At 34.4% G+C, this 144,179-nt stretch overlaps 2 long non-coding RNA genes across 2 annotated transcripts; one reads left to right on the top strand and one right to left on the bottom strand.

The window, feature by feature from the left end:
* Positions 1–16,790: 16,790 nt before the first annotated feature.
* LOC141449168 (uncharacterized) lies at positions 16,791–20,149 on the top strand. The gene is made up of 2 exons (XR_012455370.1): positions 16,791–16,907; positions 19,850–20,149. It is a non-coding gene; the product is annotated as an uncharacterized lncRNA (long non-coding RNA).
* Positions 20,150–24,245: 4,096 nt separating this feature from the next.
* On the bottom strand, positions 24,246–116,647 carry LOC141449173 (uncharacterized). Its single transcript, XR_012455377.1, has 3 exons — positions 115,946–116,647; positions 37,001–37,072; positions 24,246–34,834 (listed from the first exon to the last, which is right to left on the bottom strand). It is a non-coding gene; the product is annotated as an uncharacterized lncRNA (long non-coding RNA).
* Between the last annotated feature and the right edge of the window lie 27,532 nt (positions 116,648–144,179).

A 144,179-nucleotide genomic window follows, 5' to 3' on the forward strand; every position in this document is an offset into this window, starting at 1 on the left:
ACGAAGGAAAAACAACAATGACAGTTAAACAATTATTATCGAATGACATAAAAAGCCACAGATTAAAATTTATAACCAAATAATTAATTATTAGGGATTAGTACATATGATTGATATTAGGTTGAGTAAGAATTGTTGGAATGACACAGAATCTATCAAGAGAAAATTGACTAATAAAATGATGGTTGGCTAAGTCGATATTAGAACATTCTCTCTATTGAGTTTAAACTGTTCAGTATACATGAATAATCATGAGTCACAAGCTGCTGTTTAATAAAGTGGAACAATGAAGTGGTTTATAGAATATTTCAGATATGGCAATATTGATGGCCTAAAACAAGAAGAGCCTTATAGTAAGCCACTTTAAATAATATCAAATTTAAATCGAATACAAAATAATTTATTCGCAAAAAAGATGTTGAAAAGATTATTAGATTTCTTACTGTCATTGGTTAAGTGATTTAGGAAAACATTATTTCCCTATAAAACAAAATAGCAAATTTAAACCGAGATTATCAAAAAAATACAAAAGTTTTTTTTTTCCATTGTAATTTAAGGCGCGTCACATCTGAGGTCATTGGAGCTTGGAGTTTTTCTTTTTAAGTGCCCCGCCGAGACAGTGTTCTCTCGCTACAGACAGCAGCGACCGCAGCAGTCTATGCGCTCGAATAAAATAGTAGAAAAGGACATATCAATAAATGCAGAGATATACTTTTCTACCAATAAGAATACATTTTAAAATACTCAGTACGCACCTATATTTGCCCAATACACTCTGAACAAACTAAAAAAGTGACGCTACTTCATAGTTGAACACCAACTGTGAGTGCACCTTATCTTCATTCATACAAATCACCATCCGAATCTCTTTGATTTGATATTAAACCAGATTCATTCTGTTTGTAGCTAAGAAAATCATACATTTTTTTCTTTATCTAATCATAGTTGTGACCAGAAGCAGGACCTTTTAAGATTTGGTAGGGCCTGCCACTTTTCTCACGAGTAACAAAATAATTATTAAATGGATTTAAAACAAATAAAATAAGCTATAAATAATAATTGGTTGCATTCCAGTTTTACGTTTTGCCACCAAACGTTGACGTTCCGTTTTGCGTTTTTCCTAGCACCAAACGGTTATCGGCAGAACCAATATCTGTCTTCTGAAGTCAAGATTTAGTTCTCTTTAGAACGGCTTGTACACTCCGAGAAGAGGCCACTAATGTAATAAATTATTTATTAGTTTGTTCGTCATAATTTATGTATTTTCTTGTGATCATATGCATGTATCTGTAGCACACACCCTCACAAAAGCATGCTGCACGTAGGTGAATGCGAATATAAGAAGTTTTATGTATGTTATGGGTAAGTAGGTAGATTTATTGCGTTTTACCGGGACGTGTCTCAGAAATATGACTAAATACTCTATACAGATTTGTCTTTCGTTGGATCCAATTACAACTTTAATTTTGATTTCCATATCGTAGCTGCCGCAACTAAGTAAACAAACATCAAAATATTGAAGCTCACAAAACAGTTAATTGCTTCTGGTATTTGCTTTATGAGATGGTTTTTGGTAAACGCACAGATGGTAACTTTGTCAATTACATTACATTGCCTAGATCTATATAAATTCACTTCTAATAAAACTTTATTTAGTTAAGGTTACAATTCATTATAAATCTATTACCAGATAGTTTTTGGTTTAAAAAAAGAAATTAAGAAGTTGATGTTTATGAAGAATAAAATGAGATTACGGAGTAAATCTCATTAAGTGTACCAATGAAAATCACTCCTTCAAAATACCCCTGAAATGGTAGCAGAATCAGACGAAAGCCGAGAATTAAAAAAAGAAATTGAAAAAAAAAAAATTATAAAACAGAAATTAAACAGAGTTTGGTCCTTTTGGCAGTTGAGAGAGTTCAAGAGACCAATGGGATTTACCGCAATAACCTTACAGTTTTTTTCAGGGGTTGAAATTAGATAATGAATCGTTTACGAGTCAGTTTGTGAACACTTGGCCTTCAAAAAAGAGAGATTTAACTTACAACAGTTTTTCCTATAAGCTGTTCATGTGCTAATTTGTCTAAACGTTCTTTCTAGCTCTAGCTTTCAATTTATATAGTTATATTTTTTGAATTTTTGTGAAATGCTCGTAATTTAAATTCATTAAATTGTTGCCCTTAATTTAATTTTTCAATTCCATATCTTAAATAAAAGATTCGCTCGTTTCCATTACAAAATATAAATCAAGCAATCGCATATTTCGTTGAAGATTGATTTATTTTTCTTTCTCTTCCCTATAATTCCAGCGAGAGTGACAAAGTAAACTTTGTTGGAAGTCATATATCTCCACTAGAAACTACAACTTTGCCAACTCTTAAACATGTACACTACCAAGGGAATGATACCATCATTAAATACGCCTTAACCCGGCTGGTCGTCAACTAATAAAGCAAACATTGTAGTAACTACAGTGACTACACAAAACAACAAAATTCTACCTACAGGAGATTAACAATGCCTCGACGGCCTACAACAGACATGGGGGAAACAACTACAAAATTCGCAACTGCGGATAACTTCATTAAAACTATAGTACTAAAGTTTGACGTCGTACTGGTCGTGTAACAGGTGCTGTTCGCTAGAATATAAACAGCGGAGCTGACAGTGGAACTATCAAGGCAGCACTAGATTGTCACCTACTTACGGCCAAACTAAATCGACCAACTTACTAACTTTCAGACAAACATAAAAAAAAATTCATTTTTTCCTTTAAGTAAAAAGAAATAAAAATAGAAAACATTTAATTTGAAGAATGGTGTCGTTCATTTTCTTAAATTGGAGTTCTTGTTGACGAGAGAGGTTTCACAATAGCGTGAAATAATTTAGTCAGGAGTTAAATATTTCTGTGATCGTATTAAATTGCCTTTAAATTTGTGGTTTTAAAAAATGTTTGATAAATGAGAGTTCTTTTTTTTTCTTTTCTTTTTTTAACATTGGCTTTCGCCATACAGCCAGCATCGTCTAGGTGCTTATCACTAGAATATCACTCACTCTCCATTCTTACTTATAAATACATTCGCTTCACTCATTCATCCTTCTACTATATACAACTATTTACATAAACTACAACTAATGGATGGATCAGTACTCTATATTCCTGCCATCCTTATAGCTTAACCGAAATTAAAATCACGTAATCCTTCTCTAATCATTTTCTTGCATTCATTCTATTCGGCTATAACTTTTAAATACATTCATACTTATTTCATTGCTAGCTCTGCTATAGACTTAAGCACATATGTGTTGGTGGAGAATATTATGTCTTCGTAGCGAAATGGTGCATCTAAATACCTGTATATGTCGTCAAACATTCGTTTCATTTCTACCACATAACGTGGACATATCATTATTATATGTTTGAAATCCTCCTCCTCATTGCAATCTACGCAAAGAGGAGAGGACCTTTTGTTGATCCTGTGAAGATACGATCCGCACACCGCGCGGTTCGCTCTCAGCCTGCTTATTGTCGTAACAACCCATTTATTAGTGTCAATTCCCTTAAACCAAGTTTGTCTAGGTAACTGACCTGCCATAGTTTTATCGAATCTTCCTTTATTACCACTACTGTAATCTGTCTGCAATTTTTGTAGTGCTGCTTTTGCAATTATATACTTGATATCGGTGTGTGAAATGAGAGTTCTAAAAAGGGAGTTGTAACTACTTTTTTTTTTGTAACGAAATAATGAAAAACTGAGAAGGTCATTTTCAATTTCTTAATAATTTAGATTTGAAAATGGTTCTAGCCTTTTTTATCTTAACCTTGATATAACTGAAGAACTGTTAATGTAATGGTCGCGGACTAATAAGTTATTAAAGATAATCAGTCTGGTGATCCTTACATCCTTTGCCAGGATCCTAAAAGTTAGGAAGGAAATTGGAAATGATTAGGAGAGCGTGTATGGTATACGCTCCAACCGTTGTAGTAACTCAAGGTATTCTAGCTAATATAACCACACCCTGAAGACTACTAGGCTTTCTCAAACAAAAGGTACATCCTCCTCCATTTAGTGACTACGAGGCTTTCAGAGGGAAGTAAGATAACTTCTCAAGCATCCGTTAAACATGAAATACTGGAGGGGCGCCTGGAACCACGGAGGCTCCATTCCTAATACAGTTTCGCCTGAGACATCCGTCGGAACGCGTGAATCTTGTCATCCTACTTTCGGTTCAAAAAATGTTCTAGGAATAAAGGGAAGCGGCTGTCCATGGGCTCCCGTCCTCCAAACATCTTCTTTAGAACTTCTAAGTATGGTTTCCTTTAACAACTTCTCAACTACAAGGGGATTAGTTCCATATCATTTCTGATGGCTTGCTCAGAAGCAGGGGCCAGCACGAGGAGGAAGATATCGGCCTTTGATCTTCTCGAGACACCCTAAGCCACACCAGCGCTTAGTACCAACAAAAATACGTGCAGTGTTGTTTTCCTTTTCTTCTAGTTAAACCAATGCTCTGCCAAACACATGCGATACATGTGTTTCCATAATCTAGAGTGGCACGTGAAGAGATCTAGCCTCTCGGCCTTGTTAGAGTTATGTCGCTTAAGTTATGATGAGTAGCTTTAATAAACATGCTTGCCAGCGCCATGTGGTTCCTCTCCACCATTCCTGTGAGTTGTCATGGACTAATTATTTAAAGTCTCTACTGGCAAAAGAGTTCGATACCGTAAACTCCACAGGAAACCTTTTGAGCTAGGTGATCAGCCGCCTGATAATAGTTCCTCCTCACTAATGTCACCTTTACCTGGACGAAAAGATTCGTGCTACCAATTCTTAGTTACCAAACCATATGAATTCATCTATATCTGAGATCATCTTAACTTAATCGTGAAGAAATAAATTCTTTGTTTCTGTTAATAGAATGCAATAAGCAAACCAAACAAATAAATTTTTACACAAATATCAAACAGTGAGGATAAGTAAGTGTAAACAGCAGAGTCCTCTGTGGACAGTATAGATTTCAGACCATGTGATTTTTTTAAAGCAGAATATGTATTGTACAGGCGGACAATACATAACATCTGGCGAAGTTCTCTTGGTATATACAGGACACGCTATATTTAGGCGACCTTCTTGAACTGGAGCTCTGATAGAATAACAGTTCATTTACTATATTCAACCATTAACAGCTGTCTCAATAGAGTGACAGATGATATTCTTATTACAGTCTCCACCATCTCAGTCTGTTGGTTGTTACGTCCGTAACTGAAGATCTGAGTGAAAGTGTATTGAAGACAACAGATGTAGGTTCGTCCATCCTTTATACCATGCATTTACACCATTATCAAAATGTATACTACCTTTAATAAAGGGCGTATCTGGTATCAATTACTTGATATCCTAACAAGACAAGACTGGCTATCAATGTCACTTGAAAGGACGCTGTCCTTCAACGACCTTCCTTATTAGTTTGACTAATGATCTTACTCCTCCAAGTAAAGGAAATGGTTGTAGACAACGAGAATTATTCAATAAAGTAGGTAAGAAATTTTTTTTCATGTATTTCAAAACTGCTAATTGAAAAATGTTCTCCATAAAAACATCTAAGAGCTACTTATTTGTATTTAGAATAGAAATTCAATGAATTCAATCTACTCGCATATCTATCGAAAAATTAGAGGTTTATTCGAACTCGGAATTTCTCGACAAGTTTTCTTTCGTTAATTCTACAGATAAACTGTACAAAATACCAAAATAAGAAGACACAACTTCTTAAAATGGTTCTTCAAGACGAGACTCCCCATGTGGTCTTGAAAGCAATCCCAATAGAGATCAATATGCTTCGCACACTGCCGAAGTATGAATCTCCAACAGCAATCGTTTCGAGAAAAGAATTCTTCAAGTTATCCGGGTACCAGTATTGGCTACTGCTCTTGTCGTTGAATCATGAAGCATTATGCTCGCTTTGGAGCTAGTCACTAAAGAAGGAGGTTTGTGAGTTTTGTCAAAATATTATTAAAGTTATTGTCAAATAATGGTAGCCGCCAGTACTGAGCAGAGCTTTTTACTCTGTCTACAATCGCTATTTGGGGCGCTCACCATAACGAAATTAATCTAGTGATTTCAACACTCGTCGCAATTTCTAGCTACAAAACCAACCATATTGAATATTTAGTTAAGACCAAAAATGAAGTCGTCCAAAAATGAAAACATATTTGTGCGAATCTTCAACCATGAAATCAAAAATCAGATCTCAACTTGCTAATGCTCCCCTTGATGATCGTTTAAGATTAAGATTGTCATCTTACAGACCCAACCGTAAGAACTAGCAAATGAAATGCAATGTCAAAGGTCTTTTACAATTATACAATACTTTTTATAGCAAGAATATGATACAAAATGTATGTTTTCTAAAGGACAAGCTACATTTTTCATTCTCTTTTTGATTCTCTATCTTAAATACGCCCGTGATACAAAAAAGATTGAGAACCCCTGCTCAAGATCCTTCACTTCAGAGGTAGGAGTTTGTTTTTCCTGGAGTCAATAGAATTCTAATCTTAAGATCCAGTGTCTGCTTAGCTGCAAAAACAAGCATTTTGCTTAGTCAGCTCCGTTCGGCGGAACATCCGCGGTCTGCTAGCTATGGACTAGACTAGAGATCAACTGTCGTAGGACTTCCTTCCCTGGTGGCTGAATCTAAATGATTAGTTAGTTTATCTTGGTGGTCTTTATATTCTTCAAGCCCTCTTCAGCCGCGTCTGAGGCAGGATTCAACTTTCCCATCGCAAGTACTATTAACTTTGAGCCAGTTTACTCGTCAACAAGTCTTCGCCATTAAAACGTTAAGCATCATCAAGAAGATTCATAAACCTAAAAATATGAATTGTACCATATTACAATACAATAAGATTTACCAAAAATATTGAGCAAAAAAATATTATATATACATATATATTTAATAGGGAGGTAATATTAAATGAAAAGTGAAAAGAGTAAAGGAGAAACCGTGGAAATGTCAGCCAACTGGAAAACTCCAGACCGACACCACGGCCTCCACTGCCTCCATCTTCAAAGGGAACAAAAAAGTGGAATAAGCATTTTCTTCTTTCTAAATAAAGAATGTTTCTTCATCAATGTTTTCCTAATATAAAGGTAGCACACTAAAGAGAAAGGAAAAACCTTTATTTTACTTTTACCATTTTTTTATACTTTTGTTTCTTTCATTTACTGAATTTAGAGGAATTTTTTGTTATGTTTGTCAGTTTGTTTATCTGATATATAAACAAAATGCAGATATTTTAAAACTTTAAATAAAAAACGGAAATTAGAATTCATTCATCTTCGTTTCAGCGGGAATAACTTTAGTCTCTTTTCCTGATGCTTCTAGAATTCACAATTTCAAGGAATGAGTTCTGGGCTGGATCCTAACGTTTCCAACACTCGTTCAACTTGGACTCACCGTCATTATAGTGAGTATTAGATCTGATCGGGAATGGTAAATCATCAAGTGCCTATTATTTCGCACTACTTACACAGATGTCTACTGTGCAGGGGAAAGGGGGACACATTTGAACAGTTTTAATTTCTCGCCAAATATTTAAAACATTTATGATTGGTAATTTTCTCCATATTTTGTGGTAGACCTGTTGTATAATTGACAGAGTTTCCCTTCGTTTTCATTGTTTGTAGAAGTCAGAATTGAGCAATGTTATATTTTGTAAGGTGGAAGTAAAATATTTGTTGCAGCTTTGGAAGTGTATTGTGAAGATTGTAGTGTATAAGCTGTAAGTATTGTTAGTCCGTATTAACATTTGGAATTCGTATTTTTAAATCTAGTATTTACAAAAGCCTATTTGCTTGCAAAAAGTATTGGATATTATATTTTCCTTTATGGAGAAGGCACATTTCAACATCACAGTTAAAATGTGCCCTACCGACCTGCAAGTTTGTGACTTGTTTAATCGCAGAGAAGGGGAAAGTGGTCCGAACCTACTACATTAAGAAGCGCAACAAACCCGAATATTTTGTTCAAACTTCCTAAACCCATCACACTTCAACATCCAACAGGAGTACAACATCCTGAACTGAGTAATTCTTGATTTTTGAATTAGATTTCAGTAGTTTAAAAGAGAAAGTAATGTATTATAAGAGAAATAACTGATAGAAGGTAGATTCAGAGTAAAGTAATATCATTTCTTTCTATTTTATATTGTGTTCAAGGAAGAGAAAAAGTAAGTGTCAGTAACTGGATTTGAACCCAAGATATCCGCATGAAAACCCAATACGCTAACCTCATAGCTAATCCCTTCCCTAGAGATTTTATTATCATTATTTGTTCAGTTTCCCATTTATATTTGCAATTTTTTTTATGGATTTTAATAAAATTTGGTTTTTTTTAATATATATTTGACACATTAAAACCCACTGCATTAAGGTAAACCCAATTATTACATAAATATACGCTACAAAATAAACAAGTTGAACATTTTACCTAATAAATGTCTAATTTTTTTTATGAAATTCAATTAATTGCCTAAAATGAAAATTAAGCATCAAGAGTTTATTTTTTTTAGGCTTTATTTGTAATGGCCTACATTTCTAATAAAATACCAAGAAAAAAAATAGTATCCATTTATGAATATAAAAAAGAATCCACTTAGCATTTAGCATGCAGTGTTGGCACCCCTAAAAAAATTTACTTTAAATACGTAATTAATTATATTTTTTGTTGGTTTAATACGAGGTTTAATATAAAGGGACTATTTGCTTAAAACATTAAGCGCGGAATATATGTTTCAGTTATTTAACTTATTTCTAATCAGTATTATATTTAATTTTTATTTTTTATTTTTCTTTTATCATTTTTTGTCTTATTTTAATGAACATTCTATCTAATTTAGCATAAGGCATTCTATAGAAGAAATTAAGTATTTTTTGTGATAAGAAAATTGGATGAAAAAGCCAAAATAGGTAAGAAATTTTATAAAGTAACAAGGTTGTATTTAATATAAAAAGGTAGAATTCCATTCTCAGCCAGTAAAACAGCCTAATGAGATATCGATTCTTAAAGTTCAAATAATGAAAAGATTTTTGAAATAATAAAAACAAAATGATCAGCTGGCGAAAGAGTCATTTAAGTTGAAATTGAGAAATTTCACCAGTAGATACAACATTTCTTGCAAAGGCAAGTAAGCTCAAAACGGATATTTTGAGTAAGATCACATTTCTATATATTTTTTTTTTTTACCTAGAGAAATTGTGTTTATTGCTGTTTCCCGTATCGTTTAATGTGCCATTTTTCCAGTTCAAAAAAAAAAGGGTTGTCTGATACAAAATACCAAAAACTAATTAGAGTAGGTATTCGGAAAATTTATCTCTGGATTATTTTTGTACAATAAAGAGAAAAATTTGTGAACTTAACTAAATGCTGTGTGAAAGTAATAGTGCCTATGTGTACGATGTTGATTGCAGACAGTGAATGAAATAAATGTAATATTCGTAAAATGAATTTAAATGGAACTAATACAAAAATAAAAAATAAAATACAATTTAAGGAAAGCACCACCCCCCCAAAAAAAGAGTGAACAATATTGTTTAAAATTGTTTACCACATTCAATAACAATAACAATAATTCAGACTAGCAACAATATGCAAAACTTGAAGTGAGTGTTGCAACGCTGCATTGCGGTATAAGCTACACTAGAGGACGAACACTAACTACATCCCTTCCAACTAAGCCTTCTTTTTATTTTTCTGTTGAATATTTATATTTTTAAATTTGGAATAAAAATGGTAATACCATCCACCTGAAGCAAAAACAAAACGACAACAACTGAAACCTAAACTGCCACATTATGTGTACTACTAAACAATTGTGGTCATTATACGCAATCGTTAGACTTAATGATAGATTTAATATAATGGCGGACATCAACGCTGAGAGTTAAGCTTTAGATCTGAAAATGGATCGGTAGATATAACTAATTCTCCCAGTTCATAACTAAAGAGAGTATTAATGAAAAATACTCGTAGATTTGTGCAAACAGTTACAGTTGTAACAGTCCCAAAGCTGCTGTTTCAAGAAAATATTTTCGTACCGTGTATAGAAGTCTCCAAGCTTGCAACATAATTCTGACTACATTGTCACTCAATATGTAACAGGACACGATGCAATTGGGAAATATCTATTTAAGCTGAAAACTACTTCAGTCTCCAGCTTATTCTTGTGACAGTGTAACTGTTCAGTCTCCGAGGCCACACATTCTGTTATGGGAACACTGGTAAGAAAAATAATACAAGCAGGAGATAGATAGCCAACTGAGGTACACAAATTTAATAAACAGAGAATCAAATCATTTATTCACTGCATATTGCTGCAACAGTATTGACCATTCATTGGTAGTTAATTCTTAACGTGTGTAAGAAGATTAATTGGGCCGTTCACTGCACAACTCGATTAACTCTATAAAACAAAAAAGTGGAGAAATGATATGAAATAATGCACATCGTTTTTTATAATTCCGTTTACAATATAAATTCAAATAAAGTTACCGTTATAATTCAGCGCCTGCTACTGAAATTGAGTTGAATTATTGCAACGATTTACATTAAAGAACGGAGTTAATCAAAATGGCTTCTAAAACAAATTATTTATTATTCAATGGCCAAAAAGTTTTTGTCGTTTAATGGTGTTTATCATTATTATTCAGAAAATTTATTATAAATATAAAAAGTTATGACTGAACCAAATGCTTTGATATTTAAATTTAGAAATTTTGCGGCCTTACCCAGTCGCCAATTTGCGCTGGCTGTGGTGAGTCCAATGAGACTGTGCGGCACGTTGTAGAGGTGTGCCCCGTTTATTCTAAAACTAGATTACTCGTCTTCGGAAGGTCAATTGTTTCCCTACCGGAGATTGTGGCATCTGGTAATCTTAAAGAACATTCTAGGTTTATTCAGTGCACTGGGCGATTGAGTCGCCATGCTCCCTAGTGTCCTGTTACTACTTTATTAGTTTATTGTATTAGCATCTGGCATCCTTTAGCCAGATTTGTTGTTTTAAACCCCGGTATCTCTCATGAGATGAGGGGGGGACGGGGAACAATGGGCATTTTGGATTGCCTGCGTTCCTTCCCCTTACTGGTGGAACCGCCCTTCTAATACAATCTACAATCTAAATTTAGAAATTTCAAAAAACTGGAGTTTTGGAGTGAACGGCTCCAATAATACTGTCTAAGAAGCATTTACGTGTAGGTTACGTATTTGTGTACATAAGTATGAAAAATTAGTGACATAATTTTGATTAAATTGCCCTGTACTACATATTTTATTATAATTTAACGTATTTATAATCATTGACTTTCAACTACTTAAATAAGTTGTACTAATTGTCAATTTTATCTGTGAGTAATGAATGTTTTACGGTTTTTTATGTACATCAAGTGTATGGATACTTTTGTGGACTTCCAGAAAAATGCTTTATAAAAAGTTGTAATTACAAATGGACGCCTTGTACCATTATTTTGTTAGTTGAGATTGCTGGGTTGAAAATGCTAGGTAAAGATAAAAAATGTTTTACGTTTCTTTGTACATAAATATGCTTCATTATTGACAGTATTTCACTGATTTTATACTTTAAAAAAAAAAAAATAAGCTCATACGTTCAAAACTCGTTCAAAAGTACAAAATATCAACAGAGAACGATTAAAAACAACTTATTCAACTAAATAAAAGAAAAAATGCTAAATAAGACTTTTATCTGCGCCCTGACACAATTCAACAACTTTACTCCGCCTCATTTTCAGACTTTCTTCAATGTAATTGTTAGGAAACAATAAGTGAATATGGATCTTCCTTAATGCACTTCCTCGACAGTTTGGAACATTATATTCCTCTCATTTTAGACATTGATGCTCCTTTCTTTAAAGCAGGCATCAGATCATTCTCAGGGCAGCCCTATTCACAGGATCGTGGTATTTAGGCAACTTATACTTGTAAGGAACAACAGGGCAGCCAGCTGGATTCGTACAGGGCACTCTGCGAGGGAATTTAGGGCACTTTTACCTCCACTACAAAAAACCAGATGTAGAAGAATTCGGAACTATCAAAAGTGGTGATTTTCCGTTAGTAATGGACAGTAACTTTTGAACGAGCTACTAAAAATCTTCTACTGACTTTGTTAAAATTAAGATTATAACATTCTCTCAAATAATTAAAACTGTACGAAGTAGGATAGAAATACAGGACCATTTCGAGTAATTAAAAGTACATTATCCCTGCAGTTGTTTCTAGTTTAAAACTTAATTTGGAACCTCCAGCTTACTTTTATGTTCATACTGATTGCAATTAAATTTTGGCTCGGAAATATTGAAAGTAAAAAAATATATCATTTTATCTGACTTTAAATTCACTTGGTAATTTGTTCTAAACTAAATAGTGGCCAAAGATCCAGGAAAATCGTGATGTATTATTTTACAATCTTTGTTTTGACTCAAAACTTTTGAGTATGAACATAATCTTAAATCCAGCAAAAATAAAATTTACTTTCGAATTGTGTCTAATAACTAACTACCTAGAATTGATAATGAACAACTAAATAGAAGTGATATTCTATAAAAGAATTTAATTCATATTTAATACTGTGCATTTTAAAATAGCACATTATTGTTATTGTAATTTGTAATAATCTTACAAATATATCAGGTTCAATATATGACATGAAATTTAATGTATCATGGGATGGAATTCGAATAATTGCAATTAAAATAAGTTATTATTACTAACAAACTATTAATACTTAATGGAGCCATTTGGTTGCACTCATTAACTAGGAACAGATACAAAATCGGGAATACTTTTTTTTTAAATAATAATAATAATAATAATAATAATATAGGGAAGGGATTAGCTATTCGGTTAGCATACTGGACTTCCACGCGCAGGTCCCGGGTTCGAATCCAGCAGCTGACCCTTAGATTTTCTCTTCCTAGGAGCTTCTTACAGCTCACTGTTCGGTGATGGACAGTGTTGTCTGTAACGAGAGAACACTGTCCGGAGGCCGGCAGTGCACTGGAAAAAGCTCCGGGCGCTAATAACCTCAGCTGTTGACGCGCCTTAAATCATAAAAAAAAAAATAAAAAAAAATAAATAAAAAAAAAATAAATAAATAAAATAAAATAAAATGACACTTTATTAATAAAACTTGTTACCAAATTTTTATTTGCCTTCATCACTTTTAACGTATCATCTCCATATTTCTACAGATATAGCAGAAAGAAGAGTGAAATGAAAAAGTTCTCTTTCCTACAGGACTTTCCGCAAAAGTCTCGAACAGAGTTTCGAATAAAAATGATAGCCTTAAATAAGGAAAATAGTGGACAATATAAAAAGAAAATCCTTTCGTATTTTTATAGAGAAAATTACAGGAAACTGGAAAATGAAAAACGAAGACAGGTCCGTAAATTCCTTCACTTCATCAAACTTAATGTTCATCTCCCATAAAATTAGGAGTACGACAGGTTAGTGCAGTTAGAAATTAGTGGTGGTGGTGGACACAACTGGGATGAAGAGACTGTACTGTTCCTTCTGGACTTGGCGCCTTCTTGAGAATTCTCAATTGAATGCAATTCTCCTCCAACATTCACTTCTTTATGACCTGGAACATTGATTGCTTCTTTTAATGCGTTAATGAACAATGTGACAGCTATAGCGTCTGAACGAATCAACATCTGAGCATTTCAACTACTGCCTCTAGTTCATCCCAGTACCAAAGTGATTGGAAAGAGATGAGAACTCTCGAGACAGACCGAAAAGGACGGAAAGAAGTTTGACAATCTTTTCAGAGTTTGTTAACATAGCTGTAGCTTTGAATTAGGAGTAGATTCAGGAAATAGAAATATAAATTAAGAAGAATTTAGATCCAGTAGGAACAGTTGTGAGTTTCGTCGCAGTTTGGCAGGAATAAAAAGTGTTAAAGGGTTCTATGGACTACAGGGAAACTTAAAAGAAGTCTGAGTCACTAGAAGAGAGTGTACAACGTCTCTGGAAGCAAAGACTTGGAAAATTCAAGTAAATCTATATCTTCGGAACTAAGCCGCAGTCGTCGTAACTTTTTTTTTCTTAGCAGTTGATGCTACTGTAGAGATACGAAGATTGGTTTCGTCTTGTTTGAACGGATTAGAATTTATTGAACTTAATTATGTTTTACAGTATTTTGTGGGCAAAATAATTGAGCGAGAGAGGCTGCTTTTAAAAGCTAACAACAGCAGAGGTAGTCTCTAACTGGTCTTGCTAACCAGAGAACTGGTCTAATGATGTGGCGGACATTGGTCTAGACTAGCCTAATCAAGATCTCCTTTTTTTTTATTGATTTTCTCTTATATACTTTTAATTTTTTTAAAAGTAATTTCGGTTGATCTATATTTTTAATTTTTTCATTTTCTTTCATATTTATCTTTATTTAAATTTATTTGCTGCCTTCGCTTCCTCTTTTTCTTCCTAATTTCCCTCAATTTTGATTTTCAGAACCTTATTCTCGTTCCTGAGTTACCGAACGCACTCTTTGTGAGTTCATTTGTGCTCTCCATAAATTGAGAATCTGATGGAAGATTTCTTTCAAGAGGAATTCGAATTAATATTTTTCATCGAGTTTTAAGTGAAATTATATTGAATAGTGGAGTTGGTCGGCATAATGTATTTATAACTACACAAAGTAAATCCTAAACAAATTTCTCTCGGGTATCAGACAAAAAAAAAAAAAATCCAACTAAACTACTCAGTTGGTTAAAAACGTTTTAATCAATTATAACTTACTAATTCTGATTTGATTGGCCATACCGTGGAATGAAACCCTAATTCTACTTTACCATACAAGCTCACAAGCCCGTGGATTTCAACATCTTAGTAGATGACATCCCACTGCCCCTTAGAAGACAATGTTGCCTAAATATACGAATATATATATATTTCGTAATAATTATATTCTTCATAACAAGCCTGATAACAAGTTTCGAAACATCGGTAATGAAACATGTATACTATGAACAGAACCAAAATACTATTTACAACTTCTTTAAACATGTAAAAACATCAACATTTGGTTTTTTGTTTTAACCTAAATACAAATTTGATCACAAATTAATATTAATGTGGAATTTAAATGAAGATGTGTGGAATATAATTATTATTAATTTTACACAAACTCATTAATAATTTACATGCTCCCCAAGTTAGATTGTTTTCATTTGATAAACTTCCATTTCCCTAATATCATGCATATTGCCGCTGAAAATTTAGATTTCCCTTCTTGCATTATTTTCCAATTTTTCCTTAAACTAGATATTGTTTTAGTAAAAGTTTGTTAAATGATAAGCGGTACTTGGGTCTTTAACGCATTTACAAAGAGTATTAAGGATTCAAATAGCGAGGAATTGGTCGAGAACCAAAAAAACTACATCTCAGTTTTTTTTCTTTTTTGCCAACGTTTCGACCAATTTTATTGTCTTCTTCAGGGCATGGATATGCGGGTTGGTTGAGTTACAGAATAAAGCAATTTGAATTCTTAATATGAATATTTTACGGTCACTTAATTCTAAATACAATTTTCATATTTACAAAGAGTTTGCAAAAATTTGAATTTTGGATATAAATAATAAATTATTACCAAATATTTAGATGGTAAATATTAGGGAAGATAATAACTTTACGAGAAAGTTACAAGACCAATCCACTTCTTCGGTACTTCTTTGTGGGTTCCTCATTTAAACCATACGAATAGAAATTATTACACCAACATTCAGCACTCGAAGTCTGCATGAGTGGATTATTGCTGAATGTGGATAATTGGATTTAGCAAATCCACGCCAGGCATTCACTTACAGCCAACAAATAGCCGTTAATTTCACACTTGACAGAGAACCACATGTAACGGATTTGGAGGGCAAATATTTTCGCCACTAGCTGAAGAGATTTTTATAGAAAAAAAAATAAAACGGTATTTAGAGAACCTGCGTGAATCCGATTAGAAAATTAAATCTTAATCCTTCCCTTCATTTGCCAGCTCCTAATCCAGTTAAGCCGTCTTTCACAAAGTTAACTGAAAGTTACAGCTTATTATGCAAGTTTCTTAAACCATATTTACCATTAACCATATTGTCTGAGAAATATTAATGGTAAGACCGCAGTCAGTAATGTCAAGGTTATGAAAGACAAATACACAGTCTTCAGGAAGGAGAAGTAGTGGAAACACAAGTTGGCGCAATAATCAACCACAAAGCAATCGATTTGGAAGCAACTTGGGACACATCAGCTGCCATTACCAATCACGAATTCAACAGGACAGCAATTCTATCTTTCGAGTACCTTTAAAATCCAGTCAAACAATCATACAACACGACTTCCATGTGTATTACAATTAATAAAGTTAGAACCCATAACATGTCGGACATACCACCATTATCTCTCTATTGTTCCTGTTCGTTAAAATGGTTTCTTAGTCAAGGAAGAAGATCAAGAGACCCAGGATGTGATTTTAAAACGGCATCCATAGTCCCGACTATTTTTTATTAATTAGCAGATTAGCACATAAACAGTGCATTTCAACTATTATAATTTTAGCAAACAAAAACCCGTAGATTTCTAACAACTAAAGAATATTTGAATGGGCGAGTAAGTACATCTTATTATTAAGGAATACGATGCAAAACTTTAGAAAAATTCATTTTAAAAACTTCCAACTGTGATAAATATTTTTGACCTGAATTTCATCCGTTAACATTTATAGATCTGTTACTATAGCAATAAAAGCTCGAATTTGAAAGTGTTACATCAAATCTTCTGAAGAATAAAAAACTTTTTTTTTACAAACCCTCAAAATGAGCGCTTACCAGTTCATTGCTGAGCACGTACTTGTGAGTGATTTTTCAATATTAATTTAGGGTTCACCCAATAAAATGTCCCAGTATTAGGAATTGTAAACATTGCGTTTTTTAAAGTTTTTGCTTTAACTTCTGCAATAACTTTTGTGAAATAAAAATATTCAATATGTGCATGTAAGTTGCAGTTATAGTCCACCAGTTGTCTGAGGCAACGCCGTTATCATTGTAATCTCTATTAATATTAGTTAATACAAGTTTGCAAGTACAAACTATTATAAAACATTGTACACAGTGGATGTAAATTTTATTTTATAATACAATAATTTGGGCCTTATCTTTTAAATACCAACATTTATAGCACTAATTGAAGTACAACAAATTGTTGGGTCTGAGTACTCTATCCGTTCAATTTTTTTGTATTACCTTGTTTAACAATCAATCTTAAATAATTAAAATACAATTTTTAAATACAAAGTCTTTGAATCTTAAACAAGAATAGCAATATCTTTTTCTAAAACGTCTTTAAATCTAACTTTTAGATGCACCATTTCGCTAAGAAGACATAATATTCTCCACGAACATATGTTATATGTGCTTAAGTCTATAGCAGAGCTAGCAATGAAATATGAATGTATTTAAAAGTTATAGAATGAATGCAAGAAAATGATTACAGAAGGAGTACGTGATTTTAATTTCGGTTAAGCTATAAGGATGGCAGGAATATAGAGTACTGATCCATCCATTAGTTGTAGTTTATGTAAATAGTTGTATAGAGTAGAGGGATGAACGAGTGAAGCGAATGTATTTATAAGTAAGAATGGAGAGTGAGTGATATTCTAGTGATAAGCAACTAGACGATGCTGGATGTATGGCGAAAGTCAATGCCAAAAAAATAAAAAATCTAACTCCTCTTAATGAACTGGCAAGTGATAAACTTTGATAAACTATTTTATCTGTTACTTAAACATGAAATTCCTTCAAGAAAACTATGAGCTCCAAGGATTCCTCAAAGTGTAAAGTAGTAAAGTAAAGTAAAGTAATTGCCTATTTTTTCAGGCGGGCTTTACGTCCAACTACCTGGACGGAGGCGACTAGCAAACATACTTTACTGTACACTTCTTTTATTCATTAAATAAAATCCAAGGCCTAAGACCAGGAATCGAACCCAGTACCACAATGCATTTTAGCTTTACAGGTATCGCCTCTTAACCTCTCGGCTACCGTGGCGCCTACCGCTCGGCTACCCTGGCTACCGGGGAAGTCCGAAATGTCCAAACGTTTCACTCTATACGTATAATATAGGCGTCTCAAAGTGTATAAGGTTGAAGATATTTTATGGGAAGGTAACGCACTTTTTTGCAAATCACACATAAGTAACTGAATGAAATCGACGAAGCGATTAACGCACAGATGGGTAAACCGCAATGAAAATTACCAAAACTGAATCTCCTGTTACGCTTTCTATGTTCTAATTGTCTGTGATTGGCAACTATTGTCACAGTAAATTAACAATTATTGGCTACTCGGAGCCTGTCTCTTGGCAATTTAATTAAATTTTTTTAAACCCGCTTGAAAAAGAAACAAATTGTTCTCTTGGAACGCCACAAGTACCTTCAAAAATGTACAAAAAAGAATAACATATAAATACAGTCTTAATTTTTTATTAAATTATAAATTAATTCGTAACTTTCCAAAATTATAAGTGAATCTACATCCAATGCTTACCTTGTCAGTTACATCTTGATACCAAATAGGAATAGTTTGGCTATTTAGAGAAGAAAGTAATTTCTTGAATTATTTATTCAACGCATTTTCTGATAGCTATAATACCAAGTAAAATTTAAATTGTTTAAGGTTTCCATTTATACAGAATTTAATATATTATAAATAGAAATTTGCCAGCACAAATATAGAATGAGATTTGGTTGTCAATTGAACGGAATTTGTAAGTACTAGACACAAATCTGATAGACTTATGTATTCTAAAGTGAACATCATCTGCAACCATGCTTCCTCGTCCTCTGTCACCACCAGGTGCTGCGCTGCCCTCCACCAGACACAGAATGCCACCTAATGAGGCGTCCCTGAGTGTATATGTATATGTGTGTGTGAGTCTGTTGTAGCGAAGCTCATCTGTAAGCAAGTCATCACTTTGTGTGCCAGTGAAGCCGTACTCCTCCTTTTCATGCTGGTGCAAACCATCTCTAACTTCCACCCTTTGCCACAGTCGCAGTAGAGAGCAGTCTGCACTAGAATGTATGTTGTACCAGAGACAAGAGTGGTTATACTGAAGAGTGAAGGTGGTGACGCCATTAGTTTGCTACAAGGGCGAGCTACTCAGAGTGCTCATGTGAACAGGTAAAAGTACTAAGTATACCTCCTTACAACATAAAGAACCTTCGTCAACTTCTAACGCACCTTGTCTGTAATGAAATTTCCTTATATACTGCACACTGTATTAGACAACCATATTTATTTCATGAAAGCAAGATTCTCTTTACTGTGAACTGTTATTTTTTTTTTTATAATATTTAAGGAAAACATAAACTAAAAAGCCTAGCTCTGCAAACATGGTTCAGCCTCTATTAATATTATTATTAAATTGGTAGTTGGACGCAAAGCCCGCCTGAAAAAATAGGCAATTACTTTTATTATTATTCTATGTATTAAATGTTTAAGGCGCGTCAACATGTGAGGTTATTGGCGCCTAAAGCTATTTCAGTACACTGCCAGCCTCCGGACAGTGTTCTCTCTTTACAAACAACACTGTCCATCACCGGAAAGTGAACTGTAAGAAGCTCCTAGGTAGAGAAAATCTAAGGGCCAGCAGCTAGATTCGAACCCGGGACCTCCGCGTGGGAATCCAAATACGCTAACCGCATAGCTAATACTCTCCCTCAATTATTTTATTTTAATAATTTTTTTGTTTGAAAATTGGTTTACAAATAAAATAATGTATTTTCTGTACATTGTAGCCGTACGCCGGTTTCTGCGATATGCGTAACGAGAGGATCGTAAAACACCAGCTTAAGAAAAGATACTGACCTTATAATAATTCAGCTGCCTCCATTAGGCCACAAGTCTTAGGGACATAGCTCAACCCTACCATGGTGTGCACAGACAGATTGTGGAAAGGATAGCCAAGAAGAAAAAGCTGGAAACGGAACAATCTTTGAAAAAAACATTCCAGCAGATTTCTCGCTCGAAAGCACAGCTTAAACCCTAGTTTATATTATTGTTTAGCAAAAATATATCTCGGTAATGAATTGTAGAAATTTAATTTATATAACTTGATGTAGATTTAGTTCTTAACTTATATGACCTCAACATCTACTTCGCTATCATTTAAAATTTCTCTAACTATTCTCTACCTGATTTACGTTTTCAATTTCAAACAGTTACAACGTTCACAGTTGCCCACCTTGAAGAAACACTTGATGAAGGCACTTACTCTTGTAGAAAGCCTCTTATCAAGATTTATGTCCAGAAGATTGATTCATAAACCAAATTATTGCTATTATTATGTTTTAATAAGTACTTTTCCTACGACTGCTGGCCTACTAAAACGAATATTAGTTTTGGCCAATCTCTCTAAAAATTCTTGCTGGACGCAAAATCGTTGAGAACCAGTACCGTAAACTTGCCGCCAATAAACGAATCAACAAATTTTCCTTCAACAAAAAAAGACCCTCCAAGGATTATATCTGTTATCTTTCTCGTCCTCTTACCACCGAACGCATTATATTTTTTTAACCTGTTTTTTTGTGACTAACCAGGTCTTAAAAAACGTTCTTAAACCATCAGAATTTTGTTTTCCACCTATCCTTGGCCAAATGTTGCTCTTCAACCTCTATTATTGCCTTAACTTCTTTCTTCTCCCCCTAAATAGCACGCGCCGTGATTGGTACAATCTCGGTAGAAAGGTGTTGGCACACAGGTCTAGCAACTAACCAACTCACTCATACAATGTAGTATCTTCAATGATGCTACTGAGTAAGAGATCTTCTTCATTTTATTGACGATATTATCGCTCCAAGGCTAAGAATTCAGCATCTTATTTTTCGACTGGTAACAGCGTAACAGAAATATAGGTTATCTGCGATTGATGCACAAATTAATCAATTGATTGTGGGGGAAAAAAAATGATTTAAACAAAACATATGTAAAACGAGAAACTTTCCGATTATTTTATCGCGGCCCACACGTTGATATGAAAAACACAAAAACAAAAAATGGAGTTAGGGAATTGCAGAACGATGGGCAAACAGTGGCTCAGGTAGTTTGTACAAACGTGTTAGGTAATACAATTCCGCCAATGATTCTATACAAAGAGGAGAGAGACTGCAAGGGAAACAAGGCCTCACAGATGGGCTACCACAGGATCGATTGTTGCCATGGCTCCCAAAGGAAATATGTCAAATAAAATATGAAACAATTGTAATTTTATTATTTATTTTTTTTTTTTTTTGTCCAAGTGAGTTAATGAAAAGTTCTTTTCACTCGAAACTAATTCTGCAATTATTAAAAGTTTGGTAGTTTCAACAGTGATGTACCAATTACAACCAAAAGATTCTGTAAACGCACACTAATTTATTTGTTTACATATTGTGGTTCGATATCGATAATAAGCGGAGACTGTAACCAAAAAAAAGGAATCATTCGACCTCTGTGCTCACTTAACCCAACAACACTACTTTGACTTTAAGAACGTTTGCCAATTCCACCCACTGAAACAAAGTAGAAAACATACGCATTAAGAAAAACTTCCATTATTATTAGAATTTTGTTAACATTAATTTCCTCTCCACAATGTATTTTTTTTTTTTTTGCATTTATTGCGCTACAATCAGCGCGTTAACGCTATAAGTAACAAAAAGAGAACAGTGAACAGTAGAAGTAAATGAGTGGAGAAGTTACCCAGTGGGTAACACTTGGGTTAGTCACTCTCTTCACTTGAGAGGAGATCACGAGGCCACTGTCTCTTAAGACGTCTTGTCGAGTTGTCAGGAAGAGTTCTAGAAGATAGATTTTGAGCTAGAGGATTTATATGAAATTGCAGGCTGAAGTGGAGTTTTCTGTATCGTGTTTTAGCAACTTGGGTGACAAAAGGAATGTTAAGGTCATTGTGTATAGTCAGGTTGGAGACATAAAATGGAGCGTTTACGATAGTTTGAAGTATTTTATACGGTAGAGTCTGTATCCTTTGGAGATTGGAGCGTTTGGTTGAACCCCACAGCTCTATTCCATACGCCCAGATGGGTTTTAAAATAGAAGTATAAATTAGTTTTTTGTTGTCCAGAGAGAGTTTTGATCTGTCGTCTAAGAGTCTTTTAAGTAGCCGATATCGTCTGTTCAGTTCTGTTCTTTTAAGGCTAGTGTGGGGGTTCCAAGAAAGTCTTCGGTCTAAGTAAAGCCCAAGGTAGTGTTCACTACTGGTAGAGGTGTTAGGTTATAGATGATTGGAGGAAGAGTAATGCGACGAAGTCCACAATGTTAAAAAAAATATTTATTGAAATAATATGGTCGAAAACAAAACCATCACTTTACACTAATATCAATCAATATCTTCAAATGATTTTGGGAATATTGAGGTGACAGTCAATCAATAAATTCAAACACAAATTTTGTTTCAAATATCACCAACGTTTCGGTAAATCTATTACCATCTTCAGGGTACTGTAAAATTTGTGGAGTTTAACTTTGAGCTTGTGATGATGTAGCTTAATCAACAAAGGTCGAAAACCAAATCTATCATTGAATATTTTCAAATATTACTGTTTAAATTATATATAACAATTTAGGTAATATTTATTAAACATAATTCAAGTATAAATTTAGGCATTATCATTCTACATACATATTTATATAGGACTCAGGTTCCTCGCCCAGGTAAACCAAATGTAATAGTAATAACAAATTAAAAAAGCCAAATCTCTAACATACAAGTAGAGTAAAAAAAAAGAGGTCAAAATTCAAAGAGTATTAAAATAAAAAAAATATCGCAGTGAAGGAAGTTACTTTGTTGTAACTTAGAAAACTTTGGTACAGTTTAAAAATAATTATTTTACTCGGCACTTATTCTGTTTTTTATTTTTTAATACTTGTGGGACGACTTTTATTTTTAAAATTTTTTTCATTCTGACACGACTGGAAAAATCCATTTATCTGGGTACTGTCCCAAAGAGATTCATAAAGTAAAGTAATTATTTTATAATTAAGCTCCTATAAATTTGTTTTCATTCAGAGCTTAACGTAAAACTTCTAAATTAGGTGTCGTGCACGAGGGAAGAAGATTACAGCTTCGCTATAATTAATTTTAAAAAAATGGAAAAAAAAATAGAATCCTACAAACCTGAGTAAAGCGTAGACGCCACATTGTCGCAGCATATTACAGCACTCACGAAATTTCGACTTTGCAAAAACAATGGGATGAAAAAAAAAAAGCAGGAATCGACCGACAAGAAATACATATATGGAGCGAAAACCAATGATTAATATGCAGGATTGTTAATGAGAATGTACAAAACTTACTTAAAATTAAAGCTAAAAATTGGTAATATCTTAAGGAGTTAAGTATTTTGGTAAAATAGAAATATTTAAAGAACATTTGAAAAGAAGGTGTTTGTTTAGTATACACAGGTTGATAGACCGTTTATTATTTATTAATTTTACTTATGTAACAGTTTTTAATGTGGACCACAAGGTGTCAATAAATATAAAACATATTTATGAAAAAGAATAACATACAATTTGGATTATATTAGAGATAAAATTGGAGGGCTAACTCGATGAAGAATACAAAAATCTTTCCGGGTAGTCCTTCAGTGGACTATTCATGCGGAGGTTAGTATTTGACTAGAGCTAGTCATCTGAATGCTAAACTAGAGATGAATTACTGTGAAGCTACATTATAGCTGGAAATGTGGTGCTAAATTAGAGCTTGTCATGTGATCGCTAAACTGGTGCAAGTCATCTGGATTCTAAACAAGAGATGGATACTATGGAAGCTACATTATAGCTGGGAAAGTGGAGCTAAATTAGAGCTAGTCATGTGATCGCTAAACTAGAGCTAGTCATTTGGATTCTAAACAATAGATGGATACTGTGGAAGCTTCATTATAGCTGGAAATGTGGAGCTAAATTAGAGCTAGTCTTGTGATCGCTAACTATGACTAGTCATCTGGATTCTAAACAAGAGATAGATACGGTGGAAGCTACATTATAGCTGGAAATGTGGAGCAAAATTAGAGCTAGTCATGTGATCGCTAAACTAGAGCTAGTCATTTGGATTCTAAACAAGAGATGGATACTATGGAAGCTACATTATAGCTGGAAATGTGGAGCTAAATTAGAGTTCGACCATGTGGCACCTAGAAGAGAGGTAGAAAACTTGAAACACAAAGTGACGTAAAGTAATCGCCAATTTTTTTCTGGAGGGGCTTAACGTCCAACTACCATGTCATGGACGGGGGCGGAATCACTTTATTATTATTTTTATGAAATGAAAAGTAGCTACATACAGGATTCGAACTGGGAACCTCCAAACTATAAATTCACCCATCAAACAACTACTCCAACCCACGCTCCAAAATAAACGAAAAACTATTGTAATCAAATAGTTATTTATTTAACAAGTGTGGAAAGTAGTACTTTTCCTCACGCGAGGCAGGGTTTGCACGCACGAACGAGCGAAGCGAAGCGAGTGCAAGTGCAAATTGCCGAGTGTGAGGAAAATACTTTACACTAGAGTTAAATATTATATTTTTTCTGCAACCATTTATTAACTAAAAAAATTAAAAATTTCATTTTTACAGTCTACAAAAAGTAATTTATTTATTATAAACATTTATTGTTATATTACAATTATTTACATTACTTACGTATTTACATTACTTATTACATTTTCTGCTGTTTCTTTTATTGATGGAGGAGTGTTTTCTAAACAGGAATCACTAGAATCCATTTTAAATTTCTATAAGGTAACTCTATAACCTTTTTAACTGTTATAATTAAAAATATCTAATTATTTATTAAAGTATTATTTTTATTTCTATATTCCTTTCAATTTTTATTTTATTTTTTAATATTCGTTTTTTAATTATTTAGTTAAGTTAAATAAGCTTATTAAAGTTTTACAGAAAATATTTATGTTAATAACAAAACTTCTTATATCAAGGAAGCACAATAAAGTTTTTCCACACACTAGTGCGGAAAGTGACACTAATGGGAATTTCCCCCCACTAGTGTGGGAAGTTGGGCATTACACAGCTGATTTTAATTGAGTAATGAGAACTTCCCTACATGGTTGCAGAAAAAAGTATTTTTTCTGACTGGAATTTAGAATATTTTTATTCATTACGATAAAAAACACTCGTAAACTCCTCTAATTTCACCTTCTTCATAACTTGGAACCATAAAACCTGAATGTTATTAGTACTTGATTTAAGCTGAAACATTATAAAATTTAATAACTGAGATAATAAGTAAATAAAAATAAATTGAAGAATTTTCAACAAACACTGGGGCGGAAGAAAGCAAACGCTAAATAAGAGGAAATAAAGGAAAAGAACGGTGAATTGGTTGTAAGTGGCCTGCAATGCGGGGCTCTGTGGAAGGGGCCAATTTCTATCCGCTCACTAGGGGGTGCCAACCGATCAATCGCCAGGCTCTCTGAACTAGTCCCCCGGCGGACTGCCTCTCCACTTCCTTCCTGCTTCTTCTCTACTTATAGAGGAACTGGCACAGTGACGTGGTAAACTGCTGTCGAGCGAACAATGCAACACTGGCCTTTAATACAGTAATTATTGTCTAAACTCACAAAGGGTATCGGCGCCACCTACAAGAGTAAACCAGACGAGAAGAGTGGTCGACCTCGTCGACTTGACATCAACACGGTGTCGATGAAGAACACAGAAATCTCGCCAGTAGGTGGTGGCAGTGGTGCCATTAATGAGCTAGCCACTAGAGGAAGCTGTAAACTTCGCTGTATTTACTATATACGTATATAACGCTTTCAACCAAATCCTTCTTATAACTGCCGCCATATTATTATAGATATCCAGCGCTAATACACTATACCTCTGTGTGCGAGTCTATTTACACTGTTGGAGTATTCATGTGTCTGTTAATGATGAAAATTCACTTATTACAGCGTACGTAGGTGAGTAACTATCTTGAGTTGCGAGATCGATCTCAGCGTTAAGTTCGTTCGCAATATTAAAGCTGTTACCATTTGACAGGATGAAGATTTACTTAGGCCCCACATATTGGCACGGGATTTAGAATTAAAGCTCGTTATATCATTAACTTATAGAAAGTTTCAGTTCGGGAGATTACTTAAATTTTAAGTAAATTAATTTTGTAAATCAGGAAATCATACTTAAAACTCAGCGCAGTTAAATATTGAGTAAATAAATATATATTTTTATTATTTACTTATTTATAGGCAAAGCTCTTAATTAGAATTACCAAAAAAAACATGCAATTTTACAAAAACTATAATCAAAAATAAAAATAATAAAATTTATTGATAAAAACATTTTATTGCCTCATTAATAAATCGCTTGGGTTATCTATTTTTATGTTCGGCCATTTGCTGTTATGTTATTAATTATATGGCCTCTAGTATAAAATAAACTTAAAATATTGTCCATAATTCGCTAAAAAGTTGGAGATAACAAAAAAATCCAAAAACTCTTGTTTTTATTTTAAATATTCTTTGTGCAGTTATATTGCTTTGGACTAGTTTCTATTATGAACTTTGTTTTACTTTCAAGAGGAATAATGCATCTTGGAGATCTGTTTCGGGCGAGTTGAATCTCTCTTCCACTCTAAAAGAAGAGTATGAATGGGATTCACTTTTATCTAATCTCCTGCGGCTAAGATTCTCTACAATTCGGCCGCAACTGAGACTTCATAAGTTGCTGGCGCAGATCTCTGTTTTACATGGCGGGGCTTTTGGGTGTAAAATCCTTCATTAATACTTTGATAAGCAAACTTTGGAAAGGTGAAATGCCACGCACTCAACTTCGTCCAACTGTACGCAATTCAATAACATTACTGATCTGAGAATCGCAAGGCCTTGACTTATGATAAGAAGGTTTAATCGGCCAGCCGAGGAAAGTTCTTTTTTGGAGAGGATTTCTTTATTATTTTCCCACGTTTCGGGTACCATTGGTTAGTCGCTTTGTCAGGAGGAGTTTCTTTTAAGATGGGGAAGATGTGTCGATTGTATCTGTATGAATTACAGTACAGAAGGGTACCAATGGTATCTTGAGAAATAAACTAATAAACTGATTGGTTTATAATAATAGACTTTCCTTGCAAGCGATCGCCTATAAAACCTACTGGTCATACCATTCCGCACTAACAACATAGACGTCTTTTACTTCGCGTCGTACCATTTCTATGGATTAATTTAGATCAATAACAAAATTATAAATAATACACATTGGATGTCGATATGGTATTCAACTAATAACATTCAACCTAGTTAAGTTCTATTGTTATGGTAGAAGTTGCCAGGACCATTTTTATTCTGCATTATGTTCTTTTAAGATAGAGACCTTCTATTGTGGTACTGAATTCGATTCCCGGTCTTAGGCCTTGGAATTTATTTAATGGTTAATAAAAGAAATTTACAGTAAAGTATATTTGATAGTCGCCTCCGTCCACCTAATTGGTAGCTGGACGTAAAGCCCGCCTGAAAAAATAGGCGATTACTTTACTTTACTTTTAAGATAAATAAAGAATTCCCCATTTTTACCATCTTCCTATACTTTATAAATAATAATAATTAAGGTTTAAATCAATAAATTTATATTGTCAAAACGTTTTCAGAAGCTAACGAAGCTAAAGATGTAGCAAATATATAAATTCTTGCAAATAATTTCACACGTCAAGGCCAAAAAGCAGCCTTTTCCTCAAATATAAGGTCTAAAGTTTTAGAAGATAGGAAAAGCACATTTCTAAATTGTAAAAAAAAATCTATATGAATGAATTTTCGAAGCTATAGGGAACTGGTTTACAGGGAATCAGTTCATGAAACAGTTCTTTGTGGTATTGGGTGCTAAAATTGATGGATTCATGAATCGAATTGATTGTTTTTTAAAAATGTACAAAACGGAGCAGGCAGATATGAATGCACAGGATGCTGTGGCAGACAATTGGATTTACCATTAGTAATCAAAAATACTTCGTCACACGATACAGATGCTCCATTTTATGTCATTCCTACTCAACGATCTTAAAGTTTAATTTGTAACTGAGACATCAAAATCCAAATATAAGAAAATTTTTCGGTTCACTTCTTTTCTGCATAAAAACTCTGGATCCAAATCTTGCCTCCAGCTAGCTTCTAGATTGTGCAACACTTCGATTGAGACTCCGATGTCTTTGTGACCACCTAGATCTGGTAAAGTATCAAACTACAGCGAAAGTGTTGCCAGTTCGCAGCTTGTTTCCTCCAATTGATCCAAGCAAGAAAACTTAACCTAATATGCTGATTTTTAGATTATGAATGGCAAATATAAAATAAGAAAAAGATTTGTCTTTCTCATAAACAGTTAAGGATATAAATAATTGCGTTTAGGTGTTCAACAGAATCTGTTTAACATTTTAATATTGTGAACATAGAACATAATAATGTAAAAATGGTAATAATGTTTTTAAAAAAAATGTATATTTAAAAAATATTTAATAATGTGAATAATGTAGAAGTTGTTAGTATTATGGAAAAACAGTGAAGATATCAGATGGGATACTTGATCTGGAATGTTTGTTTGTAGAGTTGAAACAGTTACTACCGGCCCCTGAAGGCACAATACTTCCAACAGAGTGTTGCTCAGTTTAACTCTCCTCTCGCCAAACTACTTCACAATGCAAACCCTTTATTTACAACAATATAATCCTTAATAAAAAGCTGGCTTTTGAGCTGGCCGTTGATGCTTTGATTAATAAATAAACGGAAAATCAGATGATTTAATGCAATACGTGTGTATTATTTGTTAGCTCACTGTTTCCAGGGTTTTTTTTTATTTAATTTTAATCTTGTGTGCAACATGACAAAACAAATCTGGATCAATTATATTTTTTGTTTAATTTTATTCCTGTTATTCTGGCAATTATCTTCAACTTTTCTCTTTATGCGACTAATTGACCTTTATTAAATTCATTAACGGACCAAACTTTTTCAATTAGCACGAAATTTAGTAAAAGAAATTTCTGAGCCAACCAAAGTTATAATTGACACAATGTTTATCTCAACGCCATGGTTATTAATTACACTCAAATCATCAAACTAAATATCAAACCAGGAAGATTTGGTGTGGACACATTTACTCGACTTTCTCTAACAAAATTCTTCAATGCTCTAACTAATACAGTTTTTAAAACTCCTAACTGTAAAAAAATATTTAATAATAACTAATCTATGTTACAAAATGGCGACTTACATGGAAAAGTCACTGGAAGATCTACTTATCCAGTAGGTTTCTACAGGAATGTTAAAAGAGATCTGGGTATTTACAATTATCAACTTGACAAAGGCATTATTCATAATTAAATTAAAGAATTTTACATATGTGGGGGGTGATGACAGTTGCCCCCTCGTTGGTGCCCCCTGGATAACTGTCCCCGACGCCAAACAAATAACCCAGTACAACGATAATACGTGGGTATGATTGGGCCAACGCACTATGGGGCCCCTACAAACAGCCTTTCTCAAGGCTCTAACAAGTTCTTTATGAAGCCTTTCAAATATCAGCACCTGTGGGGAAAATATATACCAATTATGATCGCGAGCTTGCCGGAATAAAGTGAGCTCTTGATAAAGTGAAGCGGGGACCTTGTTGCCGTATTGTGGTCTTTGTAGATTCGCGCGCGGCGATTCTACCTATAGCTGGAGCGAGCTATGCAGAACAGCAACTGAGGCTGCCAATGAAAGTAATAAGATTATAAGCCCTCCAATGGATTCCAGGGCACTGTGGGCTGCTTGGAAACGAGAAGGCGGATGAATTGGCAAAAAGAGGTGCGCAAATGGATCAACCTGAGCAACCAATCTCTATGCACGCTTTTAAAAGGATAACTGCTGCCTGTCTTCGATCAGAAGTGAAGTGCAGACAAAAAGCAAAAGCGAATGGAAAACGGTGGCAAGTATTGGTCGAACCAGGTGGACGAATTCCAGCGAATGACAAGAAGGGACGGTGTGGCCTGCTTCTGACTGCTCACGGTTTATGATTATTTGCAGGCCCATCTACATCGCATTGGGTTGGCGGCGGACCCTACCTGCACTCTGTGTGGAAGAGAGGACACGTCCTCCGAACACCTTGACGAATGCCCTTCTATCGAAGACAAATAAAATCTTATTTTATCGGACGATGTCTACAGAAAAAAAGCATTTATGTACTGGGTTAAACATATAAGTAATGTTTAAACATGAGATTAGTAATAATGTACTGCTCATCAACTCTAAATAGGTCTTGACAAGAGAAGAAATGAGGTCTTTAGGGTGGGTAAACTTACGCCAATTAAAGAATTTCCGACTGATCTGCAAGAGGATCTAAAATTTTTTGGGAGCGTTGTTAGGGCCGTAGCTGTTATAGGAAATAAAAGCGATTGTGTAAAAATGAATTTAGGCCAAAATCAAAAATGGTTTGATTGAGAGTGTCGGAAAGAAAGACAGTAAAAACAGCTATGCAGAATCAAAATCTAAGATATTTTTTGAACTTGGCTAAGCAAATTAACCATATGAATAATAGTAAATATTTTTGGGACATTGCAAAATTTAAAAAAATAATAATAATAATAAAAGAAATTTCGTATCAAGCACGGCCAAACAGTGGATTGAACTATTTTCAAAAAGTAGCTGAATCCACAACTCCGTTCAGATCATGTTCAGTTTACTCTTTCTTGTAACAAAATATATATTGGGTGTACATATGCGAATTGATGCTGCAACGACAAAAAAGAAAGGGTTTTTTACATAGAATCATTACTGCCGATGGATTTACTATAAACCAGCAAACCAGCATGGGTTAAGCCCGGTGAACCAGGTCCATCAACGCCAAAGCGAGACATTCATGGCAGCAAGGTTATGCTGTGTATTATGAGCTATTGCAACCATCTGAAACTATCACTGGTGAACGGTACCGACTGCAGTTAATACTGCAATGAACCGAGCTCTAAAAGAAAAGCGATCGGAATGGGAAAATAGACATGACAAGATAATTTTACAGCATGACAACGCTAGACCACATGTTCATAGATCCGTCAAGAATTATCTAGAAGGAGTGAATTGGGAGATTCTACTTACCCGCCATATTCACCGGATATTGCTCCCTCAGATTACAATTTGTTCTGGTCAATGGCGTCGGTTCTTTCTGGAGAGCGGTTCAGTTCTTATGAAGAAATTAAAAATTTGCTTGATAACTGGATCGCTTTAAAACAACTAGATTTCTTTCAGCGTGGAATCAAATTATTGCCTGAAAGATGGACCAAGGTTCTAGCTTCCGATGGAGCATACTTTGAATAAAGTAACAATTATTTTTATGTTTCAAATCAACGCGTTTTTTAAATAAAATAATCCGTTAAGTCATACTTGTACATCATAGAATGTTTGGATAAATCTTCCGAGTTCAAAGATCTATCTAAAATTTAATGAATAAAGCGAAATTTTTTTTTTTTTTTTTTTTTTTTATTGTATATATTTATTTATTTACAACCTGTATACATATAACATACATCAAGTAAATGCGTTCATCAATTTGTTAGGCACAGGTTGTAGGCTGAACCCGAGGATCCAGCGCCACAATCGGGAAGGCATGGTGAGAGGGGCCAGCCAATGCTGGAACTCTCTAGGGGTTGGAAGGAAGTTTAGGAAATAGGTAAAAGGTCACGGGGCCAACGTCGTTTCAGGCGTCGTGGAGGACTGTCAGGATGGGTTGTTGTGGATAAGGCTTGTGCTGTGGGATTAGGATGTATGGTTAGGCTATTATGGAAATTAAGGAAGCGAGAATGGATTAGGTCATTGACAAAAGGGATATTGAGGTCTGTGTGGAGGGTTAAATTGGATACATAATAAGGAGCGTTGACGATATGCCGAAGGACTTTAGATTGAAAGGATTGGATTCTTTGAATGTTGGAAGGTTTCGCAGAGCCCCACAGTTCAGCTCCGTAGGTCCAGAGGGGTCTTAGTAGTGTCTTGTATAGAGTCAGTTTGTTATGTACGTTCATGGTTGATCTCCGCCCTAGCAGTCTTCGTAGTTGTCCGTATCGTCTATTGAGATCTTGTCTTTTCAGTCTAGTGTGCGGGTTCCATGTAAGTCGACTGTCTAAATACAGTCCTAGGTAGCGTACTTGTGTGGAGGTCGGTATTTCTCTGTTGTGTATGAGTAGTGGGGGGCAAGTTTGTCTACGTAAGGTGAATGTTATCTGTTGGCATTTGTCTTCGTTCAGTCTCATTTTCCATTTTTTGCACCAAGAGGAAATGAGATCAAGGTGTTCTTGGATATATGTGGAGGCTTCAGATGGATTGGGATTTGAGGATAATATTGCGGTATCGTCTGCGTAGGTTGTAATTAAGGTATGTGGGTGCGTGGGGATATCAGCAGTGTACACTAGATATAGGACTGGGCCAAGGATGCTTCCTTGCGGGACGCCGGCTTGGATGTGCTTAGCATCAGAGAATTCAATGCCACATCTAACCTTGCAGTAGCGACTTGTCAAATAGGATTGAAGGATTTGGTAATAAGGAGTGGGAAGGAACTGCTTCAGCTTGTACAACAGTCCTGGGTGCCACACCCTGTCAAAAGCCTGTGCTACGTCCAGGAAGGCACCTAGACAGAAATCTTTTTTTTCTAAAGCAGAGGATATTTTGTCCACTACTCGGAAACATTGTTGTATAGTGGAGTGTTGGGATCGGAAACCAAATTGGTGATTAGGGATAATTCTATGGGATTCTAAAATTGGAATTATGCGTTTAAGTAGGAGCTTTTCAAGGATTTTGGATAACACTGGGAGGAGACTAATGGGTCTATGAGAGGACATTTCGCTAGGATTTTTATGAGGTTTGGGAATGAGGGTTATAAGGGAATATTTCCACTGAATGGGGAAGTGAGTGGTCCGTAACACAGAATTATAGATGATGGTTAGGAGAACTATGGCCTTTCGGGGAAGGTGGCGAATTATTTCGGAGGTGATAAGATCATGTCCTGGGGATTTTTTTAAAGGAGTATGGTCAATGAGATATTTCACTTCAGAAGGATGGAAAGCTTTGGGGGGAAGTTCCAGAGGATGAGGTATGTCTAAGTTTTGGTGGACATGTTGAATATGAAGTGGATCAGGTTGTTCGGGATGAGGAGTGAAGGTTTTCTCTAGGTAAGTGGCGAATAAGTTAGATTTCTCTCTGTCGCATCTGACCCACGAACCATCTTCTGAGCGAATGGGAGCTGGAATGGTGTGGTATTTTAGGATTTTTCTGGTGGCAGACCAGAGGGAATTGTCGTCGGTGGAAAGGGATTCCAGGTATTTGCTGTATTGAGAGGATCGCCAGGATATTAATTGCTCACGTAGCTGGTTGGTCAACTGATTGAATATTCTTTTGTCGGACGGGTAACGAGTGCGCTGCCAGCGGCTCCTTGCCCGCCGTTTGGCTGAAATAAGGGAATGAATGTGAGTAGGAAGTTGTTGGCTGGGGAGTGGGGGACGTGCTTTTGGAGAAGAGGAGGCTTGCTGGATTGCATGTTGGATATTGTTTGTAAGGTACTGTACTGCATCTTCTACTTGCTCAGCGGATTTTAGGGGGATATTTAGGTTTAGGGATTGATCAAGGATGGTTTTGAAATGATACCAGTTGACGGGACCTTGTATCAGGGAGGGTCTTGAGGGCTTAGGAATAGGTGATATATTAAGGGTTAGGAGCACTGGGGAATGATCAGAAGATAGTTCGTTCAAGGACTGTGCTGTTGTGAAAACAGATCCTACACCAGAAGCGACAAAGAAATCAACTAAATCAGGAGCACGATTTGGATCTGAAGGCCAATAGGTGGGATGGTCGGGGGAGAAAAAGGAATATCCTTGGGCAAGGATTAAGTTGTTAAGGAGACGGCCTCGGGAATTGACAAGTCTACTACCCCAATGGGGATGTTTTGCATTGAAGTCTCCTCCTGCAATAAATCGGCGACCGAAAGATTGGAAGAGGGAACTCATTTGGGGATAATAGATTGGGACGGAAGGGGAACAATAAACTGCTGATATGGTGATAGGAAAAGGAAAAAATTGGAGCGATATTGAAATGGATTGATAGGAGTCGGTGAATTGTGATAGGTGCAAATGGTGCTGTAAGGAATTAGAGGCTAGGATAGCGGTACCACCTTGAGCTCTCAGTGCTGTACTGTCGGTTCTGTAAGTAGTGTAACCGTTTATGTGAAAACGATGTCTGTCGGTCAAGTGAGTTTCTGTAATAAGTGCTACGTCAACGTTTTTGTCATTCAATAATATTTCGAGTTCATGTTTATGTGTCAGTAGTCCGTTTGAGTTCCAGAGAAGAACTGTGAGAGGCTTTGAAGATAAGGGATTCATGGGTTAGGATTTGGGAGAAGTCGGGATACTAAAGTAGTAAGGAGTGAAATAAGGGGGGTAATAAGGGATTTAAAATCGTTTAAGAAGGACGCTAGTTGATGAGAAAGATCAATAGCAGGTGGAGGTAAGGTTGAGGGAGTAAATAGGGGTGTAGGATTTGTTGGGATTGGAGTGTTGGGAATGGGTTTGGGTCTGACTGTGGCACTGGCTACTTGGGCGTAGCTGGTAGTCGGCTTTACTAGTCCAAGAGTGTTCGAAGCTGGGAGTGCAGGGTTGAGACTCCCTCTAGTTGCTCTGATTTGAGGTAGATGTGAAGGTGTGTGAAGCGACTGCCTAGCATCAGTTGATGCTGTCCTCGTGATTACCCTATTTTCAGGAGTGAGCTGTTGAATAAAGCGAAAATAGTGCAGTAAAATACTGACTAAAACTCAAAATGTCACAAAAAAAATCTATATTCTGTAGACTTTCTTTGACCCCTTGAAGCTAACTATGGACCACATTTTGTTGTTATCACCATCTTTAGAGAAAAGAATGTTAAAAGTATGTTGTATGTCTCTCAAACCCACTGTCTTTTTTTTTTTTTGTCATTTAAGCAATGGTGACAAATATAACAGTTTTCGAGGCGCCACGGTAGTGTTATAGTTAGAGGCTAGACAGAACCCACACAGCTAACATGTAAAAGTGACAATGGATTTGATTATCAGATTAAGTTATTATCTAATAGTTAATAAACCAAATTTATGGTTAAATAAGTTAGCTATCCACCTGCGTTTTCACCTAGCTAGACGTAAAGCCCGTCTGAAAAAAAATAGGCAAAACTAAACTTTATAAAAGTTTTCACAACTAGACAGTTATAGAATTGAACAAGTGAAATCTTCGCCTATAACAAAAGAAATATCAACATTTATCAAACATTGTTAAACCGTATTCTACGTGCTAAAAGAAATAATAAATTGTTTAGATTTGTCTTGGCTGTAAAAGAAAGCGCTGAGTAAAGAGAGATTGAAAAGTAGATAGGTGAAGTGGAAGACGCTGTTGGAACAATACCTATGGCATTCCTAGCATAGTGCGAAAGGTGAACTAGGCGGAGTCTAATGTAAGGTGTGATTGATGGCATAGTGGTGTCACTTACTTCAGATAACACTCTACATTTCTAAGGGTTTGTTTTAGCACTCAACCATAATAAATTAATTTATTTAGTAATGTTTGAGATTAACTAAGGAGAAGCACGATACCTAAAAACCTATAAGATTGCACACCTATAAGATGCTCTAAATGTAATAATAATAATAATAATGTAATAATAAAACCTATAAGATGCTACTAAATGAGTATTCATTCGATATCCCTCCCTTGTTTAGACACCAGCCACAAGCTACTGCACCCTGGTTAACTCCGTCAATATTCGTTAACCAATCACTCTTGAGATATCCAAGAAGCACGACCTCCGAACTAGAATATAAGCAATACTTTCAAGAAATATTAAGTAGAGGGCAATTTGTCCAGGTTTTGTATACTGACGGATCTAAAAATGAAACAGGCTGTGGGGCTGCAGTCGTTGTTCAAAATAGAAGATATAAGTTTGGGTTACCGTCGACAAGCAGCATATATGTTGCAGAACTTTACGCTATCTACATGGCACTAAGTATTATAGGAGGAATCCGGGGTAAAGTTGCAGTTTGCTCCGATTCTATAAGCTCTTTACTATCGTTGCAACATATTTATTCCCAACACCCTATAATCCAAGATATACACACATTGATTTTTAACTTGAGAGTGGAAGAGATTAATGTGTGTTTCATATGGATTCCGGGCCATTCAGGGATACAAGGCAATATCCACGCGGATTTAGCTGCAAAAGAGGCCTTTAGCATGACAGCAAATATAGAAAGGAACATGCCAGTTGATATAAGTCGTGTGGCAAAAGAGCTTATAAAGCGTAGCTGGCAGCGCGAGTGGACGTCAGTAACCGACAACAAACTAAAAGCAATTAAGGAACCTGTGCACGCCTGGGACTCAGCAAACAGGTCAATTAGAAGAGAGGAGGTAGTAGTGGCTCGGCTGCGAATTGGTCATACCCGGTTAACGCATTCACATTACCTGATGTGTGGCGAGCCTACCCCGTTGTGCAACGCCTTTAACAGCTGTCTTTTTAAGCAGCATGTCATTGCTGAATGCCCGGCCTATGAACAGGCTCGACGGAGTAATAATATTCAAAACGACATTGCGGAGGCCCTTGGGAATGATCTAGCTCAGATAAACAGGGTGATCGGGTTTTTGAAGCAAGTCAGGCTGTTTGATGAGATATAGCTTGGAAGGTAGATCTACACCTTGAGTGGTCCGTGAAGGGATGAAGAGGGAAGTGGGATAGAGAGCATAAAAACCGAAAGGTTCATTGCTCAAAAACAAACAAAAAAAATATATATATATATAAGATTGCTAGCATTCTAATTTTCTTTGTAGACTATGAATTTCTTAAAAATATTCATTTATTAAAAATATTTGGTATCTTTAAAAGGAAAACTGGGCAAAAATATCACAGCACTTACCTTAAGCTCTGCAAAATGATCGGTGAATTCGGTAGATCTCTTTCAGTAGATCAATGTTTACTTTTACGGAACCTAAACGAAAATAATTTATCATTTTCAAAATTATTAAACAAAAAATGTGAAATAAATATTTATTAGAACAGAATAGGAAAATTCAGTATTTCGTGCAAATTTAGCACATTACAGTGGTTCTGTGCTAATAATATTTAAATAATTTTTGAAATTAATAATATACAGATTTATAATACAGCATAAGAATGTGAGGGACACGCCTGATCATGCGCACACTGGTAGGTTTATTGTCAGTCAAAATAATATTGCATAACCACCCTGAACTGAATAAAGTCGATTTTAGAAATTTAAGAAAAGTAATTTTAAGCAAGCTCTAAATTTCTTTTAGCAATGTAGTTTCAGAATATTTAGAAGATCCAAAAGAATGGTTAGATTTCTTTTCGTGTTGGATCATCAAGACCACTAGAAAATCACGATCTACTGCTATTCTACCGTTGAGCAGAACATATTTAACTTCTAACGTTTTATAGTTCGTAAATTAACCCTTAAATGAAGAAGGGAGTCTTGTGTATCAAACTGGTTGCAAAACAAAACAAAGAACGTGCGCCGTGCAGCGATAAGTTGTATCTTTATAGTGAGTCATTTTGTGATTACAGAAAGTGATCCCAAATAAGAACGTAATTCCAATTTGGGTATATTGGATATTTATCTTATTGGTATGATTTCTAATTTTCAGAATATTATTATTATTGTTATTATGTTTTATTTTACATTATATTTTAGTAAAATTTATATTGAAAAATGAGCGAATCAGAATCTGAATACGAATACGCTGTCGGAAAGCGGCTCACAAGGAAGAGATAAGTAGTAAGTGATAAGTAGAAAAAGGCTATATTTTATACTTGAATAAGTAGGTGTTATAGCTTACAATCCCATTTAAATGATAAATATTAATAAAACGATTGTTTTTTTTTGCTTTCACATTATTATTTTCAATTCTCGATTATATTCGAGTATGAAAAATTATAGCAGCATAAAGTACAACGTCGCTCGAATCATCTCGAGTGTGCACAGTTTGGCCAGTAAAACTGGAGCGTGCACGTTAAGGGGTTAAAGTCAAATGAAACTTTAGAAAAAGTTCTCCAAGAACTCTCCTAATAGAAATTGTAGTTATGAAAGTTATTATAACTAATATACACTGACTGGCAAAAAAAGTGGCCACCCTTAAAATAATGTATTTAACCATTCGTTATTGCAAAAATAAAATATTTTCAGCATGCATTGTTGATAAACGGATGGTAGCTTAAAGAAATGATACGGAAATTCAAAATAACGAAGTAAAGAAATATGGAAAAAACAAAAAAATAACACAAACAAATCCCTAGTACACCGTTTGGTTTTGTAAACTTTGATCTTTAATCCTTAAAATTCACTGTGATGTGGTTTGGGCCAGGATTAATTTGAGGCTCGGACTAATTTTTATAGAATGGTCTCTTTAATAACTGCTAGCTACATAGACGACACTCTTTCGTAGGCTGTGGTACCATTCGCACCATACGTTGGCGAGGAATTTTCGTTTATGCTCGATAATGCACGGCCTCATACAGCAAAGATTGTTTCCCACTGCCTAGAAAACGTTTCAATCCGATGTTTAGAGTGGCCAGCATGTAGTCCAGATCTAAATCCTATATATACATGGTGACCAGAGTTATATGCTCCATCCACTTTTTTTTTTTTAACGGCGGGAAATTTCGAAAAAATAAAAAACCCGTATTTAATCATTTTTAGTCTAGTTTATTTTCAGTGATTGACCCATTTTTTTAAACCCCTGTATCTCGAGATACAGCATCCAACTTTTGTTTTTCAAATAGAACGGTATATTTTTTGTGGCATATTTTCATAGTATTTGAGCTACTAAAAAAAAAAAATTTTTTGAGATCGGTTAGGTTTTTCAAAAGTTATGGTAAATTAAAATATGAAAAAAAAATCACTTTATTGTCAAAATTACGTTATTTTTTTTAAAGAATCTGTTCAAACTGGGCACAATCAACGGATAGGCAAGCCAAAACTCTGGACTCCCACGTTTTGCTTGTAGCAGCAGTTATGGTGGCGAAGTCAAGATCTAGGCAGGCTAGAGTTATTCGACGTTCAGGTTGTTTTTTCTACAAACGTTTGGTGTTAGGAAATCAACCAATCGGCCAATACTTCTACAGAGAGAACTTAACGGGTGCAAGGTATCCAACTTTTTTTTAAGAGACATTTTGCCAGTTCTGCTTGAAGATGTTCATCTACAACGTCGGCTAGATATGTATTTTCACCAAGATGGTTGCCCGGCACATAATGCGAGAGTGGTTCGAGGTTACCGGGACAGAAATTTCCATGAAAAGTGCTTAGGGACTCATTGTCCCATCCAATGGCCACCTCGATCTCCAGACTTAACCCAAATGGACTATTTTTTGTGGGGATACCTAAAAAATAAAGTGTAAAGTATCCTTAATCCCGAGACTTCAGTCGATTATCTGAAACGTCGAATTTCTCTAGCCTGCCTAGATTTTGACTTTACCACCATAAGTGCTGCTACAAGCAAAGCGTGGGAGTCCAGAGTCTTGGCTTGCCTATCCGTTGGTTGTGCCCAGTTTGAATAGATTCTTTAAAAAAAATAACGTAATTTTGACAGTTAACTGTTTGTTTTTCATATTTTAAATTACCATAACTTTTGAAAAACCTAACCGATTTCAAAAAAAATTTTTTTTTTGTTTTTTTTAGGAGCTCAAATACTATAAAAATATGCAGCAAAAAATATAACGTTCCATTTGAAAAACAAAATTTGGATGCTGTATCTCGAGATACAGAGGTTTAAAAAAATGGGTCAATCACTGAAAATAAACTAGACTAAAAATGATTAAATACGTGTTTTTTATTTTTTCGAAATTTCCCGCCGTTAAAAAAAAAAGTGGATGGAGCATATAACTTTGGTCACCCTGTATATGTTACAAGTGGGCCTGTTATTTATTCTAAAAGTATATGGAGACGTTAATAAGAAATTGATTGGAAATCATTACACATACTGAAAGGTGGCCATTTTTTTTGTCTCTCAGTGTATATAAAAGTTTAAAAAAAAACATCCCAGTAAAGTGATTTGAAAAGTTTATTCGAACTAGAAATATTAGCATTAGAATGTATTTGTAGGTAAGAATGGAGAGTGAGTGATATTCTAGTGATAAGCACCTAGACGATGCTGGCTGTATGGCGGAAGCCAATGCCAAAAAAAAGAAAACAAAAAAAAAATATTAGCATCACTTTTCACATTCTCTAATTGAATATACTTGAAATGGATAATTAGAGCAAAGTCTTCCCATCTGCCTTCATCAAATTCATTAAAAATTAAATAATTTTTTTTTTAATCTTTTATTGTAATTTACCACTGCAACAGTTGTTGCAACAAGCAAATATGGTAAAAAAAAAAGAAATAAAAGAAAATCATGAGTGCCTTGCTCTCACGATAAGAGAAGATCACGAGGTCATCTTCTCTTCAATCTCCTTAGAGATTTACCTGGTAATGTGAAGGAAGATAGGTGTTCTATGAGAGGGTTAGGATGAGCTGCTGTAGAGGAATGAAATTTGAGAAAACGAGTGTTAGCATGATCTGTAATGAAAGGGATTTTGAGGTCATTATGGATAGTGAGGTTAGATACATAGAACGTAGCGTAAAGAAATTTTCGAAGAATTTTTGACTGTAATGCCTGGAGGCGTAGTAAGTTGGAACGCTTAGTAAATAAATTTTAAAAAAATAATGAATAAAATGGTACTTGCTGTAAAGGATTTTTAATCAATAACTTTTCATTAGATCCGCCGGAAAAACCTAAACGAAAATTCCACACTTTTGGATTTTTCACACACACATCTAATTACACATCAAAAAACCGTGTAACATACCATTTTTCAAAAAGACCAAAATATTTATCTAGTTAGAAGTAGATGGTAATTTTATTGCTGAAAATGGCCTCTTCAGGTAAATTTTAATACAAAGAAATTGAGGAATAAGCCTCTCATATTATGTTTCTTAGAGGTAAATAATATCTCTAACAGTAGACTTTAGAATGCACTTGTCTAGATTCAACACAAATGTTTTTATGTTTTTTTTTAAGTAAAAACTACAAGCGAAAAAAGCAAGAAAACACAATAAGCACATACAGAAATGTCAATATTCATTAGAAATTTTACCTTTAATAAGAGTTTTCTTTAAAATGAATTTAGAGGTTAACAAAATATACAACTTAAATTGTGCTCCAGTGAACTTTCAACCCTTTCACTGGTAGCGACACGCCCCTTGCCCAACACTCAATTAACGACCACTCAACTTTGACCTGGCCTCATAATTTAAATTTATTCAATACATATTATATTATTCGCTTTAACGAATATGCTATATTATTTGAGATAATCTTGTCAGCCAATTATATATTCTGAAAAAAAAAAAAAAAGATCCTGGAAATGGAACAAAATGGCGGCTTCGTATTCAGCTGCCGCTTCCCTTCCTAGGAGATTCTTACTGCTCTACTATCCTGTGGGAGTGTCCTCCCTATCGAGAGAACACTGTCCACAGGGCCGCTCTACGTTGAAAAAAGTCTGTTGACGCCAGTGACCACAGATTTTAACATAAAAAAAATAATAACATGATGCTAATACTCAGAAGACTTAGTCCTCTATTTTTTATTTTATTTTTTCCGGTGTATCGACTGTGCTGACGTAATGATCACCTCTTACCCTAAACATTAAAAACCCAAATAGTCGGACACATTTCACACTATGTCATGCGTACGTCAAGTGGCTCGCCTAAAAAAGATTTATGCCTGGGGGATACCACCATTACGGATACATTATGTTTAATATTTTTATATTTGCTAAAATTACCTCAACTTCCTTGAATAGGTTTTACAAGATTTTGGTATTTTTTAAAATTCACATTCATTTATTTCTTTAATACGTTGGAGATGTAACAGAAGTTCAATATACAAATAATTCTAAATCACATTTATAGGTTTTTACGAAATAACTTTTTTTCTTTTTAATTCTTAAATAAACAATTTTTCTCTCCGACAACATTATTACTTGGATAATATTAAAGTAATAAAATTATATGAAGTAAAATATTTATCCAGTTAGAAGTATATATTTGAACAAATCGTGAGACGGAGAATGTTGAAATTGTTTTGTTTGTTAATAAAATGATGATAAAGAAGGCAGTAGAAAGTTGGTAAAACTGTATAGTGGGCGAGAGAGGTTAGGATGGGAAATGGGAGGAGAAAGAGAGTGTGGTGGCAGAAGAGAGGGCTGTTGAAGTGGGATGCTGGCCACAATTCTCAAGTACCACCGCTGGCTGGCACTCTACTTACAGACTTCTACTCGCCGCGGCTCCCAGTGGAGATGAGAGCCCATCGTGCGCTCTCTTTGTTAACAAATAGTAGCCAAACGGAATACCTCACCTCCGCTTCCTGCCCTTCACATCTTTAACTAATATTATAACAAATGCATACACGCTGCAGATAATTTATTTGTACAAGGTAAACCCCCACCCAAAAAAAAATAAATAAATACTTGATAGTATTTTTAGGAATCACACAAATAGTGGCCGTCAACACTTCAATGCACATTCAAATTCAAGATAAAATTCAGTTAAACGTATGAAACACGATACCACAGGAGATTTGGATAGATGTTTAATTTAACAGGGTTGTTATAGTGTTACCAGTTTACAAAATCCTTATATAGCAGATGATAACAATTTTATTTTAATGAAAAATGTTTTTAAGGTAAGAGGTCAGCTCTTAGGACTGAATTTTAGAATTGGTAGAAGTGAGCAAGAGCATTTATGCAGTTTGTGCAATCTGGGTCAAGTGGAGGATGTCTACCACTACATTGCCGTTTGTCCTGTTTTAGGGGAGTTCAGAATTAGATGTTTTGGGACAAAACAGTTAGGTGAACCCCAATTTCTTGAGTACTTGAATGGTAAGGACTGGGCGAAGCTTAAATATGTATTGTATATGCGCTGGTAAATATCGGAAGTTTATGATAGAACAGTTTAATTATTAGTTTCTTCTTTTAAATTTTATGTATTTTTGTATTGTATCCAGTTAAAATTTTAGTTACGTGTTTCTCTGCTGATGGACCAAGTCCATGCATTTGTGTTATATATTGTAGTTTTTCTTCATTACGTTCATTGTAAATTGAAAATATACACCTTATTATTATAGTGTTACCAAAATAACAAATATATTCATTTAAAAAGCGAAGCAGCATTGTGAAAATTGGTCAGTATGCTAAATTATAGTTTTATTTAGTATTCACTGTTTTTCATTCTTTTTGGTGACTGATTCATAGTTTCAATAGGATGAAATAATAATTGCCATTTCAGTCGTGATACAATCAATCCTGCCGAGCTTTCGACCTAGGGACTAGGTCATCTTCAGGGCTGTGGAACATATTTACAGTTTGTTAACAATGATTCTATTAAAATGAATATGTATAATATAACGAAATTTACAAAAATTATTTACCTAGTTTACAAAGTAATACTTTTACATTACAGGGTTGGTATGTCTTCTGTCTTGTCCGTTCATAGACTGAGTGTGATCATTCTGTGTGTGATATGTGTTAGGTTGTGTGGAAGTCAGTGTTGCCAAATTGTCAAGTATTTTGTAGCAAGTTTGCGTATATGTTGTTTAAATTGTTCGTGTCTGTTTTGAAATTTCGACGCCAGTGACCACAGATTTTAACATAAAAAAAATAATAACATGATGCTAATACTCAGAAGACTTAGTCCTCTATTTTTTATTTTATTTTTTTCCGGTGTATCGACTGTGCTGATATGTACGATATCATTTCTAGATGACCTAGTCCCTAGGTCTGTAAGCTCGGCAGAATAAATGTATCACGACTGAAATGGCAATTAGTATTCACGTTACTCAACTAATTTGGGGCCATAAAAATGAACAATTTTCCCTTAAAAATTAAGGTGCAAATATAAAAACAAAAATGCAATTTTAAAAGTTTTACAGTAGAAGATAAGACTGATTGAGATTAACAGAAATTTTCCAGAATCATTTCAAAATAAATAAAATATGTTTTGCAGTGCTCATAGAAAGTTCTAGCAATGAAATATGAATGTATTTAAAAGTTATAGAATGAATGCAAGAAAATGATTAGAGAAGGATTACGTGATTTTAATTTCGGTTAAGCTATAAGGATGGCAGGAATATAAAGTACTGATCCATCCATTAGTTGTAGTTTATGTAAATAGTTGAATATAGTAGAGAGATGAATGTGTGAAGCGAATGTATTTATAAGTAAGAATGGAGAGTGAGTGATATTCTAGTGATAAGCACCTAGACGATGCTGGCTGTATGGCGGAAGCCATGCCAAAAAAAAAAGGCAAAAATAATAATAATAATAGGAAGAATTTTCTTTCACAATCGTTAGTAAATTTAACGTAAATATGTAGGTCTGTGACTTTGATTAAAAAAAGTTTTCTAAAAAACGAAAATATCGTTTTTGGCTCAGTTCTGTTGCAGAATGGATGTTGACTTCTCTCCAACGTGTCATGTTGGCGCAATTTACAGCTTTACCAAGTAAATGATGTTTAATAAGAATTAAATATGTTTAAATACTCGGAGTAGAAGTAACTGCCAAAGTCAAAACCAAATCAATTTCACCAGACTTTTTTTTTTATAATCCTTTACTATAAATAACTATCTATACTAATTTCACCAAACAATATCTAGGTGCCAATGTACTAATTGTGGTACCCATAAGTAAACTGCAATGGTTTGGATGAAAACAGAGACTTAGTGACTTCGAACCTGTAGGCTGGGCATGCTGAAGAATTCCTACTTTACAATGAAGAAATGTTTAAATAAAAATAAATAAGGCCACCAAGCAATGCTTTAAAAGAAATAGAAATCTTTAAGAATGCAAGTTATAAAGATTTATTTAAAAATAAGGGATGCTGATTAAAAAAAAAAAAATGTGGTTAGTTGATGAATTTAACTATCTATAAGTAAATATTAATTAAATAAATAATTAAATCCATGTTTAGCTTCTGATTAAGGCCGAAGCATTAGTAAAAATAAATAGTAATACAATAAAAATGAAATGAAATGACCCCAGATTTATTAATTAAGTTGCGTCCACAACTTAGGTCTTGACACCTGGAGACTACAAAGGCACCTTAACAGAAAGTTAAAGCTATTTAATCCCTTTCTACAAAGCCAAACTATTGAAAATCGTTTGAGGAGATTGAAATTAGTAAAGCATATCGCGTAAAGGAATAGAAGCGAGGGACCAAACCCAGTGAATTAGCCTCTAGAGTAGAGAATGTTTTGGTCTTTATACGGTGAGCAGTAGAGACCGTTAGGGACAGAAATCTAAGAGCTGTTAGCTGAAGTCAACCCACCAGTAAGAGTGAAGTGCAATACCACCAGTTTCATGAAGAAATGAACTTTTCTTTAAATTAAATTTAAGATCAATTTTATGCAAATTCAAAATTTAACCCTAAGTAAAGACGGAGAAAGAGAAGTAGAAAAAAAGTTGATGAAAACATACTTTTCGCGTATTTTAAAAGTAAAGTTGGCAAACAGCCTGGGCAATGTTTGCTGTAAGTTTAATGAAAGTAAAAAAAAAGAAGGGATATTTAGGTTTCCCTGGGTTGGATTAAATTGAGATCTTTATTCGTATGAATTAAACTAGACAGGTAAACACGGGCTAAAAGCAGCTTTTCAGCATCTCTTTCTAGGTGAATGTTGTATTGTGCTGCTGCTGCATATTCTCCCTTCTACCCCTTTTTCCATCCGTAGGAAATTAATTTTAATTGGAGGTCAGAAAAGTGTGAAGAGACTGACTGCCAAGTCAGAGTAGTGGGGGGAATGGCTTTAGGCAAGGAAGGAAGAGTGGAGGGATCTTAACATCAACTCCATCAGGTCTTCTCTACCACCATCAGCCTTTTACAACTTATTCCCGAAGCAAGCAAGCAGACTGAGAGCAGGAGCGCTCTGTTAGTCGGAAGTGTTGGTTGAAGAAGTAAAGTACAAAAAGAAGATGGTAAGGGTATAGCTGGGAGGTGGATAGTGAGGAGGAAGCAGCGAAAGGGGCGGCAAGGAGGAGGAACAATAAAATTATAGCAGTAGAGTTCAGTTTGTTTGGGGGCAGTGGCTGGAGGAGAGAGGTCACGGGGAAGACAATTTCCACATGGAAGCGCCACCTCTCCAGAGTTCGCAACACAACCGCCTTCTGCCTTCCGCCACTACTTCGCCGTCTCTAGAATAAATCAACATTAACTTTATCCTGGGGGGCTCGTCAGAGCGGCACACAGTTTTATTCGAGTAACACTCACCAAGGCCCGCCAATAACACAACTGTTTGTGAACGTTGCTGTATGTTACTAAATGATATGTAAATTAGCGCGGTAGCCCAAATTGCTGCTACTATTAACTTGATTGAATTTATAAATATTGTTAGAATAACAAAAAGTAATCATTTATTTAAATTCAGTCACTTCAAGAAGAACTTTAAAGTCAACAAAATGTCTAATAGAATCTCTAGAATAATAATAATTATTGTTGTTAAATAACGAAAGAAGAAGCGCAAAGTTTGCTATTTTACCAAAAGAGAGAATGAACTAGCAAGGAAAGGTTATCGTCGGTTATTTTTCTGTTACTTTTATTTAGTGCTTAACGCTTCTTATTTTATTTGACATTATTTATTCCGACTTGGATGCAAATTAAGAACGTTTCATTTACACTCCCGATTATCTAAATAGAATAGAAAAGAAATTTATTATTCTGGGGCAATTGTCCCCTAAGAATAAATACAGGTACAAATAGAGGCCTTAATAGTTTGGCCTGTGATTAAAAGAAAATAAATAAATAAATAAGTATTTACAAAAAGTGAAAATAAAAATAACAGCAGAAATTAAAGAAATAAATTAAAACAATTAGAATTTCGCAGGAAGCTGAATAGAAAGGTGATAACTGAATAGAAGGGATTTAAAGATAGAAAGGGTAGGAGCATGGCGGACAGATGATGGCAAGGAATTCCAGAGAGAGGTAGCACGTATTAGGAAGGATTAGTCAAAGGATGAGGTACGGTGTGAGGGAAAATAGAGATCGGATGAGCGAGATCTGGTATTATGGGAATGTATCGAGGAATTGAAAAATATAGGAAGGCCTTTGAGACTGAATGAGTTGAAAAAGGAAAAAAGTCAAAAAATATTGGTGGCGATAGATAGGAAAAAGCCACTTCAACTTATCGTAGCGGTGCGAAATGCGAAAGTCTCTGGAAATGCTGAAAATAAATCTTATGAAGGAGTTCATGAGGCGCTTGAGCTTAGCTTCAGTATCACCAGAAAGACCGCCATACACTTAACAACCATAGTCGAAATGGGGGAATATAAGAGAGGAAACTAGGAGTTACCGGGTCTTAGTTGGAAAAAGGTGACGGGAACTATTAAACTCCTTAAGGATATGGATGGAACGTCGAGAGATATAATTATATAAGAGATATATTTCAATAATAATATTGAAACAAGAGTGGACGAACATCAACTTCATGCAAGAAAAATGCTATTTAAATAAAGAAATCCATTTCCATTTCCCAATGGTTAGGTAGTGGTCGCTCTAATTTCTCCAATATGGAATCTTCAGTCTTTCTGATCCGCGTTGAATAGAGAAAGAGAGGGCGTAAAAAATTCAATATTAAATTATCTCTGCTTGGGGAGAAAATCCAGTTATGAAACTTGATTTTTCTCTTTCGCTCCTTCTCAAGCTACTTGAGCACCCATCTTTCATTTCTCAATTCTTTCTAGCGGCAACCCTGGCCATTCGCTTACACGCATCTTGACCTTTACAATAAAAGTTGGCTAAGCGAGCTATTCTGGTATTGAGAACTGGTCAATGAATAACTTCAACCTAAAGTCAATTGCTATAACACCATCTTCTACCCTTCACTATTAAATAAAATAAGACTCCATTGTAAAATACTGTCAATACTGGATTAACCGAATTGTGTATGAAAGAATGCTACATTGATATTTCGAATTGGCCGCACAATTGAACCTCATTATAAGCTTTTCGGGACAAAGAAAACAAACCAATATGTCAATATACTGAATCGATTTTTCCAAAAAAAGAAAAAGTTCGACGTTTTTCTCTAAACTTGATACAATTATTAAGTTTAAGTAGTTTCTCGGGGAAATTTGATGAACACAACTTCTGAGCGAGGAGCTGGGCGTTTCTCGAACGTTCCACTTCAATTTATGGTCATCACCTATTACACTATTAAGTAATGATTAAATATGTAAATGTTAATAAAAATCTGAAATTGGCTTTTCGACGAGTAAATTTTTTGTAGCCATTTTTTTTGGATGATATTTTTAAAGTTAATACGTTTAATATTGAATTCAACTACTTTTTAGTACAAATTATAAGTTTCAAAAATACTTATTTTCGAAAAGTGAGGCAAGTTTAAACTTCACAATAGGCAAGAACTTAGTGGCTAAGTTCATAAGAATAAATATCAATAAAGAAAGAAAAACATTAGATAAAAATAATAAAAAGTTGAGCCCAATTGTTACTAGATAGAAGGGCATTTGTTCTATAGAAGGGCCGCCATTAACAGGAGAGTTGATCAAGAAGGGTCAGATGATCAAGCGCACAAATTATATTTTCAAAGTTGTTCTGGAGTTATCGGAAAAAATACCTCGCATTATACTTTCCTTTATTCATTGACTTTTTTAAGTGTTTTCTGTCTTCAATTTCTCTAACTATTCCCTTTACTATTCTATCTTTATCTCTCTTAGTCGATTGTCTCATCTACCTTATGGTGTAGAGGATTTCCAAAAGGTTCGTCAGAGGTTCTTTGGTCATTATAAATCTTTATATTTACGGAGTTGTGAGGGATTCGCCCACAGTCCCTTAGCGTAGTGGTGTGGCTGCCACATTGAGGCCTCTAAGTCTTTTAGAAGGTTCTCTTCCTAGGAAAGGTAGCCCTAGGTTGAGTACTATTTGTGCCCTTAGTATTGTGTTTTGTTCTAGTGAGGGTGCATGGTGTACTGAGGCTGTGATATCCCGCCGTGGGGTCACTACTTTCCAAGTACCTGCATGCAACCCTTGCGGATTTTACATTTCTTCATGTTCCATTAATATACATATATGATATTACGGAAGTTAAGAGCAACAAATATTTGCCGCAATAATGCATTATTATATTTAAATGAATCAACAGAATTCAAATCTTTTCCAAATCCATTTAATCGTATATAGAAGGGTTGATATAACTATGGGAGATATGGGCTGGAGGTGGCGAAGTGAACCGAATGGCAGCGCTAGTAGAGTTAACAGCCTGGCCAGCTCCAAACTAAGGTGAATTGAGTAAACTGAAGTCAGGTCACGTATTTAGCCAGCACCCTCTTCAGTAGTCACCCGTACGGGGTACACGTAATACGGTTAGCAGCAAGAGAACAGTACATTGAAAGGTCCCCGGGGGTGGTGGCGGAGGGACATACTCTCGCTTCTTCAAATACCCATGAACACACACACACACTCACAAAATACTGTGCATTGTTGGGGGTAATGCACAAACTGCAATGAAATGTTGGAACATCATTTGAAAATCTAATTTTTTATTTTTAAACATTTATTTTATGCACTTTATGTCCCGCTGAATGAAATCTATTATTAGATTTAAAAAAATTAACTTTATGAAATTGGTTTCGTATGCATTAGAAGGAAGTGTTTTTCATAAATTATGGAGTTCAACATTTTTGTCAACTTTTATGCATTTAAATGTGTTTTGTACAAGTTAAAAGAATTTAATATAATTTATACAGTGAGAAATTACGAGTTGTGAAGATGTAATTGGTGCATGAAGATCAGGAGGAGAGAAACTATCTAGCAGTAGCACTTTTTACAGGATGTTCCATGTTGATGTTCAGACATCAAGGAAGTCTCGGGGCTAGTTTCAATTCAGTCGGCGTAGTGACGATGATTTTCAAGAATGGAAGTAGAGACGAGCGACTGAACGAATGGATTGCAGCGAGAAGAGAGAGCATTGATATGGTAAGTTGAGACCGTTGTGAAGAGTGAGGTTATTCACGTAGAAAAGAGCATCAACTATCTGTCGGAGAAGTTTTGATTGAAATCTCACAGTACAGTCCGTATGTTAGTTGGATTTGATAAATAGTAAAATGTACTATGTCCACAATATTGTGATGAAGCTTCTTAAGTTTTTTATTGTTGTTTATGGAGAAGGGAATGTCTCCATGAAAAAAGTAAAACATGCGAATAAATGTCATCCGCAACTTGGGGTTCGTTCCCCTTCCTTTAGAGAGAGAAATTGTTTAAAAAAAGTCCTTATTGTAGGGACTAGACCGGACAATGATACTTTCTATTTCTCATGCAGTTAAAACTATCACCTACAGCTCGTAATGTTCCCCATTCGTAACAACAAAATTCAGCTAAATTAAAATGAAGAACCAATACCCTGTCTAGTCGGAACAACAGTTGACTGCATTGCGTTGAATTATTTTGTATTGGCTTCCATTTTTTTTGCTTGTCAGTGACCTCTACTTTTAATGATTGCAGCATAACCTGGCACTCTTTAACAGAGAAAATCCAGAGAATAATCTTGAATTTGAAAATCTGAACGTGACAAAAAGAGAACTACTCAACCTATGCAAATGAAAAAAAGAATCATGACATATCGTGGACAAGTCCCCCGATCAAAGCACTTATTTTAAAAAGATGGTATTCGGTAAAATATTTTCTGAAAGAAATTTAACTAAAAGAATAATGCTTCTAACAGAGACAGTGAGTGACAAGGTGGGAAATTTTGCCGAGAAAAGAGAACAATTACTAGAAGAGTATGTAGAGAGCACCAAAAAATGAAAAATTTCGAAGATACGCAAGAAAGAATTCAGCGGCATCTTAAGAACATCGTCAAGATACATTTTAAAAGCATATCCACTGGTTGTGGACACTTCCAGAAGACTTAGCGCAGAGACACCACGTAATAACAGCGCTCGAAACCTACAAGAAAGCAGGAGAAAAACAGAATCCTCTCCGAGCAAATCATTTACGCTAAGCAATCATGGATGACCAATTACTGTCTGATTTTTAAATTTTGGAATGAAGAGAAATTGGACATCTTCTCCAAACATTGGTTTGGATCTTATCAATAATTTTACTATAATTATTGTGATTTTGTCCTATTTGTCTAATTTTAAAAGTGGAATCTACCAAACAAGAAGCAAAAAGTGATTTAACCATAATCCCATTTTAAAGATCAAAAGAAAATTTATGAATCCGTTCTTGTCCAAAGATAAATTTGTGTTTCTTTTTAACGTGAGGTGGTAACAGTCCAGTTTTATTAAAATATGTATCAAACAGATATTGAAGTAAATTTTGTTTACTTAATTTTTTTTTTCTTTAATAAATAATGTCCTTCATGCTTCCGAATTATTTATGCATCCTTTTTTGAATGAAATTGAAAATAAGCAATTAATGCATAACGTAAGAAGACGAGAAAATTATTACATCTTAAAATTAAGAAACCACAAAAGAAACGATTGGAATATGAAGAATTGGACAAGTCAATAATTGCTACTTACTTTTATAGCTTATGAACATAATAATCCATCGGCGCTTCGTAACTATTTCATAGCAAGCAAGTTCTTTAATGAGAAAAATATGATCTTTTCGTTACTAAGTTTTGTATTACGGTTTACAAATTACTGAAAATGAAATTAACTTCAAGTTATTTATTTATATAATCATAAGTGACTTCTTAATTTGTAAATAATTAAAAAAAATTTTTGTGAAGAAAAAAGAAAAGGAAATAAAAATAAGTAAAGCTAACTGTAAGAGAAAGAGATAGCTGTGCAATAAAAGCGGTCGTAATTCCAGAGATGTCTGGAAGCAAAACCGAGAGTACTAGGGTCAGCAGTTGGTGCGCAGGGATGGATCAGGGGGTTGATGGCACTGCCATCGCGTTCCTCTCATATTTGTAGAGGTGTGAGTAGCCGGAAGTGTATTTCAACCATTCCAGCGCCCTTAACTGCAAGTTCAAACTGTTCACCTGTACACCTGTTTCACGGCCATTCAAATCAAATCCTTTGAACAAAACTTCATTACGAGCTACTATTATTTCTCTATCACTCACTTGCAGGAAGTATATGTCAATTAATTTTAAGTGAACTATCAAAAAGCAATTATTATTGAAGCGAATTAATGATTTTTGTCGAAAGATTTACGTAACAAAAAAGCCAAGGCCTAAGAGATCGTGCAAACTTTATTAATTTGGTTTTGACTGGAACAATTAGTCCACTTCTAATTTGTTTTTTTAATAAGATCAGCAAATCTCCGGAAGTTACATTCCTTTGTTATATAAGTAATTTTACGACTATAATGAAAAATGATTATAATATGAATCTGAAACCTCAGTTCTAACCTTATTAACTTAACAATAAGGTTGGAAACAATTTGTTTCTATTAATTCATTTAAAATAATTCACTTTTTAAATTTAGGGAGCATCCATATTTAAGGTAACTGGCGCCTGAATCTTCTTTCACGGTAATACCGGCTTTTCGGACAGTGTTTTCTCTTTTTACAGAAAAACCATGCAGTGAGCTGTTAGAAGCTCCTAAGATGGGAAATGTGGCAGCTGAATATGAATCCAGAATCTTCGTGGGCAACTCCAAATACGCTAATCTCTGAGTTTGTTCCTCCCATCTCTTATATTATTATTTATTTGAAATTTACTGCATCAGAACAATTGTCCGACAAATGAACATGATGGTGAAAGAGGCGTGAGATGAACTTTCACCCTGTGGTGACTCTCCAAAAGGAATATTTACTGACCTCTATTGCCGATGAAATCGTGCCGACAAAAGCCGCCTCACACGGTTTTTATGAAGATTAAGAGATGAGAGCTGATGGATTATGATAACGGATTATGACGACCAGATTGGTGAAAATTAAACTTTTTGTTGGTTCAAGTCTTTGATGATTCATGGAGAATTTAAGGAATTTGACCAATAGAAACAAAATTTGGGCCGGAAAATCAATAAAAAGCAATGAAATTCTCTTATGAAAGAAATTTCAGAGGAAATAAATTTATTAAATTATCTTTTATGAATAAAGCCAATAATTAAAGTGAGCGAGTGAAATGGAGTGAGCGACCAATCCGCTTTCTTTTGAGGGAAGTAAATGATTAGATTTGGTTTGTCTAAAATATATTCAAAATAAGTTATACGTGATCACAAATGCGAAATTATCAATAATTTTTCATCGGATATTATATCTCTAATTTTGGCCTAGAAAACGTGATTTTTCGTAGTCGAACTGCCTAGAGGAGACCTTGCTTGGCCCTCTAATTAAGTATTTATTTTCGGAAGTCGGAAGTTTAGTTACTTCCCTTTGAATAACTTACTTATGAATCAGTCAGGTTATTGCTGTTAAACTTGTTAAATGAAAATACTTTTTAAACTTTGCTCTACTAAGTGATAAAATTTAAATTGATCCGTTATCTTCTTAAAAGAGCTGAATAAAATGCTGGAAGTTTTACGCCAATTTAGCGATATTTAAATTTATTTTTTGAGAAAATAATGTTGACTTTGAGGAGGACAATCTTATAGTTTCTGTCACGCAGATTAGGCTAAAAACAACAAAAGGTGAAGAAATACGTGCCCTGAAAGCGGTTCACCCTATTCTCTCCAACTCATTGATTTCTTTGTCTTGCAAAGCACAATTGAACGGACCTCTTTGAATAAATGATCAAAAACTTTTGTCCTCAGATGCAGCAATTTCCAGTACTGGCACTAACCAGCGGAAGGATAGTTTCTTCCTATTATTAATTAATATTTTAAACGTAAAGACGTGATTATTTTTAAAAAAGTAAATTCTTCAGCCTAAATTTATTACTGTGCAATTTCTTGCAATTTAAAAAATTGTGCAAAAGAGAGTTACTCTTTGAAACGCTTGTGCTCACTAGTTGGCTGGTTTTTTGTTTTTGTTTTTATCGAATGGCTTCCAAATTCAGAGAGTAGTTCGAGAAAAATAAATAGAATGCGAGTATTTAGTAAAAATAATCTATTGGGTAACATGAATTCTAAGAGAATAAGGATTGACCGTAACATACACCTATTGTCCACAGATATCTACCTTCTTGTTGGTCAAAGATTATAGAGGATCCATCGTTGCCGTAAAACGCTAATGCTTCCTCATTTACCGGAAGGGTCTAAAGCATTGTAACGGAAAGAGCAGGCCTGTCTAGTGATAATTGCACTGTACTCAAAAAAGAATATTTAGTATTTCAATTATATCAATATTAAAACAAACAAAAAATTAGTAAATACGGCTGAAGGATGTCGAGGACTTCTACCAAAAGTAATTATTTTTAAAGGAAAAAGAACATCGACAATGTTAAAGAAAACTCTTGTTTGAAATTTTAGAATACAGGTTGACCAGTTATATGCCCCACCCACTTTTTTTTTAAACGGCGGGAAATTTCGAAAAAAAACACTTATTTAATCATTTTTAGCCTATTTTCTTTTCAGTGATTGACCCATTTTTTTAAACCCCTATATCTCGAGATACAGTATCCAACTTTTGTTTTTCAAATGGAACGTTATATTTTTTGTTGCGTATTTTTATAGTATTTGAGCTCCTAACAAAAAATAAATTTTTTTTTTTTTTTAAATTGGTTAGGTTTTTCAAAAGTTATGGGTATTTAAAATATGAAAAACAAATTTCAGTATAATGTCAAAATTACTTTATTTTTTTTAAAGAAGCTGTTCAAACTGGGCACCTTCAACTTACAGGCAAGCCAAAGCTCTGGATTCCCACGCTTTGCTTGTAGCAGCAGTTATGGATGCTGTATCTCGAGATATTGCGGTTTAAAAAAATGGGTCAATCACTGAAAATAAACTAGACTAAAAATTAATCAATATGAGTTTTTTATTTTTTCGAAATTTCCCGCCGTTTAAAAAAAAAAAGTGGGTGGAACATATAACTCAGGTCACCCTGCATACTTAGAAGGTTGAATGTATTTATCGGTAATGTAATTAGATTGGATGTATTTATTGGAAAGGTTACTAATGTTAATGATTAGGCTAGGAATTTTATCTTGCAGTAGAAAGAAAATTCATGAAAATAATTTAATGCTATTAGGCTTAGTTTACGTTAGACTTTAGTAACGGTAAAGTTTGCAGAAACATTAGTTTAAAATACTGGAAACCTCAAACAGCTAACTATCATTCCCACATTATTATAAACATTTTACCAAATAAACCCAAAAATACTCTTAACATAGAGCTAAGAAAGTAATTTAGCTTAAACAGAACGTTTAAGAATTAAGGGTTGGCACAACTGTATCCAACCCGTCGATTAGAACGATGAAATAAAAGAGAACAAGTAGGATCTTTTTAACTAGGGCTTCAATTTGTTAGTTTTAGTTCAGCAAAGCTCTGTATGGGTGGAAGCCAAACAGATTTTAGGGAATCGAACCCAGTACCACAATACATATTAGCTTTGCAGGTCTCGCCTCTAACCGCTCGGCTACCGTGGGCGCCTACGAAATATTCCATTTAAGAACCATTCAGTTAAACTGACAGAAATTTGGGTGAAGATGTTCCTTCTCATGCAATGGATATTTCAAAGTAGATTACATGAGCCAACAGAATTGGAAAATTCGATAAATTACGACAAAATTTACGCCAATTTTCCCTGAACTTTCATACCATCAGCCATCTATTTCTGAATATTGTATTATTTGAAATAGATTAGTAAATATAAGTTGAATATTCCATGGCTTTATTGACTGAGTTAGAAATAAGGCTAGGGAAGTTGAAGAAAGTCCAGATTAAGATAGATTCCAGTCAGGGACTTAATGAAGATGAAGACCTTTGTATATTGGCTGTTAGGGACCTGGCGGAAGAGACGTGGGTGAGTGCACATAGTGAGCCCCGGCGTCGCCGACATTCTCTGATTGTCGGTTTGGACCTCGCTGAGCCGATGTAATCAGACCTTACATCCATCACCAGTCCTCTTGCCTTCTCTGGCCGGCCGTCTCCACTCTTCTCACTATTACTTCACTCTTTCCAACTCCACTGTGTTACTTTACACTTGCCTTTACTCTAGACCACTACAATTCTCTATAAAGAGAACTTTTTACATCAACAGATTCAAATAGTTTAACCCTTGCAATTTAGTGTGACACTCATTTCTTCTACTGGGTTACCCCCATTTCTCTTCAAATTGGTTCCTGCAAATTCCAATATATATATATATTTTTTTTTTGGATGTTTCGATGAAAATTAGGAGGGCTCCACAAAGTTAAACAAATGGTTACCAGAAATATTCTTCTTTTTTTTTAAAATTAAAAATCATTGTTTATAAAACACTGCAAATATTGTAAGGCCATCCAAAAGAGGATGTTTGGTTTTTACTACAAATTATTGTATTTTAAAGGAACTCATCTGAATTCACTCATATAATTGTAAATAAGAATTATGGAAAATGGCACCAAAACTGTACTAAAGTCAGTTTTCATAAAACATCGTTGTTCATAAAATTTTTAAATTATTATAAGTAATTAAGTGTTCAATTTTATGTTCGTTAAATTGAAAAAAGGCTGGAATAATAAAAGCCAACCCATTGCGACCTAGAGTATCTAATGTGACTTCACTAAGTGTCGGTGTCCAGAGGAAGTGGACGTCTATGAAGGTTAATTAAGTGATAATGAGCTGAAGTTGGCCTGTGGGTTTACATCACTTCCTCTGCAGGTACTGCGGACCACCCTGTGTTAGTGTTGCAGTTATTAGAATGAGTGCTAATTTTGTTGTTAGGCTGGAGTTTGAAATAGCAAACGGTTTTCTTCCTCCTAAAAAAATTATTCTTACTTTCGTCTTTACGTGGAACTAAAAATAATCTCACTTCGAGAATCTCAAGAAGGTTTTTAACACGAAAGTAAAAAAACAATAAGTAGCAGAGAAATTGGATTTAAATAAATCAAATTTACGATTGGAATATCGTTGCTATCTGAGACAGGAAATGGTCCAAAACTTCCCTGAAGTGGATACAGGAGCTTTGGTACTGGCCAGATATTAAGGGTGCATCAAAATTTGTCAAAAGTAACAAATGATTAAATCCATCTGAGACACTCAAAGCTGGTAGAAAAAAGCAGAAGACGCTTTCACCTTACCCACGGAATAATGGATAAACACTTAAGGACTGAGGGTAACGAAAATGCTTATCATCTTACAAAAAAGAAGGCTCTAGGGCCATCATTCCTTGGACTTGGATGTGCTTATACAAGTAGATATTGTAGCAAAAATATATAAAATTGAAAGCTGAGGGCAATTTGAAAGGCTCTGAACAGAGGTGACGACCGGCAAATAGTTTTATAAAATAATTATCCCGGAATACTGTGAGTTACTATTACGGGATCTGGGAAAGTATGTTTAAGTGAGAAGTAGCATGTAACAGGCCACTTTACTATCTCATAGGATACAACACCAACGTCACCTCCTCATGGTGTTAGGGTGCGGCGGTAAAGTATCATTAGTGCCTTCCACTTCCTGAAGAAAAGGTAAAGGGTACCCAAGTACCAATACTTACCAGAAGGGAGGATCTAGATCAATAAAATGCTTATACTGATCACAAAATTTTTAAAGGGATATTTTTTCCTTGCTGAAGTTCGAATAAGAGCCTCAGATCCATGGCGTTTTGCAGTCCTAGAAACAATAATAATACAGATCTTAACAGTTACTGAGAGAAAATGTAGAACAATATAAGCACTTCAATAAATTGATTTTAACTAAACATAAAACATAATTACTTTAAAACCATTATTATTATTAAAGAAGATATTATTAGTGTACAAAAATGGTGTAAGATTGCATTTATTTATATTTTTCTTATACTATGCCCGAGAACAAATTAATTAAAGTTAGAAAACCAACAGACAATTATCTAAAGATGTAACTTACATGATATATTATATGCACATATTTTGTATTATTAGCAATAATATAATCATAAATATCATAGAAATACTCGTAAACAAATATAAATTGTTTAGAATGCGTCTAAAATAATTAAGGTAAGTGGGGGGAAGATGCAAGTATCGTCATATTTTGCATATCTACAACTGGATGACAGCAATTCCTACGTTAAAGTGTGTAGTAAACAACTGTGAATACCGTGCTTGTGAGTTTTTCTATTTATATCTAGTTTAATCCTCGTTAAAGTGAAAATTCAACTCTTTGAACTTGGTGAGTACCCATCTTTTAATATTTCGTTGTCGATACTTAAGGTTTGGTGATGGATTGACTAGATTAAACGTAATAATTCCGTGATATTTGTGTCGTGCACATCTTGGTTAGCTTGAAACAACATGATTGAAGCCTTAGTACAAAAATAAACCTATGTGGCGTCTTCCTCCAGTGCTTGGGGTAAGATGCCTCCTATTGAAGTGTTTCAATTTCATATTAATTCTCATTCATTTTTACATTATAATGATATATTTTATAATATAAAATCAATATAAAACAATGACTGACACACGAAATATAGTTTTTGTATAATACATTAATATTATTAACCCTTGAGCCTTATGTGAAGTGCCATAAGCCGTCACCTCGGGTCATATTGACCCAGCATTAAAAACTATTAAATAAAAAGGAAAACTAACTAATATCATGTTATAGGGAATAGAAATCAAAGACAAAACTTTTTGGCAGCAGGCCCTTAACAACTGGATCCATTCTAACATAGAGACTTCAATTTGGGTCTTTGCTGAGCGCCGCGTGGAATAGAGCAGACACTGTTGGAAATGGCAGCGTGGGATTTTCTGCATGAAGAATTTATCCATACGATCCGCAAAAAATTCCAGAACATGCTTATACCATTTCTGACAATATGAAAGAAAATTTGAATGCCACACGAGAAGTTAACGCACCTCTGGCAATAGCTTCAACAAGCAGCAGCGGTGCCATCACATCTTTTGAAGAAATTAGTCCTATCCCCAGATTTCAGAAACCCAAGCAAACTCGAAGAAAGAAACAAACTGCTGAAGTCCTTACGACGGTGGAGAAACGGTAGGCATTGAGAAGAAAGGCGACTTTGCCGACAAAAAAAAAAGGGGGAAAAGTACTGCAGAAAAAGAAAAGGAAGGACAGTTCATCTTCAGCATCCTCCGCTCCCGATAATTTGGTAATGACCAGTGGTGAGAGTGACATTGAAGAGGAGGACGATGATTTTTGTATTGAGTGTAAAGGATATTTTTATGATAGGAAGGGCCCAAAATGCGATTGGTTTCAATGCATAACATGAGATGACTACATGAAATTTGCAGCAAAGACAATTTGCATTGCAAAAAATTGTTAAAAATTAAACAAAAAATGCCTTTTGTTCGGTGTTCCTTCCCCTCAGTGTTTAATGAGAATATTTTGCTGTTTACCTAACATTAAATTTGTAATTTTTTCTTTCTCAATTTATATCTTAAGATATTGTTGCATCTTCCCCCGCATCAACTGGCATCTTCCCCACATGATGGGGGAAGATGCCAGTTTTGACAAATTTCATTCAAATGCATTTTTAATGGTTTTGCAATTAATCTAATATACTAATATATATATGTAATTAAAGAATAAAGAACAACCTGGACGTTGATACATTTGGTGTTGTTTTTTGATAACCCAGTTTCCTACAAAACGGAAATAAGTGTTAAGTGTGGCATCTTCCCCCCACTTACCTTATATTTTTGGAAATGCGTTTGATATAAAAGTTTTTAATTAAAGATTATTTTTTTCTCTTTCTTCTGAAAAGGAAGCTTTTTGGCCAAAGCAAATGCATTCCAAACTTCAACTTCTTGTATTATTCTATGTTGCTGACATTCGTTAAATGAAGGGCTTTGCCATAGAAACAAATAAAATACAAAATAATTAAACTAAACCAAAGCTAGTTAAGTAATACTTAATCAAAACTTAGTAAAGGACAGAATAGATAGTAAAAGGTTAAAATTATTGTTTCTAATTAGTGACTAAAAGGTTTCATTGGAGATTTGTCTACTCTTGGCAAACTAAATCACATAATGTTAGTTAGAATCAGCCTGATGGGTTTCTTTTAGTTGAAATGAGGTGTAGCATTTATGAAACTTTCAAATAACTGAATATCCACCCAGTTGTAGCATGTACAATACAATAAATAAGAAAGGTCAAAGTCTAGTAATAAGTAATTATTACACGAAGATGATTTGTAAGAAGCGAGTAGTAAAGTTTTGTGCTTAAAGTGTGAAGATTGGAGATTAATTAATTATGAAGCAGTTAACAAACGGGGAACGCTAACAAACACAAACAGCAAATACCCAGAGCTACTACTACCGCGCGCCCTGCATGTACAATTATAAACCAACACGAATTACTTGATGAATTTACAGCAGGCAAGTAATCTGTGTCAGCCATTAACACTCTGCAGGAGAGCTAACCTCCTCCAGTTCTGCATTATTTTCATTCTATTCAGCGCAAAAAACCTTTTCAAAGTGAAATGTCTCTTGGTAGGATTGAAATCATTATTGCACAATGCCTAGCTACAAAATAGTACTTCTCATTCATCTTTGGCATTAATACCAAGTGCCTTGGCCAAGGCCATCAATTTAAAGCTTTTGTTTCTAACATAACAGTAAGTAAAAACAAAACAAAAAAACAATAAGTAATCTAGAAATTATGTAATAATAATTAATGAATAATTCATTTAACATTCACGATGGGAAGGCACTGTATTGAGGCACTTGGTATTGGAAATGCTCCAAAACTATTCCCTGGAACTGTGAATGTCTTAAGTCCTTTAAGTCCTGCAATAGCGTGGAATAAAGGATTCTATAAAAATATCTACTAACTAACTTAAGAAAATAGATTTAATTAGTTTACAGCAGGTTGCGTGCTGTATCCATTGGGCAGCTTTTAGTTTTAAAAGGAACAATGAATCAATACCGTCTGCCGGAAGATAGTTGTAAATCGGGCAAATATAATGAGCGTTACAGAAGTACAAGTGGCCAAAAGCTGGAGCACTATAGTTTAGCGGATTTCTTCTTGGAATATTTGGCGATAACACCGAGGGTTGCACTTCTTGAATTTTACTTTTCGCCTTATAACTCGAAGCTAACTGTTTACAGAAATATGCTTCTAGTAAAGTATTCTTCTAGTCTTGCTATTAAACGATTCAATTATACTCGATATTCTGTTCAAATTATTTGTAGTATCCATCAGCTCTTTAAAAGACAATAAATAAAAATAAGAATACGATTGCCTCTTGAAAGGATTAAATGAATTGTTAAACTGACTCCCAAAAAAACGAGATTAAAGAGCCAAAAATCGACAATGCCAATTTATGTCGTGATTTAATACATTGTAGCACGCCTCTTTATTTTCTTCCCTCCATCATTAGAGGTTGATTAAGCATTTTGGCGTGAAGGGTTTGACTTTAACTAAAATTCCGTCTCACACTACTCTGAGTCAACAAGTGTAGAAAGGGGCGGACATTTATTTAAAGTCGAATTCTCTACACCAATCTGTATAATAAACCTCAGATTGTGTATGAATGTTGATCTGAAAAATATCCTCCGAAAAACCTTCAAGCGTGCCACGGCGAATAAGACAAAGGTATTATCCGACAGCACTGCAGACCAAACTAGATGCCAATTTTATCTTTCACTTTTGATATTATAATTTTTAGAAAACATTCAAAAATAAGTTTGCAAAGCAAAACAAAAAATAAGTCTACGCCATTTTTCAAACCGATAAGGAATTTCATAATAGAGGAAATTATTTTAGAGCAGCTTCAGATTTCTTGGTTTTTCATTTAAATTAATTTAAAAAATTGATATTTAATAACCAATTCTTTTAGAAACGTCAAAACCTGAAACCGTAGGTGCCCTAATACGTATCTCTTCAGTGCACTGCCGGTTTCCCAAACATTGTTCTCTCCTAACGCACATACGTTATATAAAGAGAATACTGAGAAGAGAAAATCAATCAGGCAGCAAACTGGACACAGATCTCTAAAATCCACTTTATAATCCCGTGTACTAACTATTTAATTGCCACATGAAATTCTGATGCATCAGTTGGCAACAGGGTAGAACAATTACTGTCCTTAATTTTCACATATCTACTAAACACAATTATCTAACTAGTACAAAATTTCAAAATATGTTTTACTGTTATAATTCCCATTAATTCATGTTTATAGATATCATTTACCTCAAGAATTTTTTGAGCAGCTGGATTCTGATACTAGGCAGGTAATCAGTAGACATTGTTAAACTTTTACAATCGGCTTATGAAGTAGGAAAACGTACCAGCAAAGTACAAATAATCCAAGTAACTAGACATCGCTTGTCATCGCGTTTAATAAAGAATAATTATTGAGATCTAAAAAATGCCTAAGGCAACAACTATAGGCTTAGTTAAATTGATCAATGTATAATTACATTAAGCACAAGAAAACACACTCTGAGATTTATTATAAAAATATTTCCATTTTGCAATTACTTCAAGTTCTCTGCTAGAAATATTAACTCTACATTTAAATGGTTACCTACTTATTGAAATTATTTCTAATGAATGCATAATTTAAAACTTATAAAATCTTTTTAACCAATGTTCAATAAAATTTTAAATTTGTACAGGAGTACGAGTAGTTCCAAAGCTAATCCACTGCGAACTTAAAAGCTGTGTTCAGGTATAGTATTATATTAATTGGCCATCGGAAACAACCAGTTCTTAACATCAAGTTTATTGAAAAAATATCGTTGTCCATTCTTTTTCGTGACTGATTCATAGTTTCATTAGTATGAAAAAATAATTGCCATTTCAGTCGTGATAAATTTATTCTGCCGAGCTTTCGACCTAGGAACTAGGTCTGTCTAAACTAGCCCTGAAGATGACCTAATCCCTAGGTCGAAAGCTCGGCAGAATAAATGTATCACGACTGAAATGGCAATTATTTTTTCATCCTATTGAAAAAATATCATTTAAACTGAACTTAAAATTTTTTTCAAGTATATAAAGGTATTTTGTTGATTTTTCTTAATAAATAGTCCTTTTTAAACAAACATTATCTCGATAAAAAATGAAATAAGTTAAAAAGGTTCTACTTATTCAAATGTTTATATTTCTACAAATTAAGGACCATTTCAATGCATTAGCAGACAAATACAACAGATTATTCTTTATTTTTGTTTAAAAAAGTATCTTTTATCTCAGTTGAAGAGTTATTATTGTTAGTATTTGAAATATGAATAAACAATAATTATTACATAACTTGGCGGTGAGACTATACCGGTGATTATATAAGCAAAGGAACGACCCCGCACCGACCCTTGCCATCGAGGTGTGTTCATAATCAATAGAATAATGAATGCAGATCACACTGGCTCCATTCCCGCCGGCGGGAGAAGCCAGCCTACAACAGCTGACAAAGATAGTTCTAACAAACCTTTATGAAGGTTATAGTTACCATGGCAACTAAAAACTACAATAACAAGAAAATTTCTTTAGCCAATAATAATAATTTTTTTCCAGTGTTGGACAGTTAATCTGTAACGAGAGAACACTGAAATAAACTCCGGGCGCCAAAAACCTCAAATTTTGATGCTCCTTGAACTAAAATATTTATATTTTGGCACGAATAGCCTTAAAAATCGTATTGAACACCCTCCCCACTAAAAAACCTACCAAACAATTTCGTTGTTTCTTTATAATTCTAATATTATAATGGTTGAACACTAAATTGATTTAATAATATTTTCTGAATATTAAGCAAAAATTATTGTTTTTATAGAATTAAAAAAATAATCTCTGCAATTTATAATTTTGTTTTTTTTCAAAAACTAATGAAATAAGCAAACAACAATACAATTTTAAAAATATTTTTAGAAAAAGGACACAGGACAGGGATAGCTTTCGTTATCTTTGCAACAACCATCAATAGAAAGTTCACCGAACGTAAGAAATCCTTATTAAACATTTTTCAGACAGATTCATTTCTAATTTGTAATGAAGTAAGGGTTTAAAATAGCAAAGCAGTAATCATTACAAAATCTTCCTATTACGAAAGGATCTCAAATAGAGAAGTAGGGATTTAAAACAGGAGTATTCCTACTAAGCGGGTAAGCAGCTAGAAGCCCCAATCAAAATTAAAGACTAATCTAAGAAACTTGCTGGACTTGGATTTCTAACAGAGATATTAAGTAAACCAGACGCCATGGTAGCTGAGCGGTTAGAGGCGAGACCTGTAAAGCTAATATGTATTGAGGTACTGGGTTCGATTCCCTGTCTTAGGCCTTGGGTTTTATTTAATGGTTAATAAAAGGAATTTTACAGTAAGTTTGCTAGTCGCCACCGTACACGACACCTAATTGGTAGTAAAGCCCGCCAGAAAAACTAAGCATTACTTATTAGGTAAGCCAAATGTAAGGATGGCTATTAGGACAAGGCCGAGCTAAAAGCCTATTCTAGTGGAATTAGGAATCGGAAATACATAGACCTGGAGTTCCATGATTTGGAGGACGAAGCTCCTCTATATGGAGTTTCAAGTCCTAGAGTTTCAAAACCTGGAATTCCAAAACCTAGAAGTCAAAACGAATTTACTGCGGGATTGCGCTATTTAGTGAACCAATATTTCCCGACTTAAAATAATATTTTTGCCTAGACATGAACGTCCGTAAGTACAACGTAACAGACTTAAATTTGAATATTTGTTTTCATATATTTTATTTTTTCCAGTAGTACGCGCTGGAGTTTGCTCAATACACTGCCGTCTTCCTAGCAGTGTTCCATCAACAAAAAATAAAAAATAACCAACACTCTGTCATCAGCAGTTACTACCAGAAGACTGTATAGACAGAAGAAATTGAAGACGCACTCCATTCCGTAATAAATAGCGTCCTTCAAATTTATTAAAATTCAAATACAGTTAAAATGACAGGGCGATTTTATTAAGAAGTGTTAGCGTCGAACGGAAACGTCTCTGAACAGAAAAAATAAAGTGGTATTATAAACTGAACACAACTTCAAATACTAACTTTTGATTTACAGTAGCTTGGTTACTTGAACTTAAATAGCACTTAGAAATCTTAGATGAACTTTAGCTACAACCTTCAGAGTTTTGGTAATGGCAGCAGCATCTCACGAAAAGCTGAGATTTCTAAATAAGATTTCAGTAATTGGAAATAATTCCCCCAAAAAAATGGAAAAATTCAAAATAGAGAGAGTTTTGTGTAGTTAGAAGGTACTCGTATAACTGGGGTCAAAGGATAAAAGAGATTTAGTCCAACAACCTTACATAGATCCAAGGAAGGAGATGGCGTCGTTCTGTATAAATAGGACCACTTCACCACAAGAATCCACTTTTAGCCGTTACTCAAGATGTTTCTTTGTCCGTTTATTTAGCCATTTATGATTGTTAATTATTGTATACTTGTAAAGGTGCACTTTCTAGTCTTGAAAATTAGCACTTAATCTTTAACTAAGTACTTAGATAACGATTTGAATATAATTTGTTTAAATAAATATTGGTGCTCTTACCTACTAAGCAACGTGGCTTAAAATAATTTAAGCAAAAATCGTTGCCACACATTATAGTTTTCTTTATCGAATGTGGAAAGAGCAGACTTTCCTGGAGGCGAATTTATGGGGAAGAAGTAAGCAGAGACTGGTTTCAAATCTTGGTCAAGTCATTGTTTAGAAAAGCGCACTTTTAACTTGCCTAACAAAGAACTGCATTTAAATTACACGTCGCATTTCCATCATTACTGAACTATCCAGAGTCAATGGGAAAGGGAACAAGAAAAATAACAATACAAAATACAAAACAAAATGTGCCCAAATTTCCGAACGATTAGCGAGCTTTCTAACTGTAATTATTAATTTAAGAAAGACAAATATACGATAAAATAAAAAGACAAGACGTATTTCTGTGGGATTTTATTAAAATTGTAGAGCGCAGAAGTAGGTAGTTATAAGATACTAATTAACTCTGCTCGCTTCAACTCACTTTGTTTTGCTTTTTTATCAGCAACCCACCTAGCTTACTTCAAATAAACATATTCTAATTATATAAATTCTGGTGGAAGCCAACGACTCCATGGCTACATTACCAGCAATTCATGAAGAAAGTTGTTCCTGCTTAAGATTTCAGTTCGCTTCTTTCGCCTTACTTTCCAAAGTAATTAAAAACCTTTGCGATTTTGTTTTCAATTAGATTAAATGTTTTTGTAAAGAGAAAAATTTTGGAATTTTGAATATTTAATATCACATTTTCACGGTGGTACGTATTTTCTTTTGAGTCTTTTGAGTTAAAAAAAAAGAAAAGGAGATCTATATAGCAATTTAAACGGAACCTCATTGTCTCTTAGCAATCAAAATACCTCAACCGAAACTAAAACGTTTTTTCAGTTTATGCCTTTCCAGACAAATAAGAAATAAAAGGTTACAAACGTTCTGTTTACTATTTCTATGAAAAGTAATTTAAGTGAAAGTGTTTTGGGCCCTTGCTCTGTGGATAGTTATATCGCCGATATTATTACTAGATAGATAGATTGTACAAGACGGGCAGTTCCACCAAAAAAGGGGAAGGAACGCAGGCAATCCTGATGCCCATTGTTCCCAGCCCACCCCTCATCTCATGAGAGATACCGGGGTTTAAAAACAAATCCGGCTAAAAATTACCAGATGCTAATATAATAACCTAACAAAGTAGCAACAGGACACTAGGGAGCTTGACGACTCAATCGCCCAGTGCACTGAATAAACCTAGAAAGTTCATTAAGATTACCAGATGCTACAATCTCCGGTAGGGAGACATTTGACCTTCCGAAGACGAGGAATCTAGTTTTAGAATAAACTGGGCACACCTCAACAAAGTGCCTCACAGTTTCATCGGACTCACCACAGCCAGCACAATTTGGCGACTGGATTAGGCCACATTTAAAAAGATGATATGCTAAATTCGCAAGTCCACTCAACACCTGAACCAACTGGTGGATCCGGGACCTGCTAAAACCAACCATATCCGTTCTTGACAGGCCAAGGATTTCCATAGCAGTCAGTTCGGGATCTCCACCGTTTCCGATGTTCTTTCAAAATCCACTGTTCCACCTCTGCTTTACAACGTCGATAGGATACAGGGATAATGGGCTGAGGAGTCATTGTTATCAACGCAGCTCCTTCCTTTGCTGTTTCATCAGCAAGTTCGTTACCCGGAATCCCAGAATGACCAGGAGACCAAGCAACCGAAACAGTATTCAAAGCTCCTAACAAATTGAGAGCAGCATGACAAGAATTGACCGAAATTTGGTTCCTACTAGGAGAGGCCAGAGCTTTAATTGCAGCCTGGCTATCCGTGAAGAACCTAACATCAGTGTCGGCAAATCTCTTCCAGCGGAGTAAAGTAGCCGCCATCTCAATGGCAGCCAACTCCGCCTGAAAAACAGATGCATAATTACCAAGATCAAGGCAGGTGCGTTCCCATAGGAACCCAAACTGGGGTCCCCAGATGCAGAGACCAGCACCTGCCCTATCCATCAATGAACCATCCGTAAAAACAGAAATGGCGTTTGTTGATAACTCGACAGCCGAAGCACAAGCCTCCTCCCTCGCAAGTATCTGAACCCCAAAATTCCTACGATATTATTACTAAACTGAATAGTTAAAAAATTCTGACTCGGAATTAAAAGCGAAAAATTTTTTAAATGCTGCCGTAAGATTAGATTAGATTCAGCTAGGGTGGCCTTAAGGCCTACGCCAGTGCGGCCCCTTTGGATCTATTTTGGCACCCCTCACTTTAAAGCTCGCCACCACTGGGCAGAGACAGTCGAAGGAGTTGATTAGAGGCTATTCAACGAGGCTGACTGCAGAATTAATCCGTCAAGGCCATGGGACTATAAGGAGAATTGTAGGCCTATTAATCGCCCATTGCAGGCTTAAAAAACACATGCATCGCACGGGCCTGGTAGATGATAGCCTCTGCAGGTTCTGTCAGAAAGAAGAGGAAACGGCACTGTAAGTGTTGTGTCAGAGAGAGGGGCTTGTCTGATTTCTCTTGAGACCTACTTTGCACCCATAGGTTAATGGCCGCAGACTAAACACGCTTTGAAACCCCAAAACAGGGCTACCGGCCAACCAAGTGTCTCGCAGAGCCTTCCCGGGCCAATAAATCTGCCACTTTGTTTTCCTTATGTCTTGAATGACCAGGCACCCACACTAGAAAGACCTTATTTTGGCCACTAATTTCCTTCATGGAACCCAGACAGTACCATACCAGCCTTGAATTGACCTGCTATGAACCGATAGTTTGCAGAGCCGCCTGGCTGTCCGAGAAAATCACGACCTTAGAATTAGATATTCCTCGTCCCACAGTCTCGGTAGCACAGAACCTAATTGCAGCTAGCTCAGACTAAAAAACTGTAGCTAGTTTTCCTAGGCTAACCGAAAAGCTACATTTCAGCTTCGTCCCGTACACACCCGCTCCCACACCTTCCTCCGTCTTGGAGCCATCCGTATACCACATCAAATCTTCCACAACTGGTGGTCCACGTCTCCAAGTCTCCCGGTCTCCATTACAGATCTTGCAGGCCCAGAATAGGGTCAGCCTCCAGCTCCTCGTATGTAACTCTTGATACGCTCCTCCAAGCCTGATGGTAATAGGAGCTTGTTCTTTCATAAGACTAATGACAACGGCCCTAGCAAAGTGCTGTTGTAAAGCATTTAATATTAATCCTAAAATTATACCAGAGAGAATCCGATGTGTGTCTCAAAATTAGAGTTGGAATTAGTTGAATTTGCGAAATCGCTTGAAAGTTGTTAGAATATTGCAAAAGTATTGTAGTGATATAAAACATGTACCGTTCACATCAAAGTATTGTGTTGCGTTTTTTAAAAAAAGAAATAATTTATTGATTTTACAATCCAAATCAACCAAAATAATAATATTAACAAAAAGTAATAATGCAAATGTTACAAATAAACAAAAGTATTATCTCATAATCTTTTAATGTCTATATTCCCAATCCGATTGATTCACAAATTCCAATCCTGTTATTTCATAAACATAAATCCTATATAACATTCGGTCCCCCCAAAAATCTCCCCACAGCGGGTGATGTAAGTTCGCCTAATATATATCCAATAAAAACAATATGGTAAGTAAAATATTCCAATGTTTTTATAATTCGCAAAAAAAATAAAAAATAAACTTTTGAAAAGAATTCACGAATGTATTTTTAATACAAAGTTTTGTGTTTTTTGTTTTAGTAATTGGAGGAGATAGCGAAAACTGTGACGGCCATTCAGGAGCTCTTCAGAAGATCTATCTTAGACCCATGGGTTTATTAAACTATTTATTGAGCTTTTATTAAATTTATCCCATAATAAACGGTTTGTGTTCACCGATGATTGCATTTTTTTTATGCTTTCTTCTAGTTCGAAAGAACCAAAAACCAGTTGTAACTGATCTTTTTTAGTCTTACGTCGGAGGCATCATGGAGTATAGTTACATGGAAGTCATGCTCCAAAAATAGACTACAGACGTTAAAATCTTGCTTTCTAGTGTGAGGGATTTCCATCAAAAGACTTTCCAAAGTCTGTTTAATTTAAGAGAAATTCAAAAGTTTACAGCTAATCTGGGTTAGTTGATTTTAGCTGCAGACAAAAACCACTTGTAGCCAAAGGTATACGATGAATTTGTAAAAACAATAAATCTGTTGATGTACTGGCTACTAGCAAACTCAAAAAAGTTGGAAAACAGCATTTCAAAAAGAATTGATAGAATAAAATGTCCTATCTAACAGTTATGCTCTCCGAGATGAAGATGGTAACCACAACTGAGTTCAACCCAAAACCATTCCACGCAGAACGTTTTAACTGAAATCTAAATTAGTAGCTCTGACTTTGCACAAAGAACTGTACATTTCTCAGATGTTTTTTAAAATCCTTATTTAAGATGAGTTTTTTGTTTTTATTTATTTATTTATTTTTATTTTATTAATTTATTTTTTAACTTACATCAGCGCAGATACGCTATAAGTAACAATGACAATAACTGACACCACTACAAACTCACTAATTGAGGGGAGAAGTTACCCAGTGATAACACTCCCTAAGTCGTCTCTAGCATTAGCTACTCTCTTCAGAAAAGTGCAAATCGCGAGGCCACCGGCGTTTTAATCGTCTGGGAGGATGATCTGGATGGTGATGAGATGATAAATGGCAGACAAGAGGATTGGAATGAGAGTGCAAGTTCTGATGAAAACTTTTGTAGCGAGTTCCTGCAACCTGCACCTACAAACGGAATTTCCAGGTCTGAGTGGATAGTTAGATTTGAAACGTAAAATGGAGCGTTAACTGTAGTGCGGAGAATTTTAGACTGAAGAGATTGAATTCGTTGAAGATTGGTGGTTTCGTTGAACCCCACAGTTCAATACCGTACGTCCAGGCGGGTTTTAGTATGGAATTGTAAATCAGTCGTTTGTTATTAAGTGAAAGTTTTGAACGTTGGTCTAGTAGTCTTTTAAGTAGTCGATAACGACTGTTAACTTCAGTTCGTTTAAGTCGTGTGTGTCCGGGTTCCAAGTCAGTCTTTTGTCTAAATACAGCCCAAGATAACGGACAACATTGGCAGGAGGAATTGGAATTGAGTCATAGAAGATCGGAGGAAGAGTGATGCGGCGGAGAGTAAAAGTAATATTTTGAGATTTGGTTTCATTCAACTTGATTTCTCCATTTTTTAAACCATTCCTCAAGAGAAAAGAGATGAGTTTGAAGGTTTCTGTGTGAAGTTACCGGATCAATGTGAGGAGATAGTATAGCGGTATCATCTTCATAAGTTAGAAGGACAGTTTCAGGATGGATTGATATGTCTGCTTTGTATATAACATATAGGATAGGTCCTAAGGTGCTAAGATGAGATGAGTTAAATACATTTTATGACAATAAGCACATCTTTTACCCACAGTAAATTTAAATAAAAATAATGCCGTTTGCAAAGATAGCATTTAGAAAAAAAAAACAAATTCGTGTTTGTAAAGGAATGAAAATGGCGACGAGTGCTCGAGACACTCATAATAATTTATTTAGCAATAGAGGGGCAAGAGAGGGGCCTAACTCTAATTCTTCACAAACACAAGTCTGGGCCAGTGCGCCGTCACCCATTATCAGATAAAACACTTTTTACTTAGGCATTTCACTTCTTCTCTTTTTTTCTGCTTCCACTTTTATCTGGCAAAATTCCATTACTTGAAAAATTAGCCCCCTTTCCTACTAATTAATATGGCTGATTACAATTATATTACCGGCCATGTCTGCAATAATTTATACTTAAGTAGGCATTAATATTATTCAATTTAGCAGACCATTAACGCAAATCTAATGTTCAAAGTTTTTGTTATTTAATTTGTTTATCAATTGTCACATTTATCCAAGGGCTTATTATGTGGGATTAAAAATAGATTTTTAAAATAATGACATAACAACATTTTAATTAAAAAACTTCATCTGGTGACTATGATGATGCTACACCACATCGAGATCAAGAACAGCTCTTTTACAAGTAGGAGTTCATTGAAGCAGGGATAAAGATAGCTGCTGTACGAATCAAATCCTGGGATCCAAGGCTAGGTCCACGCTACGAGGAAAGGACTACTAATATTGTCACGATTTACAACAGATATAGGGCACTATCACTATTTTGAGTTCATCCGATGCGTTGATGAAAAAAAGCGATTCTAAGGTGGTCGGTAAAAACGAAATTCGAAGTTTTTAGGACCTACGCGGACAAGGAGGCCATAATAGATTCTTTTCTATTCCACCTATTTCCTTATTTCTGAATAAAAGCCCCGAAATTATAATGTTTGTTAATTCTGGTTCCGATTTACATCTTCTTGTTCTTCTTACCATGGTGCTACAGTCCTATAGTAGGACCTGGACCTCATTTAAGAGAGAGTGCCCTCTTCTTCCCTAACCTCGGCTTTTAGGCGCCATCTTCTAACACCCACCTTTCGCAGATCTCTTTCTCCGTCATCCAACCATCTTATCCTGGGACGATCTCCTACGTCTTTGCGCCTCCCGGGTGTCCATATAGTAATTTTTTAGGAACTCGATGATGAGGCATCCGTTCAACATGGCCGAGCCACCTCATCCTGCCTTTTTTTATACAAAAAACTATGAAGGGTTCTCCGTATAGTTTCTTGAGTTCTTCATTCTTTCGGAGCCTCACCGTCAATGTATACCGGGCTGTAGATTTTTCGTAATACTTTTCGTTCCGATTTACTGGCTGTATTAATTCGTAGAAAACAGTAATTCTAACTAAAACATAGAGCGAATGAACTGGAGAGCTTAAAAGAGCGCTAAAAACAAGCAGTTCTGTTACTTGCGCTGTGCCTACTAAAAGAAAAAATGAATTAGCGATTTTTGGGGGTCAGCCATTTTGTTTTAAGTATTCTTAAGCTTGCTCTGAGTTTTTTGTCGGTCTGTTTAGCATAGCTAACAGTCGAGATAACAATGTATCAATTACTTAATGCATAAAACTAAGTAAGAAAATAAGGCCCCGTAATTAGAGGTACTTAAAGCTTTTGCCAAAAAGCCTTTGAATCTGTGAGATATTTCACACTATTATTGCAATAAGATCATTACATATTAATGTCAAAATTAAAGAATGGTTTTCTGTATATAACAGGATGTATTTACCTACTTTACAGTGAAAATATAAAAGTTGACTATTGTTGGAGTAAATTTAGCGAAACAATCAAAGTAAATATTTAATCAAATCTAAGACCATTTTATATTTGCTTAAAATAGACAAATAAATACGTAGAATAACTAAAGCAGCCTTAATTGGAGAAATGCAGCTCAAGAAGAACCATCTTGTCCCTTCAGCTTGGTAGGGGAAACAAGATTTTCCATAAATATTTGTGTTTAATTACCCTTTATGTCGTTACCTTCAAGAAAAGCTGTTTTCCTAGTACGACACTAAGATGGAAATGGGTGAGAACAGCGGCTAGAAGGCTGAAATTTGCATTTTCACAGTGTTATTAAGTACGGCTGTGTAAGTTATAACAGTGTCAAGGAGCTGGTTTCAGCGTGATGCTGCCACACGGCTCTGAACTAAGCTCGCTGTGCGCTAACTGCAACACATTCTCCACTCTAATTCCGATCTAACCCTATAACTTTGCCACAGACAGTCAAGCCTCACATATTACTGCGGCAATTTTAAATAAACACTAAAATGTAAACAAAAAGATGAAGTGGGGGATAAGTGCAATGATATTTACATTAACGATGTGACGTTAACAATAACTTCTAAATTGTTGAATTTATCGGGACTTCCACTTCTTGTCATGATTAACATCTTGTTATCATGCAGAAGATTCATATCTTTTATTTATTCATTTTTATTAAAATTAAGGCAAGTTATCATCTAGTAATAATTGAATACTTCACTTGCCAAATCGATTAAGTCCACTTTCTGAATTTTATTAAATTTTAATGTCTGAACACTTTTTGGACTCCTAACTGTATAATAATCAAAACAAATTTCACTGAAAATAAGTATTAAGACCACTAAATGATAAAAATTTTGTAGCCATTGAATAATGAATAATTTAATTGAACGGTATCAATTATTTAATGCATAAAACTAAGTAGAAGAATAAGACCCCGTAATTTGAGGCACTCATTTAAAAAAAAAGCTTTTGCTAAAAAGCCTTTGAATCTGTGAGATATTTCACACTATTGTTGCAATAAGATCATTACATATTAATGCCAAAATTAAAGAATGGTTTTCTGTATATTATAAAGAAGTTTAAAAAAGAAATCTGATTAACTCCATACTCTAAATGTAAATTGTAATAAAAATTTAGGTTAATCACTTTATACAATGCAATTTAACGACTTCTTATATTAAACATGGTTATGATAAAATATTTAAGGACAAATCGACATGACGGGAGCTCAAATACACTTAACGAAAAAGACTTCATTTATATTGCTGAAGAATCAATTTAAACTAAGTAATAATAGTTGTAGTATTTGTAACAGCAGTTATTACTAATTTTTGCTAAAATCTTTAATAAAAATTGCATATAATGAAGTTTTCTTGTAATAAAAACATAAATTTAAGACTGAATTTGAGTTATTCATTTTCTTTCACTTGCCAAATCGATTAGCTTCTTAATCACGTAAAAATTGTCGTAATAATAACGATACATTCCATCTTATATTTTTAATATGTCGCTAGATAGAAGATGCATCTGCAGCAATGCAGTGTGCATCGTTTATTTGAATCTATTGTTTAACAGGAATTTTAAAAAACAATATACACTAGTTTCTCATTTTTCTTAACTTTTTGTTTTATAGAGTTAATCGATTTAGCCAGTAAAGCATTCAATTCTGAGTCTTTCAAAGAATATTTGCAAACTCCGGCAGTGATTTCGAAGAGCTAAAAAAACCTAAGGGGTACAGTCTGGTTTCGAATCAGGGACCTCCACGTGGTAGTTCATTGCGCTACAACTCAGCTAATTTCTTCCCTGCCAGTCCACTTATTGCTGTTCCACTAACTGAGAAGGAGCAAGTCTCACACAATCCAAGCCCCAATGAGTGCAACCACTGTCCTAAGTGACAGTGAATTTAACTTAGTGTGTTGATTTTTCTCGTCACCTACCTCTGTGAGGGTAGGTGTAATGAATAAGATTTGAAAGCTTCTTGTGTAAGAATCGATACATATCCACTGGATGCTGGTAATTTGGAGAAACAGACCCTTAAGAAATTTTCAAACATAAACTTCTCAAATGCTAAAGCATTTAAATATTAAATTATTGCATTTAAATGGAAATCATTAGACTCAGATCTTCTAATTTGGAATGAGTCCTCCTGTTTGGATTTGTATACGAAATGGTTCCATAACTCAGAAAAGAAACATTTTGAGAAGTGCTATTGATAAGTTTGGAGCTGTATGAGAGTCAGAAAACTCGGTGTAACCAGTCTTAAAAAGTGAGACATTGAAAACAACTAAAGACTATTATCTGCTATCCTTTATTGAGCAAGACTGAGGAAATGGCTTTAAATAGGTAGGCTTCATCCAATGGTAATAGATCTACCCTCAAAAAATCCGTGGATTCTAGTAGAGACAGGATGGTCCAGTAAAAAAGAAAAAGAAGGACAGGACGAATTTGGAGGGACAGAATGAAAAGGAAGTCTCTGCAAGGCAGAAGAAAAATTTACTCATTGAAAAGTCGATGTGAAATCAAATAATATTCAACAAAAGATTCTACACAAAACCTTGTGTAATTTGTAAAAAAGAAAATAAAATTAATTGTCAACAGAAGAAAATATAGAAGATGAAGCGATAATGACAAAATTTGGAATAATGATACGAAATGTACACTAGGAGAGGAGTTACGCTAAAAATATTACCTAAAACAGATTTTTGCAATAAAACATAATGCTTTACTATCATCAACAGTCTTATTTTGAACCAGATTTTACAATCTGAATTTGTTCTCATGCATATGGAAGTAAATATGATTTTTACATAAACATCTTGCGGTTACTTCTAATTTAGCGAGGCCAAATTTAATCTTGTTCAGCAACATTGCGTTTAGAAGCGAACGTAGCAAGATCTGAGAATTATTGATTAGTAAATGAATTTATAGTAATGTGGGTTAGATAATCGCCTCCGTCTACGAAAAGTGATCGCAGCAAGTAATAAAACAGAAAATAGAATAGAGTAGGTATGTGAGTTTGAATGCTGTTGTGTCTACCTTAGTTTTAGCTGATATACGATTAAAGGGACGGAATTTATCCGCTAATATCCACACATTTTGTACGTTGCTGGATGTTATAAATGTCTTCAATTGGATTTCCCTTAATTCTGAGGTTTCCTTCTCTTTACAGCCGAACTCAATTCTCATACCACTCGGTCTGTTACATCCCTCAGGCTCTTTTCCGGAGCTTTTCCTCACCATTGGGTCTTTAGTTTTTACTTTTGCAATCGATTTTTAGATGCCATTCTTTAAAATCTTTCCTCTCCTATTCCCCATATTGTTTCAGATTGCTTTTCTTACGTATACTGGTTTTTCTTTTCATCTCCATATTTTTATTTCTAGAAATTGTTTAGTTCTTATCATTTTTTGATTCCAGGACGTTCAATCTGACGTTTTCGAGAAGTTCAGAGTAATCTCTTCGTCTCAGCTCGGCTCTAGTCTATAGGAGTCTATCAAGCAGGCAAAGAAATGCAAACTTTGAACCATTGAAGTAACCGCCTACTTTTTTGGGCGGGGCTTAACGTCCAATTTACCAATTAGGTGTTGATCACATAGGACGGAAGATTTACTATTGGCTGTAAACATTTTTGCAATTATAAAAAAAAAGTATTTGCTCATTAGACTCGATCAAATATTCAATTAATAATAATAAATAATTGTTCAAAAAAATTTGTCATTGACATTTTAATTTTTCAAAATCTTTTTCAGTCTAGACTGAATTTACTTTAATCAGAGAAGTATTCTTAAACAATATAAATACACTCTTTTACAAAAGTTTACAAAACCTTTCAACTTTTACGTGCATCTCCAACTTATAAATTGCATTATGAAAAAAAAAATATACGAGGGTTGTTTGAAAAGTCCGTGCAAAAATAAAAACTACTTAATTTTTTGGGGTAAACCTTTTTTATTTTTCAACATAGTCTCCTTTTAGGCTTATACACTTCGTCCAACGCTGCTCTAGTTTGTTGATCCCTTCCGAAAAATAGGATTTGTCCAAGTCTGAAAAATAGCCATTCGTTTCTGCAATCACCTCCTCGTTTGAATAAAATCTTTTTCCCGCCAGCCATTTCTTCATATTGGGGAACAAATAGTAGTCCGAGGGAGCCAAGTCTGGAGAATAGGGGGGATGTGAAACGAGTTGGAACCCTATTTCCATTAATTTTGCGACCACAACTGCTGAGGTGTGAGCTGGTGATGGAAAAGGACATTTTTGTGGGCCAATCGTGGGCGTTTTTCTTGCAGTTCGGTTTTCAAACGGTCCAATAACGATGAATAATATGCACCTGTAATATTTTCACCCTTTTCCAGATAGTCGATGAGGATTATTCCTTGCGAATCCCAAAAGACAGTCGCCATAATCTTTCCGGCCGAAGGAACGGTCTTCGCCTTTTTTGGCGCAGATTCCCCCTTGGTAACCCATTGTTTAGATTGTTCTTTGTTCTCAGGAGTGTAGTGATGTATCCATGTTTCATCCACAGTGACGAAACGACGCTTAAAGTCCTGCGGATTCTTCTGGAACAGCTGCAAACCGTCCTTGCAACACTTCACACGATTTCGTTTTTGGTCAAGCGTGAGCAATCGCGGCACCCATCTTGCGGATAGCTTTGTCATGTCCAAATGTTGTTGCAAAATATTATGTACCCGTTCATTCGAGATGCCCACAGCACTAGCAATCTCACGCACCTTCACTCTTCTGTCATCCATCATCATATCATGGATTTTATCAATGATTTCTGGAGTAGTAACCTCAACAGGGCGTCCAGAACGTTCAGCGTCACTTGTGCCCATATGGCCACTCCGAAAATTTCGAAACCACTTATAAACTGCTCTAATCGAAGGTGCAGAGTCACCATAATGTTTATCAAGCTTCTCTTTAGTCTCCTGAGGCGTTTTGCCTTTCATAAAGTAGTGTTTAATCAACACACGAAATTCTTTTTCGTCCATTTTTTTGAAAATCACTCGACTTCCTCGATTCAAACGAATGCCAAACACAAAGAAATAGACCGATCTGGCTGAAACTTGGTGTGTGTTCTTCCATGAGATGCTACTAACTAAACATAACCTCGATACGCGCCAGTAGTGCTATCTCTCTGACTTTGCACGGACTTTTCAAACGACCCTCGTATACAGGGTGTTCATTTTAAGACGGCTCTTTGTAGGTTCTGTCAGGAAGAAGAGGAAACGGCACCGTACGTGTTGTGTCAGTGTGAGGGGCTTGTCTGTCTAAGGATGTTACTTCTCGGGGAGGAAAAACCAAGGCCTGGTGAGCTTTATCCAGGAGCCGCTCTCCAAAATTAAGAGTCTGATTAAGCAGACGGGTCTGGAGGGTGAGCTCTAAAGTCGGGGAGCCACAATAGATCCATAGGGGTCGCGGTGGCTTACGCCTTGAGGCCGCCCTAATTTAATCTATTCTATTCTATAGATAGCCGTGAAGGACGAAACTTCGGGTAGACGTTTGTAGAGATAACTGAATTAAGAGATTATTATAATGTTAATTATGAATATTACTGAAAAATGATTTACTTATGTTCAATTATTAGAATAGTGATAACGGCACTTATAAAATTCTTGAAGATAACTATAAAATATTACAACAAAGTGATAATCTCTAAGCGACAAATGTAGACAATGTACATTACAAGTACTTATGAAATCAAACCTTACCCACATTTCATACCCCGCAATCAAAATTAAGTATAAAAAATTATGTAATTTACAATCATTAATTCTACATCACAATCTTGTGGTAAAACATTTGAAATATTTATTTTTGAAAAATGGTTGCGAAAGAAGAAGTTGTCCAATGTTAACTAAGTATAAAAATACGAAACAAAATTGTGAATTATGGTTGAAACTGATTTAGGGTGATAGAATATGTGACGATGGATGGTGAAGGAGTGGGGGGGTGAGGAAAACTCTGACATTCTTTTGCGCTTGAGAGGAGAGAAATATCTTCCCAAGACTTTATGAGTGAGAGGATGATATTGGCACGAGAGATGGGTCCATACGCTGCTCTGTAGTGAAGTGGGGGCAAGGATGATGAGTTGGGGCCCCTTCCTCAAGGCTTGCTCCAGATTGCCTGTCCAAAGTGTTCACTGTCACATAACTGCTTATACTCACGTACACACCAACATAACCAATAAATTTCACCAAACTTTCCCCTCTTTGGTTTGCTCAACAATCCAATCAACTCCTAATCATTGCACCAAATTATTATTTCATTTTTTTAAATTTATAATTAATAATTTTTATACTTTTGAGCTTATATTTTTTTACGATCGAGGTGATCAAGAGTTAAACTCGGAATTTTAGTAAAAAGGTTTAATTACAGTGTACCACAATGATCCCTTTAGACCGATGGGGGCTCACAGACTAAACCACTGGATTGTTTCTTATTTAACAGGCTTAATACTCACTAATATTACGTAGACGGGTCCTGTTCCTACAGCTCAGTGAATGGCTCTCTGAAGGAAAGCATTTCCCAGGACAGAAAAGAAATTTTTCCAAGAAAAAAAAGGAACATAAAGTAATTAAGATTCTAAGTATATACTCTCAGCTAGAATGGTTTTTCCAGGACTTTGTAGAAAAATTGGAAAACCCATCAGGAAATCAGCGCTACTAGTCATTCCATTTTCTTCTGAAAATCGAATTAGCCCCACTCACAGAATTCAGTATTTTTTTTTAACACTAAACCTACCACGACCGGTCAATTGACCGTTTTTTAAATTTTCTACTTACAACGTTATCGTACCGCCATTAAACTTCACGACGTTTCCTAAAATATGTATACAATTTTTTTTTTTTTAATATTCACTTATTTTCCAAATATTTGATTTTTGAGAAAAATTTGTAGTCGTCTTAACTACCACGACCGGTCATTTGACCGGCTGAATATTTTCATTTTATTTACTTATTTAATATTTTATTTTATTTATTTTTGTAACAGAATTCTCTCGAAAACTCGATTTGATAATGCATTTATCGGATTATTGTTTGCACGTGGTGCATATGACGCCAAAAATGTACGATATTGCCCTTTTCTATGGAACAAAAAATAGGGACGAGCATTCTTCTCAAACACTGTGAGCAGAAATGTATAGATGGAAATTATGAAGTTTATTCGATTGGATCAAAGAAATCATCACTTACAAACCAATAAATTTGCTCTGTTTTCTAAAGTTTGAAACAAATTCGTAGAGAACTGTCAAAACTGTCATAACCAAGAGCTTATATATTTTTGAAGAACACTTGTTCCCAACAAAGTCAAGATGTAGATTTACTCAGTACACGCTAAATAAACCGGACAAATTTGGTATCAAATCTTGCCTAGCGTTCGATGTAATAAAAGGCTTTCCATATTTGGGAAAACTTGAAAGCAGAGAACCTTCAGTTCCGCTTGGGGAGTTGGTTGCTCTGAAATTAGCAGAAATGTATACAGCTTTGTGGAAGAAATATAACCGTGGAAAATCTCGGAGATGGCCTCAACAAATAGTTTTCGATATCCCAGACTTAGCTGGGATAAATGCATGGATTATGTACAAAAAAAATGAAATTTCCTGGCAAAACTTTGTGTTACCATCGCAAAAGCATGAAAAATATTAGTACACGAACAAGTAGTCGGAAAATAGCCAAATAAGATACTGCAAAGGCAATAAGACTAAAAAAGGCTGTCTAAACTGTAAAAAATACGTAAGCAGGAAATGTGCAATTGAGAAGCCAATAATTATAAAAAAAAAAAGTGATGCACTAAAGAGTAAAATCTACGAGATTTATTTTTAAACAAAAGAAACTATGCTTTTTCATTGTTAAATAATTATTATCTTCATTCTATAATAAGAAATTTAAGTAATTTTAAAGTCCGGTCATTTGACCGGACACGGTAGGAATAGTTATGCGTAAATGTCGGTAGGTTTAGTGTTAAAATAATGACACATTCATAAATTTTACTAAAATGGGAAGTAAATTAATGTTTAACCCAAAAAATGTGAACAATTTTTTAATATGCATTTTTCTGGAAATATAATCTAAATAAAAGGGACGGATCTTCGTGTATCAATAACTTATTGTTTTTAAAGAAACATATTCTCATAGTAAACTAGTAGGCAATTAAATTACTTGTAAACAAACGAAATACATAATCAGGAAATGAATATAATTTTTTTTATAAGATAAAGATTGACAAAATCAATAAAACAAAATTATTATTTTGGAAGAGCAACAAGCTTTTTTCAAGCTGAAACCAAGTTATAGTAGACATTATAAAAAGTAGGTGTTTTTGGACTTTGAACTTGTAACGAAAACAAAGAGCTAAACCGTTAATTTCGATCAGCATGAGCGAGCAACCAGATCAACATTAATGCAATTCCAATAACAAGTTGTTGGCATTTTCAGTGCATAGTTATTTGCATAGTCTTATTAGTACAGAACGTTAGAATTTCACAAACAATTTAAAATTGACTTTAATAAGACTTCATTTTGCGCTCATCTTTGTTTCTGTTAAACTATTTTTTCCCCCCCATTTCAACTTCTAGTTTACTAAAATAAACAGCAAAATTCTAGGCTAGACGGTCAAAATCATAAAACTTTATATTCACAGTTAGTTTGCTGTTACAAGGTTAAAACTTACTTTGACGCCAGTGGAGCTGGAACAGTGTCTGGGGCAGCACACTTTACATTTTAAAGGCGTCTTGGTAGCCGAGTGGCGGAGGAGCAAGGCTCGCAAAGCTAAGAAGTGTTGTGTACTTGGTTAGATTCCCCGGCCTTCAATTTTATTTAATAGCGTACATTAGAAATAAAGAGTAAAGTATGATTACCAGTGTCTTCGGGCCACACTTACGAAATTTGGTAGATGGACCTGAAGTACGCCTGAAAATTAGAAAATTAATTTACTTTTTAAAAAAAGGTGCGATATGCCCAAGCGAACCTAAGTCCTCGTGCGGCTTAGCCATCAGAGATTCCTATATTAGACAGTGGTGAGGCCATTCATCACATCAGAATGAGACTTTTGAGGACCCCTCAAGTTGCAATCTGAGAGAATGTTGCAAATTAAGTTAGAAACCGACAAATTAGCCATTACAAACAAAGTTCAAAATGAATTCTCGGAGCCGTTTGCAAGGAAATGTAAAACCTACCGATTTTGCAAGCCAAATGATTAGCGGTCCCGTAGTTCCAATAAGTAAATTATAAAATTTGTTCTCTCCGCGATTATCAACTTCAAATTGGATTATATATGTTAAATTCACTATTAGCAAAAGATAAATAATTAGCTTAAAAAACCATAGGAACTGCAAGTTAAGTAATCAGCTTGGACTGTTATTTCCGCCTCAATTAGAATTTAAACTTTAAATTAAATTTTATTCAAGAAATACCTTCGCTTAACGGATCCATAAACAAATGCCAATTAAATTCTTAACATTCCAATTAAATTCTAACAAGTGAATTAGGGTTTAGGAAATTGCAATCGACAAATCGTGGTGTCTGATAGGGCGCGGGCCATTGGCCATTTTCAAATATCTTCATTACATCGTGAATTCTATAAATATAATAGTTTTTTTTGTTTTATGTGTAACAGTTAATGGCGCATTCATAAGGCTTGTTACAAATAAAAGTTCGATATTTAACAATATTTATTCAATTTGACTTAAATGGCTGATTTTATAAATGTATAACCGAAATGTTTGATATGGATAAAACTCAAGAAATATAAAAACTTAAAAGAAATAAAACTTAAAGGATGACAATTTTATCAAATTATTAAGAAGACAAGCCTCTTTCTACATCTTTCAACTGCCTGCTTTGGCAATTATTTCCATCAAATCTCCTTATGGAAATTGAAGCTCGAGGAATAACTTTAAGTCTTTAATAAAGTAATTGCCTATTTTTTCAGGCAGGGCTTAACGTCCAACTACCAATTAGGTGTCGTGGACCAGGGCGGAAGCTCATACTTTATTGTAAACATGGTTTTCTAACCAATAAAAAGTAGTCATACGCGGGATTCGAACTGGGGATCTCCCACTAACAAAGCCACGCTCCTGACCATTAGACCAACAACCGCCCTTAAGTCTTTAATGATATTAATACGTATTATGTAACTCTAATATTTGTGAATGGTGTTCATCTGTAAGGAAATCTAACAGAGTAGGATATTTTTTTACAACATTTTTCGTTATCTAGAGAGAAATCATTTAAGGAAAACTAGTCAAGCCGATTAGACTTTCTCAGCTTTCTTGAAAGAGTGACTGATCGTCAATGCCATCAATGATTCTCGTCTAAAAAACTGATCACAGTCAATATGGTTGAGAGACGAGGGAAAACCATGGATGAATTATTATTACAGAATTCTGTGCCATAAAACTGGAACGAGACAAAATCTCAACACCTCAACACAATACGCATCAACTCTCAATTCTTCAACATTCTCAACAATTTTGCCAAAGTATCAATTCACCTTCTGTTTTCTACAATCAAAGACTAAACCCGACTGAGCCCGTGGCCCTAAACTGTGATGTCCAACCAAACGCTTAAGCCTCCAAAGAATCTAGCCACTGATGCCTGTCTACAATTCTGATGACGGGAGTTACTATACCTATAACAATGTTGCAGGAGTGTCGCCACTGGGTTAGTGCATTTCTGTAAAGCATACGCTTTGTACCCTTGTCCATTTTAGCGCAATTATGCTATTTGTAAGTAAATAAAAAATTAAATATAATTAATTAATAAATTTTGTAAAATTTTATGACATAAATAAAAAATTTAGTAGCTGGGCATTATCTAGTTTTTAGAGAGATGTTAGAGATTAGAATAAACGGGGATGCTAAGATCCATAAAAAAGTGGCTAGTCCACTTTAACGGACGTTCTTCACACTTAGTAAATAGAAATTAGCCACAATAAGGTAGAACCGTGCATAAAAGAAGTCCAATATATTCATTAGAACAGCGAAAAAGTGGAATTAGTTAAAATAATTTAATTTGGTATATAATAATAAAGATGATTTTTTTTTTCTACATTTATTTTATGGAAGTAATAAACTGCATAAAAAGTCTATACAATTTTTACTTTATATTATTCTTTAATATTTAAGCTGGGAAAGCCCATTTTCTTTGCCAAAATCACAGTGGCGCACAGAGATTGAGAATATATGCCAGACCCATAAAATAGTATTATATATATATAGATTTGTGGCGTAAAACCAGAAAAATACCGCAGTAGGCGGCCTTTCAAAGGTCAATCAAACTTTTTTATTAACGTAAAATTTATGGGCGATCTGGTTGGTTGAGAGAACCGCTTTAACCCAGTAGAAAAGCAGACTTGAAACTATGGCGCAGCCAGTATAATAATAGAGGAATAAAGGCAAGAGATTCTTCTTTTTGCTTCTTCCTCTACTCTGGAGGCGGCTACATAAATCATTTTCTTATTAGTCGGACTGAAAGAGAAAGAAAACGGCTGTCCTTATAAAGTAGAGGAAATGCAGGGAAGTAAAGTGAAAGGAAATTTTTGGAAAGAATTACGGAGCTGTGGGGTTACTCTCTTTAAACTGGTCTAATGCAAAAGTTTGAGCAATGTTTTTTTTTTCTTGGCATTTTTAAGGTTTATTTTGTTTATTTACTTATTTTATCTTCTTTTAGATAATAAACCTAAAGTTCCAAATAAGCAGTATTGTATAAAAAAACTGATAGCTTTACAATGAAAGGTCCAGAACATCCGTAAATAAAAGGGTGTGCCGGAGGTGGGCAGACGCGCCCTGCACAGTCAATATTTTAACCAATATCCATTTATACTGTCAATTATTTGATGTGAAGTCTGAAGTAAGTATTGGTAGTGAAGTTTGGTATTACTACCAAAAGCGGAAAGTATTCTAATTATCCCCACTATTGGGAGAAATATCTTTCTGTTATTGAAAAAGTATTTACAATAAGTTTGATATTAACGGTAGTATTTAAATTAAAAATATAAAATTTATAGTGACGAGTGTCAGCTTTGCACCACGGGCAATTTGCGAGAAATTGAGAATTTAAAGCACTTCATCGCAGTCTGCCCTATTTTGGCTTGTAATAGTCTTTAAATATCTTAATGGTCAGGTACTCGTAGAGGGAGAACTTTGTGAATACCTAAATGGTAAAAATTGGAATAAACTGTGTCCATTTCCAAGAGATGCATCAAGGTATAGAAATTGGCTGTAACAAGATTTGATTAACTCTTTTTATTTTTGTATTAATGTTTTAACAGGAAAATTATCTTTTAGAAGGAAGTGGATGATTAAAATGAACCCACAGAAATGCCAGCATGCCACGTTTACTCTCCGGCGGGGCTCCTGTCCACCTGTTCTCTTCAACAGCAATCCTCTTCCTTGTCTGGTGCCTCTACCTTTGGCTCTACATAGACAAATGGAACCCACATACTGGACTTAAAAGACAAGCAACGGCGAAACGTGCGAAACTACTTTACAGACTACTTGGACGACGCTTCAAATTACCCATTGAACTCAAGCGCTTAATATACAGCACTATCCTCAAACCTATGTGGACTTACGGTCTAGAGCTGTGGGGTCCAGCCAAACCTACAAACATACGGACAGTACAAACATTTCAGTCAAAACTCCTCCGACAGATAGCTGACGCTCCTTTCTACGGTGACTAACCTCACTCATCACACCGACCTCAACATTCCTTTCATAGACCAACTCGCCAAGAATAAATATCAAAAATTTCATACTGCTCTCTCCACTTGCTCAATTCCTCTAGTACAGTCTCTCGCCTCCTCTGACAGCCCTAACAATCCAACTCGCCAACTGAATCGCCAATGGCCCCGCGACTTCCTTACAGTCTGAAGAACTAATCTCTACTCTCTCCTCCTCATATTCTCCTCCTCACGTCTCTCCTCTCTCATCTAGAGAGTGCTACCGCTGGGTAGCTTCTCTCCTCTTGTTCTTTTCGCTCCAGCTCATCTCATTCCCCTCCTATTTACTTATTGTGTATATTTATACAGAATGTAAATTACAAAATAAATAAATTAAAAAAAAAAAGTTTTAGAAAAAATTATTCGCTAATTTTGCAAAAATTTTGTTGGAAATTTAATTTTTAGTTCAAACTGAATTTTTCTCTCTTTTTGGTTTAAACATTAATACGTTTTTGGTTTTGTTTATGCCAAGAAGTACAGAAGGAAAGCGTGTAGGTAATGGTAACCGATTCTTCGACGTAGCTTTTCTATGGACCCCTGCGTTAGATAGACTAGACCAATAAATAGAAAAAGCTGTTAAAGATAGGTTTGAATATTATCTAGAGTAATGAAGAGAATTGACGATATAACGAGTGTTTAACTCTTAAGAGATTTCTTGTAAGAGAAGAGCTAGAACAGAATGTTCGTTCGAGAATGATGTTTTGAGAAAAAGCACTTCCTGGAGTATTGCCACTTTCCAATCAAGAGAATAAGTAAAATTAGACCATTCAAACAATATTTTTGGTTTGATTTCAAACCAAGTAACCCAGCTTCTTTTCTTCAACTCACCTATTTCAGAGAACTTTAATTTTTTAGAAATCAACCATGTACACTGGGTGCCTTCTCCGCTCAAATAATCCTGATATTGTGGAATAATGAACCACCACTTACACAACAATTGCTGTAGCTGTAAATTTCAATAAAAACTTGAATAAGATAAATCAAGAAAATGATAAAACTATTTCAAAGAATCATAACATCAATATTTAAAGTCAATATTTATTCAAAGTAATAAGAACTGTAATATTTAATGGTTTGCAGTAATATTTAAATTGAACAAATAAAGTGATGGCAAAAAACAAATCTCTCAATTTAAATTATACTCAGAAATAAAAAGAGAGATGAATCCGTGCTGCCAGAATGCAATTACAAAACATCAGGCGACGTTAACTTAATAAGCTTATAGTCTTCCTGTAAGCATTTCCACTCACTATTGGAGCTATTAAACAATTATTACATTTAAAAATACCATGATGGTTGTAAAATATCCAAATAGAAATAACACATTCTTATTTTAATAAGTTCTTATTTTCTGAGTAAAACTATTAGACTGCTGGCTAGATGGATAACTTGTTCGTTTTCATAAGGCGATCAGAATTAGCAATAAACTAGTATTTCCTTTGACACACTGGTGTAGACTATCCGCATAACTTTGCAGTCGTGCGGGCTTTACATTCACTGGCAGTAAACTAATTAAGTAAAGTAGTAAAGTAAAGTAATCGCCTATTTTTTTCAGGCGGGGCTTAACGTCCAACTACCATTTATTAGATGTCGTGGACGGAGGCGAATAGTAAACGTATTTTACTATTTCTCATTTAACCATTTAAATAAAATCCAAGGCCTAAAGACCGGGAATCGAACCCAGTACCACAATGCATATTAGCTTTGCAGGTCTCGCCTCTTAATCCGCTCAGCTACCGTGGCGCATTTAAACTAATTAAATGGATTACCAATTTTTTTTTCAGGTTTGTTTTCCGATCAACAGCCTTATCATTGATAGAGTCATCCACACCTTTTCTGGTATTTTGCACAATTAAGATTAAAATAGATGAAATTAAATATTCTACTTTACTGACAATTGAATAGTGCAGCCCCTCACATAAGCAGAATATTTTGTTAGCAATAATTCGAAGTACAATTGATATTCTACTTAATATTACTCTCAGCACGGCAATCTCTGGAAACAAAGACGTATTTGAAACATTAGTTTAAAATTAATATTATTTAAAAACAGACAAGAAATTTTTAAAATGTAAACGATCTTTCTGCAGTTATTTTTGTTCGATTAATTTATACTGTGGTCTTTTATTTAACAGAATGGCTTATACATAAAAATATTTCCTTAAATGAAATGTTTTAAGCTAGGCCCGGGATCGTTACCTAACCTAAGCCTTGGTGCAGACTCCCACCATCGAATTACAATATTCCCCATGATTATTATCGGATCTGCAATGGATAAAACCAAACTAGGTCAAGCTCCATGTCAGTATTCTTACACAGTTCTATTAGTTTGAGCACTTTAGAGTCAGTGTGTATGATAATGTGCTAGATAAGTTTCGATATGTCAATATAATGTTGAGTAGATACCTTATCGATTTGAAAGTCCTTAAGAATCGGTTTACTAAAGCATATTTAACATGTAAATGAATGAAGTGCTTACAATTGGAGTTTTTAAGGGTAACCTAAAATGAAAGTACTTGAATAAGTGTCACAACACCATTGTGTAAAATAATTTTTAGTTTTTATTCTTGGTAACTAAAACAGAAAACAAATAAATTTCTTCAAAAATTGGAAGTATGCTTTTGGAAAAAATGTTACCTCTTTTTAATAATGAAAAATTTCACATAATAAAGTTTTCATTTGTGTTCAAGTAATGATCATACAGTAAAAAGTATAGCCTATTTTACGGGCGGGCTTTAAGTCTAACTCCTAAAATCTGTGGACGGAGATGTCCAGCAAACGTACTTTACTATCAATTTTTCATATAACAACTATTAGATAAAATCCAAGACCTAGACCCGAGATTCATCCCAGCTTTACATTTTACATCTTTGTGGGGCATCGCCTCCTACCACTCATGGTGCATGTAATGATAATAATAATCAAGCATTAAGCTTCACAATCAATATGTAGCAAAGAAACTTGCATCCATTATTTCTTCACAACAGTAAACTGTTACTTTAGCTCTACCATAACTCATATTCAAGAGGATTATCTGCAGAAGAATTAAGAGCGGAAATAGTTGGATACATCTGTCATAGCAGTCTTTCCGGAACATCATCTCATCCGGAGACGACACTCAACAGTTCTCGAAGCACATTAAAAAAGCGGGGCCTTAGGTACAGTCCAAGCAATCAACCAGTCTTGCTTCCAGAACTTCAATCTCTTTCTTAATTAAATCTTATCCATCAACTGACTATTTCTTCAAAGTCAAACAAGGTTCTTTTTTCTCCTCTTATCTTTTCAATATGTTCCTCAAAACTAGATAACCCAATATCATTAAAAACCTCAAATTCTCATTATGAAACCATCTCAAAGGATTTCGCCGATATCTCCTAGCGAGGTTGTCGATGCGTAGACCTAACGGGTTCCATTAACTGGATGGTTGTCATTAACTCCACTCATATCTTTGTGTGCACATTTATTTACATACTCGTACTTGGCTACGAACACACATATTTGTACCGTACATTGTATAATTCATTTTTTTTACTTATTTTACATTCTGTATGATTGCAAAATAAATAAATAAGTGAAAAGAAAAACAATCTGAAATGAAATAGACGATACCATCTTGTTGTCAAATCTTTATTTTGTATCATTTTTTGTTTTATTTATTTTTTTTCAGACACGTCAAAAGTACTGATTCACAAATTACTTGTTCCGCTCTGATTCTGAAGGTAGTAACTGAAACTAGCTCTCTAAATTACAGACTACATACAGCGCTGCATGATTGCGGTCTACGTTGCAAATAGCAGTCCTAGGAAACACATAAAGCAGGGCAACTGTTGTACTGTATATAATCTGCTGCTCTTTCACAGCCTAGGACAAAAAACTGATGATCTTCTTGTGTCCCTGAACTCTTTCTAAGCTACTTTAACCTTCAAGGGGTTCATCAATAAACTAACCTTCTCTTTTAAGAAATTTCGCCATAAAGCTAAAATTGACTTCCATCACCTTGTAGCAATTTAATAATATTGTAATTATTCTATTACAATTTTTTTGCAGAATCTAAAGGGGAGCGGTTGTTGGTCTAGTGGTCAAGAGCGTGGCTTTGTGAATAGGAGATCCCCAGTTCGAATCCCACGTATGACTACATAATTTTTATTTGTTAGAAAAAATTGTTTATTGTAAAGTATGAGCTTCCGCCCCCGTCCACGACACCAAAGCGTTAACGTGGATACACAGTCACACCGATTTGAACAACCGTTTTTATTACCCTAAATATTATTACTTTTACTTGCGACATCTCTTAGAATACCAAATTTCCTAAATAGAAAGACGATAATTAACAATTATGATATTCACACACCTATTCAAAGCATAGTTTGAAGCATTTTCTAAGCTAAACAAACTGAAATGAAATATCCGGTAAATAATGTAAAGTACTAAACTTATTATTAAACATTAATTTTGTTTGCTTTATTTCATTTTACTTTTGCTTACTTATTTCTTTTAAGGTTTCTTTCTGTAGCAGTTATTATTTTAGTAAAATGATGTAATATAATGCATTTTTCATTACTAATAATTAATGTTCTTGACTTGAAGAACAGTGAAATAAGTTAATTTAAATGATCGAGACTTCAGATTCTCAATAACTCATTTCGTAAGACAGTAATATAATATCACAATATAACTGAAGCTGTTGGAGTACAAAAACTGTAAAAGTTAAAGATGATTAAAATGATGCAGAGCAATCGTCCTTATTTATTTTAAATTGTTTTAGTCCTAAATCAATAAAAGCAGTAACGACAGTTCTTACCCTAACCATAAATATATTCAAGCTTTTTTAAGAGGTTAATTAATTTTTATATAGTCAATATACCAGAGCAGAACCTTCCTTCTTCAAAAGCTAAATTTTGATGTCCTAATGAACATCATTATTGTAATCCAAACTTAACACCTAGTAGAACAAATTTTGAATTCATCTTTCAGCAGTAGCAATAACACTGTAACAGTAAGATTTTTACTATTACTATTAGGCTCTCTTTTTCAGAAATAATGAGGTCACATCCTCATAAATCAATCATTTGCACATCCTGACATAATCTCAGTACAAAATTCCTTATTCCAAAGATTTGGAACGCTCTTACGAGGGTCGTTTGAAAAGTCCGTGCAAAAATAAAAACTACTTAATTTTTTGGGGTAAACCTTTTTTATTTTTCGACATAGTCTCCTTTTAGGCTTATACACTTCGTCCAACGCTGCTCTAGTTTGTTGATCCCTTCCGAATAATAGGATTTGTCCAAGTCTGAAAAATAGCCATTCGTTTCTGCAATCACCTCCTCGTTTGAATAAAATCTTTTTCCCGCCAGCCATTTCTTCATATTGGGGAACAAATAGTAGTCCGAGGGAGCCAAGTCTGGAGAATAGGGGGGATGTGAAACGAGTTGGAACCCTATTTCCATTAATTTTGCGACCACAACTGCTGAGGTGTGAGCTGGTGCGTTGTCGTGATGGAAAAGGACTTTTTTGTGGGCCAATCGTGGGCGTTTTTCATGCAGCTCGGTTTTCAAACGGCCCAATAACGATGAATAATATGCACCTGTAATAGTTTTACTCTTTTCCAGATAGTCGATGAGGATTATTCCTTGCGAATCCCAAAAGACAGTCGCCATAATCTTTCCGGCCGAAGGAACGGTCTTCGCCTTTTTTGGCGCAGATTCCCCCTTGGTAACCTATTGTTTAGATTGTTCTTTGGTCTCAGGAGTGTAGTGATGTATCCATGTTTCGAAACGACGCTTAAAGTCCTGCGGATTCTTCTGGAACAGCTGCAAACCGTCCTTGCAACACTTCACACGATTTCGTTTTTGGTCAAGCGTGAGCAATCGCGGCACCCATCTTGCGGATAGCTTTGTCATGTCCAAATGTTGATGCAAAATATTATGTACCCGTTCATTCGAGATGCCCACAGCACTAGCAATCTCATGCGCCTTCACTCTTCTGTCATCCATCACCATATCATGGATTTTATCAATGATTTCTGGAGTAGTAACCTCAACAGGGCGTCCAGAACGTTCAGCGACACTTGTGCCCATATGGCCACTCCGAAAATTTTGAAACCACTTATAAACTGTTCTAATCGAAGGTGCAGAGTCACCATAATGTTTATCAAGCTTCTCTTTAGTCTCCTGAGGCGTTTTGCCTTTCATAAAGTAGTGTTTAATCAACACACGAAATTCTTTTTCGTCCATTTTTTGAAAATCATTCGACTTCCTCGATTCAAACGAATGCCAAACACAAAGAAATAGACCGATCTGGCTGAAACTTGGTGTGTGTTCTTCCAAGAGATGCTACTAACTAAACATAACCTCGATACGCGCCAGTGGTGCTATCTCTCTGACTTTGCACGGACTTTTCAAACGACCCTCGTACTTTTCTAATCAGTCTTTCTTATCACATTACACAGATCATTCCTAAGTGTAAAACCATTCCCTGTTCCGACCATGCTTCTTTTGCAGGCAAATTGGGTTTGAACTCCCACGTATGAACTCTGAAGCCTACTTCATAAGTAGTTAGATGTACTCAAGTGGTCATGTTGAGGGTTATTTTCATCGCTAAATACACTTTCCTAGTGAAAACAAATCGGAATATTGCAGCCTCTGCGATTTGTCGTTTTTGAAGTTGTTAACAAACAAACAGCAAATTTTCTAAAAACTAATTTTTGAACTTAGGAAACCTCAAAACAGTTTATTGACCCTTAATCTCTAATTTTTATAATTTGGCATGTTTGCAACACTCTAGCTAGGGGAGAAAAACTCTCTACAAACTATCCGCTTTATTTCTCCAAAATCATTATTACATTCTACTATCGTATATTGGTATCATTTTGAAATAAACGAAAAAGAGCAATTTGGGGGTTTTCTGGCTAGTAATAATTTGAGAACCGGGAATAGGCGTTTTTATATTGGAATTGGAAAATACTTTAAGATAATCTGCAACTGTATAGTGACTACTAGTTGCATTGACGGAGCTACTAGATTCTTGCAGGGTATTGGATTAACCTCTCTCCCTGCTACATAACGCTTACACAGCAATATTCGTGGAGAGATATTTGTGCTGGCAGCTGCTCTGTTTGTGGATACTCTCTCAGACAGCTATAGATCAACATCACAAGTGTACATTATTCACCAACATTTTACACACATTAATATGAACTTAACGTGTCCGTAGTGACTTTGCAATAATAGTTTAGATTGTGTGTATTAGCTTTATGGCAATAAAATTTCCTTGTCACTAATGGTCATTTTTCGATTAAAAATTTGTAAAATAAATGAATGCACCAAAAGATAGGATCAGCAGCAGAAACTGCACAAATAATTCATTCAAGATGGCTGGATTGTCAATACAGTGTACATGAATAACAATATTGTGAAATATACAATACTCAATTCAATTCTGTTTATTTCTTTTTATATTGTAACATTCGTTTTTTTTAAAAGGGTAAAACTTGAATAAACGTAACAATGAGAGCCTGTATATAGTGTGTTAAAAGTAATCAATGTCACTAAGTTAGCGGCAATAACTGTTACATCAAAGAAGGGCTTAATTGTTTTTCAGTTAATTACATCAGAGAGAGGAACGCAAGATGTAATCAAACTAGACACACAGCGTTTAATAACTCATCACAATATTAAAAGTTCAATTTAAAAATTATATAAATGAAAAATAAATTGCCAATTTTTTATTATTATTAATTTTTTCCTCCCTCTCTCAGAGGAAATATTTTAGAGGAAGAGATTTAAGATTAAAAGTATTTTAAACTCAAAACTGTGACCATTAAAATTTTAAACGTTGCTGATGTAAAGTTAATAATTTCAATATTCCAGTCAAAGTCAGCCATGTTTCTGAGAGTTTTAGGGGTCGATAAGTTAAAAGTTTTGCTAGCTGTTTTAGAGTTTTAGACTGGCTTTTGGCGGATAATATAATTGATAATTTTTGTTGGTTATGAATTGAATGAACGTTAGTTAGATTGCCGCGAAATAATATAACGATTAGAGCATAATAAAACGTGTTAGACCATTATGAAAGAAGCAGTTACCAACGAAGTTGATGATTTACCTTGGAGTAAGAACTCAACTTTAGTTCCGTTTGTACTGAAAATGTTTCAACACACAACGATAAAATTTTGAAAATCACATTAAATCCTGCACAGGATTCTTATAGATGCTCTCTACATAAAAAATATTTTATTTGTAAGTTCAATATATTGCCAAAATGATATTTTGTGTTTAAGTAAATATTTACTTTAGAAATATAAATTCTCCAAATAGATAAAGTAAATAGAAAATTGTAATCAATACTTAGTATCAGTATTATATCAGTATCAGTTCGCTAGGCTAGGAAGGGACAGTTGATTTAACAAAGTAAAATGCGGTTGAAGTGCCTGAATCCCACGTAAATCCTGCTGGTTCGTTAGTTTAGGATACAAAGATCTTTACCAAATACTAAGATTCTCTGTCTGAACCGCTATTGGTTCCAGTAAGCGCAATATTAAAAAGCTATAACTTTCGCGCGTTAAATTGCAAAGACATGGGCTGTAAACAAATGGATTCTCTCTATATAATACACTATGTATTATATATGCATTTTATTAATTAGAAAGAACTATTAAAGTATGGAAATATTTAAGTAGAGAAAACTGTTAAAATGAAACTAATGAAGCGTTCGTTTTCACTTCATGATGTTCAGAAGAAATCATTAAGTTGGATTAGCAGACATTAAGATGTAAAATGATATCCAGTTCTTCTAGAATTTTAGCCTCCAGATGGATATCCCAAAATAACTCTCCAATCTCCAAGGGAGTTTTCTGAATAACCCAAAATATGTACGAATACTCATCAAAATGAGGCGCCACGGTAGCCGAGCGGTTAGAGCTGAGACCTTCGAAGCCAGTATGTATTGTGGTACTGGGTTCGATTTCCGGTCTTAGGCCTTGGATTTTATTTAATGGTTAATAAAAGAAATTTACAGTAAAGTATGTTTGCTAGTTGCCTCCGTCCACGACATCTAATTAGTAGTTGGACGTAAAGCCCGCCTGAAAAAATAGGCAATTATCTTACATTCATGAGAATGTTCATCAAGGTCATCTCACGCATCCTAGAATCAACTTCCTAAGACTTGAAAGCCAGTAGAGCCGTCTGGATGTCTTGAGAAAATTACGATTTAGGTATTGATTAATTTCTCACAATCATATTACAACTAGCACTGTCTGAAAAGCCAGTTTTTCTAGGCTTACCAAGAAATAACCAGTTCTAAGATTGATGTTAAGATATTAATTTTGTGATAATCGACAGTACAACTTTGCTTTTATTTTCAAAATAAAATTATGGTTAAACTCCATTTTTCACAGAAAATGTGAAGTAGCCTGTGCAGTTTTTGATAAATACTTGTATTATCTCAAGCTAAAAGTTAATAATTATGTAGAATATTGTTCATATTTTTTGATGCAACATTTTAAAACCGAATACAATTCAGTACCTTAACGAAGCTTGTAAGTACCAAACTTTGATGTTGAAAATGTAAGAATAAGTTCTGAAGATAACTTAATTCCAAGGTAGAAAGCTTGACACAAATTTTGACTGAAATTGGCAATAATCTTTCTCTTTTTTTTAAATTAATAATTACTTGATGCAACTTTGCATATTTGAAAAGCAATTGAGAAATAAGATCAGAATTCAAATGAATTATTTGTAAGTAACAGATCTGTTAGTGTTGATTGAATTACCTTAAAAAACTGTCTAAGAAGTAAACTTTTATTAAAGTTTATTACAGAAAGATAGGATTAGCCAAATGGTTAGCACCCGTGCTAAGTTAAGGTGCTGAAACACAATAATAATTAGGCGGACATCCTAAAACAAAGTGAAGTAAAGGGCACTGAAACAATCTAAAAATAAAAGCTACAATATTGAAAAAAATAACTCTTGTATGTCATTTAAACTATTATAAAAAGCCTTCACAAAAATACCTCGAACTGTATTGTGCGTCTAGCAACTTGCCATATTAAATGGTATTTGCTAATGTACAGTTTACTTTGGTACCTCAATTTTACTCAAAACTAGTAGGAATAAATAACGTAGAACATGCCTTGATAAAATGGGAAGGGATAATTTGTGCTCCAAAAAGTCTGTTAAGTATAATTCGGTTGAAAAAGACTTTATTAGAGCATAGCCTGTTAGGGATATCTGACCCAGAAGACCACGAATGATTTCTCCAACTTTGGGATGATACAGACACTGCCTTGTAAATCAGTATTTGGATAGATTACATAACTCCACTTATAGTATTTTTTACCCTCAGATTATATATCGATAGTTCAAACTCACAATAGCTTCTTACTTAATTACCCATATCATATACACGTTTATTTGTTCGACTTAGGACTATTTATAAATACACATTTTCATTAAAATTAAGAAATACCACTTACAAAACAGATTTAAACAGTATCTGCCTTTTATTTGGCAATGTTCTAAAGGAGGATTTGTACCATGGTTCAACCATATATTCATGGTTTGTCTTGCATATTTTAGCAACCGAGAAAAGTGTAAGGACAGAGCTTCTTTCAGTTTCCCTTTTGTGTTAACTCAGTGCAGAAAAATTGTAATAACAACTGCATTCTGTTATCTGTATGAATGTTTCACTTTAAGAGAACAGTTAACGAGTTACAAAATTTAATTTGTTTTTTAAATTATTTCTCTTTTCATTTTTTTCGGCTTTATTTATCTTTATAGTTACGATCAAGGACTTAAAAATACCATGAACCATTCTTTTGGAACTTATTTCAATGTGTCAATGAAAATATATAATGTTTTTTCAGTATTTGTAATGTAGTAGCTAACTGTTTCCCTCAGTTTTTTTGAGATATTGATTTTAAATGTAATTTGTATCAATTTATGCTTTATCTAACTTTATTTGATACAGTGGGTGAGTCATATAAATATATAATAACGAATAATTCTTGTAAAGTCGTTCAACTTTACAAACAGTTTCATCTTGAAGCCTGGAACATTCAATCGCGAGCAAATCTTTGCTATATGATCAAACATTCAAACATACTGATTGCGCATTCAACCCAACCAACTCCATCAAGAGTGAGTGGGTGAATGAGGCAGGCTAATCAATAAAAGTATTTTCTTTCCACCCAGAGAAGTTCAAAAGAAAGTGAAAACTCAATTTTGTTTTTCTTTTTCAGAAGGCGATTGGAACAGGAGTCAAGTAAATGTGTTGTAAATAAAATTTGAAATAGTAACAGTAAGTGTAATAAATTTTATAAAAGTGAAATTTAATAGCAAGCATACTACTTGTGTTTCATTAATACCAAGAAGAGTGAAAAGGCATTAGAGGAGGGTATTTTCGCATAACTTAACGACAAGAACAAGAAAATCAACCATCTAGAAAAATAGAGACAGAAGGAAGACTTCATCGGCTGCCGCTAAAAGAGGAGACAAAAAAGGAGCGGATATGAGAAATATTCCATCAAATGGTACGTTCCGTTAAATTCGAGTTATTATATATATATATATATATATATATATATATATACATCCAATCTGGAGGAAATCTTAGCAGTGACAAGCACACGTGCAGCGCGCCAATCTGTCTTCTCGGAGTATGCGCGCGTCCCCAACGGGCGCGTCTCCACATTCAATGAGGGAAATGAGAGGAGGCAGTGTGTGTGTGTGTGTGTGTGTGTGGAAGGGCGAGGATAAATTTCTCCCCCTTCCACTAACATCCCTCCTCCTCCTCCTACACGCTAATGCTGAACAATTTTATCGAATACTCCACCCTCCCTCTTACTCGGTCAAATCGGGAAAATCCGTTTTCCAACCGTCCAACCCCATCTCGGAAAACTAGAGTCTGTCCAACTCTCCGCCTTCAACATCACCACCACTGCTGCACTCTCCTTCAACTCCTTAATTTTCTATAAGGCCTCCTACCGCCACCAACTACAGTTACTACTTGTTTGCCTTCCTGGTCCAATTCGTCTGGCCAAACTCCTGCTGCCAACTCCGTTCCCATCCTTCCGCCTTTCGACATTTGAAGGAGAACATCCATCAAAAAGTACAACGGATCTTCAACTCACAACTTTTTTTTGCTGCCTCCTTCCGTTTGCTTGTCACTTTTTATAATGAGTTAAAAAAAAAGTGAAAGAACGCATAATGTGTTGGTACATTCTTCGTACAATCGTATTCTTCACTATTTTTATTTATTTATTCCAAATTGAATACACAGAAATTTGGAAGTAATGTCCGCCAAGTTTAGTAGTACATAGAAGTAGCCGTAGAAACTGCTGCATGTACAAAAGAATCTCTCTAGATAAATGAATTTAATGTCTAAATCAGAGGTCCCCGCGGGCCACATGAGGACATTTATCTGGCCCTCGCCGCACTTCCTTCCGGAAGGGGCATCTCTTTCATTGGTGGTCAGTGAGAGGAGCACTATATGTGGCGCCGTCGCAAAGCGCTGCGTCGCTCACGTACAGTACTACTTTCCAGTGACGCGGGACGCACGCGTCACGGCTCCGAAAACAGTGTAACTAAAATAACAGCAGAAGTAGGAAGAAAGGCAAAGCACTATAACTAAACCTGACATTTACCATCTCATCAGCCAAAAAGAGGCCCATAGTTCCCCCAGAAATACTGGGCAGTTTGGAGATTTAAATTAACTTGTACCTTATTTTAAATATTTTATTTGTTCCCGTTTTGTTTCTTTTACATTAAAATAGTTTATATATATATATATATTCTCGCCCTCCAACGTTCTGAGGGACAGTGAACTGGCCCCCTGTGTAAAAAGTTTGGGGTCCCCTGGTCTAAATATAGAGATTTCAAGAGGAAACATCAACAGCTTCACATTGGACTTATTCGGAATGTTTCCTACATTAATTGTTCCACTACATCGTCTAGACTATTATTTGCAGTAAACAATAAATTATTAATGCTACAAAATAAAACACCAATTACAGTTCTCAATCACCAAAACTTCATTAAATTCAAAGAAAAGTTAAGCTAACAATGATTTGCTATAAATTTTGGAATCCTTTTTTTTTTAATCCACAGAACTCTGTAATTGTTAGTTAATAAGAAATTCAACTGATCTAACACCTGAAGTGTGCTGCTATCTTAAAAGTTGGGTCCGTACTTAGAAACGTCGTGGATATGGACTTAAAATCAGTCAACATCTTTCAGCATTCAGAGTAGCTATCTATCACCGAGCCATTATCAGTTAAAACTTTTTGGTCTTTGGTCGGCTACGAAATGTTGCATCATCAAATGTTACAGTGCAACTTAATTATGGTAAAAGCAACGGTGATAATTAACGCGCATAACCATTTTTGTAGTTCTAAAGTCGTTCGAACTGGAGAACTGGTTCGAAATCTGGTTTCTCGTATTCTCTAAACACCACACTTTTCCCACTAAATTAGAGTCACAGAGAGTAGAAGTGGACTAACCACTTTTGCTTGGGAACTTGATTTGAAGAGTAACCTCTTTTAGCCATACATCTCTTAGGCAGCAGTTGATTTGGCTTTTCTAAGCCACTCTACAATCTAAAGTAGTTGCTAGGTGCTAATAACTCAACACTCCTTGTTTCTACTAGTCGACGAAGAGGGTTGTGGGTTGCCAGTGATGATACTCTTCACCATGAAGAAACAAATTCTATTCTAAGTTGATTATTAAAAGTTTTTTAATTTTATAATTTTTAACTAGACTCTTCCAGTCTTTTCTAGATAATTTTTAGCTAGAATTTTCAAACCAACTCTTTTATATATTATCAAGTAGAATTATAACAATAAAGACAAATTGAATTGTTATTAGTTAATAACATCTACAAGTTCAGAAATTGAAAAAATAAAACTGAAGACGCCACGATTTCTATGCGGTCAGAGACGTAGATAAGCTGAGATTTACTGTGTTAGATAAAGTGGTTTCGATTCCTGGTTTCAGGTTTTATTTAGTAACTTGAAAAAAGACAATGAGGCCAAGAATGTTGGTATATGTCCCTCTTTGGGTACCTACTTCACCTTGGAAGTAGATTATATTACATTCGATTACTTGCTGCTAGTCCGTTAATACGATATATGAAATTGTGATTTAAGTCGAAGACAGTCTCAGCTTTAACGAATATTAGTGTGTATGTAAGAAGAATGTAAATAAAATAAAGTGCATTTAGGGTCAGAAATTATTAAAAGCAAATTACATTAGAGCATTCTTAAAGTGCATGGATCCCAAAAGTTACGAGGACATGAAATAAATACAAGGAATTGTATCCATCTGAAGGTATTTAATTTCCTGCAATCATGACAAAAGAAATACTAAGGGTGGACATAGTTTGGCTTCATCATTGCAGTTAAACCAAGCAATGTTTTCATTTATTTATACTACACTTTTATATTAAAAAAACAATAATTTGTTATTTGACGACTGCAACTGACGATCTGAGTTTTTTCTTTTAATAAATCCGATTCTAGAGTTTCCGAGAAAGAAATATTTAGAATAATAGATCACAATTTAAGTAACACAGTTACACTAAGAGAACCATTGATCATAATTTTTTTAGAAATGTAATAATTTATCTTTATTATATTGTGTATTGTATTTAAGAAGAGTTTTATTGCTGATCTGAAGTAGCACCTATATTTTTGTATTAAACACACGGTATATTATTGTATATAAAGTATCTGATCCATTTTACTTCAAATAGGAGTGTTATATAAATTCTGTACTCTATTTATTTCTATTAGAATTCAGTTTTACCAAACAACGCCAATTATTATATGTAGATTCAATTTTCTAATTAATTTTAACTTCTAATGCAATTTTTGTTTTTACATAGGTACATAATTTTCAGTTGTTATTGTAAGTCAAACTCTTTGTTTAGAGAATCTTAGAAAATAAATAATAATAAAGAATTGGTTGATTGATATGTAAGGAATTATATCAATCCATGAATAACTAATTTATTACAATTATGGCATAAGAGATACTTAGGCTAAATGGCTTCATTAATGTAGTTAATCCAGAGAAATTAATTTTTCTTTTTATTTAATTTGATAATAGTTTTACAATAAAGACCAATACAGAATATTCAATTGTAGAATATTATACAAAACAAAGGAAACTTTAAATCCCGCAGTAATATTTTATTTTAAAAATTGACTCTGATATCCGTCTAGCTCGAGCTGGTGTTCCTCAGGGCAGTGTCCTAGGTCCTATTCTTTACTCCTTGTATACAGCAGACATACCTCAACATCCAAATACTATCCTCTCCACCTTTGCTGACGATACTGCTATCTTATCTTCACATTCCGATCCCCTTATCGCTACACGAACTCTACAAACACACATCAACCACTTACAGCACTGGCTTTTCAAATGGAGAATCAAAACCAACGTTACGAAGTCTAAGTTTATAGTATTTACTCTCAGACGGAAAATCCTACCTCCTGTCATCTTGAACCAAACTCCTATACCAGCTGTGGACAAAGTACGTTACCTTGGACTGTACCTAGACAAACGGTTGACATGGAATCCCCATACTAGACTGAAAAGACAAGAAACTAACCAACGCTACAAACTTCTCGCCAGACTACTTGACAAACGTTCGAAACTTAACCTACATAACAAAAGACTCTTATATCTAATGTTACTGCGACCCATTTGGTCATACGGCATCGAAGTATGGGGATCGACTAAGCGTTCCAACTCACTACGCCTCCAGACATTACAGTCAAAAATACTTCGAAAACTTCTTAACGCTCCGTTCTATGTATCTAACCTCACTATCCATAATGATCTCAAAATTCCTTTCATTACAGATCTTGCTAACACTCGTTTCTTCAAATTTCATTCCTCTACAGCAGCTCATCCTAACCCTCTCATAGAACATCTATCTTCCTCCACATTACCAGGTAATCCTCTAAGGAGATTGAAGAGAAGATGGCCTCGTGATCTTCTCTTATCTTAAGCACGTTACTGGAGTGGCACCACTGGGTGCCTTCTCCAGTCATGATTTCCCGTTATTTCTTTTCTCTTTCACCGTATTTGCTTGTTGCAACAACTGTTGCAGTGGTAAATTGCAATAAAAGATTTAAAAAAAAAAAATTGACAGAATTAAAAAAATAAAATAAATAAACTGTTAGCAAAGATGTATAAAAATGGATTTAATTTTAAGATTAAAGTTCGCACATCTGAGATGTACTCGTATGTAATATGTCTAAGAAAGAAACAAAGATCTTCCAGCCCGGTCCAAACAATGTTCAGCTGTTTACCCAACACTAGTACAGACAGAGATGGGAAACAACCTCAGTCACCTACTTCTCGCTAAGAATAGAGTGTTTCTCCATGTCACCAGACAATGTCTCTTACTGATTTACCAATTTGCCATTTTACAACGCCTAAATAATCATATAAGTACATCATTATCGTCTATTTAGCTCCAGTGTTATAAAAATCTGACCATTTCACTCACCAAAGTTCCGTCAACAACTTTCCAATCACCAACTTTGTTTGGTGCTCTACAACCAATGCTGTTACAGTGGTCTGTAGCTTTTATTTGCGAAGGGTTTAGCTTAATTTTGTGCAGTAGATCGCGTTTACCCATCTTTGATGTTCATTCATGTTAAACGTTACTGTTCGACGTACGAGTATGTCCCATCGATTTACAATATTTCCTACCCATATCCAACACATCAAAATTATTTTTTTTAAATTATATTATCTGTAATTAAAGATAATAAAAAATATTAGTGTCTTAAGTTCATCTACTTTCAGTTTATCCTCAGTCTACTGAGTATAACTAAACTCTCTCCAACATAACCATAACCCTTCTCAACTCCATTATACAACATCTAATAATTATGACATTTATATGCTAGTAAAAGATAGGAAAAACTCATTCCTTGAGTTTTTTTTTTTCTCAGTTTACTGCAGTTTAGGAAATAAATTCTAACCTAGAAGTTTTTAAAGTTATTCGTAAATTAATGCTTTGGTTTAATGTCACTTACAAGGTAGTCAATATTAACTATTTACAAGTTGTAAAGTTCATCGTAAGAATTTTCTAGTTGTTTATTTAATTCAGAAGAATATTACTCTTTGAGTTCTAAAATCTAATAGCTTTTGTTTCTTCATATTAGCCGTAGTTTTTTTTTATTTAGAAAGAGAGAATCGTTGGTAACCTGTGGTCGAAGCAGCCCGCAACAATATATGTGGCAAAAGCAATCATTTGACTTTCTGTAACTTCTATTTTCATAGTCTCAATATTTATTCTAACCAGATTAGAAGTTTTTGAAATTATTCGTAAATTAATGCTTTGGTTTAATGTCCTCTTACAAATTTGTCGTTAGAACTTGAATTTGTGATGATATGGTGTGTCTAAGTGGGTAAAATTATTAAAAGTTGCTTTCAACTGATTGATTAGCTTTAAGTTCTTATTACACAAAAAATGATAAATACCAAAAATTATACTTTGAAGAAAACTCCAAATATTCCCCTGTTCCGGAAATCTTTTTAAAATCAATTTCCTGTAAAAATGTACAAGCTAAGTGCTTAATAAGTTTACAAAGTTTAATTTGATTGGTTTAAAAGAAAAACGGAAAAAAAATACTTTCAGAAAATTTGTCTTTTCGATCTCTCCCTTATCACCCAAACTGATAATTTTAGAAATTAATTTAATTCTCGATATTTTATAAGCGGTATGAATATATATTACATTAAAATGGCACATTAGAGACAAACTAAATATCCCCTTAACTATCGTAGAAGTGCTCTTATTCCAGCAATGTTTCGAATAAAAGTTCCAGACCTAGTGGCGAGCAATCAGTGTTAACAAGTTTCAAGAACTTGTGAAAAGGAGAAAAAAAGCTATGTACTTGGAAGTTATCTATTGAATCATGATGTGGGAAATGTGGCCAAGGTAGTGGACGACCTAATGTAGGTATAAAAGTTGTAAAAGATATGTGGTACAGCATAAAGAGGTGAGAAAGTTTGAAAAGAGTTGCGCTACGTACAGGATACATATTTGACCGGAACGACTATACCCCCGTCTACCGCGCGCCATCATAGCTGCAGGAAAAATATTTTAGGATCATAAAGATAATATATATATATATATATATTCTTCCACTGCCTCCTATAAGTTTATATCAAAAGGTTTACCACCCTGGGGAACCTGAGCGAATCTTCTGAAAGGAAACTTATCTAAGTAATTCCACAAATCACTTTCATATTTAGGGTGCATTTTATTTCAAACTTAGCGATAGAATGTTCTCGAATGGAGCTCTTAGTTTAGGGGCTATCACTTGGCTCAAAATGGAATAACAACCACCTTTCTTAACTCATCTTTAAGCTTTCATTGAAGACGATCTATCGTAAATTGCATCCAAGTCAGTCCTTCTGAAATCCACATTCATCTGTTTGATGGTAAGAGTTAGACACATCTAACGTTATTAAATATTATTAATAAAAAATATTTTAAATCAAATGATTCTTTGAAGGGTTTGAGAAGGGAGGAAATGCTTGCCCACTTCATTGAGCTGGTAATGATAATGATGCTTGTTGTAAGTATCGTGCAAGACAAAGACCTAAAGGAAGCTTCATTGTGGACATAATTATGACCATTTTTCATTGGGGAAAGTAGAGTATTAAGTTTTGGTTATCTTTTAAAATTTATACTGTTAAACTATTTTAACGAACAGTTTTTAATTAATAATACTCGGTGATAATGCGAAGAATGGAATTGTGGGTCCAGCGAAGACTATCTCTCTTCTACAGTAGCAGAGGCGTTTCTCTAGATTCTGGTGCAGTTAAAACTGGACATGGCATTCCTTCGAGAGTATGCCCAATGTTACGTAATGATTAACATGGCCATTGTAATTTAACGCTAATGTCAGTTAATTAATGTAAATCTCCGAAAGATGTTGTATTGTCGCAACACCACAGAGTTGGTGAAATGCGCATTTGATTGAAATCATTAAAATGATTGAGCGGTTGAGTTTTTCTGACTGAAATTATTACTTAAATATTGTGCTTGTATTTCTAATTGCTAAGCTCCATCAAATAGAATACATTTTATGAACCTGCCAATGACTGGTAAGAATACTACAGAATAATATTAAGTTACAGTCATAAATGACACTGTAATTGCTCTAAGAAAAAGCTACATGTTCGGCTAAAAACATTGTAAACCTGACCAATCCCGTAGATTACAATTAAATAGATGTTTACAAAAAAGTTCAACCCAATCACGCACTTAAGGAATAATTTTTTTTGGTTTGTTTTTGAAAAATAACGAAAAAAAGAACAGAACAATGGGTCAAAAATCGGTGGAGCAATTTAATACAAAAAAGCCAACCAAAAATGAAATACAAAAATTTACTTTAGTGAAACAGCACTTCTGGCTGCCAGATTATGCCCAAAAGCTTATTTTGGGATTCCATTGTAGGTAGGCACCAATTCGAAATATAGAATTTAGACTTTCTGGCAATGCCCATTGTTTAGACCAGTGGTGGGCAAACTTTTTTAATGGGGGGCCACAAAGTTTAAGAAATTCTAGAGGAGGGCCAGAATTATAGAAAAAATGCATTTTGTGTTAAAGCTTTTAATCATAATATTATAAAAACATTACAGCATTACACACTTGTGTAACTATGTGGCTAGTTTAGCTTCACCTATAGGTTATGCATCTATTATTCTACTAAGTAGAATCTACTTTATACTTCTCGACCGTCAAAACGTAATTATAGCGGGCCATATACTATCCATGTCGATGGACCCTCGGCGGGCCGGATTAAATACTTTCGCGGGCCGGAGTTGGCCCGCGGGCCGTACTTTGCCCATCACTGGTTTAGACAAACACCACCTTAACTTCAGTATCATAGTCGAGGTTTCCACCTGGCAGATTCAGTGCTTCATCCATGATCTTTTCAAGAAAAACCTTCTTACTTTCCTTAATTTCCGAGTTCCTTCCATTACAACCCAAGAAAACTCTTTATATTATTATCCAAACTTTGCCAGAATCAATTATATAAGTAACCGTGAGATTCACTTGATGAATGTTGAGATTCACTAAATACATTGGTGAAAGACCGAGTATTTGGTTTAAGTTTTTGCAATATATAATATCGTAGCACCTCAATCACTTAATTAAGTAAGTTTATTATTTGTATTATTTTCTTTTCTTATTTGAAATGTACTGTTAGTTTCAAGTTCATCAGTTTATTTGCAAGTCCTATTTTGACATATATCATGTGTTTTAATAGTAACAGTAGAATTCAAAAACAACAAAAATATTTTTATATCAATAATAAACTTAATTGACGTTGTACAATCTTATTTATTGCAACAACTTAAACCCAAATATTCGGTCTTTCACCAAGCGACTATGTGCATCTCAACATTCATCTAGTAAATTCTGACAATCTCCTATTTCGTACTTTCACGATAACCAATATATCATTCTCCTATTTAACAGAATGATGTATCCTGCGAATACTCTTTCAGAGGATATTAATCTGTACAGTATATTACTAGAGATATGTAGATTGAAATAACTGGTAAAAATAATTATTTCACTTAAATCCGTTAGCATCTAATTATTATATTTTGTAGCCAATTACCCGATACTGAAATATTCCTACTGAAACATAAAATTCATTTAATAATTCTATAATGCAGATTATATTTTATTTTTGTTCTTTAATTCTATTTAACATTTGTTTGCATGTGTGCAATTGCATGGATTTTCGATAATTGTAAAATCAGGCCTTGCCCCTATAAAATAAATGTATAATAAATAAATAAACACTCATTTTGTGTCAATATTACTCTCATATTATTAATATATTATACACGCAGCAGTGAAAGTAATTAAAAAGTGTACTTATTGCTTCATTTTTAAAGTTTTTTGTAATTATTGGTCTACTATAATCTTGGAGAAAGAAATGCGCTTTTTTTTAATCAACTAATGATGAATAGCTTTTTAAATTAAAGCTTTAAATTCTAAGGCATTGTAATGAATATTAAGGAATAACAGTTAAAAACCATGAAAGAATCAGTGAATGAGTTTTTGGAATCGGTTCAAATCATTGACCTTATTTAGAACTAATGAATTCAACGCCAATTTTTAAGTCCTTGGGTTTACATTAGTTGCTCAATGGTGTTACTTACACTTGCTTATTACGCTTTAAAAGTATTGTTTTGACTTTCAATTAAGACTAACTCTATATATATCTGCCATAGAGTCTTTTCAACACAAAGTTTATTCAGGAATTCAAAATGGAATCAAAACAAACCGATAACGGAAAATAGCGGTTTATTATTCTCTGGCTCTAATGTATAGGTCGCTTGAACCTGTCTAGAGCCTAAAGGACACGTGTCTGTACGGGCTGTATTCACTGGCCAACCCATTAATTAAATCTATCTCAATCAAGGATCTGTATGCTGACTGATTGCACTTAACTACAGCTGGCAAGTGCTTTATTTGCAAAGAGTAAACTCAACTGATCCCAGATTACTGGAAATTATTAATTTAAATTCAAATTTAAATTAAAACACTTTAAGTTTCTATAATGTTATTAATAAAAAATTTGAAATAAACTAAAAATGTGAGGAGGTACTGAAGCGATTTTTGTTTTTTTTTTTTTACCGCAAAATTTAAGTTAGAGTTTCAACCAGCTCATTCTAACAGTGGCACATAAATTCAATTTATCGCTCCAAAAAGTTTTCAGTTCAATGCAGGGCATAAATTTTCAAAAATTTAGGATAATATTTATGCCATTAATGCAATTATTCTTTGTTGTTGAACGATATTATGTCTGCTAACCCTGTGCTTCTTTGTTTTGTACATTTATGAGCGAGGCGAACTTTTCTAAGACCCAATTAGATTTATTTTACTCATCTTCCAGAACTCCCAGTGATGAAACCATTCATCCAGATACTCTAGTAACAGGGATCACCGCTTGCTGTACGAACAAATAAAACTTTCCGTTAAAAATGTGGTTGGGTCCCTTATTACTATAAATATTGTTACAGACTCTCCACGACGCACTAGAATTGACTCACTCCACGAGACTGCGTCCATTATTCCCGTTACACTCCTATATCCAAAATCATCTGCTCAAACTCCTTTCCATCCTAGGCTGCCATCCTAATCCACTCTGTCGCCCGCGACATAGCCTCCTTTAGATCCTTCTATTCCCTACAGGCACAAAAGACTAAAACAGATCCTTCTCTAACTCTCTACACTAGCTGCAGGTTTTTCCTCTCCTTTTTTCCCTGCATTCCAATCCCCCTCACCTAACTTTTCTCTTTCTTTACTAGATAAGAAGATTAAAATGTATAATACATTTATACTTTTGTATTTATTTTATGTATATATTTATAGTAGTAATAAATATTTATTCATTCATTTATAATATCGTTGATCTTATCCTTCGTTGCACGCATGTTTCTGACCGGTTTCGAATCTTTATCCATCAGTAGATGTGATTCATTACTTTAGTAAGAGAATTTGAATTCCGCTGTGTTTATACTTGCTGACTGATTGAGGGAGTACAGATTCCAAGAGTGCATGACAGAAACGTCGGGGAATTCAACGTCTCTACACCAAATTGATGATTCAATCACTAGTGAGGATGAAAATCCAAAACTAGTCGGAAACAAAAAGGAATGTTAGATAACCTTCCCCTTCAAGGCCCTCCAAGATATACTGAAGAACACATCCCAAAAGCTAAAAGAATGTGCAAGTCAGCTTGATTAGGTATATTCCCTTCCAACACCTGATAATTTTACTCAGACTCTGCAGTCGAGGATGACCACTCTGTGAAGGTAAAACTCTTTCCTAAAAGTGCCAAGATATAGACTTCTTCATCGTGGTTAGAATGGCGGTCAGATAATCGGCTCGAATAATGGCCAGGAATGAAAGTCATTCTTTTTTTTCTACTACTCCCCAGTGCCTTGAAAAATGAAAATATTTGTTTATCCTCTTTAATAAATTACCTATTTTAAAAAATCAGAGGACACCTTCGCCGGGATTGAGGTACACTAGTTTGGGCAACAACATCCTGACTCGGATACCACAGTATTTTGTAGACTTACCAGAATCACCAGCAAATGTTCAATTCATCAAATATTTCTAATAATGACTTCTTACTGTAAGAAAATTTCTTGCATAAGTACATTATCGTAAAATAGAATTCAATAATGTGCAATAAATGAAATACCAATTGCATATAAAATAGAATTAAGAGATTAAAGAGGATTGAAAATGGTGAATCGCTTGCTTTCATATATACAATAGTTTAAACGAACATTTCTCTGGTAAATTAAGCGAAACACTAGGCTAAAAGGAGGAACTGTGCTGTGACTGTTAAGCCCATGCATCGGCACTAAGCCTAACACACTAAAAGTAGACTTACTATTGTCTTTAGTAAAGGTCAGAGAGAATAGCGTTGTTTCCAGGTGCAATGTGTTTGTATGTAACGTGTGAGTGAGAATGTACTCTCGCTAAAAGAGCCTAGCCTACCGATATTACATTTCATTCCATTTAATCAACAGAATATAAATTACAAAATGAAATTCAATTAAAAGTACGATGGGTAAAACACTAATGAAACAAAACATTTTGTCCAACCAGGTTAATTAAAAAAAAGTCAAAATTAGGAATAATTGTTTCATATTAAAAAGTATTGTCAAACCTCTAACAAGTAAGCAAACATAAAGATCAAGCGACATTCTGGACCATCATCGAAGCATCGTAAATTTACTGATATTTTTTTTTAAATTAATTAAATTACAAATTTAATTGCATTTTAAATGAATTTGCGGGATCTAAAATGTTCGTCTTTTAAGGCCGAAGATTTTTGGTTATTATTTTCAAATGTTTTCCTTCAAGATTTTTGGTTTGAAAACCAACTTATGTCACACATTTTACGTTCATTTCTCATTCATCGTAACTTCTTCGAAACTTACCGCTTCTCTTAGTTTTTCGACAGAAATAATTGAAGCAATTTATCCTTAAGTTTGTTCTATGCCCAATGAAATATCCTGAATCTTGCTTAGATGGAATTCACGATGAACAAGAGGATGAACGTATTTTTCTAGCTTCAAAGCATTATTCTTACAGCACTTTTACCGCCATTCGCAAAGAAAAGTATTGTGGCTACCAGAAAAAAACAACCCACCATCTGACAGCAAAATCGTGAATGCTCCAAAATTTGAGCTCCAAAAAAAAATAAAAAAATAAATGAAAATAAAAGAAAAGTGCTTTTTCTTTGCTTCTTGTAGCATTGCTACTCACCATCCCAAAATGTGAAATGACCCAAAAAGTGGGAAAAAATTCCTCACCACTTCATAAAAAATAAGTACTTCGTTATCAAGAGATGTTTATTTATCTTTGTTCCATTATTTGATTGCAATATTCTACTAAAAAGAGTGAAAAACAATTTGAGGATTCAAAACTAGCAAGCCTAGCAGTTAGTTTCGTTCTATTAATATTTTTAGAAAATGTAATTTAGCACGAATTAGTAACAACACTTCAAACTTATTGCTCGTGTAAGTTGCATGTCTAGAGCAGGTGCCGCACCTCCGCGTCTTCTATTGGCGTTTTGCTTGATTTACTGCTGACATGCAATTCTATCGATGGTTGAATGAGATGCAAGGGAGATGATGAATACATACTGCTCTTAACCTGGTTCAGTATCCGGGTAGCTAAGAAAAGTGCAGCATTTTTCGAAATAATAATGAACAATTAATTTGGTTTTCAATTTGGTTTAAATCAAGATTAAATAATGAGATTTTAAGTAATAAAATGAAGATTAAACATTAATAACTTTTAGAAACGTAGACAGAAGTGAATTGGGCCACTTCTTCAACAAAAAATGGGTATTCCTGAAGGTATCCCAGCCTAAAAGCACAAACAGCTCTCGATATACATTGATACATAGCTGCAGAAATAGTTGAAGGCTATCAAGAACTTGGGTTTAGTGTACCCACAGGCAAACTCGTAACTCATTAGCAAATATAAAACATTGAGCTCTTTATAAATCACTATATTCTATTATAAACTTTTAGAGAGTTAGACAAGACTTTTTATTATAACATGATTTATCTTCTGCAACTTGCAATAAAGAATTAGTTGAACATCGATAAAAAAAAAAATTAGTTTCTTTGTAGTCGACCTACGCTAAACCGAATTTAAATTCCCATAAAAATAATGGACAATTGGTCCCTAATGTTAGAGGAAGCTCTATTGCTATCGTTTCAAATTACTGAAATTGAATATTCGCCGAATTTTAAATCGATTGGGATTGCACCTAAGTGTGAAAATAAATGTTTCTGTGAGAGTCAGAGTGATTGCTTCAATGGAGGATCTCAATAAATTTTAAGTGGTTGAAGCTAACTCCCGATTCCCTTATTTCCACTGTTGCCTTACACTGACATACGTTAATCGGGAGCACGATTTTACTTAATCCACGACAAATATGAAACAATTAAACTCACTGAGAAACTTAATTCAACTTGGGTAGATGTACGATCAAAAATGAGGATCTTAGAAATAATACAATATTATTTAAATAAAAGTGTTGCAATTTAATTTTGACAATATTCATATTAGAATCACGAACCGGCAAATAATTTTTCAAAAGAATCGATATTTTATGTTATTAAGAATTATGTTGCGAGACAGAAAAAAAAAAACAACGACTGTATAAATGTTATAATTTAATGATTTGGCAAGCTCATTCTTTATGTGATCGAGAAAAGTACCGAGAATTCTTTTTGAAAGTCTCTTCCATCGTCTGCTGTTCCAACAATAACTCAATCACCTACAAGAAAACTTCCCCATTGAATCCTGGCCATTATAACAGACGGAAAACATCTTTTGTTATGTGCGCGCCAACTCACGTCTTTTTTCCTTTTCTATTCATCTTTTCATATTTTTTTTTAGGGAACACTTTATGAAGAATTCAAATTTGAAATAATTCTTCAGATTTACATTTTTTCGGTGTTTTTATAATTTACATTCTATACTAGCCAAAATTAATTTGGCCGAACAGAAAGAGCAAAATGAAATAGATTCACTTTTGGGTCAATTACTATAATTTGGTATCTACATTTTGGTAGTTCATTTATTTAAAATTACAACCACAAAGTGATTTAAATTTGAACGAGTTTGGTTTGGATTTTGCTTGGTGTGAATGTGTTTAAACAAATTTAATTTCCTTTATGTAACACATTTGTGTAATTGAAGTAAAAACCAAAGTTACACTGAATAGAATGAGAGCTCTCTTCTTTTCGTGCAAAAAAATCATCCGTTTTCAGTATTAATCCTGAAATCCATAGATTAACCCTTTAGTATTCTCATTCTTCAACTGGAATCTTCTAACCAACTTCCGCCGAAAAAAGTTGTTTATTTGACAACAAGCCAAAGAAATAATCTATACAGGTTTTAATAATAAATTTTAACTAATAATTATAGTTTTAACAAAACAATTTTAAGGAAATTAGTTTTTAAAACAAGATATACTATTAGTTTTAATTAAACAGTCTGAAATATTAATAAATAATTGAATAGTTTAAGACTGCGAACTGCTAGAATTTTATATTTTTGTGGAGCAATTAAAATTCAACTTTGTAGCTAATATTTCCAGGGTTTTGGATTAGTATACGCAAATTACTATCACATGAATTTAGATGAAAGTTTCTTTTTTTAACAAATTTTTATCAAAAGAGTTTCAACATTTACTGCATACTAATTATAAGAATGTCGCTTAGATAACGATGGAGTTAGTCTTCAAGCAATCTAGCCTAAGTTGGTTACTGCGATTCCCTATCTTGTTAAATTAGAAGATACTGCCCAGCCTTCTCTATTTTTTTTTGTTTGTTTTTGTTTTACAGTAACCTTCTCATTTCTAACTCTTGAAAGGTTTCTGTTATCTTTGTAGCATCATCAGTATGTACAACAGTTTAGGGCTCTCCCGCATTTTCTCGGGAAAAATTTCTTCTCGAGCAGCAATTTTGAGGAGCCTCTTTCTCCTAAACATTTTAATCGCATCTCGAGAGTCTGTCAAGTCAAGCTTTTAACACCTTTCCTTCATTGTTAAAGAGAATAATAATAATAATAATAATAAAGATGTTTATTTAAAAAGAAACTCATTATAATACTAATACAGACAAAAACAAAAAACATCAATGGCAATGGTAGTACCGTCTGCCAGAGTTGCAAAAAATACTTGTACAAAAAAGAACATTATCATACACAAAAAATAAAATAAAACTTCTTAATTCATACTAAGTTACAATACACAGTAAACAATAGTAAAAATAAATCCCTAAAATTTGCTAAGCTTCCAATAAACCACTTCTCAGAACAATTACACATTAAATATTAAATTTATACAGATCTAGCTATTTACTTAACTGATTTTTTTTTTTTTTTTTTTTTTTTTTTTAACTGAATTCTGACTCTATTAGTGCTCTGTAACTCCAGGCTGTGCTCACATAGCCATACAGATTATCCCAATCTTTGCCATTTAATATCAATATTAATTCCTCCTCATTAAGAATCCGCTTGCCAAAGTACCGCACCCTAAACTCTTTTAAAATTGGACAAATCGCCAGAAAATGATAATGGTCTTCTATTGCATGTAAGTTACACAGATTGCCATTGTTAAAGAGAACAGCTTTAGTATTTTTGGAGACCAGCTTCTTTTTCAACTTAAAACATCTGGTTGATCTGCATTCATACTTCTTTTAATTTCTAGCGATGCCTCAGTTAGATGAAAGCAATCTATTCTTTTTGAGACCTTCGTAGTAGTATTCTATTATTAAGTCGCAGCTACTGCCTCTAGTGCTAGTATTTAGGCGTACTTCAATCTATATCTTGAGCTTGAGTCTTTCGAGCTCTCAGCCCATAGCTTTCGCTACTAGTTACAGAATTTTTGTTTGTGAGTATATTTCACAAAGCAATGCAAAGGGGAGTTTAAAAATAACACGGCATATGGAATTTAAAAATGAATAATTAAGAATGGAAATGCCGCAATTATTTTGTAAAAAAAAGAGTATAAATTTCTCTCTTCCACGTATTAAATATACCATTTTAGTCGTAAAGGGAAGTGGGTACGCGTTTTCCCAGCGCTCTTGCATCCCTCCGGAATCTCAGCTAGTTGATGAGTACCCACATTTGGGTTTAACTAACCCCAGGCTATTCTAGCTGACATTACAAACACACACTTTCACTGCACACTAGGGTAGCTAGCTGCAAGGGTCCAGTGGGTAGAAAAGCACTTCCCTACAGATAAATATAATGATATTAGGAAGCTGTTTTATTGGCCAACTGAAGTTTTCTTCGGTAAGTTGATGAACTATAAAAATTAGACCACAAACCAGAAAAATCAAAGTTAAATATCACTACCAATGTTTATAATTTCCTATAGGAAACACAAAATAACAAACGAATTTTCCCATAATTAATATGAATGAATTGTTTAAAGTTTAAATAAAAATATTTATTTAATAAAATGTAAAATGAAAAATTAAATTGTTAGACATTTCGGATATTTTTAATGTCCATCCACAAGAGCGGTTAAGTATGATGGGGCGTGGCTGTTAAGATTGAAAAGTTCAGCCCTATAAAGGTTGCGAACTAAGCAGATAAGAAAAGTTTGATTAGTCTATTGGAAACATTTGTTTCCTTTCGTTAACTGCTTAGCATTAATATTGCCTAAATAAGCAAATGGTTGAACACAAGGGCAGCTAAAAGAAGCAGATTAATGACCAGAGACAATTCTGGGACATAACTCCCTCTTACCATCTCAAGAAGTCCTTTAAAGAAAAAGCAACCATCAGCATTACAGACGAATCCGTGATTGGAGATAGCCAAGGCCAGTAAAATGTTTTAAATTCAAAGAAAAACGTTATACTAGTAAAAGTCTGTAGTTTAAACATTTCCGTTTTAACGGCTTCAAGCAAAGATTAATCGCCTCAAGCAGATGGAGATCGCCCCTGTATCTTCCAGCTCTCTGAAAACCAATGAATTTCATCCCTACTTAGTAATAAATCTGAATTATATTCTTACTCGTTTTGCCATCCAAACTTATTCGTTACCCCCTAGCATTTCTGATAGAATTGAAAATTAACTATAAGAAACATTCAGTTACTCATGATGATTTTTCTCAACTGCCATTTAATTTCTCCCGTAATTCTACCAAATAATAATAATTTGCACAATGTTTAGAAATAATAGATATTCACGACATAGACGCAATCTGAGGAACAATCATCCAATCAGGTTCACTAATACCGTCAGTGCATCTAACGAATCTATGATTCCTTTTGCCCTTTAAATGTAATTTGATTTTCAATGATCTAAAGATATTATTTAAAAAGAAGTAAACACAATCATTGAGTTTCAAGAGACGCCCGCAGAGTACTTCTTGTCGGAAGTAAAGTTGCTGGATTGCCGGAAACATGATGATTCACATCATTTTAAACTTACCGGAGAAAATAACTTTTTAGTTATACTAATAGAATAATGAAATTTGAACAAATCAAACAAAAAGCATAGAAATTTTGTTAAGTAGGCAAACATTTGAATAATTATTAAATATTTGCATTGTAGATAAATTTACTTTGTTTATTTACAACTTGATTCAATACGTCCTTAAGAACTTAGTATTTATTTAATCTCAACGAACTTTTCACTTCCTTCCTATTAGTAAAGTAAATAAAGGGAAAATATATATTTTCATAAATATTTCATAAAAAAATTTGCCTTCTTGATAGTAATTATTATTACTACTTGGTATATTTACAAAAAAATAAATAACGGTTCAGTAAGATGAATACCATTTTTTTATTTACTTTCCGTTAACATTAATAAATTTCTCTTTATTTACAAAAATAAAACAAAGATGAACATAAAATTAAATCGTATTAATTTCCTTTTAAATTTACACATCAGTCGTTTAAATAAATGAAGATTTTTGAGATGAAAGGTACTTCAAAATTTGTTCCTTATCGGTCTTATAAGATTAGTGTTTTTTAATTAATTTTGAAATGAGGAAAGAAAGCAATAAATCATGCTTTACATTCTTATTAAAAAATCAGTTTACATTCAGATACATTATTTTAAACGGTGAAAATTAAATAAAAAATATTATACGCGAAAAAATATAATTTTTTGTTTCTAAAAAAAAAAAATTATATGATGATCATGTCGTTATTTTCAAAATTGCTTTTAATTTTAAGCAATAAAATAAATATTTAAAGACTCCTTTACGTCCTGAAAGTCATTGAATAATGAACACATAACAATGCAGGTGTATGATCGTATTGTTTTAGTTAAAGACTTACCTAAACAGAGGATGGAAACAAAAGACGAGGTGGTACACAGGTGTTCCTGGGGGCGACTGGCCTAAGTAAGGGAGGAGTGCAAGTACGGGTGGTATTAAGATCGATCGGTGCATGTGCACAAAGCCGTACTGAAAGAGGGTACGACAGTGTGTGTGAGAGACGAAAGGAGGCGGCCGTGTACTGGTGGCTGAAGATTACAAGTAGGTTGGATTTGAGAGTATGGATGGGTGTGGTGTGTAGAGGAAACGCTGCCGACCGTACGGACTGGTGAGCTGTACTGGCTAGGCGACACAGTAACTCCGTCCGTCTGCTGGAGGCCGAATGTAACGCGCATGCCAACGGCCCTATAAGGGTTTCACTATTTCGGAGGAGGTGGAGGCCGTGGTAACAGGCGGCTCGGCGAGAGGCGGCGACGGGTCTGAACTACTCTGAAAAGATAGTGTGTGTACATTTCTTCTTGTTCCTCTTTTAGCCAACACCATAACAGCGGCAAAGAATTTGTACCAAAAATATGAAATAATGGAATGTATAAGAAAGCGAGAGACTTACTGCAAGAGTTTGTTTACTCACAGCCAAGTCGTTTCCTCTCAAACACCATTACTTTTCCATGTAAACAATGAAGAAAGGAAAACCCAAAATGATTAACATCCACCATTTACCATCGGAAAAATCCATAACCGACATTCGGAAAAAGCAAGGACCTCATTGGATTTGATTAACCCTTGATTTATTCAATGGAGTTCTGAACAAATTTATTGGCAGTACAAAATACCATTGATGAATAATAAATCTGGCAAAGCCATTTGTCTGCAATATCAGATGTGGCCATAGCATTCACGTATCTGCTTATCTAACTCAACCGTACCTAGTTGTATTTTATCAAAGTACCAATGATAGTGTTAAAACGAATCAAGGGCTGTTATTCTAGATGAACATAAAACATGTATTTGGGCTGTACAATCTCTGCTAAAAAGCAATACCTCCCTCTATTCTAGTAACGCAAGCTTGAAAGCGAAGTAGACCTCTTAAACTCTCAGAATACTCAAGAGATATAACATATGTAAGAACGGCATGTACTCCTCAGCATCTCGCTAAGAGAAGAGGGACTCGCTACTTCTCCAAGGAATTTGACGTAACTGCGTGTATCCCAGCCTAACACTTAGCAATCCTCAGCTCACACACAATGCACCAAGCGCCCTGCATGGAACTAAACTTTTAGTTTAGCATATCAACAGATAACTCTTTCTCTCATCACCGTGCAAACATATCCCCGTTCACATTCTAAACGGACCCCAAAATTCTATGACGAACATTTATACACTAAATTGAGAGCAACTATTTATCTTTTAGGGCGCAGTGAATTAAGCTAATTTAGATTAGATTAAACTAGGGCGGCCTCAAGGCCTACGCCACTGCGACCTCTTTGGATCTATTGTGGCTCCCCTCACTCTAAAGCTCACCCTCAAGACCAGTCCTTTTGATCAGACTCCTAATTCTGGAGAGCGACTCATGGGTAAAGCTCACAGGCCTTGGTTTTTCCTCCCCGAGAAGTAACATCCTTAGCCACAAAGCTTATTTAAGTCACTCCTCTTTAGTCTACTAACATTTACTTAGATGTCCGATTACAGTATCATGTTTTTAAATGTTCTTTTCCTCAGAGTTTCGTACACTTCATTGCCCCAATGATAAGACAGGATTGTCCATGAAGAAAGAGAAAAGCACTATACAGGTCTTAGCGCCACTATGCACTCAGACTCTTCCAAAATAATCAGAGAATTGAGAGACGAAGAGTTTTCTGTACAATAGAAGGCTAGACACAAAATACATTAAAAATGTTAGGTTCAAAAGTAAAATTTACCGTAAAGAAAGAATTTGATGTAATAATCTGATGAGTCTGAAGAGCATCGCCAATACACCATGTTACTGAGTTGAAAAAAACTGAAATTAAATTAGTGAAATAACTGCTGAACGTGACTTTTTAGCGACAAAATATGAAAAGTGATGTTAATTCCATCGATGGAAACTAAACTGAAAAACTAGCAAATGTAATAAATTCTTTTACAGAGAGATAAATATTAAAAGACTTTAATATCGTATAACAGTACATCTAAAGTGAGGATCTCAATGAATAAACTATATTTTGGAAAATGAATCTAATAGTTTAAGGAATGTAAGTGATAAAAGCGTTTGTTTCGAAACTAATTAGAAAATTAAAACCTATACCGCTTGTCATCTCTATGGAAATCGCTAGACATAAAATTCTTTTGCAAGACAAGATTTCCCTTAAAAGAACAAAACTTTGCTAATAAAAAAAAGAAGCTCTTTAAACATCAAATTCATTTTAAAATTTAAGTAAATTTACTCTAAGCATCATGTCGAAAATTAGTACTCGCTTCTCTGCTTCCAGAACTCCAGAATACCTGAAGCATGAAATGCAGGCTTTTGAGGATCATCTTTAAGAGACTTAACAGATAAATAAGAACCTAAACGCTCAGCGAATCTTACACTTTCAAGAACGAAAGTCTGGAGAAAACTGAAAAACGTTCTACCTAATTTAGACTAATTCCATTGTTAATTACATTTGTTACTTTGTAAGTAAAACTCTTATTAACATAGTGAAGACAAATTTTACGATACTATAGGGATGATTTCAACTTAATGTATCTCTTTTATTAGGCACAATTTAATTTTAGAAGAAGACAATCATGTAGAAAAATATTTTAAGAATAAAAAGAACCAAAACTTTTTACTTGAATCATACTTGGTTCTTATTCTCTGTGATCTGTGACTGTCCAAGAAAAGGCGAAATAGAAAAATAGATAGGCGGGTGAAATTTGTGGATGCTTGGAGAAGAAAAACCAAAAACAAAATTTCCACAACCTCCATTTTGTTCAAACAGCAAAATTACGCTCCATATGTTAGTTTAATAACTAACTTTAGCAGAGAATCTAGCTTAGAATTAAGATCCTCGTTTAACTGGCCAAATTGTCTTTCCGAAATTCATTACTTCCCCAGCTGGACTCCCACGCGGAGGTCCCGGGTTCGAATCCAGCAGCTGACCCTTAGATTTTCTCTTCCTAGGAGCTTCTTACAGCTCACTGTCCGGTGATTGGCAGTGTTGTCTGTAACGAGAGAACACTGTCCGGAGGCCGGCAGTGCACTGGAAAAAGCTCCGGGCGCTAATAACCTTGGATGTTGACGCGCCTTAAATCATTAAAAAAAAAAAAAAAAATTACTTCCCCAGTACGACCCTTCTGTTCCAATATGGGCTAGCCCCATCCTCAGGCTGATCCCTCTCGACATCTCTTTCTGTAACGATTCCTCTTTCTCAAGAACTCTGGCCAAACTCCCAAAATGAGACATCAGGAATCCTGAAAAAATGGCTAATCCAATTCAGCCTGTAGGGAGTAGGCTAAAAATAGAATCTCAAAAGTAAAAAATAAAAATAAATAAATCAAATGGTCCCAAAAATACTCGCAGTCAAATAAACCAATAATATTTCTTCTTTTTTAATTTCAATTCATTTCAGCAATTATTAAACAGGCACATATTAGGGTACTGAATATATAATTAATAATTTAAAAAAATGACTTCCCTTTTAAATTAATGAATTAACTCAACGAATAAATCTTTAGTTTTCAATTAAAATCACAATAACCAAGCAAATATGGCTAAAGTTAATCAGCGAGAGAGTAAGGTAGCAGGTAATAGAAACGACTGTATGGTGGCAAGATTAACGAATTACGAATTAATTCTCCGGATGTGAGATAACTTGAGTTGTTACATTCAGCACCACCTTCTACCCAATCAGCCTGACTGGAGGAGTTCATCCCAGTACTCAACGAGAAATTAAAACTCCGTTCTATCATTTAATATTGCATATTTCATTTTTGCTTCCTACTTTAAAATAAACTTTATTTTCAACACAATAATAACTGAGTAAAAACAACTAATGAAACAATAAAATTAGTAAAATAATATTAATAAAATTTGAGGAAAATATTCAGATTAATTATAGGGTACTTTATTTCGCAGAAAATATAATTTCCCCTGTAGTAAGTTCGGCGCATTATTCTTTACATTCTTAAGTTGAGAGAATACAGGAATCAGTTGAATTATTCAGATCCATATATAGCGGTTTCAAGAAGGCGTCTTCCAGCCGGTTAACTTAAGAAATTAAATTCTTCTTGACTCGAAAGAAGCAAAGTCAACCCAAATCTCCTTTTATTTTTGGAATCAAAGAGCTATGAATTGAAGCAGATAAATAGCAGTAACTGTGCATGACTGTAAACATTCTCCTTTGATGTTTCTTTGGGGGCAAAATGGCAACTATAATTGGTAATAAAAGTAATTATTGTGATAACATTAAATTATCAAAACACTAATATCATCACGAATAGAACTGAACTAGCCTACAAGACAAACTGACGATAGGCAAGTGCTGGCCAAAAAATGAAGCCAGAATATGACTCAACATCCGAAGTAATTTGCGCGTTTACAAAAACGCTTGCGTGACATCAGAATTGTGTTGGTGGAAAACTAATTTTAGTGGCAAACAAAATGGACACTTTAGCATCAGAAAAGAGGTAACTCAAATCACCAAAAGAGGTAGTAGAAAAATTCGAAACTTCATTTCGTTGTAGGAACCTTTAGTTTTATTAGGTTTTTAGTTGTGTGAAAATTAGAGCAAGAATTGTAATGATCAACAAGTTAAAGTACCTCTTATTCCACATATTTTTTCCGCTAACAGGAAATGATTTTGATTGTTCAGCCATCAGAATCAATTATCAACAACAGATCATGGAAAAACAACATAACTGATAAAAAATTAAGATCGGATTAATGGTTTGGCTTAGGTACTATATTTAGTGGAAAAAAAAGAAGAGTTTTTTCGAAGACAATCCAGATAATTTATGAACCATTTTCACGGATTTAACAGCTAAGCCCTTAATATCAGTGGTCCGACAGTTTCATTAACGGATATCATTTATTAAAGAATAAAAACACGGATACATCTTTCATTCCTTCGCCTCCATTAACTTGTGTCATAATAACTTATCTTCTAGTTCACTTTCTACTTAAGGTGACATTCTCAACTTATTAACGTTTCTATTAATTTCCTTTTTTGTCATTTCATTTGTAACATGATAAATTAATCAGCAATCTATTGTTTATCTTATTTCTTCTAATAAAACCATTATTACATATAATTAGTTATTTTAAATTTCAGAGTTGCATTAATATACCTCGAGTTTCCTAAAAATTAGTATTTCTGTACTTCTAATGAACCTTTTTCGAAATCCTCTCAGTTCTTAAAAGAATTAACCAAGAACTAACGCAGCTTATGAACACTTTTCGGCGACAGGTCTAAGCTCTCTCTTGTCAACAACAAAAAAAAAAACTAATATACACATCTATATCAAAGCATACTCGATCGAAAATGATTGAACTATAAGATTCAAACAAACGGGCAAATTTCCAAGGAATATAGAATCGCTACAATCTAAAAATCCGTACTCCAAAACTATTGCTTCATTTCTAACCAAATTGTGAATTCAAAAGTCAAGTTTTTGATTTCCCGAGCCACACAACTCATGAAACAAAATTCCCAATTCAGTGAATTTATACTTTCAAATTCTCTATAGTTTAAATTCTTCCGGAATACCTTCCTAGATGTCTTAAAATACAATTTCTAGTTATTTGTTTTGTTGGGCACATATCCAGTATTGTTTTATTGTTTCTACTTCCACTGAATGAAATCTGATTTATTTATAATAGAATTTCATACATTTTTTTTTTTTAATTACCATTTTAAATTTAAGGCACGTCAACATCTGAGGCTATTAGCAACCTAGAGCTTTTTTCAGTGCACTGCCGGAATGTTCTCTCATTACAGACAAAACTGTGAGACAGTAAACCATAAGAAGCTGCTAGAAAGAAAACATAGTAAGAATGATTTCTGCGTTGGAATGCAGTATACGCTAACCACTGAGGTAATCCATTCCCTATTAATTTTGGTATATCAAAGGCTATACAGCACCCCCCAAAATATAAAATTACCTTTTTTTTTATAACCTTGGGACTAAGTATCCTTCTTTCAGGCTTTACCCTACAATATACCTACTTTCGGCACATATGTAGTGAGTTCAGTCTTGCCTTGCAAATTAGCACAAAACATGGAGTAGAAATCTTCAACCGAGTCAATTAAATTTTATTTGTAACCCTAATTAATAATTTTCAAATAACTACACCGTTTCCATTCAAAACTATAGTTAATTGCTATTATTGTATAAGTATTATTTTATGTGTAACAATTTTTTATTGGGGAATACATTCATTTGAAGATAGGCTATTAGGCAAAAATAATTTTTTATACTTAGCAATAAAGCGTATGATTAAAGATCATTTGTAAGTTATAATCAGGTTATGGATTGACGGGATGAGGGAGTGTTTAATTATCAATAATTATACTATAAACAATTAGTTCTGTCAGCTATAAACGGAGGCGTTATCTTAACCACTTTACATATGCAATATCAATACTATCAATGCCAATCATCTTCAAGAGATATTGTGGTAATGTTGTGATGGTATAAGGTATAATGAGGATTAATTTTTATACAATATAAATACTATCAATGCCAATCATCTTCAAGAGATATTGTGGTAATGTTGTGATGGTATAAGGTATAATGAGGATTACTTTTTATACAATATCAATACTATCAATGCCAATCATTTAATCATTTACAAGTGATATTGTGGTAATGTCGTAATGGTATAAGGAATGGTGAGGATTAATTTTTAAATTAATAAAATATAAAATAAACTCAATTTTAATACATTTTTATTAAATTTGAAGAAGTCGACTGATGAAGAAGAATGGGTGTTTAATCAAATATCTTTTATGTACTAGGAATTCGACCGGGAAAAATACAATGAAGCCGTGATGTGGGAAATCTCGAGCAGATTTTCTTATTTATATATTGTGAATAGTTTAAAAACGAAATATATATCTTCTTTTGGTTTTTGAAGGTTCACGATAGACGACAGTGAATGTATGTCTAAGAGCATTCATTATTGATTTATATTTTATTTCATTTATTGTTAAAAGTTTTAATAAAGTATTGATTGATTTTATTTAAACTTCCCACACGTTTAATTCCCTGTATCAGTCCTTTATTCGGATCAGTTTTCTAGGGAAATTTTATTTTATGGCAGTGCTTTGTGGGAGTTAGTGTCCATTTCCAATACCATTAGCGTAATACACAGGAACCTTTCGCTTACTTATTTAATGAGCAGTATAGGATTTACTGATATTCTGCGTTTGAAGCTAAATGCGTGCCAGGTAAGGATTATAATCTCTACACAATTTTTCTACATTCTTTTTAAACAAATTAAGTAAATTAAGTATTGCGAACTTATTACTCATTTATCAAACTTTTTTTTTTTTTTGGCATTGGCTTTCGCCATACATCCAGTATAGTCTATGTATACAGCCAGCATCGTCTAGGTGTTTATCACGAGAATATCACTCACTCTCCATTCTTACTTATAAATACATTCGCTTCACTCATTCAACCCTCTACTATATACAACTATTTACATAAACTACAGCTAATGGATGGATCAGTACTCTGTGCTCCTGCCGAAGCTTAACCGAAATTAATATCAAGTAATCCTTCTCTAATCATTTTCTTGCATTCATTCTATAACTTTTAAATACACTCATATTTCATTGCTAACTCTGCTACAGATTTAAGCACATGGATGTTGGTGGAGAATATTATGTCTTCGTAGCGAAATGATGCATCTAAATAACTGTATATGTCGTCAAACATTCGTTTCCTTTCTACTAAATAACGTGGACATATCATTATTATATGTTTGAAATCTTCCTCCTCATTGCAATCTACGCAAAGAGGAGAGGGACCTTTTGTTGATCCTGTGAAGATACGATCTGCACACCGCGTGGTTCCTCTCAGCCTGCTTATTGTCGTAACAACCCATTTATTAGTGACAGTTCCCTTAAACCATGGTTGTCTAGATAACTGATCTGCCATAGTCTTATAGAATCTCCCTTTATTACCATTACTGTAATCTGTCTGCCATTTTTGTAGTGCTGCTTTTGCAATTATACTCTTGATATCGGTGTGTGGTAATTTATAATTAGCCATTTCCCTACTAATGGTGGCTTCCTTTGCAAGTTTATCCACAATTTCATTTTCTTTTATACCACAATGTCCCCTTACCCACAAAAAATTAATGCAGACCCCCTTCTCTTTAAAAATAGCAATAATTTCTACCAATCTCTGCGATAATATGATACATTCCTGGCAGACTGGTTGTGTATATGTGATAATTTACACAACGCACTCTGGCTGTCACTAATAATGGTATATTTTTTCCCCGAAAACGAATAAATAGATTTTAAAGCCGTTAAAATAGCAATTAGCTCCGCTGTATAGATGGACGCCTCATCTTCTAATTTAATTATAGTAGAATAGTTCCGAACCGGATCATACACAGCACTTCCGAATTTACTGTTGATTTTGGACCCATCTGTAAATAAACGATATGAGCCAGGATAATGGGAAGAAATATAATCTTCGAAGGCCGAGGTTGTCATCTTTTCTGGCACCTTATTCAAGTCGAAGGAAGTGGACTTTGGATTTTCTTTTCCAAGGAACCCGTTTATAAGATTATGTTCACTGATTATGTTCAAATATAGATTGTAACGAGAGAACAGTGGCCTACAACAAATGGAACAAGCTCTGGTCACTTTGACTCTGCGAATATGTAAAATGCTTGCCCACGGGCCATCAGCTACGTTATGATATAAAAATTTAAAATAAATAAAATAAAGGGCTTTAAATATCTTCATTAAATGAATTCTCTATTAAAAAGAGAAAGGGCGTAATATTTAATCCGATTTAAATTGAGTTTTTGTTTAAATCAATGAACTCCAACAATTCAGCTTATTCCCCGAATTCAATGGGATATTTATATTTATTTTCAAGATGGACTGCAGTTGCTATATACATACATATGTACAAACACTTATGTATTCTGGTTTACCTCAGCTACAATATCCTGTATACAAGTTTTTCTGGTATTATCCACCCATTCCTAATCATGTTGTGATATCTTTTCTTCTATATAACATCTTTTATGATGTTTCTTTATCGGATTTACTTAATCAAATGATGTTTATCAGCAATGTCCCCAAGGTCTCCTATACATTTCCAAACCACTCTTATGTTGCAATATAAACCAATTTTTTAACTAGAAAAAAAGAATATATTGATATTGTATTTCTCAATCCACTTATTTTTATCATTGTATCACAATCAAAAAAAAGAAAAAGCAGGAGATTTTATGTTTTTCAATTTGAATACACTCTTTCTTCAATTCATAATCTATCGTTACAGAAAAAAACTAAGTTTTCGAAAGATCATAAACAAATAATTACGAAAAACTTTAAAAGTTTTTACAAATAGTAGAAAATTAAAAATTTTTAGCATCACAATCACCCGACTTTCTTTTGCAATAACTCTGCAAGTTCTAATTCTGCATTTTAATTAGCATCATTAATTCCTATAAAACATTTATCTTGAAATCGCTAAGTGCTCAGCTAAACGAGATCATACATTCCAAGCAAGTGCCAACGAGAAACATGACTACAATTCCCTAATCTACTCATCTCTCATCAAATCTCAGACAGCCGTTATTCAATCCCTCTAGAACTGCCCTTTAAAAATTTCTGTATAAAAATAAAAATTATTTATATTATATTTTTGCCAAAATTTAAATTCAAGAAAACGCCAGCCACCAATCAGAATACAGCTCAGCCAGTACAAACACTCGCTCAAGAAATTACTAGCCCAAAATCACAAAACGGCACGATTCTGTCCACATCCAATTTCAAACTGTTCTCAATTCTTGTTTCAGCTAGCAGCTATCACCATTCAAAACCAGTTATCTTTGTTTTTTTCCCCATTTGTAAACAATACTCGAATGGTACATCTTCAAGCTCACCTTAAAAACAGGGGAAACATTTTTTTGTAAATTATGATGAGAATGGACTAGATCAGTGATAGCAAATCCATGGCACGTTTCAAAATGTGCATAGCACGGGGCCTTTTATATTTTTAATTAATGATTTTCACTTCAAAATAAACATTTAAAAAAAATTAATAATTCTATAAAATATATGAGTAATATTTTTCATTTCTCTGTTTTCACTTTTGAAAATGTTAATTGTTCTTTAAAATACTTGTACATTTTTTTAAATTATTCAACTACATACCATTAAAAGCAACATGTAAGACTCCCTTGAGAATACATAAGGTCTATTTAATAAATAAATCATATTAAAAAAGAAGTAACGTTTAAATAAATTTTCTTTATGAAAAACTACTTGCCACCGTTACACATCAAATAATAATATTTTCAAATATTTGGCACGTTGATCTAAAACGTTTTGCCCAACAAGGGACATCAGGATATTTTTGTAACGCATCTTGCGGAGCGACCCTTTTCATATAATGATTATTGTACAAGGCGACCTCTCTATTGGATGTAGGATGCAAGAACGCTGATTTCTTGTGGACATCTGCAAAATGTGAAAAAATCTATTGTAGGCCGCTGGGGTTGCAAACTAAAATCTAGATAGAGATAAAATTAAAAGGCAGAACTTCATTTCCAAAATAACCCAATATCCTCTATAAGAAGTAATATTTACACAATTTTACGATGAATCCAAGGTTAATGATTCTATAGCCAAAGTTCTAAACATTCATTCCATCTTATCCACTGCAGTAAATGGATCTCAACTTTATTTATCTTGGAAGGAAGATACTACGGTAAATCAAATATAAACGGTAATTTTGCTATTCTTCTCAGAGTGCAGGTCCTACCTAGATAATGTGTGGAGTAGATGTTTGGTTTATGAGGAGTGGGGGAACCGGTCTGGTTAGCGTTCAAGGTCGCCATTGACATCAGTACAGCCGTAACCGAGCAAGAGGCCCCTTCGTCTGTTACGCAGCGGATTATCATAAAGTTTTTAATCATTAAAGGCGTTAAACCGTCGGAAATTTTAACTCGTTTGCAGGCACAGTTTTGGGACAGTACACTGTCAGAATGTCTCAGAATCGTGTGTTTGCGTGGGCGATCTGACCTGTTTTTGGTTTTCAGTCAACAACCTCGGAACCCATCGAGCTCTAATTTTTCTGAAACCGAATTGATCAGTGATTATGGATTGAAACCCTTCCATAGCTGATACTCACTTCTGACGAAATTTCTTTCATGGCTAACCGGCGATCACGTTCAATAAGCTCTCGAACGGCACTAATATTGTAATCTGTAAGGCTTATTCTTGGGCGTCGATCATGACTTTCGTTTTCAACCCGTTCTCGTCCGCCCTTAAATTCTCTCGCCCACGCAAATACACGATTCTGAGACAGTGTACTGTCCCCAAACTGTGCCCGCTAACGAGTTAAAATTTTCGACGGTATAACACCTTCTTTGATTAAAAACTTTATGATAAATCGCTGCGCAACAGACGAAGGAACCTCGTGCTCGGTCATGGCTGTACTGACGTCAATGGCGACGTTGAACGCTAACCAGACCGGTTCCCCTACTCCTCATAAACTAAACCTCTACCCAACACAACATTATCTAGGTAGGACCTGCACTCTGAGAAGTATAGCAAATAATTTGAATTTGATTGCACAATTTATTTAAATACTCGTAAGTAAGAAAGAAATCGTAGAATAGTAAATTGATAAACACAAAAATTTTAAAAGAATGAATGATCAGCAGTAGATGCTGAGAACGAGTTTCAACAAAATTTAGTAAGATCTTTCCCAAAAAAGGTCCACATCTATGAAGTGGCTGCAATATTTGTTGAGTTAGAACTTTAAAAATTCCTGAGCGTTTCGCTAATAAATTCAGTGAATAAAGGAGAGTCAAAGCTAGAGGAACCTTTCTTTCTCCAGGATAATAAAAAGAAACTGGAAGCTGGAATTGTTCACCAGATGGTCCAATTTTAGATTATATCTCTCTTTTCCTTCCTTCTAGATTAGTATCCAAGTATTCATTGTGGCGGAAAGTTAGCCAAGTGACGGACTGTCCTGCTCTTCCAAAAGAGCTTCTTTATTTAATTGTATTCAGTCTCGTTAGTTTTGTGAAGCTTTTTCAGCTCAACTAGCGAAGCAGAAACAGTTCATTCATGTACTGCTTACCTTTATTATAGCGGCTGTAGCTTTCTTCTTTTGTAAAGGACCTCCTGTAGGGCCCAAAATATTAACACTAAGTTTAGTTCATTGATTCTTTCAACTGAGAAATAGCATTCTCCTTTCTCGGGATAATCATTTTTAAAACACTTACTTTAATAGCAATCGCCTACTATAACCACTTAGTTTGAATAAATCTATTCAAAGGAGGGTAATTCTGGAGTTGGTTTATTTGTGGCTATTACCAAGGATTTCTTGTTCTCCCTTGTACTCTTGTTACTTTGGACCTTGGATTACCTTGATCTCGTCACCTAGTTTCTTCCATTCATCCATCTCGATTCAAGGCTTTGACTTACCATCATTTAATCTCATTTTATAAAGAACGTTCATCGAGCTATTCTACTCACTACAGGGTGCCCCTTTTGCCATTCTCCCTGGCTATTTGAACCTCAACTTCCAAGTGTCTGACGGCATGACCCAATTATCAGAGGCTGAAGAAATCGCTTGACCTTTAAAAACCAACCTGAGAAGATACGTACAAATTTCTTACCCAGTCACTTTTTTAAAAAAAAGGGGCTAAGTAAGGACTTAATTTCAGGAGAGTTTTCCCACACTATGCCTTTTCTTCACATACTTTGCTAGTCATTCCAACTACTTGATTCTGCTTGATCAGGTAGTCTTCTGAGTTCACTCCTAAAAATCTTTTACAGAAGTTAATAAAAAAGGACGGTCTTTAAGGATACAGTCTATTAAGGGGCTCCTAGCCTTCTAACTTAAATTCTGTTTCTCACACTTCGATGTCTGTATATTTCTCTAGAGCGTTATAGTTCACTGTGCCCAGGGCTGGATTTTCCTATAGGCTAACTAGGCTTCAGCCTAGGGCTTCAAGATCAAGTGTTCTCGACTATTTTTTATTTATTATCCATGCAACATTTTTTATAAAGGTTAGTGCCAATAACAACATATTTCATTTAACATATTGTAACGAAGTTGACCTGGGCATAGAAGAAAGGCCTAGATTGTTCTAGGGGTTGAGCAATCAAAGTCAGTAACAGGCCGCCACTGCATAAACAAAAGGGCGGTATCTACCTGTGGCAGAGAAGAAAGGCCTAGATTGTTTTAGGGGTTAAGCGACCAAAGTCGGTATCAGGCCACCACTGTGTAGACAAAAGGGCCGGTCTCTACCTGAACTAGAAAGGAAAGGGCTAGATTGTTCAAGGAGTTAGTGACCTGTGTAAAAGCCAGCTAAGAGAAAGGCCTCAGTTGGGGTGGTGGCATATGTGTTTTCCCAGCCAATGATTGACAGGTAGGAGCGAGGCAGAGAGTAGGAGGAGGGCGGCCCCAGCTGAGGTGGTGGCAGTATGTTTTCTCCAGCCAATGTTCGTCAGGGAATGGTTAGTCGTAAAACAGTTTTGTGGCGTTACGTAGTGAGTAAGTAACAGTAAACTGTTGTGACTGTTGTAAATGGTGACTGTAATGAATAGCGTTAGTTGCTAGTAAATGTTCATGTTAGTTAATGTTAATGTGTGAATAAATCAGGTTATTACTTACAACTTTAGCGAGTTTTATTATTTAATCAAACCCACATATTTAACGTAACTAGTGGCAGGCATTAGTTATAGTTGTGAAGTTTTTAGTAAAAAGGACAAAAACTTTACAATATTGATATACAGGGTGATCCATTTAAAACGCACCAATCGCTAATAACTTTTTAGGAAAGCGGAATTTCGAAAAACCCATGAAGTAAACTATATGTATTTTTTTGCTCTAGTTTTCAAATTTTTCATCCCCAATGCTGTATCTTTATTTTTGGTGGAGTTACAGTCAAAAACCCAATTGAGGTTTTATAAGGACTACTAGTTTTGACAATGATTGTGAAAACTATATAAAAAATTGTGAAAAATGACGTTGACCCCGTTTTGATACCCCTAATATTTGTCGAGATATTTAAGATCAAAGTTACAATTTAATCTATTCGTGAACGGTTTTCAATATTAATTTTCCACCAGAAATACATGTTTTGGGAGGGTCCTCTGACTGCAAAAAATGTTATTGGTGACGCAAAGAGCAAAAATAATAATACTTGAAGATTTTAAGAAATGTAGTGCAATGTAATGGTTGTGGGAGGATCAGGATAAATTTGTTTTATCATCAAATAAAAGTAACTATCACATCATGATAATGTACACCCAGTATGCAAGACTTCTTGACCTATGATTACAGTAAGAATATCTTGCCAGGAAGGGGCGGGTGTTGATCTAGTGGTCAAGAGCGTGGTTTTGTAAGTGGGAGATCCCCAGTTCGAATCCCTCGTATGACTACATTTTATTAAAAAAAGTATTATGATGTATTAAGTATTATGAATAACTGCATACGCGAGATTCGAACTAGTGATCTCTCACTTACAAAGCCACGCTCTTGATCATTAGATCAACAACCTGGCAAGATATTCTTACCGCAGGGTGCGTTTTAAATGGATCACCCTGTATATCACACTAGTGCCGTATTTTATTATCTCTCATGTAATTTACAAACTTAAAAATGGGAGGTGAAAGGGCCTCATAAGTGGAATAGCCTAGGGCCCCTTTTCATCAGAATCCGGCCCTGTCTCAACCCACCATGATTATCTTTTTAACTTCAAATAGATGTTAAAAATATGTAGATCTATAACAATTACTTTAAATAATTTTTACTATAAATTCTTTTTATGACATTCTGTGAAGGGACGAAGATAGTTTTCCTTTAAAATGTCATTTCCTAATAATGTGGTCAATCTAGATTAAATATCTTTTTAAAATTAATAGTTTTGAAATAATGTAGGTATAATTAGTATTCGAAGATTCTAGGAAGAGAAAGACCTGTGGCCGTTTACGACAACAAATACAAAATAATTCACTTTGAGAAATCAATATTTAGAAATTTGTACAAATAAATACAAAACAGAAAACCATTATTCTCTAATATGATTCCACCAATTGATTATCACAGATTATTATTATTTAATTATATTGAAAAGCAAATAAGTTTTATTTACCTAGCGGTTGTTACTCATGTGTAAGGGATTATGTAGGCAGAAATTCTAAAGCACGTTCTACAAACATGTTGTACAACTGTGACCGGCAGTTGATAACAAAACGTGACATTTCTTTAAAGTTCTAAAAACCGATTCAAATTTCAAGCATATAAAATTAGCGAGGATTAATAATAAACACAATCAAAAGCATTGTTTTAAATAGGTCACAAGTATTTATAGTTCTAAAGACTATTTTTATTTGATTATTGGTAAGTCTATTGATGCATAAAGTGAACTAAAAAGTATTTGATGCTAATGCTAACAAAAACTTAAGAATTAAACAGCAAGTCTTAGTAAAGTAAACCACTTGGATATTCGTCAGTATATCGCGCTGTTTGCTAGAATTCTAATTCCAATGTTGTGCTTCTGATAAATGTAATGGAAGAATCTATAAATCGAAACCACAACTATTTTATAAAGAAAGCTGACCTTATATATCTCTTGATAGAAAAAGAGCAGTGTAATGTTCACTCTCTCCGTCAAAGAAAGCCAACAATCGAAAGCTACGTAGACACACCATTACACAAAAGGTAGAATAGGAGAACAAAAGGTACAGCTAAGAGCCCTTAAACAAGATTACAGATCAAGAAACATGTTTAGAAAGAGGTAGAAGAACTATTATGAGCAACATTACTTCCTCAGTACGCATTAAGTTACATTTTTTTTTTGTGTTTGAGAGAGGCAAGTCTTGTTCCTTAAGGCTGAGCATGCAACAAGAGCCATAACCTAGGGTTAACCTACATTATCTTGGTACTGACCTAATCTTATACCGGTTGAGAGGCAGTGGCGAGGAAAAGAATTGGTCTTTCAATGGCAACCTCTATCTTTCAAATCCTCTCCCAACAATCCTTAACTAATCGAGAACTCCGAAGGTACGCTTTACTATTAAACGCCGAAAGCTAATCTTAAGTACAAGTTACAAGGAAAAAATAATATTCAGTAAATAAATGAAAATTTATAAGCTGGGCCTCTAAATATATAAATTTGAAAACAGGGAATCAAAATTCATCAAGGGATGAAATTCATCAAGTCATGGTCTACAGTAATCTTAGGGATGATGTCCTCCAAATCAGTGGGATTTTCCTTTATTTTCCTCTAATTGCAAAGCTCTCCTTAAAAAGACTGACACGAGAAAATCGTATCGCCCCAACTAGTTATAGTTTCAGCCATCATTTTCCTTTCGACTTTTAAGACATTATTTCCAACAGCGGGAAAACCACTCAGATGATTTCTGATATTATCCCTTCGTCGGGTCGTTTTTAGGAACTTACTAAGTTCCAAGTATGAATATCCTAAATATAATGAAGAGAGACTGTTTAGTTAACAAAATAAACTAATTAGTGTTACAAAACTAACGAGGTCAACACTACTAAAATTAAACTAGAAAATATCACAAAAAGAAATCTCTCTTCCGCTTTTAAAATATTTTCTCATATTTTATGGATACAACAGAAAATAGAGAGTGCGATTTGTTAGTTTATTTTATCATTCGTTGACAAGCAAATACGATTCTCAATGGCAAGATGTCGTTGGTTTAAATTAGAATATAGGAGCGTATATATGCTGTCAGCTGGCAGAAAAAGCACAAATAATGGGCGGTCGGACTCGGACAGGACATACCCGACTGCATATGACTGAGTCTGTTTACTTCTACACATAAAACACCATATAGTCCTGTAAAACTCAGTTGGCAGATGAAATTAGTGCAGCGTGTGATACCGCATTCTAAAATAAGAGTATTAACGATGAAACACTATAAAAAAATTTGTTTTTTTTTTTTAAAGTTAAAGCAACATAACATTGCATTATTCCTAGGCAACAACAGATAGTGTACATCACAGCATCAGTGATGCTTTTGCAGGTAAAGATTATTGAATCTGCTGCTCCCCGTTGCAAAAGTGGCTGGATCATAATAGAGAAGTGTGAATATTTTCCGGCAGACAGCGATCAAAGGCAGCAACAAGCCGAGTTAAGAAATGAACTGGAAAAAGGAGCAGTTATGATGTACTTGGATACCCCTTAAGAGGACTGCGAGAAATGTAAGTACATTACAATTAATTAAAATAAGCTATCTCAGCGAAACTGGTGGACATCAATACAAATAACTAAAACGTAACGTCCTAAATAAATAAATAAAAACTATAATTATAAAAATTAAATTAATGTAATCAATATAATCCTGTATAATCTACAACATGTAAAGTGGTCTATCTCGAGTTAATCAATGATTGCTTGCGCCACAATCGATAAGACATGTTGAGAGGGGCCAGCCAAGGCTGGAACTCTCTGGAGGTTGTAAGGAAGGTTAGGATTGAGATAAAAGGCGCGGGGCCAACGCCGTTTCAGGCGTCGCGGTGGGCTGTTGTGATTAAAGCTAGTACTGTTGCATTGGGATGTACGGATAGGCTATTATGGAAATTAAGGAAGCGAGAACGGATTAGGTCATTGACAACAGGGATATTGAGGTCTGTATGGAGGTTTAAATTGGATACATGATAAGGAGCGTTGACGATATGCCGAAGGACTTTAAATTGAAAGCATTGGATTCATTAGATGTTGGATGGTATCGCAGAGCCCCACAGGTCAGCTCCGTAGGTCCAGATGGGTCTTAGTAGTATCTTGTGTAGAGACAGCCTATTCTGTACATTCATGGCTGATCTCCGCCCTAGCAGTCTTTGTAGTTGTCCGTATAGTCTATTGAGTTCTTGCCTTTTCAGTCTAGTGTGTGGGTTTCAGGTTGGTCAACTGTCTAAATACAGTCCTAGATAGCGTACTCGTGTGGAGATCGGTATTTCTTTGTAGTGAATGAGTTGTGGAATGTTTAGTCTAATTTTCCACTTTTGCACCAAGAGGAAATTAGGTCAAGGTGTTCTTGGACATACATGGAGGCTTCAGAAGAATTGCAATTAATATACAAAAGAAATCTATTAGCAAACTTTTGCCATATCTGCATGTCTAGATAAAGTAATTGTGCAATAACCCTTTCAATGAAGCTTTGCTGTTTTATTGTCTAAGTATCGAGGTGAAGAGTTCCAGAATAAAGAGGATTGAACTAGAATTGAATATTAGTTGGTAACAAAATGTTTGGAGAATTCAGGATTGGGTACATTAATTGTTCTGCGGTGTTTCAGACCTAATTGGGCCATACTAATGAACATAACAAGCAAATAATGAGCATGTTCGATTGCTGAAGAACAAGAAGTTTCCAAATACTTCCTTCTGTACTTCACGTTCAGCCAACCAAGAAGGATGAAGTGAAGGGTAATATGTTCATCCCTCCTTATATACAAAATAAAACGAACAGAATTTTAAATTTACCTCTGAAGTTAAATCATAGTACATAAACGAAAGTAATTAAGATGCGGAAATACTAATGTTGCTACTATTTTCTTAGTGAAATGGCCAGAATTTGTTTTATTATGTTTGAATTGGTCCTTAGTTTTTCGATATTTTATTGGTATTGTCACGAGTGGCAATGATTATTCCAAGATGGTGTTATTGTTTGAAATACGCGATCATTTTGCAGAAACTTTATAGGAAATAGAAACTAAGATCTGCAATAATTCACACAAAATAAACTAAAATCTATTTGTTGATATATCTGACTCTTGCAACAATTATAGATCAGATTTCAGGCAGACACATTAAACATAATATTATTATCCTAGTGGGTAAACTTAGTGGAAGGTTCAATTGCCTTGCATAAACAAGCTCTTCTGGGTGGTTCTTGAATATGCCAGAGTATTAAGGCATCCAGAAAGCAGACAAACGCCAGTTTGTAAACACGTACCAAAGGTTTTCATCACAAAGCAGTTTTATGATACGGACATTAAGGATTGAAGAATGAAGGAGTTAGAAAGAATTGGAAGGACACAGACGGCTGCCTCCAGTCCAAAAGTATAATAAAAGAAATTTGTTTTTATGTTTTTTAAGAAATCAGCTAGATAATTATCTCTCTCTCGGGTGAAATAAAACAGGAGTTTTGGGGCTGGCTTGGTACAATGGGTGCCGCTGGTTGGCAACACTGATGAAAAAAGATTCTACCCTATCTTGTTCGTTTTTTCCTTGTCTTTTATTTCAGCTTACCCTCATGCCAGAAGTGTTCGTTAAAGGTGCTTACTTTATACTTTTTTTGCAATCCAAAGTGCTCTTCATGATGAGCATGAATGTATACTTATGTTAGAGAGTACTATTACTCTTTTATGGTGACTGACTGCCTCATCCATAGGAGTAGAGGAATTATTGCCAATTCCTGTTTTCCTTATCAGTCTATAAACCACATTCACGATTAATTTCAGTCAACGTCATATATGAAGAAGAAGAGCCCACAACTCACCTTGAGCAAAGTGAATTCGTAAAGTATAAAATAACTAAATTCCCCTTAGTTGATGTCTAAAATCTCCGAGATCCAATGCAACGCGGTATATCTCATTAAATAATGGTACCAGAACCACCATACTACTAATTTTAATTAGTGCCCAAACCATTGAGATCTACATTCATCATGGAGAGTAGATCCAATCCCACAGATTGGCTTCACTTTGTTAATATTATGCTATCAAAACGAAGACCGAACGAAAGCAAGTGAAGGCGAATTATGTTCGAGTATGCAAGTATCGAGCGATGTAAGTACCTTGGACTCATGCAGTGAGGTACTTAGCAGTGATTCTCGACTGAATACTCACTTTTTCTTTCCATACTATAAGGAGAAACCTACCAGAAGGAAATTAGCCATTCAAGTGCTATATCCACCGTTAGCTGGAAGTCCGAACTATCCCGTGAAAACAAACTTCTTTTGTAAAGACAGTCCGTGAGTCCCTTGGCTTATTTACAAGCTTGCTTTGCCTAGAGTTTTACGTACCCTTAAAAAGTTGCTAGGCTGTAAATAATTTAAAAATAATTTTTTTGCAGAATGCTCCTTTGGGCACGATCTTGCAGAGCAGTGAGGAGAGTGAATTTACACCAAATTATGGTACTAAATGGATAAGGGTACTAAAAAACACTCACTATGACCAACATAAACTAAGAATTGACTGGTTTCAGGTGAAATAGTTTCTGAGATGACATCATCATGTCAACAATGGAACACCAAACGTAATTTTATTATTTATATCCATAAATTAATAAATATATACAATAAGTTTTCATTCCATTTTTCAATTGAGGAACAGCAAATTTCTGGGAGAAGAAAAAAATATTTTTGTAATTTTGAAATCTCAAAAATATTCTTCGAATGGTATTCGAACTCCTTTGTTTTTGTATATATTTATTTAATTTATTTATTATCTTAATTGAGCCGTGATTGTTGAGATGTATTAGTACAAGAACTGTTGAACTAATTATTATCAGAGGCTGAGATTCAATAAGCTCTCTGTTCTTGCAAAGAACAAAAACGATTACGCTACTGGCATATATTTAATTCACCTCCTTCCTAGAGTTCTTTCATTTGTTAAATGAACGAAATTTAATTCAAACAGAAGTACACTAATTATTCATAACCATCATTTCTTTCCTGTAGAAAACACGATGACATTTAAGGTGAAACATTGAAAACTCCTTTTTCCATCACACATAGAATCAATCAATTTTCACGAAAAAAAAATCAAACAAAGCGCCTAGTTTTCGCAAGAACAATCTTTTTACCAAGAATCAAAAAAGCGTACACATGTAGAAAATAGTGAGAAAACCACTAAATAAAAATTAAGAATTCTTATAAAGTTACATCACCTGAATAGTTGTGTTTAACGAGTTAAAAACGAGTTCCCTACTCTGTGGAAGGAAATTAGAGAAAAGTATTTTCCTTAATTATAACTTCTATTATTAAAAAAATGAAACTTATTGTTAGCAAAATGTTCAATGGTAACATTAAATAGTTAAAATAGACATGATAAATTTGCTATTTATTTTCCAAACGTTTTCTAGACTGCATGAACGTGGACAATTCCAAAGAATTCTGGTACACAATCTGTGGAGAAAAAAAAAATCCGAAATATGAACTCAATCAAAATAATTCTTCTAAAAGCTATCCGGAAATTCATAAAAAGATCCTGTTTCTTCTTCAGATAAAAGTCCGAGGATTGGAGAATTGAAAAAAGAAATACTGAAGATCCATATTTTTCTTTTCTCTTTCTTACTACTGCTTCCGATGATTCAGGAATCCCCTCTCATACTTATTTATGCGTTTAAACTTTGCTCTTTGCATTTGAAAGTAATAGATAAACCAATTCACAAAAAAGTTATCCCCACTATAAAATAAAATTTAACCAGTAATCGAATATTAAACCACAATCATACCAACAATATACCACGACAGCAGACAGCTCTGAAAATGTTGGAAGTATTGCAGTAGCTGGAAAAAGCATTTGCGGCTAATACAACAAATATTTGTCCGTTTATTTTTAACCTAACATATAAATGCGGACTCCACCTGTCTGGGTAGTTATGGGATTCAACGAAAAGTTGCAATCTAGAAAGGCGACACAATCTGTTTAATCTAAAATTCTACGTTCAATCGTTAATGCTTCCTTTTCTGTTTCTAATATTTGTAAGCAATAATGTAGTGGTTGTCAATTGTGTTTAGAAGCAAATTGTTGATTGTTTTAAATAGGTTGAACCAGTTTTGCAGTTTTCCTAAATTTCCAACTTGTTCTCTGGTATAGTCAATTTGACTTTTCTTAGAATCTGACTGAAGTATCCTTTTACCTAACTAGAGGTATGGTATTGAACTATGGTATCCCAAAATCAAACTACGGGGATTCAAAATCGACAATTTGTTCAATCTAAAATCCTCCGCACAATCGTTAATACTTCCTGCTGGATTTCCACTCTGACCATTCATAGGAGTGTTGAGAATCGTTCGTCAGTCTGAATGCCAAAACTCTTCAATCTTTAAGGAAAAAAAATGGTTCGTGCCCTAATTATTTTCGGAAAACCAATAACTGATAAAAATAAAAATTACTTAGTACTACAGTTTGCTTAATACGAAAATAGATGTTAAATTATTAAGTATATAATGATTCATTATTATTTAAATATTAAATTATTATGAATAAATAAATTATTAACAAAATAAGTTTGTTATTTAATTTTTATTCCAAACTTTGTATTCACATTCCATTAATTCCTATTTTAGTTCAACCATATTTGTTCTGTGCATTCTCAACCGCACCTTAACAATAATTGTTCGAAATGAAAAAAGACTGCAAGCAGCTATATTATTAGATTGTAGATCGCAGTAGAAGCAATACAATATCTAAGGAAATTAATTAATTTGCAGGAAGAAAGGTGAAATTCTTTGTAGTAGTTTTGATGTCAGATAGAAGGGTTGAAGTAATAAGAAGTATGATTTGATAAAAAAAAAACAGTAGAAGATTCAGTGAAAGTTCTTGGTGGCTGTGGACCCACTGGGGGTGGCATTGACTAGGGGGCGTACCAGATTCAGTGTGTGGCAGATCGTACAACAACCCCCAACTAAAACTAATATCGTTCAGGCTGCCAGTATTCATCTGGCAAACACACCATCGATCCCCTTTTACACTTTCTCTTTAAAACTTGTTCTCTTTAAATGCAGACAAACTCGCGACGAGAACATTTACTCTCATATTCATTTCTCGATTAAAACCATCCATTATAACACCAACATCTTTCCATCCAGTATATTAATTGTTAATTGTTTGAACCTGTTTACTGTTTCTCTTCAGTATTCCCTCATTCTGTTATGAAATTAACGTGGAGAAATGTTCCAAAGAGAATAAACTTGTCCATTAACACTTCCAACTCTGAAACTCTTGTCTTATTCTTATTTGCAACTCAAGAGGTACAGTACCACTTTCAAACTTATCTCAAATATAACTTAATTAGTCTAACACCAGAGTACGATGATACAAGATATAACGGAGTCCAACCCTTCTTGCTTCTCACAGTTATCCTTATCAACCAGAAATTTAAGTTCAATTTATTATTTGATTTTATCAAAAATTAAAGCTCGCAATATCCCTCAGGTCTAACTAATTAGGGCGGATTTCGTTTTCTCTTAAATAGAACTCAGAATTCACCAGAGTCTAGGACTATGGCCAGAGATAATACGTGCAGAAACGCCCTGTTGCAGAATATTACAAGGGAACAGTTAACTCTTGTGAAAGGTGGCAAACCTTTCATTCTAACTCGAGAGAAACGAAAAATAACTTAATACTATTGGAGGTGTTGGGGCCTTGAACTAGAGGAAATACCCCTTAATGTTTAGGAAAATCAGGCGAGGGTACACTGAGACCTCGTAGGAACTTCTAATTTAGGGATCTGCTACGATACTATGCTAAATATTAAAATAAGGAAATTGTTCTCATTCTCAAGGATATCCTGTACAGAAAATAGTATACAGATCTATTTATTAATTTGTAAAAAACTTGCAGTCAATGACCAAAAGCGCCAAGCGTTGCATAATAACCGGAACTGCGATTTTTATAGCATAAAATTGAAACAAAGATGCAGTTGATTCGTTTTAACCAGAGCGCACCACGAAGAAACGCCAATAAAAACTGAAGATTAACAGAATATATCTTAAATTCTTTAAAGAATAATAATTTTAGGCATTAATAAAATAATCGCGTTATTCCAAGACTACAGTCTTTTAACGTTTATAATTTTATTAAACAGAATTACGACTATATTCTAACAAACAACAAAATGACAATTCGTCACTTATAGTCAGCTAAAAGATATAAAGAGGCTTTAATTCAACAATTAATTAAACAATTGAATTCAGTGATTTCATTCGCCATGACATGCTAGATTCATATTACTCTTAATAATTTATTTTTTTTGGGCGATAAACCAATGGGTTATTATGACCTCGTAACCAATTATTGGTTCTCAACCATCTATAGAGACTGAAAGTTTAAAAAGAGAAATTTAACTTTAATTTTCTGCGAGTCCACCAGTTCAACTGAACGGTGTAACTAATCCTCCAGCTGACGTAGTACGACTGTACATTGACAAGAGACTCACCTGGAACCCACATACTCGACTGAAACGACAAGACGTGAACTGGCGCTGCAAGCTACTTACTAGACTACCTGACCGCAGATCCAAACTCGACGTGAATCACAAACTGACTATTTACAAGACACTGTTAAGACCCATATGGACATACGGAGCAGAAGTGTGGGGCTCAACCAAACCCTCTAACTCCAAACGCCCACAGACACTGCAGTCTAAAATCTTACGGAAAATCCTTAATGCTCCTAACCTTAATGCTCCTAATCTTACCATTCACACTGTCCTTCACATACCCTTTGTAACAGACCTAATAAAGTCTCGCTACTGCAACTTTCACAGCCTCCTTGCTCTCCATCCTAATCCTCTTGTCCAACAACTCTCCTCTCCCCACCTTCCAGACAATCCTCCTCGTCGATTAAAGCGGAAGTGGCCTAGGGACTGATATGAGTGAAATCCACTGAGAAAGAGTTCCACCAATGGGTGGTTGCTCTTACATGACTTTCATGCGAATTTAACCAGTATCATCAAATTTACTTGATGCAACATTTGTTGTAAGTGTAAATATGACAAATAAAGTGGAAAAAAAAATTACTTTTAGCTAGTCTCACGTTATCACCACATATTCTGAATGTAAGAATTTTGTCTCTGGAAAAATCATTAGTTTTTTATGATATCTTAATGAAATATGAAGTTGAAATTGAAAATTTAAATGAAAAGTTATAGATCGCAAAGCAGTGAACTGCAAGATTACGAAATAATTAGAAAAGTAACTTCAGACAAGTGACTGGTAACAAACTTCTTGGAGATAAATAGTGGAAGCATTTAAATTGTATTTTGAATTTACCAAATTAGGAAAGCTCTGATGAATGCAGTATCTTGTAGCTAAAACATTTTGGAAACATCATAAATTTGGAAACAATAAAATATTTTTACAGCTTTGCAGTTTGCAGAACCAGTTAAAAGCCGCTACTTTTAACGTTACGACAAGCAATATTATGCTTGATGAGCTTCCTTGCTTATTTTATCGATTTTAAAAGAGTGAAAGGAATTCAAATTCTTTAATATTTCTCTAGTAATTTGCTGCAACTTAAACGTGTACGGATGTTCAACAGAATAAAATTTTCAAAAGCAGTTTTGTTGAAGAGGAAAAAAAATATCTCGTCATGATTAAGCATGGCCGAAAAAAGCTTTGAATGATGAACTTTCAAATTCTGTACTCTTGCAAATTAAAATAAGCACAAGCATATCAAATTTAGTTCTTCACGTTCGTGGAATAACTAATATTTTACGTGAATTTCTTAATAAAAGACAAATTTATAACCCACTTTGTATAAAAATAAAATTATTTTACTTTGTTGTTTAGGATAGTAATATTTAAAAAATTTAATGTGGAGATCGAAATGTAGTTTGGTAGAAAAATCTGGTATCTGGATGTTGCAAGAAGAGCAAGTTACAAGCGGTCAAAGTTAGCGGCAAGTTCGAAATTGTGGAAATACTTCAAACTTACACCAAGATATGAGTATTATTAATATTCGAACATCAGAAAGGATCTAGAAATTTCTATCTGTACAGTACAGACACTAAACATTAGTAGGTAAAGACACCTAAAACTGCTCGAAATGCTGACCTAGAATTCAATTACAATATTTAAAAATTATTAATTATTCGATTATCGTTAGTTGATATCGTTGAGTTTAACATTTTTAACACAAAAATAGTAGCCAAAATGAAGGGAACTGCAATTCTGTCCATTCTTTGCTAGTCAAAAGCCAGGAACAGTTTGGCGGAATTCCATGAATAAATTATTTCAGAGAGTTGATTCAGCTGGTTACCTGGACTCTACATGAAAAAGTCAACTTAGAGAAACACAAACAAAGTGAACTTACACAAATTGTAGAAATGTGTTCTGTTAGACAAAATTCTTCCTAAAAGACATATCTGTTGTTAGTGAAAAGTATAAGAAATGTTCGTACTGTAGAGGTACCGCATTTTTAGAGGGATACTTTAAAGCAAGATTTTTAATTTTAAGTTTTATCATTTCATTTTGATTTTATAAACACTGTAGTATTGGCTCTCGATGGTTTACCCTCGTTAAGACCCAACATCCAGAGAGCTGCCAAAGCTTTTGGAAATAGAATTGACCTCTGGTGTACTGCAGATCTTTGTTCCTTTTCTTTTGTAAATATGGAAGAGATCTTTGGCTCGTTCATACTGTCAAGAGTTCATCACTTGAAAATAAAGATATCATTTGCTATAGCATCAGATATTATTATAAAAAAACAGAATAAAGAGCGAATGTTCACGGGAATTTTAGGCGTTTGACTCAACTTATCCATCAAAAACGACAGAAGATGGGTAAGAGATGAATAGTCCAAATTTTGCAACTTAAGATATTAGTTTAATTTTCACGTTTTTAATTGATAAAAAAAGAAATTGACAAACCGACGTCTTATTGAATGTACTTTCGTTTGATGCAATTTAAATTGACAACATCTCTAACGGCTTTTGAAATGACATCAATATTATAGATAGAAAGGAATGTGCTGCAGAGAAATTATATCTCAAAAATTATTGAAAACAAACCATGGATAATATAAACTTCTTTCACACAATGAGTTAAAGAGAAAAGAGAATAAGGCCTTTGCTGAAGCCAGTTCAATGTTTTGCCTCATAATTTAATTGTTATTTTAATTAAAAAATTAAAGTTATTGAACTAATTGACTTTCCACATAAATCTTCACTGTCTTTGGATTCTCTTTCAGCCGTGAAAAGTTACAAAAAATTACAAAGTTACAACAATTGCTAATAGAAATAAATATTAAAAGCAGAATGAAAGATAAACAAATAAGGAAAAATTATCAGGTTATCACCTAACAGAGGGTCATAAAAATAGAATTTGAATGACGAAATTATGTAAAAATCCGTTGAACAATAAAAACAATGGGCAAAAATTACGTGCCAAATTTAATAGAAATGATAACTTACAGGGTATATATACGGAATTGTGCGTAACGGATGTCAGTCACATTTAGCTACAGAAATTGTGAGTGAACGGTCAGAAATATTTGGTGACAATGAAGAGCTACATTTTCTTATTACTAGCAGTTCTGATGTTTTTTGTGATGTCTTCAGTAGAAGGTAAGCATTTTTTGAGGAATGTTTGCAATAAAATACAAATAAAAATCGATGTAAAATTAATAGTACAAGTTTATGTAGGAGATCGTTTTTGGACAAAGAAATTCCAATAATTCGCACTCTAGGCTGTCCTTAAGGGCTATTGGCTAGTCGGCCCGAGGCGCCCTAAAAGCCTTGGAAACCTTTGATTTGGATCAGTGATGTTAGGTGTTCATTGAAATAAAATAGTACTTCAATATAACTTTTAGGTAAAGTAATTGCCTATTTTTTCAGGCGGGCTTTACGTTCCACTACCAAATTAGGAGGCGACTAGCAAACTTTACTGCAAATTACTTTTATTAACCATTAAAAAAAATCCAAAGCCAAGACTGGGGATCGAACCCAGTACCACATTTTAGCGCCTCTAACCTCGCTTAGCTATCTTAGCGCCTGTTTTTCTTAATCGACTTAATATCCTCTCTGTTCACATATCAACCTTCCTTATTCGAAAGAGAACTATCGAATAGTTTTTCTTCCATCTATTCACTGGAAGAACGGCTGAATGAGACACACAATTAGTGCAGTTGGAAGAAGAAACAAATCAAAGAGTGGCAATTCCCGAAAAAATTTAATCACACATTGAAACAAACTTTTTTGAGAACAGACTAAAATTTCTAAAACAACCGAATTAGGGGTATCATGCCGTTTTTAATCCTGCCGATCCACATTGAGGCGACCTTCGTTCTTCTGATAAACACTATGTACAGATATAAGATAAAGGGGATCAGAAATGGCTAATAATACATCAAGATATATG

Source organism: Rhodnius prolixus, unplaced genomic scaffold (genome assembly GCF_049639745.1).
Source record: "Rhodnius prolixus isolate KJV_2025 unplaced genomic scaffold, Rpr scaffold_2, whole genome shotgun sequence".
Classification (NCBI taxonomy): domain Eukaryota; kingdom Metazoa; phylum Arthropoda; class Insecta; order Hemiptera; family Reduviidae; genus Rhodnius; species Rhodnius prolixus.